The sequence below is a fragment of the Hippocampus bargibanti genome, linkage group LG06 (genome assembly GCF_051943395.1).
Source record: "Hippocampus bargibanti isolate YZ-2025 linkage group LG06, ASM5194339v1, whole genome shotgun sequence".
Taxonomy (NCBI): Eukaryota; Metazoa; Chordata; class Actinopteri; order Syngnathiformes; family Syngnathidae; genus Hippocampus; species Hippocampus bargibanti.
Window position 1 is genome coordinate 10,677,135 of NC_142739.1, and position 131,934 is coordinate 10,809,068.

Here is a 131,934-nt window from a genome sequence, read left to right on the forward strand (position 1 = left end):
GTGGTGATTGTTTTCCCGCGGTTGCGGCCTAGCTTGTGCATGTGTGCACGCACGGTATGCGCAGTACAAGCAATCACACGAGCAACAGGCTGTTTTGCTGTATGTACCCCCTTTCATTCATCCCCTTGAGCAAAGTTACTGCATTCTTTGCTTGGATCCTTGTGCAAACAACACTTGCATTGAATCTGAATAGGGTGTAAATTGAATATTGATTTAGTGGTGAATTCCGGGATTATTCATCCATGCCAGGCTTCCTTTTGAAGTCAAATATGTGTTTGCTAGTCCCCGCATGCAGGCAGATGAGGTTGGTCCCATTTTCTCAAAATGCTCGTCACACATTGAAACTCTTTGAATCATTTTTCTCATTGGCACAGTATATTTTCCTAAAGCTTTATCGGCACCCAAACAAGAAAAAAAACAAACCCCAAACAAATTCAGGAATGGCGCTCTTCGTCATATTTTCAATTCCCGAAGAAATTAGTGAATGGCAGTGAATGAGTTAAATTTGTATGAAATGATATAAACCAGGATGTATGCAATGTATTTTGGATAGTCACCCTCATTTCAAGCTCATATAACTAGAGACCCATATAATTTAGAAATTAACTCTTTTTTTCTGATGAAAGAAGAGAACCCAAAGTTTCTTGACAATGACAAAAACCCTGGCACTGGAGTGGATACATTTTTGCACGTCTGGCAGTGAATGACGTCTATGTAAGCTCTCAGTCGTACAGGAGTGGTCCATCGATGAAAAGGTTTCTTCAGCCGTCATCTGTACTTCTTTGAAGGTGTCGGAGGTTTCGCTTCTTATCTAAGAAACTTCGTCAGCAAACTAAAGTCTTACTGGTAGTTTAGGCCCTATATATATATATCCCTACTGTCCAGACATGGCGGTGCCGGACTCTGCTATGATAGGTCGTTGCTCTCAGGTTGGGGACAGCAGAGGACTACTCCCTGCAGCTGCTCCACTGATACTTCCTATCGTTCTGACTAACGACTGGCCTGATTGCCCCACTTCGACCGGTATCACCTCATCAGAATTACTAATCCTATGTTGCCTAAGCTATTGTATGAACGATCCAAATTGAACCTCACCCCACCAAACCGGTTGAATGAAGGATTTAGTTGTTTTATGAAAATCACTTCTTTTACTCCCTTTCAAACCATCTATGTGTGACGGGTGTCACAACAGTGACTGTCTTCATCTCCACGATGCTGCCGTATTAATGAAGACGAGACGCGTGGATGTGTCTTTTTATTTCTTTTATTTCTGCAACACAGTATGGCAGAAGGGATGGGTGAAGTCGCATGGGTTTCGTCTTGTGATTAACCTGAATCTCCTCGAGATTGTTCTCAAATGCAAAACATTCTAGATAACAAAACAGAATTAACAACGTGTGATCGTATAGTGGTTATTTACAGAAAAAGAGAATACAACACAAGTTCAGTGTTATTTACAAGATGTCCCTGAACGCATCATGGGCGGAGACTCGGCAGAACACGCGGTGCGCTTGTAATGGCTGGCGCACAGTTCAACCAGCCACGGACACTCACGGGCAAATGAAACACGACACAAGAAACTAAATATTGTTCAATAAAAACGAAATGAAACAATTATTACCTGCAACACAGTATGGCAGAAGGGATGGGTGAAGTCGCATGGGTTTCGTCTTGTGATTAACTGCGCAATAGAAAAGCACTATGAAGCTAAGTTCCACTCGACAAAACGTGAAGTAAATAATGACACAAAAAGTAATCTGGACTCGAATGAATAAGGGAACTAATTAGATAACACTAGACAGTAAAAAAGGGGAAACAAAATAAGATATTTTCATGAAAATGCGCGTTAATCAAGACCAACAGAAAATTGCGACTCACCCTGAATCTCCTCGAGATTGTTCTGGAAACTATGGGCGGGACATAGTGCCACACTGTGCGCCGTTGCGTCACTTCCTTCATAATTTAATAACCTAAGTGTACAACTCCGTTACATATGTTCTTTCGCTAAGATTTTAACCTCCTTGTCGTCAAATGAGTGGTTGCTAGCTTTTAGGTGCAGTGCATGAGTTAATATACCTGCTAGGTTGGAAGTAGTGCTGAGAGGATTTCAGGTAAACTCTGAATGACTAAAATGTGCTGTCCTCTACACATTTGAATGTCTTTTATCCATTATGAACTTCAAGTTAGCCGAATAGGCATGATATCCCATTTTAGAATATTGCGGCTGGATGGCTCTCATCACGGGCTTCAAGAGCCCGCGATGAGAAGAAAGGAGCATCAGCGTAGAGTGCCAATGTGTATGCAGAACTGTCACGGCTTGTAATTCATATCATGTTAATGCCCGCAGACAGGCCACTTGTCAAAGTCGTCAAACCAGTCAAGAAGCAGATAAGGGTGTGGCCTGATGGGTCGTCAGAGGCACTCAAACACTGCTTCTCCAACACCGACTGGAACATGTTCAGACAAGGGGTCACCTACAATAACACCACAGACCTCCAAGAGTACACAGACTGTTACCTCCTACATGAGGAAGTGCATGGATGACGTGACTGTCACCAGATCTGTCACCATCCGAGCCAACCAGAAGCCATGGCTGACGGGTGAAGTCCACAGTTTCCTTAGGGCTCGGAACGCTGCCGACAAAGCGATGAGCTGGGCCTGAGGACAGCCAGGGCCAACCTGTCACGCGGCATCAGGATGGCCAAGAGACAGCACTCCAGGAGGATCTCCAACCACTTCAGAGACAGCAGAGAACCTGCACCAGGAACCCGTGGCGTGCGATACAGACCATCACAGACAACAAGCCCTCTCCACAGACCTGAGAGAACTCCACCACTCTGCTGAACCAGCTGAATGACTTCTTTGCCCGCTTTGAGGCAGACGACAGCACTCCAGCACAGAAGACCCTACCACCTCCTGGTGAACAGGTGCAGCGTGAGGCGATCCCTCAGAGGGACCGCACGCAAAGCCCCAGGTCCCGACGGCATTCCTGGCTGTGTTCTGAGCGACTGCGCTGAGGAGCTCACAGATGTCTTCACAGACATCTTCAACACCTCTCTGATCCAGGCTGTTGTGCCCACGTGCCTCAAAGCAACCACCATCATCCCGGTCCCTAAGAAGTCGTCCCCCACCTGCAACAATGACTACCGCCCAGTCGCACTCACTCGCATCCTAATGAAGTGCTTCAAGCGGCTAGTTATGAACCACATCAAGGCTGCCCTCCCTCCCAACCATGACCCTTTCCAGTTTGCATACCGGCCCAACCGCTCGACCGAGGATGCCATCTCCACTGCTCTCCACACAGCGCTCACCCACCTGGAGATCAGAGACTCCTACGTCAGAATGCTGTTCATCGACTTCAGCTCAACATTCAACAAAATCATCCACCAACAGCTCACCGACAAACTGAGCAAACTGGGGATCAGCACCTCCCTGTGCAACTGGCTGCTGGACTTCCTGACGGGGAGACCACAGGCAGTCAGAGTTGGAAACAACACTTGCAGCACCATCCCGCTAAACACAGTGGCCCCCCCAGGGGTGCGTGCTGAGCCCCCTCCTCTTCACTCTGCTCACGCATGAATGCTCACCATCATCACCCGGCTTCACCCTCTTCATAAAGTTTGCGGATGACAACTGTGGTGGGCCTCATCAACAACGATGAGGAGACAGCCTACAGGGACGAGGTCAGCCGCCTGGCCACGTGGTGCAAGGACAACAATCTCCGTCTGAATGTGGAGAATACGAAGGAGATTGTTGTGGACTTCAGGAGAGTGCACCTCCAGCATGCTCTATTAACCATCGACGGTGCTGCAGTGGAGAGAGTAAGCAGCACCAAGTTCCTGGGAGTGCACATAGTCCGAAGACCTGTCCTGGAGCCACAACACGGCATCACTGGCCAAGAGATCCCACCAGCGCCTGTACTTCCTCTGCAAGCTCAAAAGAGTTGGAGCTCCGACCCCCATCACGACCTCCTTCTGTATCACCGTGTGGTACGGCGCCTGCACCGTGTCCTGCCGTAAGACTCTGCAGCGCATTGTGAGGACAGCTGAGAAGATCATCGGTGTCTCTCCCCCCACCCCCCTTCAGGACATTTACAACACCTGCCTCACCCGCAGAGCCATCAGGATTGCTGACGATCCCACCCACCTCTCCCACAGCCTCTTCAGCCTGCTGCCATCGGGTAGGAGATTGCGGAGTCTCCGAGCCATGACCAACAGGCTCAAGGACAGTGTCTGCCACCAGGCAGCCCGGAGACTCAACTCCTTCCCAGCCCTGCCCACCCTGCCCCTTCCCACTGCCGCACTCACCGAACTCTGAGTACACGCTACATGCTGTACTATCATCCTGAACTCTATTTTTTTGTTCTTTCTCATTTTTTTTGCAAGACCTCACTTCAACCCTTTCTTGTTGTTTGTTTTTGCATTACTACATTACGTCACCTTATATACGTTACCACCTCACTTTACATATGTCACTACCTCACTTTCCAGACGACACTACCTCACTTTACATTCATAAATTACATGTACTGTCTGTTGTCAATTGTATGTCTTTTTAGCCACATTATAAGTGCCCTGCATGCCTTGCACGGTGGGTCCGAGAGGACATTAATTTCATCTGTGCTGTATGTCAGGCATATTAGCATATTTGACAATAAAGCTGACTTTGACTTTGAATTGAAGCGGATTTACGTGGGACAGGAGATGTGAGACAGTCTCTTTTTGTCAATGGATGTTACAGCTTTGTGTTTGCTTTCAACAGTTATCTTGTAGCAGACGTACACATTCCACCATGATGTCTTTGATCCACTGGTGAAAAGGACACTTTGGTACTCTCTTCTTTCAACTAAAATTGATCACACAACAGAGGGTGCAGAAAGTTCTTAAGATTGAATGACTGTCTATCTTTTGTGTTGTGTCACATTATTTGTTATTTCGTTTTTGTTGTTCTTTCGACTTCAAGATAGTGGCGCGAGAGTGCCTGCCTTTCCAGCAGCTCCTGTATTTTTTTCTATTTCTTCCTGTCCTTTCCTCTGACGTTGATTCCTTTGGTCCTGTGAAATTTAAATTTCTCCACTACGAGGCTAATAAAGGCTAATCTAATCCAATCCAATCCAATACATTTCAAAGACGTATAGATGACGGCTGAGGAAACCTTTTCATCGATCGACCAATCCAATACAGTAATTACTAAAATGTATTGAACTGTAAAACAAAAAACAAATCCGGACTTCCATGTCCTCCATATGTGCTGCTTGTCTCTCAAATGATTGAGGGAAGACCTTGGCATCTGCAGGCAATGAGCTTTGGACTTGACAGTTCTTATCTTCTGCATCCGTTTTCAGCTATGCGTTTGCAAGTTGTCTGTCACCTTGCACACATTCCATGGATGGATGTCGTAGGGGTGTCCTCGGGGTGTTTTCACTTCTCGCAGTGAATTAGTTAAAAACTGCCACACTGTTTTATCGCTGTCGGATTATTGACCTTTCTTGCTCTTCATGCTCATGAGATATTTTATAGACGTTCGATTCATGATCATAGTTTTGATAGATTTTAGTTTTGTAAGTATTTTGGTTTGTTTGTTCATAGCTGCTTTGTTTGTTAATAGTTGATTTAAATTTTGGGTATTTGGACTTTTGGTATTTAATGTGGAGTATTTTTAGATTGCCATTTTAATTTTTACATGCACTTTTTGTTCTTATTGAATTTTCCTGGTTCTTTGTTGCCTGTGATTTCTGTTTAAACATTGTTGCTTCTTCGTGTTTCTATAAAGGCGATGCTATTGACTGAATAACAAACATACCTATGAAATAAAAGAAAACAGGAAAACAGAACGGCAAACCTGTTGTGAAAATGAGAAATGTGTTTTATGGTCGTCAAGAGACAGGAGTAAAAAAATCCATTTGAGGGTTGCATGATTTTAAATATCTCGGAAGCACTTTTTTAGCCAGTTACATTTGCACAACACGTTCATATGTCTGTATTTGCTCATAGATTACTGAAAATAGACTACAGAGGGAAAATTACATGTCATCAAATCCTTGAATGGCCTAAGGATAAAATTGAAATGCAGAATTTTGAAATGTCAAAAATAGTCTATCTGGAAAGAGATTTACAATGTGATTAGAAACATGTTGATTGAACAGCGCCCTCTGGTGGTCACATTTGTCTTGTCACATCATGGCGGAAGGAGAAAAATACGAAGTGAAAAAAGGTTCACGTTACCTTGTCAAAATGCACTAGCTTCTTTTCGGGAATGGTGTTTGGTGTTCGTGGTTTTTGATTTTCAAGTCACTATGCAACACGAGTACCAAGAGAAAAGGAGGATGGTTAGGCGACGGGGCTGTAAACGTGAATTAGAACACACAAATAAGGCCAAGTTAAGGTTATTTGACAAACGTGCCAACATTTCTAAAACTCCATTTGAAAATTACTTTGTACATATTTTCAATACGAAACGTTGAACAATGTTCCATTCTTCATATTCATGCTCAATATAAACATAAAGCGAACCACAACGCCCCCCTTGTCACCCCTCTCGACCCCCAAAAAACATTTCCACCTATTACATGACCTAAACTGTGCAGCTCAATTTAAAATGTTTTTCTCAAAAATTTCATTCGGGTAAGTGAGAAGAAATTATGAAAATATAGATGCAAAAGTGTACGGAAGAGGATTCCCTCTTATAATTTTCATTTGGCTATTTTTGAATTAATCAATCACATTCGTATTCTGGCTGCTTTTCAAACCGGCATGTGTCGATTTTGAAGCAGATATGCTAACCACTAATCCTATTACAACAATAATAATAATAATAATAATACATTTAATTTATAAGCGCCTTTCAAAACTCTCAATTTCATGTTATATAGTCATCGATGAAGAATCAGATTTTGACTCCTGATATTGTTCGATTTTTTTTTCCTGTTAGACCGTGTTGCGTTTTATTTTTAGAAAAGTTAGTCAGCAACTAGCAAAAAATGTGTTGTCTGAATTTCTTGTACATAAAGTTTCATCAGTAGGGTAAACTATAGTAAAGCAACTAAATTGCTTCCTATAACAAAGATGGTACAGAAAGTGCTGAAGAATGAATGACTGTGTTTGTCTCGGAATTCTGAGATTAAAGTCAGAACTCTGACTTTGTGACGTTCGTGGAGCTATTCAATTTTGCCCCGTCAGCGTGTACAGTATGTTAAGTGTGGCTCGGAAGACAGGACATACAGAAGGCATCCTTTCTCTTTTGGAGGAGCAGAGGGTGAGTAAACAGTGCGTTCTGTTTGTTTCGTTTAATGGCCGTTGTGTCCATAGTTAATGTGCTCCGCGGAGCTAATAGCTCCGTTGCTAGTCTGAATACAGTATAATGAATGGATGCACCCGGTTTACATTCGCGAATAAATAGAAAGTAACCATTTAAGTTGGTACTGTGTCACCGTGACGCCACATAACGTTGTTTTTAACAACACCGCTCCTGATTTCGCACCCCATCGTGTGGAAGACAGTGGCCGGCTGGAGAGTCACTGCAGTTAAAATCATTGTGAACTGAACACACTTGATTAAACCGGCGCATCGAAGAAAGTACAGTATGTGCACACGCCCTCTAGACTGCTTAATGAATATGAAGTTACTTACGTTTGAACTAACACTATCATAAGCGAAAACGCGATTAAAAACAACCATATACAACAAGCATACTGTCATACAGTCATGTTTTCAAAATGCTCACTTGTGTTTTGGTCATATTGTAATTGTCGTCTTTCTTTTCTTGTGCAGATAAAGTGACTGATGGAGGATGCAACCCAAACAGTGGCTGAAAGTCCAGATTTGGACGACTTGATCAAGCTATGCTTTAGACTTGGATTCAGCAAGAAAGACATACTTGCAATTTTATCGCATAATGCTCAAATTATTTTAAGTGTTCGGACTCTGAAAAGGATATGCAAAAGACTAGGTCTTTTTCAAAGAAAGAACCAGTCAGACCTGGGAGATGTGTTGCCTTTTGTCCAGCATGAGATCCTGACTAGTGGACAGATGCAAGGTTATCGCTGGCAACATCTACGTGCCATTTGAAAGGATTTGTTGTGTCACAAGATACAATAAGACAAATTATAAAATTGGCTGACCCTGTAGGCGTGGGATTAAGAAAAGCACGACGCCTAAAACGGTGGCAGTACAATTGTAGAGGGCCAAATGCTCTTTGGCACCTGAATGGCTATGACAAATTAAAACCCGATGGGATTGGCATTGATGGCTGTATTGATGGGTTTAGCCGGTATGTGCTATGGGCGCAAGCCTATACCACTAGTAGTGACCCTTAAGGTGGTTGCAAAAAAAGTTTCACACGTCGGTGGATGTCCAGAGATGATCCGTGCTGACAGGGGCACAGAAGTGGAAGGGACTGATCAGGACACGGTGGAGAATAACCTCCCTCCAGCAGTCAATCACAAACATGGGCTTTTGGATCAGCTCTTTGAGCAGAGATTCTTTTTCTACAGCCGTAGTTGTCAAGGACTTCCACAAGATCATCTAGGTCCACTTCTGAAAAGTCCTTCATTGCTTCAATCGATACTTCACGCTCCTGACTGCTCACAAACTGCAGAAAATGTGCTTTTAGATCACCGTAGACAGAGTTGAAAAGCACCTGCTCAAGGAAAGGAAACGCAAGTTTGTTTGGGAAATAGCAACAATCTTCGTAACCCTTCACAAGGATTCTCCCAACTGCTTTCCACTTTTCTGCTGGAAAATCATGGCGAATAAATAGTACTTTAATTGTTGTACCAAGGGTGCATCGGTCATAGAATTCTTGCCAGAAGCATGTGAGAACATCTCAATACTCCAGATCCAATGCCAGCTTCTTCTGGAATAACTTGGAGTATGCGTTTCACAATGAGTGATTTGTTCAAGATAGCATTTTCAGAGAATGCTATGATCAAGGGACATAATTGGCAAGCGTGGAATGGTCCATCAGTACTATGACATCACTGTCAATCTGTAAAGGAACAAGACGAATAAATTAAAAAAATCAGAATCAGAATCAGAATACCTTTATTCGTCCCGCAATGGGGAAATTTGCAGTCCACAGCAGCAATTGAAGAGGGATGGGGTTGGGGTGGGAGTGAAAGGATAGAAAACAAGATATTCTAAGCATAACAAAATAAAAATGTCAACTGTATACTGTGCAAATGTAGATGTGCAAAAACCGTTCTATAAACAAGACTGTACATAGTGCAGAATCAAGAAATGCATTTAGATATATTGCAACAACCCATATTTACAAGTGTCCAGTTTTTTTGTTTTTTGTTTTTTTTTCCACATGTGATCATTGGGAATTGTGAAGCCTGACAGCAGTCGGTAGGAACGAGCGGCGGTACCTCTCCTTCTTGCAGCGCGGGTGTAATAGTCTCTGGCTAAAGGAGCTACCCAGAGCTGTCAGGATGGGCAGGAGGGGGTGGGAGGGGCTGTCCGTCATAGCTTTTAGTTTAGCTAGCGTCCGTCTGTTGCCCACCTCCTCTAGAGAGTCCAGCGAGCACCCCACGACAGAACTGGCCCGCTTGACAAAGCGCTCCAGTCTTTTTCTGTCCCGGGTGGTGATGCTGCCTGACCAGCAGACAATGCCATAGTGTATTCAATCATCATAACATATAATCACTTCATTTTAAAAAAAGAAGCACAAATGTAATACTGATCTCAACAATTGTAAATCAAACACACATGCAAACATGTTGCAACTCTAAAACGTTGAAAACTGTTAAGGATTTGACAAAAGTACATTGATGCTTGAAAATGACTGGGAAATATTTGCCTTACAACATGCAACTATCAAAATAAAGTCCCTATTCAGAGAGCAGTTCATCAACATTTGACTTCGTTGAAGCGTGCGTGTTCCTCAACAGTACTTAAAACGATGTACACACAGAACTACGACAGAACGTGTGATTACAGTGTGTTCAATTTACGATGATTTTAACCGCAGTGATTCTCTAACTCCAATTTATTCGCGAATGTAAACCGGGTACATCCATTCATTATACAGTATTCAGACTAGCGACGGACCTATCAGCACCGCGGAGCACGTTAACTATGGACACAACGGCCGTTAAACGAAACAAACAGAAAGCACTGTTTACTCACTCTCTGCTCCTCCAAAAGAGAAAGGATGTCTTCCGACACTCCTCGGCCACGCAAAAGTCGTTAGGTGACAACATTACTGTATGTCCTGTCTTCCGAGCCACACTTAACGTACTGTACACGCTACGGGGCCAAAATTGAATAGCTCCACGAACGTCACAAAGTCAGAATTCTGACTTTAAAGTCGCAACGAAAATAATTCTGACTTTAAAGTCAGAATTTTGCCAACCATATTTTTTTTCTTCCTAATCCTCTTCCGTAAAAAGTGAGCATTCCCTCTTATAATTTTCATTTGGCTATTTTCGAATTAATCAATCACATTCGTATTCTGGCTGCTTTTCAAACCGGCATGTGTCGATTTTGAAGCAGATATGCTAACCACTAATCCTATTACAACAACAACAATAATAATAATAATATTAATAATACATTTAATTTATAAACGCCTTTCAAAACTCTCAGTCAATCTCATGTTATATAGTCATCAATGAAGAATCAGATTTTGACTCCGATATTGTTCAGGATTTTTTTTCCTGATAAACCGTGTTGCGTTTTATTTTTAGAAAAGTTAGTCAGCAACTAGCAAAAAATGTGTTGTCTGAATTTCTTGTACATAAAGTTTCATCAGTAGGGTAAACTATAGTAAAGCAACTAAACTGCTTCATATAACAAAGATGGTACAGAAAGTGCTGAAGAATGAATGACTGTCTTTGTGTTGTCATATTATTTGTTATTTAGCTTTTTTTGTTATTTTGACTTCAAGACGGCGCCACAAGAGTGGCTGCCTTTCCAGCAGCTCCTGTATTTTGTTTTTCTACTTTCATTCCTTTCATAACTTTGCTGCTGTGAAATATAAATTTCTCCACTGTGAGACTAAAAGGCAAATCCAAATCCAAAATCCAATATACTGCCAATGAATAGCTGCAAAACACAAGTACGTAAGGTCAAAAAAGGGAAAATGTGTTTCATTTTGGTACAAATCATTTTTATGTCATGAAATGTATATGTTGAACATCACCAATAAAGCAGACCCATCATGCTTAATGGCATATTTTTATTATACAAAATAGGGGAAATTTTGGTATCTTCATGTGTATCCCAGAAGGTAAAAATAAATAAAAACATCACTTTTACGCAACAACTTTCCCATATAAAGAAAATAATTGCTTCAAAATTGATGACTTCTTTTGAAAGAGTCAAGATGTGCCATATGTATAGACTGTTCAAAATAACTATTCTTTACTAAATACTCTTGCATTTTCCTGGGTGGTGTTGACTTTTTAGAGACACGGTCCTTCTTTTAGGTCCTTGGGTATACACTTCCACTCTCAACTCTAACTGTATAAAAAGGCAAAACAAAAAGGGTCTTTGGTGCAGTATTTTTATTTTTTTTTCCAATGACTGCAATTTTTTTGGTGTTTTAAATTTGCAGGGCACTTGATCTACCAGAACCAGTCAAGGTACATCCCTCATCTTTGTCCCCAATTCAAATTGCATGAACATCAGAAAAAAGTACGAAAAAAGAAACAGTATTTCCCCATTTCACAAACAGTAAAAAAAAGAAAGCAACAACGATCATTGTCATCAAATAGCAATAAATAAGGAGTGCTCTTTCCAATAAAGAGATTTCTCATCCAACGCCTCTTACAATAAAAAATAGAACTTCAGTGCATTTCCTCTTGACGAGTTTCTGGTGCTCCTTCAACATATCAATCAATGTGACTCTTGGTGACCCTGGAATTAAAGCAAGAGTATTAAGAACAAAACAGAACACCAAATATAAATCTTCCTTAAATGACACAAAAGTCATACATAAAAATTCACAGCCTTCTCATTAGCTATCTGTACAATATGCCTGAAAACACAAACCTGGACAGAAAAGGCACAAATAACTATAATTGTAGTAATACTGGGGATGGGTTGGGTTGGGGGGTGAAACAGGTAATTAAGTTTGATTTAAAATTTTGGTCATTTACTGTACACATGTTCATATTACTCTTATCACATCTTCAACCAGACAGTCGCATTATCAGTATCAATAGATACAAGAAGGGTATATAATCATTTATAATTCTTAGATATACATTTACAGAAACATTATTTTCACAAAGAAAAAAGTGCTTTTTTTATGACAAACCTGAATATTGCCAAAGAACAAACATTTAAATTAACAATAGTATTGAAAACGGTATAAAAAGAAGAAAGTCATTGGAAAACAAAACTAATGTAGCGACTTAAAAAGCAAGTTGGAAATGCATTAAATTAGGGGCTGCGGTCTTCTCGAGCTGTATCTTCTGTCACTGTGCCTTCAGCATCTACCTGCTGTCCAATCGGGCACAAAGATACAGGGGCTGCTTGACCGAAAGATCCCTCCGAGCATCTGTCTTCATTGTGGCGTTCACTCGACTCTAGAGCAAGCCTGCACGTATGGGCGGAGCTTTGTGAGCTGCCATATTGCTTTGAGTCCGTGGTTTCCAACTCCAGTTTGAAACACATGACTTGTGTCCCCACACCGCACTGCCTTGACTGGCTGACTCCTGCTGCCTGATGGTCTGCTGACCAGTCACTCCCAGCAGTCCTAATCCCATGAGGTCCTGGGGACCTGCCCCACAATGAGTCAAGCCTGGCCGGCGATGGCCCCTCCGTGGAAAGGGACATCATGGACATAGGCGTGGAAGGATTCGACCTTGGCCTGGCTTGTACCATTTGAATCCCTCCGATGGGAATCATCAGATAAGGGACCGTGGCTTGTTGGGAGTGCATGGGAAGGTGGCTGAAGATGTTGTCCGTCGCTTGATGGCCGGGATAACTCTCGCAAATAGAAAGACGGAAAGCAGGCGGGAACAAGAAGGTGTCTGTGATTGAGTGACAATCCGCTGCGGTGCCATCTTGGTCCTGAAGGGGAAAAACGCAGAAACAAGCATTGTGTGAATGTCGTTAAAACCAGCGGTCCCCAACTGCTCTGGCCATTTGGTCAGGGACTGCTTAGACAGGGTGGTACTACACCCATATTAAAAGAGATGCTATTACATCACATCAGAAAACGGTGCAGACCCAATTAAGCCACTCCAGCATTTTATTTTATATTTTAAAATAGATGTTTAAATTATTTTCTCAGCACCCTCTAGATTTTGGTCAAGCCCTGGTTTGGTCTCCTGGAACTGTCCCCAAAAATAGATTACAGTCAAACCTCGGTTTCGAATGTCTCAGTTCTGGACCAATTCGGTTTTCAACCAAAAATTTGTTTTTTTTTTGCCTCGGTTTATAACCAAAAATTGGTTCATGACCAAACTGAGTGCACCTGAATGCACCATTCGACTCCCCTCCGCTTCCTTATATGTCACTTACTTGTGTCGGTCTCATTGTGACCGACACATTATCTCGTGTAGCGTTCCATTGTGAGCAGGCGTGTTTGTAGTATTCAGTCACGATTTTATATATACAGTACATATAAAAATAAAAAATCAGACATTGATTAATTTGGGGGGAGCCCGGTATTTGGGTAACTTCACAATGCAGAGGTCGTGAGTTCAAGTCCTGGTCCGGCCTCCCTGTGTGGAGTTTGCATGTTCTCCACGGGCCCGCATGGGTTTTCTCCGGGTCGTCCGGTTTCCTCCCAGGTTCCAAAAATATGCATGGAAGGCTGATTGGATACTCTAAATTGTCCCCAGGTGTGAGTGTGAGTGTAAGTGGGGATATTTGTTTGTCTCTTTGTGCCCTGTGATTGGCTGGCGACCAATTCGGGGTTTCCCCCGCCTAATGCCCGAACACAGCTGGGATAGGCTACAGCAGCCCCCGCGACCATAAGGAAGATTAAGCGGTCTGGAAAATGGATGGATAGATGGATGTATGCCTACAACCGTTATAATGGGAAATAACTTAAAACAGATTCTTTTCTTACAGAGTGTATTGTAGGTGTTCAAATACTTGACATGTTTCGGCGTATACTTCCGCCTTCGTCTGTTTTAAGTTAGATATCAAGTAGACAGGATGAACTTAATACAACTATAATGGGAAACGTTTCTGTTTTTGTCACGTCCGAACGAGGTGTGGCAACAGATCTCGTCCGACAAAAAGGAGAGATGGATCGAAAATACTCGATGAAGACAGGAATAGGTTCAAAAGAGGCTTTACTGAGACACGCAGGGAACAAAAATAATGTTATGAAACGGAAAAGCGAGGCAACGACTGCCGAGTGGGACAAACCTGGGTACTGTGAGGCGACAAGGGCGTGGAATGAGGAAATACACTGGTGAATACCGAGCCTAACCGAGTGACTTTTATAGCCAGAAGGCACAATCAGTGGATTGCGATCAGGTGCGTGAGCACGGAGGAGCAGGGAGGGGAAGGGCGCGCACCTGACGCCAATCAGGATGTCACAGTCCCCCCCCCCTCAACGAACGCCCCCAGGCGGCCCACCCGGTTTGGAGGGATGAGCTGAGTGGAATGCTCGGGTGAGTGATGGGTCGAGGATCCAGGAGCGGGGAACCCACTGACGTTCTTCCGGCCCGTAGCCTTCCCAGTTGACCGTATATTGCAAGCCCCTGCCCATGCGCCGTGAGTCCAATATCCCCCGCAGTGTATACTGGGTCGCCGTCCACCATCCGGGGAGGGGGGGAGTGCTGGAGCTAGGGAGCTGGTTTCCACCGGCTTGAGGAGGGACACGTGGAAGACCGGGTGGACCTTCATCGTGGGTGGCAGCCGGAGCCTGACTGAGACCGGGCTGAGGACGGCCTTGATAGGCAAGGGGCCCGCGAACCGTGGCCCAAATTTGGCCGATGTCCCGGCCAACCGGAGATCCCTCGTGGACAGCCACCCCTCCTGCCCGAACTGGTAGGCCGGTGCCTGGCAGCGACGATCCGCGATGTGCTGATTCCGGGACGCCGTGCGCGACAGGGCGGTTCTGGTCTCCTTCCACACCCGATGGGCCCATCTGAGGTGGTGTTGAATAGACGGGACCGCTACCTGGCCCTCCTGGGTGGGTAACAGCGGTGGCTGATAAGGTGGATCGTCCTGTTGACTCCAGGGTGACAGGCGACCCTGGAGACGGTGTCCCCAGGGCAGCACCTCAGCACACAGTGCGGGGGGGATGAATAGACGAACCACCGGGCAACCCTTGGGAACCGGGTTACCACCTTGGGCCTCCGGAACCTTCTCCTCCACCTCTCACCTAAGGGCACCCAGGATGTTTTGCGCCGGCAGGATGTTGGTGATAACCTCCTCCTTCTCTGCCGGCTCGTGAATGCGTGACAGGGCGTCCAGTTTGGTTTTCTGCAATCCTGGGCAGTCGGTGAGGGTGAAATTGAAGCGGGTCAGGAACAGTGCCCACCGGGCCTGGTGCGAATTCAGTCTCTTGACGGACCGAATTGCCGCCAGGTTCTTGTGGTCGGTGAACACTGTGAAGGCATGTTTAGCCTCTTCAAGTCAGTGTCTCAACTCCTGCAGAGCCAAGATGAGCGCAAGCAGTTCCCGGTTTCTCACGTCGTAGTTAGCTTCCGCAGGGCTGAGACGGCAGGAGAAGAGGTCGCACGGGTGGAGCTTCTGGTCAACCGGAGAGCGTTGGGATAATACCACCCCCACCCCGGACTCCGACGCGTCCACCTCTACCGCGAACGCGTGGTCCGGTGGCGTAATCAAGGGGGGTTAGTGAAGGTGTGTCGGAGGCGGTTAAACGCCCCTCAGCGGATAAACGCCCCTCAGCGTCGGGTGTCCAGGGGTGCGAAGGCCGAATTCATGAGGGGGAGCGGGTGCTTGTTACGGATGGTGATGTCGTTCAGACCCCAGTAGTCGACACACAGACGCAGGGTCTTGTCCTTCTTTTCGATAAAAAAGAACCCAGCGCCGAGCGGAGAATGCGATGGTCGGATGAGTCCTGCCGCGAGGGAGGTGTCAATGTATGTGCAGAGGGCCTCTTGTTCCAGGTGAGAGATGTGATAAAGTCGGGAGTCCGGTAGTGGAGCCCCGGGCTGTAGGTCTATGGCGCAGTCATACGGTCGGTGAGGTGGCAGGGATTGTGCGCCGTCTTTGCTGAACGCCTCCTGCAGATCATGGTAGCATGGCGGCACGCCCTCGAGCCAAATCTCCTTGGGCGAGCCGCCACGGGAGATGTCGTGCCCTGCCGTAGCCGACCCCAGACAGTTGGCGTAACAGTGGGGCTCTATGGTGGGGCCCTCCCAAGAGATGGAAGGGTCATGGGTGCTGAGCCAGGGGAGGCCCAGCACGATCGGCACGCTGTGGGAGGGCATGAGAAGGAAACGGCGATGCTCGACGTGGTTGCCCGACAGCCGGAGTTTTAGAGGTGCGGGTAACCCTGGCTAATAGTCGGCCGTCCAGGTCGTTAGCTTCTCAATGCCGCAGCCCAATGACGATGCCAGTTGGGGGTCGATAAAGCACCCGTCAGCCCCCGAATCCACTAATACCCGTACCGCCAGGGAATTGGACGGGCCAATCAACTCGTCGTCCAACTCCAACCGCGTAACGTGTGCCGTCATCGATGACCCAGACGGTGACCGCTGTCGCTGTTTGGGACGGGACATGCCGGCGCCAGGGGTCTTCGGCAGGGGGCCTTGAGTACGATTTCCTGCGGGGTTAGCGCGATCGCTCCCTCCCCCCACCTGCATCGGCTCGTGGCTTCCCTCCTGACTGCGGGCCCGCTCGCAGCTGCTGGGTAAGGACATGCCTGCTGGCCACCTTGCTCACGCTTCCTCTCCCGGAGACCAGTGTCGAGACAGAGGCCGACGCTGATCAGTTCGTTGAGAGTTGTGCCCGTGTCGCGGGTCGCCAACGGCGGTGACTCCGCGGCAGAACACTCCTCTCAGCGCCCGATGGTTGTGGCCACTCTGGACGGCCATTATGCGGAAGGCGATGGGATATTCGGCGTCTGAACGCGTACCTTGCGTGCAGTGCAGGAGTAGCCCGTCCGCTTCGCACTCCATAACCGGGTGGTGGAACACCTGGCAGAGCTCGGCCACGAAGTCCGGGTATGACGCGCAGAGTTCGGGTTGGGACTCCCGGACCGCCAGCACCCAGGACGCCGCCTGGTCCATGAGCAGGCTGGTGATGAACGTAACCTTGGCCTTGTTGCTGGCGTAGACGCAGGGTTGTTGGTCGAACACCGCCCTGGCTCACCTCCATAACGTGCTGGGTGTGGTAGGGGAAGACCGCGACTGCTTACTGAGGGGGCGTGGAGCCCCGTCAAAGTCGCGGCACGTGTCTCAACCTCTTCAAGGCATTGAACCAGCATGGACATCGTACCGCGGAGCTCCGCGATCTCTTGTTCCAGCTGGTTCAAGCTATCCGCTATACAATGCGGACATAAACTTGTCTCCATCGGTGGGATTCATGGTGGCCGGTGTATTGTGTCACGTCCGAACAAGGTGTGGCAACAGTTCTCGTCGGACAAAAAGGAGAGCTGGATCCAAAATACTCGATGGAGAGCTTTCCTGAGACACGCAGGAACAAACATAAAGTGACAAAACAGAAAAGCGAGGCAACGACTGCAGAGTGGGACCAACCTGCGTACTGTGAGGCGACAAGGGCGTGGAATGAGGAAATACACCGGCGAATACCGAGCCTAACCGGGTGACTTTTATAGCCAGAAGGCACAATCAGTGGATTGGGATCAGGTGCGTGAGTCCGGAGTAGAAGGGAGGGGAGGGGCGCGCACCTGACGCCAATCAGGATGTGACAGTTTTTGACCAAATCGGTTTTTGTACAGACTTCTGCAACAGTTTATGGTTAAAAACCGAGGTTTGACTGTATAATAAAAAATGCAATTAGAACAGGAAAAACATACTGTTTTGTCTGCATAGTACGAATAATGAGCAGTAAATGCACATGACCGAGGACAGTAAATTCAAAGAACTTACTACATTCATATGAGTACCCTTTGTGCAGTGGTGTTCCCAAGGAAGGCTTCCAAGGGTCCTCTGCTGCACTCTAATAGGCAAGGGCGGAGTCCCAGCTTGTGATAACCTGCAAGAGCCGGGCAAGCTGGGATGTAGCAAAGAGACGGGCCTGATGGGAGACGGTCCTCTTTCAGGGGAAGGTGACACTTGCTGGCTGGGGGACGGTACCTCAGTTCTCGGACACAGACTGTGCATGGGTGAGGACAGCTCCAGGCGGGGGGAGAGGGTGTGACTGGGGGAACAGCTCTCGCTGCTGGGGGAGAAGGCTCTCCAGGTCCGTCTGGAGAACAAAGCTCTCCTGCTGCCCGGCGAGGCAGCTCGTATACTGTGCCAAGCCCCTCTGTGGGAAGCCTCCGGGCCTGGACTGGTACTGAGACTGACAGGCTCAGGCTCTGGAGTACACTGTCGAGAACGACCGCTGCATTTGGACCGACCCCCTGTTGACGCCAGGGTGTCTGATGAACAGGAGGAATGAGGGTCATCATGAGACTCTTCCGCATCATCGTCGTCCTCGTCACCCTCATCCTCATCATCGTCATCGTCATCCTCTGACTCCTCCGTGTTGGAAAACTGTTTCTCTTCCCTTTCACCTGTCCCTGCTAAAAAAGATAAACCCACTATTAGTTACATCACTTCTATTCACATTCATTTTATTACAGAGTATGCCAAGGATAAACTGTGAGGTGCTGTATTTTCCGGACTATAGGGCATTATAAGACACACTTTCAACGAATGACATATTTTAAACCTTTTTCCAGATATAAGGCACACTGGATTATAAGGCGTATGGTCAGTACAGGGAGCACATACACAGCAGTGTTCTGGGTCTTGAAAATGAGAATTCATAGCCATTTGTTGATCTATGGTAATTTTTTTTTTTTTTTGAATTTTGTTACATTTCCATCTTGGCAAACTAATAAAAAACGTGTAATTTTATTTATTTTTAGCTTTTATGAAACAGTGGAGGCAAGAAAAAAATCCCATTGATACAAATCCTTTGGAGGAAGAAAAGACTGAATGACTGAATTATCTTTGGGGAGTATCGAAAGCCAGTTTATTTAAATTTTCCATTAGTTGAACCTGATTCATTTTTAATGGTTAAAACACGGCGGAATGCTAAGAAAATCATATTTTGTTTTTCATTGCATTTCAATGAATGAACCCTTGGCTCGACGTGAGCAAGAAAATGTGCTTTGACAGTGTAACCTTGGGAAATCCCTGAAACGGCTTCGAACTTTGGCAGAGGCCTGCACTAACTTGGAAAATGCACACGAAGCAACATCCACTACATATTACGTGCAAGAACTCGCTGTAGGAACACGAAGGTAACAAGACTTTAACTGGCTTCGAATCCATAACCCACTGCCGCTGCGTTATAAATAGACTCTGGTTGAAAAAACATCACACTCCTATTCACAAACCATGTCAGGATGGAATGAATGAAATCGCAGTCTCAATGGCGCATCCTTGTACGTGATAAGCGTTGACTGACAGCAAAGTAGAGGTGATGGTGGAAGGGCAATCGGAGAGGAATAATGAGGCTTTGCTGGTAAAGGAGATGCTATTGTGCAAAAACAAGAAGTCTCTTCATTCTTCATTTATTTATCTGGGCCTCTTTTCTCATGCAAGGGCAAAAGGTTGGGGAATAGTACAGAACGATTGCGTAAGCTGTCAGAGCAGAAGAGCGACACTTCTTCACCCCACCTGCCAACACCTACCCCCATCATACCTGTTTCCTGGGTCTCTGGCTCATCCGCAGACGGTTCAGACACTCTCATTGCCTGGCACTTTTTCCCATGAGCTTTTGATTTCATGTGTTTGGTAAGGTTCCCTGCGAATGGAACATGAAAAGCACATTAAAACTTGTGCCAATTTCCACCGGGCAAGGAAAACTAGGACATTTTTTCGACGACAGAGATAAAATGCAAGCAGTTAATGGATTTCGTTTAACGGACAGAATAGTGGACAAACAAGACAAAACTGAAATATCTCTTTCACCGTCCCCTAACCTTTGGTTTTGAAGGCAAAGTTGCAGTGTTTACAAATGTACGGACGGACATCAGTGTGTGTTCGGATGTGCTTCTTCAGCATGCTGGGCTTCTTACAGCGGATGCCGCACTCCCCACATATGTACTTTCCTCTGCCACGCCCTCGAACGTAAATATATTCTTCGTTAGACTTAAACCTGACAGACAGACGGGATGGGCATGCGTTAATTGATACAGGAAAAAGAAACAACATAAAGTCACACATTCACCAAGTAATGTTGCTTGAATATTTGGACAAATCGCTCATCTCGCTGCCTGGATCCTCAATGGGTGAAAAATATATTCTGACTTACAAAACAGTCGCAGTGGTAATCGAAAGGGCTCGAAAAATAACTTTCACAATCATTATGAATTGTCAAATTTGACGCCATTTGAAAAGTGCTCGAAAAATAACTTTCACAATCATTATGAATTGTCAAATTTGACGCCATTTGAAAAGTTGACCGATTTGAAACCAAGCAGACAGAGAGCATGGGGCCTTCATCAGTGCAGGAAATCAATTATCACAAATCAAGACAAAATAAAAAAATAGAAATAGCAACAATAAAGTGTAGACATCGCCAGACCACATTAGCTCCACCTGCACAATTGATTGAGATGACAATAATTACCAGACAAATAAAAAGAATCATCAAATCAGTTGTGTGCAGTTAGATTAGGGGTGGGCAAACTTTTTGACTCGCGGGCCACAATGCGTTCTAAAATTTGACAGAGGGGCATTTGGAGGGAGTGTTTGGGCCGGATATACTAAAGCATTAAAGGACAACCGACGTCTCCGGACAAGTTGTGTCCATAATTTGTCAAATTGGTTCAAATGACTTCTACTGAGTGTATTTTACAAAGATTCCACCACAAACATGTATGCTTTCCTCTTCAGAACTATTTGAATCATATTCGTAACTCGATGAGTAACAAGAAAGCATCTTCTTTGAATCTGAAGCCATTGTTTTGATTCTCGAGCAAGGCAAGACGTCTTGGCGTGAAACTGGCCACTTCCGATTTCGATTTTTTGCAGTTTCAGCACAATTTAAGTGATTTTTATTGGTGTTTTTCATTTGACTAAAAATATCATACTGCATATTTTGGGTATTTTAGATGCTATAAAACATTTTTCTGATGTCAGTTAGGAAACAAAAAAGTGATGTCGGTTGTCCTTTAAATGTAGTGTGTGCAAACCTCATAGCACAGTAAGAACACTACAACCCAATTTGGATTGGATTGGATTTGCGTTTATTAGTCTTGCAGTGGAGAAATTTACATTTCACAGCAGCAAAGGGATGAAAGGGATGTTTTTTGATTGATTTATTAACAGTCTTTCAAATGTGAAAAATAGCCCTTATCAGTTCATAAATTTGTCTCAAGGAAAATGCAAGATATGGCATTTACATACTATTTTGCAGATACTGGGAGGAGGAAATGTAAATAGATTAAAATAACATACGCACTGTGATTTATCAATATTGCGTCTGTTTTTAATAAGTTTCAATCGAAAGTGGAAAGTTAATGAAATCAACATTTATTGAAAAATGGAATCATTTTCAATATTCAATACATATTATTACACAACGAAATACTCAAGCGCAATAATATCTACTTGTGTTAAACTCAGCAAAATCATGGATGGATTGTCCTGACCGCGCACTCTACAAACTCGTCAGGGACGCCCTCGCTCGCCTTCATGCGCAAACAGTACACGTGTACCGTTGCCAAGCACACAGACATAGGCTACCTACAGTTGAAATTATCATACTCGGCACAGCAGCCAATCAGAAGCCTGCTTCGTACTTCGGACTTTCCCAAGAACGCTTGGGAAAGTCCGAAGCAAGGTCGTGCATTTGCATATCATTTTCCAAAGTAGATGCACAGAACCTTAGCCCCAGAAGAAAGATTCGAAAGAAGCTAACAGAATTTGTGTCGCTACAAAAGGTGAACTTACATTATACCGTGACTGTAAAGTGTACTTGAGAGTTATGAAAGGCGCTCAGTGGCTTGTAGCAGACAACGCAACGCAAACAATGCATTGTGCACCATGACGGTAAATGACAACTGGAGCAAAATCTTCAGCCACGGATTACTGTAAATTAAGCAAGGTAGCATTTGTGGTAGGTAAAGCCTTAATTTAAAAAAAACTATATACTTTGCGACAATGTTTTTTTTTTTTTTTTTTGCGATTTCTCGTCTTTCTTTATGGCCGGGCAGGCAACTTTTTAGAGTTGTCTGCCTTGTTGTCCGCTAACTTTTTCAGACTTTCAGACACTGTTTTTACTATAATTTGGACACATTCAGTGGGCCGGATTGAAAAGCCTGCGGGCCGTAGTTTGCCCATGTCTGAGTTAGATCCTACTCAGCTCATCTAAACACCATCAAAAGCACTAACCCACATTTACAACTTATTTATTTCCATCGGTCTTTTGTCTTCATTTCATAGTGAGTGTCATGGATGCCCAGCTTGTAGAAATTGTGTTTTTTTTTTATCCAATCAGATTTCAGCATCATAAAATCTGCCCTGGGCTGCAAGAATCAAAAGTGGTCATGAAAGACACAAACATCTTGCAGAAATTGTTATTTATTTATGTCTAACGACGGCACCAATAAGATTGGAATGGCATTGAGTGGTGCAGGTGTACTTAATGCTTTGGCCTGGCGGGGTCTACTCCATTAAATACTGTAAAGGGAGAAAAAAAAACAAATACAAAAAAGTAAAAACAAACATTTCAAAGCCAATCACTGTAATAGGACCTCGGGTTAAGGGTTAAAAATGTAAATAAGATGGGTTTATGGGACATCTGCATGTTGCCCCCATAAAAACTATATGCTAATGAGGGACAACAAAAACATGCTCGTGGGTACGATGGGAGGATGAAAGCAGATGTGGAACATTCTACATTCAGCCAAATGCCACACACAGACGCACACGCACACACACACACACACACACACACACACACACACACACACACACACACACACACACACACACACACACACACACACACACACACACACACACACACACACACACACACACACACACACACACACACACACACAGATTCATTATTAGCTATTTATCTGCTCGGGTGGCCCCACTGACCGCTAAAGGGAGGGACGGGAAGCCTACTTACAGCCCTCAACCCAAAATAGACACTAAGTACCAATCAAGCAACACATTTGGGTTTCTTTATATAAAGGTATGTATACACAATCCAGATGTTTCTCAAAAGGTATTTTGTGAATCATCTGAATGAATTTTCGTCTTGTAAAAAATGCTCAAACACATACACTCAGAATCCATTCTGATATTGTAAATAGCCAATGTGTGCTGACTGTGTTTAGTGAAAGGACACGAACCAGATTTGGAAGATGTCGGGCTGTCAATGCTTTCTATTATATACCAGCAGCAGCAACGGCAAGTTCGAAAAAATAAGCCAAAAAAAACACAACAACAACAATAAAAGGCACCAGGATTGTCTCAAGAGTGCCATCGTGTTTTAATGATTCAGGGGCAAGTTACTGTATACTGACATGTATTTTCCTAACTACAGATAAAAATGTCCTACAATCTTTCCAGAAAAACAAGGCAGAACCTGGCATGACCCCCCAGGCTAGTTTTGTGTGGAGAGCATCACATTCAAACGGCAAATATGTTGAAATTAGTCTACTTTTTCACCGTTTTCCCCAAAGAGCAGTAGAAATAATAAATCCCATCACCACAACTCATCAACATAAAAAGATGTGGAAACAATTTGCCAGTGTTTACAACTTTGACATTGGGAATCAATGTGCACGTTACCAAACAATCAAAATGTAAATCGTTCATTTCTATCCTGAAAGACAGATCTCTGAATCAACCTTGAGTTTAGTGAGGTAGTCATTCACAATTGAAATACAGTGATACCGCCGCATATGAACGCTTCAGCTCATGAAGTTTTTGCCTCACAAACATTAAATTCACGAGCATATAGTCTCGGGTGACGAACTAGTTTTCGGCGGATGAACCAAACCACACGGCGCCACGTTGGCTGGCGGACTACTTTTCGGGGGATGAACACCAAACCACATGGACAAACAGTGCCACGGTGGCTGGCGGACTAGTTTTCCACACCCACTTTCTATGAGTGCAGACATGGTTTGTTATCAAGTGTAGTACTGTTGCTATTATGGAAGCGAAAAAGACCCCACCAAAGGCTAGTGTTAAGCCGAAGAAGACACAAAAGAAAATTACGGTCGAGCAGAAGAAGGAGATAATTGAGGTGTGCGTTTGTTTGACTTCGCGTCCCAGTACCAGTACGCTAAGTTGACTATTGCTACCATACTTAAGAACAAGGAAGCTATTAAGGGTGAGGGTGTTTCTGTGTTGTCTAAGCAACGGTCTCAGGCAATAGAAGAGGTTGAAAAACTTCTGTTTATTTGGATTAACGGAAAGCAGCTAGCAGGGGACAGTGTGAGTGAGGGTATTTTCGCCGAGAAAGCACAGCAACTTAACTCGGATATCATCAAGAGGCAATGACATCAACGACCATCACAAAGGTAAATAAAACAACTTTATTATAGAGTACAGTTTATGTCTTTAATTAAAATACAATAGCACCTATATTAAACCTAAAATAAGGTACATTTTGTTTAGTTGTAAGACTTATTTAGTAGAAAATTATGTTCTATGGGGACCTGGGAACGGATTATTCTAATTTTAATGGTTTCATATGGGAAACAAATATTCGGCAGATGAACTTTTCACCTTAGACACTATTTCTGGGAATCAATTGAGAGCTGAGGTATCACTGTATTATCAAAAGGAAAGAGCAGAAGAAATATGGACTGTCACGTTTTGCAAGGTGGTGATGGCGGGTGTGGATCGCAAAAAGCAGACAGGAGGGAGCAAGAGGCTGTGTTTGACAAATTGTAATAAAATAAAGTCAGCAGGAACAAAATGTAAAACATCAAAATCATCTGAACAGAAAAATACAAAGTATCAAAAGAAAACCAAGAGTCCGCCAAGTTTAAACAAACAAATGCACAGCATACAATGCACACAATTGCATACAAAGCATCCAACAATGACCCGACACCGGATGGTCGTGCCGGGAGTCCTTTTAAGTGTCACTGATAACGACCAGCACCTGCGAGGCAGCAGGCAGGCTGACAGCGCTACCCGGTGGTCGCCAATCCGAACGTGACAGTCCGCCAAGGCTCGGGACGACCATCACCTGTGCAGGTGCAGGCGGGGCCGACAGTGCCACCCGTTGGTCGCCAACCAGATCATGACATGGACAGTGAAATGTCCCTTTTGCATTTTTATTCATTTTTTGCTGGTTGAAGTCAAATGGTGCATTCCATTTTGGTTAAAATTTCTTTATGACAAGATCAATCACCAATCAACTTGTACTGTTCTAGCTATCTCATGACTTGATCCTTTCCATCTGTTCCTTCTCTTCCTTTTGAATCGTGTCTATTTCTGAAGTTACTTTGTTGTCAAGAGATCTACCGTACACATCCTGGGTAAACCTTTGAGCTTGAACTTGAGCAAACCCTGCAAAAGACAGGCTCAACTGGAAAAAGATCACTGTTGAATTCATGGAAACGACACACAGTTTGTGAACACAGTACAGTGAGCTGAGTAAGCATTGGCACGCTTGAAGAAACACACACACACACACACACACACACACACACACACACACACACACACACACACACACACACACACACACACACACACACACACACACACACACACACACACACACACACACACACACACACACACACACGCACGCACGCACACACACACACACACACACACACACACACACACACACACACACATTCAACATGACAATTGCATGTATTATATAACTGGTGAATTCAGGCATTCGTGAGATTGTCGAAGTGAAGGCAGCATGCGCATGCACAAACATGCTGTTATCTTTCAAAATGAACCCCTCTGAAGCTCAGACTTGTGCCAGCAGAGAGCGGGGAAAACTTGGCAGCAGCTACAATTACATCTATTCCCAGTCCCTATCCTTTCCTGTGCACTGCTTTTGTTAACAGACTTTGAGATTCGCTTGTGACAAGTGAATGCATCATCGCAGTGGTTGAATGAGAAGCAATTGCTCTTACCCGCCTTCAAAGATGCGAACACGAGATGCTTCGCAGTGTTTTGAGGTGGAAGGTGCCTCCTCTTCCCTCGTCTCTTTATTCTCCTCATTTTCATGCTGGTGGTCTGTTACATCCGTGGAGGAACAGGCTGGGATGGGATGTACCTACATTCAAAACATGGTGGAAAAAAAGACAAAGTACATTGATTAATATTTTTGTGTCATTATTTCCTCAGTATCTTAAGGTCACCTCCCAGGTCCATTTGATTATCTGTGTTTTTTTTAACACGAAACTGCAGCTGAATAGGCAATGCCATATTTTCATACATTTTTGGACATATAGTCTGGGCTGCACAAAAGTGGTACGCCAGTGCGCATGAGCGTTGGACAGAGAATATTGCGCTTTGGTTCAAGACTGTCATCGGGTTTTTGCACACAAATACTGTATGTCGGGCCAGTCTCAAGGGAGCCACCATAGTGACAGCTTCAGAGAGCCAACTTCAGAATAAAAGCTTTGTGAGGCATTGCTATCATTGCGCATGATTACTTGTTTCATTTTTGTCAAGAGGTTGTTCTTCGCAACACATTGCTTAACTCATTCACTGATGATGAATGTGAAAAAATGTGTCCACTCCGGTGCTAGGGTTTTTCTCATTGGCACTTGAATTCCAGGACCCACAGAATATTGAGTTTTAGGACTGGTGTTCGTCCTCTTTGGAAATGGAGATGGAGATGACCATCTTCACTGGAGTGGAGGGTGGTGAAGATGACTTGCGCGTGAGTTTGATTAAAGTGAAGGAGAGTTGCGCAATGTCGTCTGCCTCACTCTCTCGTCCCAGCCCATCAGAATTCAGTGGCAAGACAGAGTCAAGACGACTGGGGATGGGTCGGGATGCAGTGGATGACCACAGTGTTCTACGTGTCTCACTGTGGCCTACTTGCACTCCACAACGCTTTGCTGGGCCCACCTTCATGCCTTTTGAACCAGTCTGGTGGTTTCCTCCACGCAATCTGCTGGGTCCAGGCTTTACATGCGTAGGTAGACAAGCCCTACAATAACCTACTGTCTATGTGGCATGGTCACTTAGACAAGGAGACTCGTGGTGGCTGGGACACCTAACCCCATCACAGATCAAACAGACCTGCCCACTGCCATGAGTTTTAGGACTACATACACAGTCAATGCAGCAGAAGAAACCTTGGACTCACTTCTTTCATCAGAAAAAAAAGTTAATTTCTAAATTATATGGGCGGGCTGTCCAAAATACAATGCAATACATACATATTGATTTATATAGCGCTTTAACAGCAGCTGAAGCTAGAACAAAGCGCTAACATGGAAAAAGGGGAAATGCTGCCCTTGTGGAAGGGAAAAACATTGCCGGAGGTCTGGCCAGCGTTTTATCGGCACCCAACCATTAAAAAGCAAAACCCAAACAAATTCGGGAATGGCGGTCTACATCATATTTTCAATTCCCGAATAAAGTTGTGGATGGCAGTCAATGAGTTAATAACCTTTTAACAGGAATTGTGACATTTTTGTGCACAACTCTGCCAGGAGTTGAAATGGTTGAACTCATTCAAACCCCACTATTATTTGTTGTCATCAGAAAGGAATTAGATTTAGATTGTCATCGTCCATAGCATGTTTTATTTTTATACATCCGTCCGTCCGTCTGTCCATCCATCCATCCATCCATCCATCCATCCATCCATCCATCCATCCATCCATCCATTTATTTACCTCTGACATTCGTGGAGTGCTCCTACTTGCGGGGGCATTTTTAATTTTGGCTGGGTTTGGGGTCGTGGCAATGGTGTACGTCTCTGAGCTATACTTCTGTTTGGAGCATAGCAGAGACAAGGCCATCTTAGTGCTGACACCTGGCAAGTTTGGGTTATGTCCACTAACACTCCAGGTTGAGTAAACTGAGGTGCGAGGGTCTCTTTGTGTAGTTGGGTTGGGTTTGACATAGTTCAGGTAGCACCAGTTGACAGAGGTTGGTGTGTGGAAGCTTGGGAACGAACGGGTGTTTGCACAGTCAATAACCATCTCCTTAACTTGAGGTTCTTCCTTTTGACTTCTCACAATCGACTCTTCCGACTTCTTTTCCTCCTTGTTAATTTCCCTTTGCCTTGGATTGTCCTCTCCCTCTTCTTTTACGGGGGTTACCACAAGCATCTCTGATTTCTTCTCAACCATTTCCAGTTGTTCCCCGGCAGTTTTACTGTCTTGCTCCTTATGTAAATTGTTGTCTGCATCTTCCACCTCTACTTCAGGCTTGTGTCTCTCCCCTTCTGCTTCCTCTTTAACTCTTTTCTGGTGACGTTGAGCCTCAGTACTGAGATCAAGACTGGCTGCAGGTGAGAGCATCCGTTTACTCCCTCCGACTCCAAATGGACCATATTCCTCGACAGAAGGTGACTGCAGTTCCCCAGGAAGGTTAATCTTGATATCCGGATTTGGGACCTTCAAATAAGACCTCTGTAACTTGTGTCTTTCCACTTTGCCCAGGATTGTCATGGCCGTACAAAAGATGGGGTCTTGTGGACAAGCAGAGGTCAGAATCTGGGACAGGGTGGTATACATGGCACGTGTATAGGTAGGTATGTGGGTTTGGAGGCGGACTGGCACCACGAGAGACACTGTTGGTGTAAGCTGTGTCACACAGGTTGCAATGTGGGGCCGTGGGTAGGGGTAAGAGGTGCTTCCTTCTGTGGAAGGAGGAGAAATGACCTGCGTGGAATGTAACGGTGTAGGAGCCAAGTACATAGACTGACTCACACTGAAAGGAAGCTGGACAGGGACTAAAGCAGGAAGCTGGTGGAATGGTATACCCATTTGTTCAGCCATTTTGAGCTGTATTGGGTGTACCTGTAGCGGTTGTGAATGTAATAAGGTTCTGTTCAAGAACTGGGACGCCGTCGTGACTGGGAGTATCTGTCCTACATGTAACGTGTGTGGGATGCATTCATGTGGAGGAAGAATATCTCGAGGGAGGATCTGTGGCTGTAACAACTGCAAGACATTCCCTGTGTCTTCCTGGCCGAGGTGGGAGCTTGAATAGAAAAGAGAATGACTTGAGTGAGAAGGCCCAGGCTTTGGACTCTCTGCTCTGGATAACTGACCCATGCCGGCCCCCTCCTCTTGCTCAGGTTCCCCTAAGGTTGCGTGCTTCACAAGAAGACACTTTCGTCGTTCTTTCCAGGAGGATGCAGAAGGCTGTGAGGACAAAGATCCCAAGTCAAAAGATTTGCTTCTGGTGTCTGTAACCTGCTCTGATTTTTGAGGGGTCTGCTCGGAGGCTGAACGCCTCATCTCCTTGTGGCTTTGGTTGTGTTGTTGAGAAGTAGATGGCACAGTCAACATTTGAGTGCTTTGGCTACTGGTGCCCCAGACTGTGGGCTCGGACCGGGTTGCATCTTCGAAAGAAGCAGAAAGACTTGAAGTGTGGGACATGCTGCTCTCCTGACTGGGGCTGCGAGGCAGTGACACAGACTCAAAGCTAGATTCCCCGGAGGATTGCGCTGCTTCTGCTAAGCGGAGTCTTTTTTTCTTTGGGGGCAATTTCTCTGCAGGGAGCTGGGCTAGAGTCTGGCTACGCTGTGGCCACTGAAACTCCTCCACTCTTTCTGCAACCTGGGAAAGATGAACAGTTGAGACAAAAGTGTCAAATTGCACATGATGGACAACATTTAAGTTTTGATAAATCATTCTACCTTTGATGACGCCGCAGTCACTGGTAGTGACATGGATGGCATGTCAGCATCAGGCTCCACCGTAACAAGAATCTCTGGCACTTGGATGTTGGACTGGCGGATGAGGCGAGATGCAGAAGGGGATGGTTTTGGACGGGGTTGTTGTGTTTGGTGACTCTCTTGAACGTCTGAGCCCTCACTTTTCATAGAGGATGTATCCTGCTTTTCAAAGGAGCTTGTGTGCTGGATTACAGACACACCCTTCCGATCTCGATGTTGCTGTTGTCCCGATTCCGTCCGTGTAGTACCACCTACATCTACCATGAACAGACATGCCAAATTTATCTTAAATATATGAATTAACAATTCACTGCTTTTGATAGATGAGGCCATGGCATTTTTTTCTCTGACAAACACTGTAGCATACATGAACATGAACGATTAGACAATTATATTATAAAATAAATGTAAATATAGATCATGCATTCTACTAAACATAAAGAAAATTTAGCTGCAATTAGTCGAGAAAAAGACAACTATTTTGCCACCTGTGTTATTTTATATTGCACACTGAACTAGTGCAGTCCAAAACAGTGTTTCACTGTTCATATATTTGACTACTTCTTGAGAGAACTTGATTTCCTGGTTTATGTGGTTTGAAGAGAGAATCATTAAGAGGATGCAAAGTGTTATTACTTTCACAGAATAACATTATACTTTTTTTAATGCAGTACGATAACAATATGCGAGCGAACCTGAGAGTGCTTGGTTGGGTCCTGATGAAACTGCAACTGGAATGATGCCTGCAGAACTTCCTGATGCGGTCCCGGATCCAGGACTTGGAAAATCCTCTTCTATACTCTCCTCTTTCCTCCTTTTCCTTACAGCCATCGCCAGGGCCCTGAATTTATAGTGCATCATCATCTGAGGGCTACCCTCTCTGCAGGTTTTACTTGCATCCCCACTTTCCTGTTCCTGTGTCGGCCCCCCTGCGCATACACTTTTGTGGGCCCTGTAGCTGTCACCATGCTGGAAGCATGTACCACATACTTTGCATTCTAATGAGTTCAAAGTACTTTGTGGTGCTTGTTGTTCTAAAGGGCTACCTGTGTCGGTGCCAGTGGCCGAAGAAGATGAGTTGGGGGGAATCTCCTCCAGCATAAGTTCAGCTCCCAAAGGAACCTCAATTGCAGGTTGTCGCCTTAACATGCGGTGGGCATGACCAAGATTAATCTCTGTTGTCATGGCCTTCTGCTCATCAAATGAATGGCAGAGGCGATAGCCTCTTTTGGATCTTATTCCATAAGCAGAAGACTCTAATTGGCTGCTTGATGATGGCATTGAGCGGCTTCTGAGAAGGGGACAAGGGGTAGACAAGGCCGGGGTGACTGGTGGCTCTCTCTCAGGATTTTGAAGCTGCCTTAAACCGCTGGGACCAGGGGCTTCTCCCTTGGAATCAAACGCGTAAGGGTCTTTGGGGGCATTTAATTTGGGTGATTCCAGGCTACCTTTCCTTGACAGAGAAGAGCGCCTGGGCTTTACGCTATCAATCTCGCTAGTGTCCACCACTGCTTCATTGATGGTAATGAGCTTTGTAATGTGTTCTATTACTTGGGTTTTTGGTACAGCAAAAGGAACACTCTTTTCCTCTGTTCCGGACAGTGAGGCAAGGGGAGACTGAGAATGCTGTGGATGTGGACTTCGCTGCTGCCCTCCCAACCTTCCATATTTCCCGAGAATGATTTCTGCGTATGTTTTGGCACTGGCCCTGGGAGGGCTAACATGGGAAAGGTCAGTGCTGCCTGATCCAGAAAAGTAACCTGACTCTGTGCTGCCTTTACTGCCTGGGCCAAGAGAAGATGACGAGGTTGACATGGATGAAGGGCGATCATCAGGTGAAACCTTTGGCCCACGTTTTCTTTCACTAAGCCTCAGTGCAAGTCTTTGTTTGACCGCTTGATTATCTTCAGGCCTATGGCTCTCCTCTGATCCTCCTGGGAGCTCTTTATCACGTTTTTTCTGTCGGGGCAAAATCTTCTTAGAAGATTTTTTGTGGTGGCCTGTCTCATCTTCAGACTCTGTGCTTTCTCCCTCTGTATGCTCTTCGACATCTTCTCCAATACCCCTGCAGTCAAGCCCACTCAAACTGGGCTCATCACGACTGGATGCAAGGCCTGCCTTAATCCGGTGGGCATGAGACTTTCGGTGCTTGTATAGGTTACTCTTGGTCTTGAAAGAAAATCCACAGGGGGCACAGGGATATGGTCTTTCTCCTGTGTGGGAGCGAATGTGTTTCTGGAGAACACTTGGCTTGGCACATGGACGACCGCAGTAAGTGCACACATATTTCCCTGGTTTTTGGGGTTTCTTCTCTCCTTTCCTGGGAGCGCTAACACCTTCTTTTGCCTCTTGGCTTGACTGTAAAGAGAGCGTTTGGCCATGTTCAACCTCGGTGGAGGATGCTGTGAGAGAAGATGAAGTCGATGCGGAACCTGGAGAGAAAAAGCTGCCTCCTGAAGGACCTGGGTTTTCCGTGTGCTGCCATGCTACTGCTTGCTGTTGTAACCGAAGAAGATCAGCACGCTTGGGTTGGCGGTTTTGCAGTCGACCCAAAGTTCTGTGTACTGGGCGAGGATTGGATGGCTGTTGGGGCTGTGGAACAGACTTAAAAGAGGATTCAGCTGTCACATGGTGCTGCTCTTGTCTTCCAGAGCAATCCCCATCACCCGGATGTCTGGGCTCAGCCTCCATAGAGGGAGGAGGAGGCCTCACAGACGCACACGCAAGGGCTCTTGGAGCCTCATGGGGCTAACCACATGGCAGCAGTGAGGTCAGAGACAAGGCGTTGTGGCCGGTGATGGCAAATCACACCAAAGCGCCCTGATCAGCATGGGCCTGAAGGTATTCAAGAGGGCCGAGAAAGGCATTGTTAAAATGTGTCCTGGAGCAACATTGATGTAAGTAAACATAGACCATCTCTTGGTATACAGCAACTCCTCTTCTCTCTGGTTTCAGCCATCCTAACCGCCCATTCAATATCTTAACTCCATCTTCTTTGTTGGTCCCTGATAGTGTAGGTAGATGAACCAATGAACAGTCCTACAGAAAAACAAAACAAGTACAAGTTTGTAAAATACACTTTTAGTGTAGGGATATCGCAATTATCGATGACTCAAACGTTTTATTGACAACGAGGTGGAACAGTGTTGATTTATCCATGTCTACATTGGTCTCAGTATGTATGTATGTATGTATGTATGTATGTATGTATGTATGTATGTATGTATGTATGTATGTATGTATTATTGTACTATTATGTATTGTACCTCGATTTAATTTAAAAGAAAATAATTCCATTTTAGAACTTGAGTAACTAACCAATGAGTACTTTAGCCAGTTCAACCCAGATCTACACACGATACATCGACAGCAAAGGTACCAAATAGTGTAGATGAGACCACCATTTTAGGGCATAGAATCAAAACAAATGTTGGAACTGTGGATTTCATTTGTCTAATTTGGCTGCAGGATTAAAATATATAAATCGAGGGAGGTGTTTTCATTTGGATCAGCAAACTGCAGGACAGGGCTGAACAGCTTGGGTTTTCGTATAATAAAATAAGGCTGTGTACATGAAGTACAGATCAGCGTCGAAGGATTGCTTTAAATTAACAAATCATGTGTTATCATGTCAGCCAATTACCATGTTCCGTTTAAGGTTTGGCGAAATTATTTATTACTTACGCCAAGGCAAATGAATCCTCAACTCTTTTATACTACACATTGTAGGTAGTCAATAGGAATATGTTATCAACACATGCCCGTGGGTGGCAGTGCACATGCTCCCTTGTCTTCATAAGCACATGGGTAGGCGATGAGATTACATGTGAGTAGAATATTTTAACACATTCAGAAATTCAGACGCAACATTCATTATCTGACAGAATCACCCCAAGAGGTTAATGCAATACCAAGCATTTGTTGAGTAGAGCATGTCGAAAATATCTCAGCGAGTATAAGAGCCATGGACAGTCGGTACACAAAGTAAAAAAAAAAACCTTTACCACCCACACCTGAGGATAAAAAGATGAGGGAACTTCGAGCCATGCAGATCTGTTGCAAACACAAGGAAAAATAAACACACTTTTCCTAGAATAACAGGAGTTCTTTGGGGACAAAGTGATTATAGTCTAAATATGATGATCATTCATAAACGTATCTGTTGATGCGGAAATTTAAACAGGATGATAAGTTACATTTTTTTTAAGTTTGGGAGAGCTTCTATTATTCATGGGATCTGGTCTCCCTGCTCTGGTGAGGAGGGCAGGGAGGGGACACACACAGAGGGTTTTGCCAGAGAGATGAGGGGAAGGAAGGCCTGGGTGGAGCCTCTGCATGATGCCAAAATATAGACTTGTGAATGCACGCGCTGATCGTAATATGATAGTAATATGATCCAAATACTACAATATTACAAAACCAAATAAATGTAACTTCATAACCATGCATTATGTTTGACTTGTTGCAATAGCAAATAGGTTAAATGTCACAATAAGAACTAGTTCTTGTCATTCATCTAAGTCTTTTTGATCTCATAAAGTTTTCACGACATGCACGGTTTAGAATTGAAGGAGAATGCAGACTTCAGGTCCAAATCCCCAGAACTATTTTTCTGATAAACTATTTGCTGACTGTGCTATAAATAGCTATATAGTTAGATAGCTAGACATGCGGCCACACAAAATAATTGTGATACTGTATGTTGATGATGACGATGTGTGACGCCTCCCACTGACGCATTCACTGCCAGCTGATGTGCAAAAACGTGTCCACTCCAATAACAGAGTTTTCGTAATTTTCACTGAAATTGCTGGACCCACACAATATTGAATTTTAGGACTACATAAACATTCAATGCAGCGTAAGAAACCTGACACTCTTCTTTCATCAGAAAAAAAATGTTAATTCCTAAATTATATGGGTCTGGAGTTATATGAGCTTGTAAGGAGAGCAGCTGTCTAAAATCCAATGCAATACATACATACAGTATATTGATTTATACAGCGCTTGAACAACAGCTGAAGGTGTAACAAAGGCAAATCCTGCGCCCCTGTGGAAGGAAAAAACATTACCAGAGGTCTAACCAGCGCTTTATCGGCATCCCCCGCAAGAAAAACCAAAACCCGAACACATTCGGGAATGGCGCTCACATCACATTTTTCAATTCCCAAATAAATTCGGGAATGGCAGCGAATTAGTCAAGAATTCATAAAAAATTTACCCCCCCAATGTTTAAAAAAAAAAAAAAAGTTCATAACTAGGGATTCACATGCAGTGAATCCCTATGGGAAATCCCATTACAAATTGTTCTGCCCTCCCAATTCTACTGAGCAATTGTTGCATTTCCCCTCAACCGCTGAGGAAATGTCCTAATTTTCAATTTTCTATGAAATTTTTTCTAATGCAAGTCTGTTTGACATAATGATATAAAATCACCGAGGTGGTTTTGATTTCTGCATGACTTTGTCAATCTTATTGATTGTTTATGCATCACGTCTTTGAGGCAAGATGGACTACTTTGCTGCACCCACAAGAGGTGATCTGGATCGTTTGGAAACTAAAGAACAACATGATCTATGCAATGGAAGTTACGCCCCAGCCATGTAAAGTCACTGCTACGGTAAAACCTTTTGAAACATGTCTTCTCTCTCAAGACAACAGAAAGTGGCATGCCAACAAGAATTCATGACATCCAGTGTTTCTCTCCCATCACAGTCAAATTCTGGCCTCTTATGATTGACACTTGGTCCCTCTGGGAGAAGGAGAGTGAATAAGGGAGCAATTTACAGGATGTGAGATTCACGTATTCAGGGGAGCCCTGACACACTGAAGTGCTCATTTGTGATGCCTGCACTCGCAAGACACACACACACACACACACACACACACACACACACACACACACACACACACACACACACACACACACACACACACACACACACACACACACACACACACACACACACACACACACACACACACACGCACACACACACGCGCACACACACACACACACACACACATACACACACACACACACACACACACACACACACACACACACATCCACGTGCTTACATCTCTGACAGCCAATATACTTCCAGAGCTGTGTATTCAATAAAAGATGACACTTAGCTCAGTACATGTTCATTTCCTCATCAATACCCACATGTATTCACACAGCTGGTAATGATGGATACCAATACGGGATAAACAATGAATTGGGTTGCACCCTGAGGATACATAAACTGTCTTAAGTGCTTTTTAAAAAGCTGTTGTTACCCCCTTCACCTTTTGAAACACACACGCATATCCACCCAAATATTCACACACACATGCACATACGGGCGCACACACATAACACTCGTGCGCCTCTTTCTCCCCGTTCTATCTTACTGGTGGTAGTCTGGTGCTGGTTCCCATGGAAACAAACCTACTCGGAGCAACGGCAGATGGAGAGAGAGCCGGAGGTCTAAATTTATCTCCCAGCATCCTCTATGACTACAAACACACAGTGGCAGCAGGAAGTGAGAGATGCTTGCCCTCCGTGCGGATTGACAAGAAGGGATGACCTTTGACATCCACCACTTCTTGGGGAAGTAGAGAGCTCGTTAATATCTATGATAAAGAGGATGGACTGTTTTTATGTGGTACGCGCCGGACAAATGGAAAATGAGATGAAAGAATCCCATCCCATGAAGCTATCAGTTAAAGTCACACATGCTTACCAGTAACTCACTGTCATGTTGAAGAGCACGTCAGAAAGACTCAAGCAAATGTCAGATGTAAGCACAGAAACTCTTACTCGCTGGGGGATGCCACTTAAGTCAGCGGGTCTTGGCGGACACCAGCTGAGGAAACAAAACATACCGGAGCCCTCAGTCACTCTCTACCCACTCGGCGCAAGACAATTTGGGATCACAGAAGCTTGCTCGCAGGATTTCCCAAGGCTTTGATAATACAAGTGGAAATTAAAATTGATAAAATTGGTTTAGTATTTCTGACAAAACATAAAATGTTTCTTTGGAATATTAAATATACAGTACATAAAAAAATATGTAGCTCTATCCATCCGTCTGTCTATCCGGCCACTTGTGAAGAATTGTTGTAAATATGAGTCAAAATGACTCAATGTTTACCTGCAGCGAATAGAATATTAACCTCAACCTACACAATGAATCTGACTCATTCATCTGTGCATCATAAAAAATCATAACAAAAAAAGGAAAAAGTGAAATATGTTTTCACCCAGGCCAATAATACCACATTGAGATAGTTCTCTTTAATTGCTTAGCGCAGTGTTACCAAACCTTTACGGGACAAGTCACCTATTCAAGGTACCTAATCAAGGTATATTCACAAAACAAAAAGAAAATGTTTCTTAATAATATGACATTCAAGCACATTTGCAGCCAAGAGATAATTAAAAGCAAAAGAACAAAATAAAAAGTAGTTTTCTGAAATTACTTAAAGACCGCAGAGTGAACTTGATGTTATAAAAACACCTAAATAGAAACAATGGGCTAGAGGGTGGGGGCAGTATATTTCTTCACTCATTCACTGCCAGACATGCAAAAATGTGTCCACTCAAGTGCAAGGGTTTTTGTCATTTATACTCAAATTCCAGGATCCGTAGAATATTGAGTTTTAGTACGTACTACGTAAACATTCAATGCAGTGTAAGAAACCTGAGACAGATAATTCCTAAATTATATGGGTCTGGAGTTATACGGGCTTGAAATGAGGGTGGCTGTCCAAAATACAATGCAATACATACATATTGGTTTATATAGCGCTTTAACAACAGCTAACGCTGGAACAAAGTGCGAACATGGGAAAAAGGGCAATGCTGCCTCCTCGTGGAAGGGAAAAAACATTGCTAGAGGTCTGACCAGCGCTTTATCAGCAGACCTCGCAAGAAAAAACAAAACCCGAACAAATTCGGGAATGGTGCTCCGCGTCATATTTTCAATCCCCGACTATATTCGGGAATGGCAGTGAATTAACATGGATGTAAAAGCATTTTTACTTGTTGTAAAGTGTCCTTGAGAGTTATTAAAGGTGCTTATAAATGAAATGGATTATTATTATTTCACTTCTGTTGGCAACATATTTCATTTATGTGCAGTGTAACAGCAAACTGGCACTTCAGCATGTTTGCTTTGATACCCGGGTTCCACTTATAGACCTGAGTCTGCACACTTCAGACCTCTACTTATATTCAGTTAATTCCCTCATGCAATTAGAAACTGAATCATTTAGTGAATCATAGACCAGGAGCAAATTTTCAAAAAGCAATGATGCAGTTGACTAGGAGGATGTTAAAAGCCTTTTTGCTATAAGCAACAACCAAATAAAATGTTTTCACAAAAAGTGGATAATAAGCTCAATTATTTGCCCGTGTCTAATAGAAGAGCAATTAATTGTTCACCCGTCAATATATACAGTATCACTGGCATACAGAGATACATTAATTGGGAAATAAATAACTGTCAGGCCAATTACACATTTTCTGGAATATAAGGCTCACCCAAAAGCCTTCTTTTTCTTCAAAAGATGACCCTGCGCCTTATACGCCGATGTGCAATACAGTAAAGTCTCGTTATATCGATATCAGTTATATCGATAGTACTGCTTTTTACAATACTATTTCTATGAACGCAAGGAGAAAATTTACATGCCGCAGGATCGGATATATCGATATTCCGGTTATATCAATATTTTTTCTGACTCCCGAGAATATCGATATAACGAGACTTTACTGTATATGTGAAATCATATTGAGCCACAGCAGATCTGGCAACTACTGTCAGCAGCCACCAACTCCATTTCCCCATGTAGAAGAAGTAGTGCCTTACCCCAGACTCTACCTTAAACATATACCTTATAATGTGGTGGGTATTATATTTGGAAAACTTTTGCATATTTATATACTGTATTATATTTTGAAAACTTTCTTTCATTCATTGAATTGAATGAATTATAAGGTGCACCTATAATTCGGTGCGCCTTCTATATGGAAAAAGTTTCACCATTCATTGTGAGTGCACCTTATACTCCGGTGCACCTCATACACCGGAAAATACACCATTTCAGGCCACACACCCGATGATTGTTTCCTAAGTTTCACAAAGTGAGCAGGAGAGAGAATACTTTCTGCAACTGCTCACAAAACAGCAACATGTTCAAATTTGGTGGCGGTTGTTCCCCTCCATTACTGTTGGTCAAAAAAATGCACATTTCATATGAGTTTGCTCATTGCCATATAAATCAAGTGAGTAAAGGATGGGAACGACGGCTATGATAAATTAAAAAAAGGAACAATTTAACACATGCATTAAAATTTTTCGGCTCTCCCTTGGTTAATGTCTCACCCCTGTGCTAAATTTGATCAAATTTGGTAGTTTTTGTGTAATCTTACACGCACACACACTCACACACACGCACACACATTGCCTCCAAGATAGGATAAACAAAAATTCTCATGAAACGTTTACAGTCACCAACAGTTGCAATGGATTTACCAAATTAATCATCTAACTTATCTCGCAGGTCTGGGCGAAACGAAAGAAAAAATCTATAAAACAAAAAACAGTGAAGCGAATCTCAGCACTCTGAGGTTTTGGATTTAAATGAGACCGAGCAAAAAAAGGGAGGGTGTCTCTAAAACAGACAGAGTTGAGATTACCTGACAGAGCAGTCTGGTCTTCCCCCTCAGAGACGCTTCACAGGCTCTGTGAGACAAGCATGGAGAGTCAGAAAGTGAGAACGGATATGACTGCTTGAGTGGGTGTGTTGCCGAGAGAGGCAGAGAGGGTGGGGGTGAGGTAAAAACAGAGTGATGTGGGGGGGAGAGGTGAAACACACAGACGCACACACACACACACACACACACACACACACACACACACACACACACACACACACACACACACGCACACACACACATGCACACCCACACACACACACACACACACGCACACACACACACACACACACACACACACACGCACACACACACACACACACACACACACACACACACACACACACACACACACACACACACACACACACACACACACACACACCAAATGAATGTTTCCACTGTACTGTATAAACGTTAGGAGAGGAGGTGGAAAGGAGTGGTAGGAAATCGAAAGCAATTGATATTCTTCCAGTCGAGTCCAGTCAACGAGTAAAACTACTCCTAATCGTCACTATCACTTCAAACCACATTTTTGGGTGTCATACCAGAAAAGTGAGACACACCGTAACTTGATAAGATGGATGTTTGTAGTTTTTTCTTGAACTGGCACAAACATTCATTTGGCCGAAGTAGGGATTACAAAATGTGGTATTTCTACCAAGCTATATGGTTCTGTTGAGTTCAGTATGGAACGCATCCGTGAATATTTCCAGTGTAAATGGTTCAGAAATAGATGCCATCTGGTTTGTTGACGTACAATTGGCTATGTAGGTGGAGAATAGTTCTTGACTCAATCAGTATTTTGAACATACAGTACTTAACCCATTCACTGCCAGACATGTGAAAACGTGTCCACTCCAGTGGCAGGGTTTTTGTCATTGTCACTCAAATTCCAGGAACCACAGAATATTGAGTTTTAGGACTACATAAACATTCAATGCTGCGTAAGAAACCTTAGTCTCTCTTTTTTCATCAGAAAAAAAGTTAATTCCTAAATTATATGGGTCTGGAGTTATATAAGCTTGAAATGAGGGTGGCTGTCCAAAATACAATGTAATACACACATATTGGTTTATATAGCGCTTTAACAACAGCTGAAGCTGTAAAGAAGCATTAACATGGACAAAAAGGAAATGCTGCCCCCTTGTGGAAGGGAAAACATTGCCAGAGGCCATGGCCAGCGCTTTATTGGTACCCCAAAAAGAAAAAAACAAAACATGAACAAATTTGGGAATGGCACTTGACGTCATATTTTCCATTCCCGAATAAATTTGTCAATGGCAGTGAATGAGTTAAGACATTTTTATTCAATTGAATCCAAGCTGATAAAAACGCAAGTAAAGATCTTTATCGGATATTGTTTGACTTCTTATTAACACGCTTTGACGATTTTTGAAAACAGAATTCCAATTCTATGTGTACACGTGCAATGAAATGATACTGGCACAGATTGTTGGTGGTTGAACAGAAGAGAAACAAGAAATGAAAAACATTATAACCAAGATGAAATATTTGAAGATGTTTATGGACCATATTTTCCGGTGTATAAGGCGCACCAGAGTATAAGGCGTACCCCCAATGAATAGTGCATTTTCAAACGTTTTCCATGTATAAGGCGCAACTTCGATTAAGGATTTTTTTTTTAAATATAATGTATAACTATACAGTATAAGGTTTTCTAAATATATGGCACACCACATTGTAAGGCGCTACAGGAGAGGCTGGGGTCACGCACCACTACTTCTATGCGGGGAAATTGAGTCGATGGCTGCTGACAGTAGTTATGAGACCTGTTGCGGCTCAATATGACTTCACATATAAGGTGCAACACCTTATAAGGCGCAGGGTTATCTTTTGAAGAAAATGAAGGCTTTTGGGTGTGCCTTATACACCGGAAAATACGGTAAGTTTTATAGCAATGGTGTCAAACTCATTTTTTTGCCGCTGGTCACATTGTAGTCATGGTTTTCTATCAGTGGCCATTATGAATTTGTGGAATGCATTAGAATGTTCAATCCCCTTCACATATTATATAAAGAGCATGCAACAAATTAATAATAATTTGTTATAATAAATAATAATAATAATAATAATAATAATAATAATAATAATAATAATAATAATAATAATAATAATAATAATAATAATAAATTAATAACTTTTTTTCTAATGTGACGTCAAGAATAATGACTTATTGTGGTTTACATATGACAATTTGACATTTTTGTTCGGACTTTAGCAAGCATCATGGAACTTAACATGCTTGATTTGCTTTCACAGGCCAAATAAAATGATATGGCGGGCCAGATTTGGCCCCCGGGCCTTGAATTAGACACCTGTGGTTTAGAGTATTGGTGTGTTTTCGAGCGTTGCCTTTAAGAGGCGGGCCTTGTGGTGTTGGTATATGACAGCAGTTGTATGGAGGTTGGCCAGATGTTTCGATCTATGTAGAGTCTGCCTGCGGTTTTATTCGTTTTACTTTCGGCGATTGTGGTTTTCTCCCACATTGAAGGGGCATGGCAAATTTTGGTGCTATGACAGGAATTTTGGCCATAATCGATACGTTCCTCAAAAAATCCGCAATGTCGCTGAAAATGGATTCAAGTGGGAAAAGTTTTATTTATTACCAGCGAGTGTACATGCTGATGTCACGCATCCGACATAGCAGACATGGCCATCATTGTTCTACCGACACAAAAGTCAGACCAGTGTTTCCTCTTCTGAGCTGTGTGTTGGAAACGTGGCAACATTGTGAGGCATCTCCTCGCTGTATGTCTTCGAATCAGAAAGGTCGGTGGGGAAAAGTTCTGCACAAGTGATGAACTTTGTGTGTCATTTATGGATATCTGCCAGTTCCTACCGCAGCAGTGCATCTGTCAATGAATTCCAGAGTGACATCCATTCAAGCGAGCCCCCGCATTACGCAGCAGAGAGGCCGGGCCTATCAAATGTGCAACAACACGAGAAAAAGTGAGAGGGATAGAGGCGCGGACAGAGAAGGCGTGAATTGAGAATGAACGAGGCCCCCGCTGTTCCGTAGAGCGTTGCCTCACTGGCGGAGTACAGGAAGTGTGACTCACAGGCTCTAAAATAAACACGCTCACAGAGCGAAGAGCCACCACATAGAAAGGGGGCTTATCAGAAAAGGAGGCGGGAGGGAACACAGACGCGCACAACACAGGCAGGCAACACACGGTCGGTCGCCTACTGGGATGACGGGATGTGTCACAAGGAGGGGCTGCTTCATGACGGTTCTTTTGCCTGCTTGCTTCATCAAAATATGTAAGGCTAGATGGAGGGTCAAACAATTAATCATATTTAAATTGACATGTGGTTGAATGACATTTTCAAATCGCAAAGGCTGCAATTTGGGAGAAAAAAAGGCTTTATTTTATACACTTAACATACTGTATTTTCCGGTGTATAAGGCGCACACAAAACGCCTTGGTTTTCTTCAAAAGATGACCCAACGGCTTATATGCATGTGTGCCTTGTATGTGAAGTCATATTGAGCCACAACAGGTCTCGCAAATACTGTCAGCCGCCACCGACTGCCTTATATATGGAAAAGGTTTGAAAATACACCGTTCATTGGGGTTGCGCCTTATACTCCGGTGCACCTTATACACCGGAAAATACGGTATTCGGGCTGCACAAAATTGTAAAAAAACACAATTTGGTTCAATATTGCAATATCTATTGTAATGGCATGCCGCTAAAGAAATTACATGTTTTTCATCTAATAAAAATGCATTAAAATTTGAAACTTTTCAATGTCAATATTGATGGCAAAATGTTTTTGCTATCTTGGGCAGTAATCATATTTATGCATTTTTTATTTTATTTGCAGTGTTTTAGTGTCTATATCTCAGGTGTCAAAGTCAAGGCCGGGGGGGCAATTCTGGCCCATCACATCATTTTATTTGGCCCAGGAAAGCAAATCAAGCATGCCAAATTCTAGGATGCTTGGTCAAGTCCGAACCAAAAATAATTGTAATTGTCCCATGTAAACCACAATAACAGTCATTATTTGGACTTCAGATTTGAAAACTATTATTATTATTACAGTAAAGTCTCGTTATATCGATATTCAAGGGAGTCCGAAAAAATATCGATATAACCGGGACTATCGATATATCCGACCCTGTTTGCATGTAATTTTCTCCGTGCGTGCATAGAAATAGTATCGATATAACCGGGACTATCGATATATCCGATATCGATATAACGAGACTTTACTGTATTATTCATTTATTTGTTGTGCGCTCTCTATATAATATGTATATGTAGGTATGTATTTATATGTATAAGGGGATTAAAAATCCTAATGGTTTCCCCAAATTCAATCACGACAAAAAATACATTTCACACTCCTGGTCTAGATAAACTCAATGCTCAAGACATGCAGTCTACTGTATGTCCACTTTCAAGATCAAAAATAGCAAAGCGCTTATATATAATGCACTTAGATAATAACTTATATATAATACATAAATAAAAAACAAAGTAATGTAGTTTATTCAATACATTGTAAAAATGAAAATTGTAAAGAGCAATACATTGGGGAGACTAAACAAATTCTCAAAAAAGACTTTAACAACATCGCAGGGAGAATACGAGTGGGCCTCAATCTGCACTATACATGCACCTAAAAGCTAACAACCACTCATTTGACGACAATAAGGTTAAAATCATAGCGAAAGAAAATAGATGGTTTGAAAGGGGGGTAAAAGAAGCTATTTTCATAAAACAGCAAAACCCTTCACTAAATCGCCATGGTGGTGTGTGGTTTAATTTGTATCGTTCGTACAATAGACTTCTTAGGCTATATAGGCTTAGTTATGCTGATGAGGTGACACCAGTGCAAATGGAGCAATCAGGCTAGTCGTAGACCCCATAATCAGGCAGGACAATAGAAGTAATCAGTCAGGACAATAGAAGTAATCAGTGTAGTCGCAGGGAATAGTCCACTGCTCCCCCCAACCTATCTGGCACCGCCATGCCATGTCTGGACAGTAGGGATATATATATATACAGGGCTAAACTACTAGAACATTTTAGTTAGCTGACGGAGCCTCTTGGATAAGAAGCGAAACGCCTTCAAAGAAGTACAGATGACAGCTGAAGAAACCTTCTCATCGATAGACCACTCTTTAGGTGATACTATTTTCTCTTTTTGATCTTTGCCCTTTTTGATTTGACGCATGGGTTCCTCTCGTTTGTTCCGAGTCGATTCAATAGGAGCGTTGTTTAGGCCCTCGTGCCGCCCCAATGCGATACGTTGCTGAACGAGGCTTCGTATTGTATCCGAGTCAATGTGCTCATTGTCATCCTTAGTATCAAAGCACCTTCAATACAGGAGCCCCCAGTGAGGGTCACATTGCCCTTTTGTACTAGATCATGGGTATCAAACTTGTTTACACAACGGATCATATCAAAGTCCCGATTAACAATTGTAAGCTGCAGAATGGGAACTACATGAATGTATAATATGTGTAGTAGTGCAAAATCAATAAATAAATAAACAAATACATAAATAGCAGTTCGGTACTACATTTGTGTCGGTTCATATTGTCGATGTAAGGGGAAAAAAGCAACATTGATTGTTTTGTGTGTACATTGAAATTCTTTTGATCCAGACCACCGTGGGAAAAATAGTTTTGTGTTAACTCATTCACTTCCAGACGTGCAAAAATTTGTCCACGCTTGTGCCAGGGTTTTTGTCATTTTCACTCGAATTCCAGGACCCACAGAATATTGAGTTATAGGTCTACATAAACATTCAACATAGCATTCGAAACCTTTGATTCTGTTCTTTCATCTGCAAAAAAAGTTAATTCCTAAATTATATGGGTCTGGAGTTATATGAGCTTGAAATGAGGGTGGCTGTCCAAAATACAATGCAATACATACTTATTGGTTTATATATCGCTTTAACATGAGCTGAAGCTAGAACAGGGGTGGGCAAACTTTTTGACTCGCGGACCGCATTGGGTTCTAAAATTTGACAGAGGGGCCGGGCCAGGAGCATTTGGAGGCAGTGTTTGGGCCGGAAATATTAAACCTAAAGCATTAAAGGACAACCGACGCCTCCGGACAAGTTATGTCCATAATTTATAAAATCACTTCAAATGACTTCGACTGAGCGTATTTTACAAAGATTCCACAGCATATAGCTATAGTTTACGTTTTAAGACTTGCGCTGAATATTCATGAAGTCTTGTTTTCGAGTTGATGACAATCCCCATGTGACGTCACGTTTGGACCGCCCCTGACCGAGAAAGCGACACACAATGCATTTTGGGTACTTTGTTTGGTCTGAAAACTTCGTGTTGATCCGTGTTGATGGCGAAATTAGAAGGAAAAAAAATAACGCCATGGTGAATCGTTGTGTGTTGCACCAAGACAACTATTTGATATTCGCTGACACAAATTCCCAGCAGACAAATCAGCCCATTTCCAACGGAGCTTAGGCGCAATCTTCTGCATTTTCTGGGTGCTACATTGCTGTCATTGACGGCTCGAATTGATATGGCAGGACTCCTTGAACCAATTGCAAACATTTATGCTTTCCTCTTCAGAACTATTTGAATCATATTCATAACTGGATGAGTAACAAGAAAACATCTTCTCCGAATCTGAAGCTATTGTTTTGATTCTCGAGCAAGGCAAGAAGTCTTTGCGTGACGTCACGAACAAGGGGGTGGGACCTTCTGAAACTGGCCATTTCCGGATTCATTTTGAAGTCATTTTTATTGGTGTTTTTCATTTAATTAAAAATATCAGCCTGCCTGATTTGGGTATTTTAGATGCTATAAAACGTTTTTCTGATGTCAGTCGGAAACAAAAAAAATGGTGCCGGTTGTCCTTCAAATGTAGTGTGTACAACCTCATAGCACAGTAAGAACACTACAACCCAATTTATTAACTGTCTTTCAAATGTGAAAAATATCCCTGATCAGTTAATAAATTTGTCTCAAGGAATATGGCGTTTACATACTATTTCGCAGAAACTTGGAGGAGGAAATTGAAATAGATTAAAATAACATATGCACTGTGATGTATCAAGATTGCGTCTGTTTTTAAGTTTTCATTGAAGGGGCAAAGTTAAAGAAATCAACATTTATTGAAAAATGGAATCACTTTCAAAATTGAAAACATATTATTACACAACGAAATATTCAAGCTCAATAATACCTACTTGTGTTAAATTCCGCTGAATCATAGATGGTTTGTCCTGACCGCGCGCTCAACAAACTCCACTGACGCCCTCTTCTTCACGCGCAAACAATACACGTGTACCGTCGCCGAGCACAGAGACATAGGGTACCTGCAGTTGAAATTTGCATACTCGGCACGGCAGCCAATCAGAAGCCTGCTTCTTTCTTCCAGACTTTTGCAAGCGTTACAAAGTCGTGCAATTGCATGTCATTTTCCAAAATAGATGCACAGAACCTCAGCCCAGAAGAAAGATTCAAAAGAAGCTAACAAGCTTAGTGGCTCGTAGGAAGCAATGCAAACGTTGCATTGTGTACCACAATGACAATCGATTACTGCAGCAAAATCTACAGCCATGCACATTTACCGTAAATTAAGCAAGGTAGCATTTGTAGTAGGTACATTCTTGATTTAAAAAAAACTTTATACTTTGTGACAATGTTTTTCAATGTGATTAGTTGTCTCATTGTGCTTCAAGTTGTGAAAAATGGGGCAGGCAACTTTTCAGTTATCTGCCCTGTTGTCCGCTAACTTTTTGTCATGAGTTTCAGACCCTGTTTTTACTATAATTTGGGCAAGTTCGGCGGGCCGGGTTAAAAAGCCTAACGGGCCGTATGTGGCCCGCGGGCCGTAGTTTGCCCATATCTGAGCTAGAACAAAGCGCCCACTTGGAAAAAAGGGCTGCCCCTTGTAGAAAAGAAAACATTGCCAGAGGCCTTGGCCAGCGCTTTATTGGCACCAAGCATGAAAAAAACAATACCTGAACAAATTTGAAATGGCGCTCTATGTAATATTTTAAATTCCCGAATAAATTTGTGAATGGCAATGAATGAGTTAAAAAGGAAAACAACAGACATTGTTGAAAAGTATAAAACTAAACAGAATGTAAATTCACTAGCATTATTTAGGCATAATTACTGTGTCTAATGTTGTATGTGTGTAAAGGATGTGTGAAAGAGCATCGCAGCTACAGAAAGATTTGGATGGATGGATGGATGGATGGATGGATGGATGGATGGATGGATGGATGGATGGATGGATGGATGGATGGATGGATTTGCCTTTATTAGTCTTGCAGATAATCAAAAAGAAGTAAATAATTCTCTTTTTAGGTAAGTGCAATTTGAATAATTTAGCAATTTCCCCTCCGTTTGATGATTGTTTTTGTTAATGACTATTTTTTGCTCTTTAAAAAATGTCCTCTTGGCCGCATAGAATAAAATGACAGAGAGGGCCAGATCTGAGGTTGACATGTCAATGTTTTTCGGCGTGCAACATTCAGCAGGGTGAAAGAGGGCCATAAGCCATTAAAACATCAAAACAAACAAAAGGACAATTTCAACATCGCGTAGACGAGGAATCATTTCATGCCGCTTGGTGCAAACTTGGTGCAAGGCGCCGTTTCACGCGTTTATAGGCAGGCACACAGAACGGCGTATTTTGAGACGTTTGTGCCATAAATTGCAGAAACTGACAACAAAATGTTCAAATATGGAAGGAGTCAGAGGGTTGCCTCTGTTTGGTTCTGAGGTCAGATTATTTCAGATGTGCGGTATTCCAGTAAATTGATGTCCTATGTCCATATGCGTGTGGTGTTGTGACAGAAACACCGTCTATTTCAAGAGGGAGCCCACTGAATGTACAAAAGCCACCGTGGCCAGTTTTTACTCAAAATCCATGAATTTAGAAAATAACAGGAAGAAGAAGCCATTTTTATCTCGAGCAGCCCGTGTGGGCAACTGAAACCAAAAATTCTGAAGATACAAAAAGGAGAGGAGTACCTTACATTGCAGGAGTTTCTGAAAAACTACAAAGAGTCCTTTGACAACACAAAATTCCTACTTATTTCAAACCTATAAACACTAAGGCAAACATTAGTGCATCCAAAAGATAGGCTGTCAAATGAAAAACAAAGTAATGTAGTTTATTCAATACATTGTAAGAATGAAAATTGTAAAGAGCAGTACATTGGGGAGACTCAACAAATTCTCAAAAACAAGACTTTATCAACATCGCAGGGGCCTCAATCGGCAGTACATATGCACCTAAAAGCTAGCAACCACTCACTTGACGACAATGAGGTTAAAATCTTAGCGAAAGAACATAGATGGTTTGAAAAGGGAGTAAAAGAAGCGATTTTCATAAAACAACTAAATCCTTCATTAAACTGGTTTGGTGGGGTGAGGTTCAATTTGGATCGTTCATACAATAGCCTGCTTAGGCAATATAGGATTAGTAATACTGATGAGGTGATACCGGTCGAAATGGGGCAATCAGGCCAGTCGTTAGTCAGAACGACAGGAACTATCCGTGGAGCAGCTGCAGGGAGTAGTCCTCTGCTCCCCCCAACCTGAGAGCAGGGACCTATCACAGCAGAGTCCGGCACCGCCATGTCTGGACACTAGGGATATTTATGTAGGGCCTAAACTACCAGTAAGACTTTAGTTTGCTGACGAAGTTTCTTGGATAAGAAGCGAAACGTCCGACACCTTCAAAGAAGTACAGATGACGGCTGAAGAAACCTCTTCATCGAAAGTCCAACACAACTTATTGAACAAATATCATGGAAGATAGCTTTTCTTTTTTGAAGTACGCTACATTGTCTCAGCAATTTATTCGCATTTGGTTCTTTACTTCCTTTCATCCAAATCCGAAAAAAAAGTTCACTGGTATCCCAAAACAATTTGTGTTATAAAAATGAAGTAAGCTGTCAAGCTTGGTGGATTTGAGAGAAGAGACCTTACACATGCAACAAAGCTGCTAGCTAATGGAGCGGAATCAATTTGTGCCCTCAGCAGCTGTGATATCTGATAACCACCCTCTAGTTCACTTGCCATCTTTTTTCATTTATTTTTAACTAATGCGGTGAAGGAAGAAGTGCAGCATTTCTTAACTTAAAATACAAGGAAACTATGTGATCCTCTATGATCCTCCATGGTTGGTCAAAACAATTTATGCGATGGGAATCTTGCAAATGAAGATGAAAGCCTGAATTAGACCATTTGAATTGAAAGATTGCCTGTGCAAACAAGTCTCATAGATGGACGTGAATGGTTCGCTGTGAGCGACAGTGGGCCGTTTTCAATTCATTCGCTGGATCACGGTGGGTGGGCCTTGATGGTGGTGATCATGATGGTTTGCCTTTATACAACACAAGAAAGGAAATACAATTGCCTCCCTGAAGCCCATTCAAACTAGACAACGTCTCAAACGGCAAACTTGAAAAAGTTTGGGGTGATGCATGTTACCTGTGACGAAAGTTATTGAGATGTTTGTGAAAACAATTCAATTTGACTTATGGGAACTGTTTCATTGTTTCACTTATTACCATGGAAATGCATTTTCCACAGAAGACACTTGACAAATGTTCAACTTGTTTGTTAGTCAACTGGAAATCTCCCCATTGTGGCACTATTAAAGGCTTTCTGATTGTGATTTTGAACTCACAAACAATTGCAATGTGCATTACTGCCAACATTTTCCATCTTTCTAAATTTTACTAACTGTAGACTAGTTTTACTTCAGTGCTGTGCTGATTCAGCCACGACAACTTTGCTGTAGAATGAGGAGAACGACAATGACTCAGCTAATGAAGGCTGAGTTACAGCAATGAAGGTTTACCCACCGACAACTCCTGTGGGCACCATTGCTTTGCTCAAAGAAACGCTGCAATTAAAGGACGCGTACAGAACATTCAGCAAGAGATTCTTCCGTCCCATAAAAAATAAAATACTAAATAAACATTTTTAAACTTTTAGCCAGGTTAAAATATGAATTCTGTATCAAGAAGACCACCAAAGTGATTTTTTTAAAATCCATTCAACCATCTCACAGCATTCTTGCTAATTCAAAACAGGGTGCTCAAATTTCAACATCAAACTAAATAGACAGCTCCGACAATTGCCCCTCAACTTTTTAGCAAACTAAAGTTTCTAGGGCAAAGGGAGACTTAAGTAAAGTGTCATTTTGGAATAAACAATAAAAAGACAACATTCTGAAGGGCTAGCTAACTAAATTAATACCTGTATACTATTTTGTTTAACGTGACTTGCTCTGAAGTCACTTGCTGTCTCCGGACATTACTGTGAATCATCAATCCACCCAAATATTTTTAATTTGCTACGCTAGCCAGTTATTTCGTGAGTTTTAAGAAGCTGCGGTGATCAGGTCTGAATTGATTACTCCCTCCCTCCAGCAAGCTGGTTGGTGGTGGCAAATCAGGCTGATCAGCTGCACCTGTGCAAACCTATACTGAAAATTCCTGCGCTGCCCCTCTGACATTGATAAATGGTTACAGAAACCCCTTTAGGCTGAAACTATGAAATACACTCAATTGTGTTGAAGTCTGCTCTGTTTTTCCCAGACTGGGAAACACAGACAGGTGCAGATCACTACCTCACCTCACACCGAAGACTTTGCTGCTCATTTCTAACTAACCTCTGCCAGCCTACTTGATGCTACTTCACCTTGCTGATTGCATGAGGCTTTCTGCCTTTTGGGTCCAAAAACGTGTCCGATCTTAACAGAAGTCTTAACCATACGATTGCCCCACTACATATTTGAAATGTAAATATCAGCAACTGTCAGGTTCATTGAATTACAAAAGCTAAAATCATATCTACCATCAATATCGTGAATTTACCGCCCATCCATGTATTTTCAACGCTAATACCTGTATATACCAGCTAACTTTGGGCCAAAGACGAAGGTGTCATGTTCTGGTTGGCGACCAACGGGTGGCGCTGTCGGCCCCACCTGCACCTGCTCGGGTGTTGGTCGGTCCAATCAGTGGCAGTTAAAAGGACTCCCGGCACGACCATTCGGCGTCGGGTCATTGTATGTGTTTGCTTCACACTGTCAGATTTTGTTCCTGCTTACTTTATTTAATACAATTTGTCAATTATACCCTGCTGCTCCCCCCTGCCTGCTTTTTGGGATCCACCACCATTACCACCTTGCAAACCGTGACAGAAGGCAAGGAAAGTTCATTCACAAGAATGCAAAGTGGGGCCTGAACCCACGTCGCATGACAGATCATCAAATGAACTATGACCCCAATCCATAAGCAGAAATGAATGACATTTTGTCCAATGCTCATCCCAAAATATTGCACTCGCCGCTACGAGGAATGTACCACCATCAGGCATTGTCATTTGGTCTTGGCAGAGGCAATCACAGTGGTTCAACAATGAAAACAACTGATTTGAAACAAAAGACATTTTCCATTGTGCTACTTCCTCTTTTCCACAGCTGTCCGAAGGTACAGGAGGAAACACTGCCACAGCACTTTGCTTGACCTGCCACCTTGCCTAATCGAGACATCTTAGTAAATCGCAACCATGTGAACTGGACCTGTCCAGTCAGTGTTTGTTAAGGCTTTTAGGTTTGCCCACACAGACGCAGGATAGCATCCACAGGTGGAAGCTTGACCGAGTTAGGTTCAAACAGTGGACCAGGCCACCGAATGTATCAACATTACCCACTGTACACCACCCTCACCCTGGCCCGGACAAGGAGGGGCTCCCTTCTGATTTCCTCAAGGCCAAGCCTGCCCGAGTAATGACTTACCCTCTGTGACAAGCCACTCCATTCAGCCTACATGTCAGTTTACAGTTTACTCTCACATCGCCTACGTGTGCCCCCGCTGGCCTTCCTGCTCAATGGTCAGCCCCTCTTCAACTTCCATACAGCTCATACACCGTGGGCAAATCTCCTCAGAGCATGCGTGCCTATAAAATGCGTAGGTGGGTGCGAATATTTGAGAGTTGGAAAGCATTCTTGAAAATAACACGATAGATGAAAACACTGCATGGGAAGAGCAAAACTGGAAAAGATGCATGAGGGAGTAATGAAGATGGCCTACCAGTTATTAGACTACAGAAATGTCGTTAACACATCGAATGAGGTGAGTCTCAAACCAGCTTCTGGTAAACATGCGTTAGGTTGTGCTCTTGTTCGTAAATGTTCAATGAGTCAGCATTTGTGACAAACGATGACTCAAAATGACTAAAATGTAATTTCTCATGCACACGATTGAGCAATAAAATAAAATAAAATAAAATAAAATAAAATAAAATAAAATAAAATAAAATAAAATAAAATAAAATAAAATAAGGGGCGGCCCGGTAGTCGAGTGGTTAGCACACCGGCTTCACAGTGCAGAGGTCGCCCGTTCGCGTCCCGGTCCGGCCTCCCGGTCCAGCCTCCCGGTGTGGAGTTTGCATGTTCTCCCCGGACCCGCGTGGGTTTTCTCCGGGTCTTCCGGTTTCCTCCCACACTCCAAAAACATGAATGGCAGGCAGATTGAACACTCCAAATTGTCCCTAGGTGTGAGTGTGACTGTTGTATGTCTTTGTGTGCCCTGCGATTGGCTGGCAACCAAATCAGGGTGTCCCCCGCCTCGTGCCCTGAAGACAGCTGAGATAGGCTCCAGCCGCCCCCCCCCCCCCCCCCCCCCCCCCCCCCCCCCCCCCGTGACCCTAATGAGGAATAAGCGGTACGGAAAATGAGATGAGATGAGATGAGATGAGATGAGAAAATAAAATAAAATAAAATAAAATAAAATAAAATACGCACAGACATTGTTGGAGATCTATATCAGATTGGTTTGGATTCAAATTTCTTTTGAGAAATTGAAAGAATCGGTTCCATGGGCTAAATGAAGGTGACATCTTTCATTTTCTTTCGGCTTTTCCCTTCAGGGGTCGCCACAGCGAATCAGTGTCCTCCATCTAACCCGGTTTTGTGCATCCTCTTCTTTCACACCAGCTACTGTACCTTCATTTCCTCTTTGACAACATCCATAAACCTTTTCTTTGGTCTTCCTCTCGGTCTCCTGCCTAGCAATTCAAGGCTCAGCATCCTTCTTCGGATATAGTCACTCTCTCTTCTCTGGACATGTCCAAACCATCTCAGTCTGGCCTCTCTGATTTTATCTCCAAATATGAGTTGTCCCTCTGGTATACTCATTCTTGATCCAATCCAACCTGGTCACTCCCGAAGAAAACTTCAACAACTTCATCTCTGCTATCTCCAGCTATGCCTCCTGTCTTTTCTTCAAAATGATGGTGACATAAAAGCTTTTTTTTTTTTTAAATCAGAGCCATAACATTTCAATGTTTAATAAAATAGACAGTAACTATTTTTAAAAGTGTAAAGCAAATATGATTCACATTACAGATGAGCCATGCACACAGTTCTTAAACAACTGAAAAGGGTTTAACAGGGGAGGGGGACACAAGCTAACCACTTTGTCAGTAAAAGTAAACAACAGTCAAAGTTTTTATGTATAAAGGGAGAAATGTGAGCATTATTTCATAAACGTTTCTCCAATTAACGACTCATTAATAATGCATTCAAACATACCATTTTATTGCATTCAATTAATGAAAACAAATATATTATTCAAATATAAATTACTTTTCTTGACTTTTGGTTTCAAAATAGTTACTTATTACTTGTAATAGTATGAGATGACATTATGGACAACAACCCTGTGAAGGAAACCATAACCGCAACATGGCCAGTGTCAAAAATGAAATAGAGTCCTACAATTGCATTCCTTAATACCTCACCCACTCAGATTACCGCCAAATGCACTGAAGGCTGGATGAGAGCCAACTTGTAAAAGCATCCCAGCATTGACAACAAAAAAACAAACAAATAATACTGCGGAGCTGGATTGAGATCAGGATTGGTATCTGCTGCTTTGCAAAAAGGGAAAACAAAACAAACAAGTTCCGTTGCCGGGACAAGGACTTTTTAAAAAATTAACTACGTAAAAGAACCCATTTTGGGTTACTGGACAAATACATGGAAAAACATTATGGGCTTTGCCCATTGGTGTGCGCTGAAGACGGACGGCAGTGCCCTTGAAACACACACTGTCAGGATTTTGTGCAGATTCAGTGACTTCTAAATTTTTAGAACCTCCTGGGGCGGTTATCAAGGGCCCCAGAGCCGCACAACCCCAGTTAGGGGAATTAGCGGTGTATTTCGGCAGTTGTCATTCCAACATAAAACCACAAAGAGGAGAAATCAGTTTCTTTTCCTGACCGTCTACTGCTCCACTCTGCGGGCACCCTTTCTATGAACAGCAGCATCATCCTCCCAGTGTCGTGTGATCATTTCTAAGCTAAAATAGGAATGGCCTTCACAGAAGTAACACGGAGGAATGCAACGAGAATAAAAGTAAGTGAGTGAGTGTTGGGACATGAGAGAATGTGTGAAACTGCACTGATGTAGTGTAGGTGGCGAGGGCCATTGATTTCCTGTTCCATCTTACGTGGCTCTGTATGCCTTGTATCTGTGAAATGCTCCATCTCTAGATTTACTGTTAAGGTAAAACACACAAATGTGCACACCCACACATACACACACAGTCAGTGCATCTGAGCAATTGGTTATTTGGTTATTCCAGCAGTCGTATTGTTCACTTTGAGAAAGCAATTCGCTTCCACATATGTCCAAAAATGAGGTCAATTGACCTCCTTGCAGCAGAGTGCCAAAATAATCACCAGCGGACAAAAGCAATCCCTTGTTTAACACTACCCGGTCATTTCCAATGAGTTAATCTGACGACATCTCCGTCAGGTTAAGAGACAATTTATCATTAAGGCCACAATATTCACTACATATTGCAAATTTCCCCTATTGTGGGACTATTACAGGCTTTCCAATTCTGATTTTGATATGTTGCCATTTACCTGTGCTCACGTGAACTTATTACTTATACTAACTAACTAACTAACTAACTAACTAACTAACTAACTAACTAAATAAATAAATAAATAAATAAATAAATAAATAAATAAATAATGATATATTATCATTATTATGTAAGATATAATATTATTATATTATGTATAGGGCGGCCCGATAGTCGAGTGGTTAGCACGCCGGCTTCACAGTGCAGAGATCGCCGATTCGCGTCCCGCTCCGGCCTCCCTGTGTAGAGTTTGCATGTTCTCCGCGGGCCCGCGTGGGTTTTCTCCGGGTCCTCCGGTTTCCTCCCACACTCCAAAAACATGCATGGCAGGCAGATTGACCACTCCAAATTGTCCCTAGGTGAGTGTGAGAGTGACTGGTTGTTTGTCTCTGTATGCCCTGCGATTGGCTGGCAACCAATTCAGGGTATCCCCCGCCTCGTGCCCGAAGACAGCTGGGATAGGCTCCAGCACCCTCCGCGACCCTAGTAAGCGCCTTTCAAAACTGTCAAGGACACCTTTACAGTCACGGGATAAGAACTTTTTTTGTTGTTGCTTTTTCTTGTGTGGGTGAGCAGCAGAAGCCATTCGCGCTAGTGTTGACTCTACCCGGAAATAACACATGAGCAAAGTTATGAAAGGAAGAGCAAAGGAAAGAAAGAAGTAGAAAAACAAAATACAGGAGCTGCTGGAAAGGCAGCCACTGTCGCGGCGCCATCTTGAAGTAAAAACAAAAACAAAACTAAATAACAAATAATATGACAACAGAAAGACAATCATGATAATAATAATAATAATAATAATAATAACAATAATAATAATAATAATAATAATAATAATAATAATAATAATAATAAATTATTATGTATAGTAATAATCATAATAATTTCATTATACTTATAAATGATAAATCCACACTTACTTTATTATATTATAGCAGTTATTTAGTGTTCAGAAATTATACTGTTGAGTTTTGTACAAGGAGGACATAAAAAAACTGAAAATACAACAGTGTGATTTTGTTTGATTGATGAGTAATCTAATCTACAAAAGCCTACTATAGCATGACTGAAAATAATGTCAGGTGTGCAGGTAACGGGTCAGTTTTAATCCCATGAGTTCTGGTTTGGAGTGTAAAACGCTCTACATGTCTCCAAGCGAGATCCCTTCTCTTTGCCAAACAGAGTATGGCTGCGACATTAATTTACTGTACTTGCATGTTTGATTCAAGGTGGGATCCATTTCTATGTGCTGTAAATGTTCACGACAGTCATAATTACGAGCGGGTGTATCACAGAGGATCGCTTGAGACTATTGACTTGCAGCAGCACCGCTGCGCATATAGAGTGCATATCATCAAAAATACAGAGCAAAGTACTGTCTGATGACCATTCACAACATTAATTTGGTTCCTACTAGTTTACAGTATGATACCGAGCGCACTTGGATACAAAAAAGTGATGTCACTGGAAGTCAATCTGTTAGTAATTTGCTAAATCTTTTTGACATTGTCATTTTTTGACTGTCCGGGGTCACAAATAACAGTAAAGGGAGCAATGATGTCCTGTATTGTTTGGGTGAAATTTAATTGTGTGTGTTTTTTTCGTCAATATGTGCACTGTGGTTAGCTGGTGACCAGTCCAGGGTGTACCCCACTTGCAGCTCGTATACAGCTGTATAAAGCGGACAAAACACACCTAGGAACAATTTTAGTGCCATGCATGTTTTTGAAATTTGGGAGGAAAAACAGATACCCGGGGAAAACCCACAGAAGCAGGCATGGATAAAACATACACATTCTACACAGAAAGGCTGCATCCTTGCCCCTACATACACACGCACACGCACACGCACACATGCACAGACACGCACACACACACACACACACACACACACACACACACACACACACACACACACACACACACACACACACACACACACACACACACACACACACACACATCCACATATACATACATACATGGGAAATAAGCCCAACAAAATAATCAAGGGAAGTCTTGCAAATAGGTGGACATCAGAATCCTGCCAACACTAACAGAGCACACGATCTGGATGGTACATTCACCTACCTAAGAGTTTGATGCATATACTGAATTAATATGTGGAGTATTACATTGATGCCCAGATGAAACACAAACAGTTCAATATAAGCGAAAAGCAAATAAACTAACTTCTTCCTGCCAGCAGTTTTAACTTTGCTCATTGTGGTCTGGCAAATGTCAGCGGGGTGCCATTAAAGCCTGTTGCTGTTTATGGAAAGAGATGTCCTCATACGTGTCAATAAAGCCTACATCTAAAACAAACAGTGCAAGCAAAAAGATTTCCTGTAAGTCCATTACCTTAACGTAAATTGAAATATGGCCACGCAAAATGGAAGAGCAGTGAGAGTATGTTCAAACGAGCACCCCAAAACACAAATCATTTCATGTATAGAGACAAAAAGATCCCCGTCCTTCTAGACCTACAATATGGATGCCAGGCCAGGAGTTGGCTGCCACAGACCGCTTGTCCCGAGGTATTGAACACAATTCGTTAGTATGTCTTTTTGTCCCTCCAGAAACAATACCAAGTGTTATACAGTAACATATTTCATAAAAATAAATTGGACAAAAGCATAATTACATGTTGTAAGGTTATGCTTTCATGTCTCTTGTATGGAATGTCTTTGTCCAAGCAAATGAACATAAAGTGTGGTCTATGTTCATCTCAGCTTGCAATAAAGCGCAGCAAGATGAAGTAACGCGCTTCCACAAAGCATCCATCAATCCATTTTCCAGACCGCTTTATCTTCATTCGGGTCGCGGGGCCGCTGGAGCCTATCCCAGCCGTCTTCGGGCACTAGGCGGGGGACACAATTGGTTGCCAGCCAATCGCAGGGCAGACAGAGAAAAACAAACAGTCACTGTCACACTCACACCTAGGGACAATTTGGAGGGTTCAATCAGCCTGCCATGCATGTTTTTGGAATGTGAGAGGAAACCGGAGGACCCGGAGAAAACCCACGCGGGCCAGAGGAGAACATGCAAACTCTGGAGTCAAAACCCACGACCTCTGGACTGTGAACTCATTGTGCTAATCACTTGAATACCGGGCCGCCTTCTACAAAGCATATGATGCAATTAAAGTTATGCTTTGCTATTTTGACTACACGTCTGTGTAAGCTCTCAGTCGTACAGGAGTGGTCCATCGATGAGAAGGTTTCTTCAGCCCTCATCTGTACAAAAGTGAAGGTTTCGGACGTTTCGCCGCCTATCCAAGAGGCTTCGTCAGCGAACTAAAGTCTGACTGGTCGTATCGGCCCCATTTATATATCCCTAATGTCCAGAAATGGTGGCGCCGGACACAGCTATGATAGGTCCCTACTCTCAGGTTGGGGGGGGGGGCAGGGGACCCCTCCCTGTGGCCCCACTGATTGTTCCTACATTCCTGACTAACGACTGGCCTATTACCCCCACTCCCCCCGGTATCACCTCATCAGCATAACGACCCTCATCAGCATTGCGAAAGTTGCCTAACCTGTTTTGCCTGAGCAGGCTATTGTATGAACGATCCAAATTGAACCTCATCCCACCAGACCGGTTTAATGAAGGATTTTGTTGTTTTATAAGAATCGCTTCTTTTACCCCCCTTTCAAACCATCTATGTTCTTTCGCTAAGATTTTAACCTCATTGTCGTCAAATGAGTGGTTGCTAGCTTTTAGGTGCAAATGTACTGCCGATTGAGGCCCACTAGTATTATCCCTGCGATGTTGATAAAGTCTTTTTTTGAGAATTTGTTGAGTCTCCCCAATGTACTGCTCTTTACAATTTTCATTCTTACAATGTATGGAATAAACTACATTACTTTGTTTTTCATTTGGTAGCCTATCTTTTGGATGCACTAATTTTTGCCTTAACGTGTTTATCGGTTTGAAATAAGTAGGAATTTTATGTTGCCAAAGGACTCTTTGTAATTTTTCAGAAACTCCTGCAATGTACGGTACTGCTACTCCTCTCCTTTTTGAATCTTGAGAATTATTGGTTTCGTTCGCTATTCTTTCTTTCTGACATTTGTTGAATGACCACTGAGGGTACCCACAGTTAGTGAGTGCTCTCCTGATATGTTTTGACTCCTTTTCTCTACCTTCAGTGCTCGTTGGTATTAGTTTAGCCCTATGCTGGAGGGTTCTGATAACTCCTAGTTTATGTTGTAAAGGGTGGTTAGAGTCAAAAAGTAAGTATTGGTCAGTGTGCGTAGCCTTCCTTCTGTTTTTAGCGCTCTGTCCTCTTTTATAATTACTTTACAATCCAAGAAGGCTAGTTGGTTCTCTTGAATGTCCTCACGAGTAAATTTAATGTTGAAGTCTACAGAGTTGAGGTGATCTGTGAAGGATTGAATTTCTTGTTTCTTAATTATGACAAAAGTATCGTCCACATATCTAAACCAGTGTCGAGGTTTTGTCCCCGGGAAGGGTGTGAGGGCCTATTTCTCCATCTCTTCCATGTAAAGATTAGCCACTATGGGTGAAACTGGTGAGCCCATAGCACAACCATGAATTTGTTTATAAAATTTTTCCCGAAATTGAAAATACGTAGTATTAAGGCAGATTTCTAATAATTGGCAGATGTGATCCGGTTTAAGTTTGGTTCTTTCATGCAGAGAAACATCCGCCAGCAGCCTCGTCCTCACCACTGAGACTGCTGCTGGGGTTGGGACAGATGTAAAGAGAGAAGTCACATCGTATGATGCCAAAGTTTCCTCAGGTTCCAATATGAGGTCTTTGATCCTCTCTACAAACCCTGTGGTGTTCTCTACGTGACATTCTGTGTTACCAACCAACGGAGCTAAAATAGTTTTTAAATATTTGGCTACATTGTATGTAGAGGAGTCAATGCTACAAACAATGGGTCTGAGGGGGAACCCTTCTTTATGTATTTTTGGCAGGCCATAGATACATGGCGTGGCCTCTCCCGGGTATAATCTAAAATACATCTGTTTGTCTATATGTTTTCCATTCTCTAACTTTTGGAGACAGTCAATCATTTCTTTCTTGTATCTATTGGAAGGGTCCCTTTTTAGTTGCTCATACGTGTTAGAATCACTGATTAACCTATTTATTTTGTCTTCATAATCCAATGTGTTGAGAAGCACTGTGCATCTGCCCTTGTCTGCTGGCAAAATAGTAATATTTTTGTCTTTTTGTAGAGTAGTTAACGCCTTTCTCTCTTCTAATGTTATGTTGGACGGAGGAAGTTTGGCACTACTGAGAAGAGCTGATATTTTAATGCGTAGATCATCTGCCTCTGCATACGAAAGTTTGTTATTTTTAAAAGCCGATTCAGTAGCTGTGATATAATCTATTGTAGGTATAGTTTTAGGAGTCACTGAGAAATTTAAACCTTTGGTAAGTACCGCCTTTTCTGTCTCTGAGAGATCTCTGTCTGACAAATTTTTGATCCAATTCTCCCTTGCAAACTGTTCATACCTAATTTTTCGCGTGTTTACCAGTAGCTGAGATTGTTTCAGTAAAAGTAATTTTTGAAATTTACCCTTTTGTCTCTCTTTGGTTTTGCTGTGGTGCCTCATATAACCGGATTTAGTAAATTCACACACTTCCTGATAGATTTTGTGGGTAAGTTTAGTTTGTAATCGCTGATAATAAGTTTCTATTTCTGACTGTTTGTTTTTTATCTCTATGTTAAGTCTCCTAATTCGCAAATGTAGAATTTTCCTAGTATAATTGTGTTGTATTTTATCGGCTAAGTATCCGGGTTCCAGGGGTGCTTGCTTCAAGCATTTAGGAATTAACCGGCTCTGTCTACATCTAAGATTGAATCTGAGGTGGTTCTTTAAATCAGCTAATTTAAAGGTGGCCTTTTCTAAGTTACGTACCAGCAGAAGGATGTCTCTCCCAAAGTTGGCAGCAATACGTCTGTGTAAGCTCTCAGTCGTACAGGAGTGGTCCATTGATGAGAAGGTTTCTTCAGCCGTCATCTGTACAAAAGTGAAGGTTTCGGACGTTTCGCCTCCTATCCAAGAGGCTTCGTCAGCGAACTAAAGTCTGACTGGTCGTATCGGCCCCATTTATATATCCCTAATGTCCAGACATGGTGGCGCCGGACACAGCTATGATGGGTCCCTACTCTCAGGTTGGGGGGGCAGGGGACCCCTCCCTGTGGCCCCACTGATTGTTCCTACATTCCTGACTAACGACTGGCCTATTACCCCCACTCCCCCCGGTATCACCTCATCAGCATAACGACCCTCATCAGCATTGCGAAAGTTGCCTAACCTGTTTTGCCTAAGCAGGCTATTGTATGAACGATCCAAATTGAACCTCACCCCACCAGACCGGTTTAATGAAGGATTTTGTTGTTTTAAGAATCGCTTCTTTTACCCCCCTTTCAAACCATCTATGTTCTTACGCTAAGATTTTAACCTCATTGTCGTCAAATGAGTGGTTGCTAGCTGGACATTAGGGATATATAAATGGGGCCGATACGACCAGTCAGACTTTAGTTCGCTGACGAAGCCTCTTGGATAGGAGGCGAAACGTCCGAAACCTTCACTTTTGTACAGATGACGGCTGAAGAAACCTTCTCATCGATATTTTGACTACAGTGGGGCCTCGGTTTACGAACACCTTGCCTTGCGAATTTTTCGGTTTACGAACATTAAATTTATGAAAATTAAACCTTGGCATAGGCACTACTTTTCGGGATACACATGGAGCGCCACACCACCATGGCTGGCGGAATAATCTTCGGCTGAAGAACACCAAAGCACACGACCGATCAGCGCCCCAGCGGGCCTACCTTTCCACATCCCCTTTCTCTTGAGTGCACACGTCGATCGTCTTCAATGATTTTTTACTGATACTTTTGCTTTTATGGAAACGAAAAAGACCCCGCCATAAGCTCGTGTTCAGCCGAAGAAGACACAAAACAAAATTACAGTCGAGGAGAAGAAGGAGATCATTGAGAAACACGAACGAGGTGTGCGTTCGTCTGACTTCACGGCCCAATAGCAATATGCTAAGTCAACCATTGCTACCATCCTTCGCAACAAATAAGCCATTAAAGGCAGCGTGTTCTACCGGAAACAAATTTCTTGTGTGTTCTACATACTTGGCAATAAAGATGATTCTGATTCTGATTCTGAAAGGTAACTAAAACGACTTTATTATACGGTGCAGTGTATTTCTTTCATTACTATACAATAGCATATTTATTATACATAGAATAAGGTATATTGTTTGTAGTTTTAAGGCTTATTTAGTTGAAAATTATATTTTATGGAGACCTGGGAACGGATTATTCGCATTTTAATGGTTTCCCATGGGAAATTAATTTTTGGGATACACACTCTTCACCTTACACACTCTGTCTGGGAACCAATTAAGTGCAGAAGCCAAGGTCCCACTGTATATATATTAAAAAACACAATTTAACTGCTCATTTACTGTACTTTTAAATCCCCTGCTCAAAATATTACGTTTAACTCATTCACTGCCAGACATGCAAAAAAGTAGTGTTTGTGTGGGTATGTGTGTGTGTGTATGTATGTGTGTATGTGCGTGTACGTGTACGTGTATGTGTGTATGTATGTATGTATGTGTGTATGTATGTGTGTATGTGCGTGTACGTGTACGTGTACGTGTGCGTGTATGTGTGTATGTATGTATGTATGTATGTATGTATGTATGTATGTATGTATGTATGTATGTATGTATGTATGTATGTATGTATGTATGTATGTATGTGTATGCTTATGTTTAAGTTTATGTTTATGTCGCACTTTAGCAACAGCTGAAACTGCAACAAAGCGCTAGCATGAAAAAAAGGGAAATGCTGCCTCCTTGTGGAAAAGAAAAAAAACATTGCCATGGCCAGCATTTTATCGCTACCCAAGCATGAAAAAAAAAAACCCAAACAAATTCGGGAATGGTGCTCTCTGTCATATTTTCAATTCCCGAATAAATTTGGGAATGGCAGTGAATGAGTTAATATGAAGTTTTAACAGTACAAGAGAATCCAATGCGCATCAAAATGTGTCAAGTTGTTATTTTTTTCAAACACACAAAGCCTTACGGTTCACCATTGTTGTTGTGAGTTCTTCACTCAAATGCTCTAACACAAAACACAATAAAATAATTGCTGAATATTTCCTACAGGACATCACCGAAAACCTAAACTAAAACACTCAAGTCAATTGTAGGCAGCCGTTGCCAAAACTGACTGACAATGAAACTGGGAATACTTAGGTCGGATACGTAAATAGTCACCTTACTACTTGAATTCCGATATTGCTTCTGAGGAGAGGCACATATGTGAATAGTCATAAAGGCATGTGTGACAGCACCATCACGGGTGTGGAGATGACGTCGCAGAAAGCAATGTTACACAAGGCACGCTGTGAAAAAAAACACAGACTCTGAGGATAATCTGATTACAATGCAGTGGCACAAAAAAAGCAATAAAGTATGAATTACAAAGGTTGGCGGGAGGGAACATTAGCACAAGATATTTTCAGCATAACAAAGTGCAGTTCCTAAAAAAATGTGGCTGCACTTGTCAAACAAACAGAACAAAATGTTCAGAAAGAACCTGTCCTCCTGTCTCGTAAATTCCCACATAGAATTGCACCAACAGATGTCATAATTCAGTTCTGTTTAATGTCCAATAGGTGGCAGAGATGTTTCGGTGCCCATCTGTTACTCATTTGAACACAGGCTATTTAACTTATTCACTGCCTTCTCCGAATTTATTCGTGAATTGAAAATATGGCGTACAGAGCCATGCCCGAATTTGTTCGAGTTTTGGTTTTTCTTGCTGGGGTGCAAATAAAATGGCGGCCAGACCTCGGGCAATGTTTTTTCCCTTCCACAAGGGGGCGGTATTTCGCTTGTTTCCATGTTAGCGCTTTTTTTCCAGCTTCAGCTGTTGTTAAAGTGCTATATAAACCAATATGTATGTATAGCATTGCATCATATATAAATATTACACATCGTAAGAATGATGTAAGAATGTGAGAGAAGAGGATGCACAAAACCGGGATAGATGGAGAACATTGATTCGCTGTGGCGACCCCTGAGGGGAAAAGCCGAAAGGAAAAGAAGAAGACACATTGTAAGAACACAAATTCAACGTTTTTATTTTGCTGTGGACAAATTCAACTTGTCCAAAGCCAAAAATGCCACAATGCTCTACAATAAAGAACATACTTGTTTATTACTTGAAATATGTTGGAACTTATTCAAAGTATTCATGTAAAATTTGGTTCATAAAATTGCGCAATGAGATATTGTGCCACTGACCATTTTGTGTTTGGGAGCCTTTTACTGAGCGAGTTGCTTGTTCTGTAGCCACAAGGGGACATAAGTCTTCTTGTGCCTGTCCCAAGCCCGGATAAATACAGAGGGCGTAAAAGCTTGGCCAAAACAAACATGTGAATCAAACCTCCGAAGATGGAGGACACTGATTCGCTGTGGCCACCCCTTGAAGGGAAAAGCCGAAAGGAAAAGAAGAAGAAGATGTGTATTGCATTGTATTTTGGACAGCCGCCCTCACATAACTCCAGACCCATATAATTTAGGAATTAACTATTTTTTTCTGATCAAAGAAGATAGTCTAAGGTTTCTCACGCTGCATTGAATGTTTATGTAGTCCTAAAACTCAATATTCTGTGGGTCCTGGAATTTGAGTGACAATGAAAAAAACCGTGGCACGGGAGTGGACCCATTTTTGCATGTCTGGCAGTGAATGAGTTTAGGACATTCGTGTCGACAACTGACTGTCGCATAATTTTCCTTGCTCATTACATTCGTTGAGGTGCAATTTGCTCAATGCTCTCATTGATATTGGCTGTAGTCTTGTTCTATATTCTTTAGTCGACGCTTTGTTTTTGCAGTTGGGCCATGTTGTCCTTTGTTGACAAGCTAGCTAGTGTTATTTCATCGCATTGAAGGCATAGAACGAGGTAACCTTTGCGAACAAGTTTCATTAAGTACAGACTTGTTTTTTAAGTTCAAAAAGTGCAATGTGAACATTTCATATATGACATTTGTTTGCTCCCGCGGGGAGAACATGCAAACTCCACACAGGGAGGCCGGACCGGGATGCGAACCGGCGAACTCTGCACTGTGAAGTCGGTGTGCTAACCACTCGACTACTGGGCCGCCCCGGCTAAATCTATGTCTGTTAAATCTAATTGAATTATGATGCCTTTTTTTGGGAGGGGGGAAAGTCCATCCATTTTCCGTACCGCTTATTCCTCATTAGGGTGGCGGGGCGCGCTGGAGGCTATCCCAGCTGTCTTCGGGCACTAGGTGGGGGACACCCTGAATTGGTTGCCAGCTAATCGCAAGGCACACCAAGACAAACAACCAGTCACTCTCACACTCACCTAAGGACAATTTTGGAGTGTTCAATCAGCATGCCATGCATGTTTTGGAATGTGGGAGGAAACGGGAGGACTCGGAGAAAACCCACACGAGCCCGGGGCGAACAGGCGAACCAGTGACCTCTGCACTGTGAAGCCGGCGTGCTAACCACTCGACTACCGGGCCGTTTTAGGAAAAGTCAATTATTCTCATTTCTCAGCAGCTGACTGGGTTTGACCTGAGCTATTGGACCTGGGGGGTCAATACCAAACAGGCGATGAAAGCGTATGCTGATCCTAAAAAATAAATAAATAGATAAAAAAAAAAAACCTCAGTCTCCAATTTGCTGCCGTGAGCCTTTTACTAGGCTCTCACCAGTACTCACGTGAAAAGTAAATACAGGAGAATCTTGTGTTGTTGTTTGTTTGAGTCCAAGATGACGCCCGAGTAGGCAGCCGTCAGTAAGTGCTCTCATGAGCCTTGCTTTTTTTGTTGTTTTTGTCTTGTTTTTGTGTTTTCTTTTGTCATTTTAGTTGTTGTGCATCGTGTGGAACGGATACGGATTGTTTTTCAGCATTTTTGGCCACGGTATTCATCAAGGAGGAGACTGTGCTGAGCGGTTGCGCCTTTTCGGCAGCATGAATATGCCAGTACTATTTTTGAATGGGAGGAATGTCGGTGCCATTCGACTGTCATCGCTGGACACCACAGGGGCCATTGTGCTTTTTTGTGCCTGCAATGGGCAGCATCTTCACGGCCCTGCTTTGTTCAGCGGAAGGTCGGTGCTGTTGGACAGTCTGCGGCTGGATGGATACATGGCTTGAGGAGCCCGCGAAAAGAAGGAAGGAGTGACAGCGCAGAGCGCCGATGCATATATGGAACTGTCACAGTTTGGAATTGAAGCGCATTTATGAGGGACAGGAGATGTGAGGCAATGTCTTTTCGTCAATGGATGCTACAGCTGCGTGTTTGCTTTCAACATTTAGCTTGTCGTCAACGTGCACATTCCACCATGATGTCCTTGATCCACTGGTGAAGAGACACTTTGATCCTCTCCTCTTTCATCTGTTACTGTTTTATGTAACAAATATGGTACAGAAAGTGCTTAAGAATGGATGTCTCTCTGTGTCTTTGTGTTGTCATGTTATTTGTTATTTAGGTTTTTTTTGTTCTTTTGACTTCAAGACGGCGCCACAAGAGTGGCTGCCTTTCCAGCAGCTACTGTATTTTGCTTTTCCACTTTCATTTCTTTCAGAATTTTGCTGCTGTGAAATGTAAATTTCTCCACTGCGAGACTAATAAAGGCAAATCCAATCCAATCCAATGTTAATGGGTGTATTGTTCCTGATATAGTCAATTTCACAATCTACCCCACGGCTACAAAGGAAATGAACACCCAACAGCCCCAAACCAAAATGAGTAGAGCTGAAACAGACAACAATTTCATCCACTGAATTGACCATACCTGTTTTTACGTCTGTCAAAGAAGTACACATGACGGCTGAAGAAACCTTTTCATCGACATACCTGTTTTTGCACACAGGACAGAAGCAAAAAAAAAAAAAAAAAAAAAAAACAAGACACAACGGCAAATAGAAAAGCATGACTTGACAAAGGCTCAAAGGCCCTCTTGGGCATGAGGAAATAATAATAATTAATGTTCTGCGATTTCCAAGTATTGCAGAGTAGTATATACAGTAAAGTCTCGTTATATCGATATTCAAGGGAGTCCGAAAAAATACCGATATAACCGGGACTATCGATATATTCGACCCTGTTTGCATGTAATTTTCTCCGTGCGTGCATAGAAATAGTATCGATATAACCAGGACTATCGATATATCCGATATCGATATAACGAGACTTTACTGTATTTAAAAAAGAAAGAGAGGGCATAATGGAAGTCATTTGTAGAAAGAAAAGTCTAAAAGTGTGGTTGTTCAATGTTTGTATCATGTTGGATATGTATTTTTCTTTTTAACCCCCTCCCCTCCTGCCCTATCAATTTTGCTGCTGCATATTGCAAATTTCCCCACTGTGGGACTATTTGATTCTGATATTGAGAAACACAACATCACTATTAAATATAAACCATTTAAAATATATATAAATATACATGTATATATTAATTATAGGCTGAAATTTAAGAAACATATAATGTGTGTGATTTAAAAATAATAATATTAAAAAAGCCCCCCCCCCCATGGATTTCATTTGGCATTCAATTCCATACAAATTTGCTCTGTTCAGTAATTTGACCTTGTTCCTACTCCCTGTGAAGAGCTGTGGTCAAGTATAAATATTTTGTTCCATAATCTTTTTTCTTTTTTTGGGCTAAACCAGGGGTGCTCAATACCAGTTGATCTCCAAGGTACTCTAGGTAGATACCATAACAAGGTGATGTGACATTGTTATGAACTGACGCTATCCAAATAAAGTTGAGTTTAAATATAATGGGTAGATCATTTTGACTTGATCATTTAAAAAATAGCTTTCATGCTGAAAAAGTGTGGTTTAAACTTTAAATGTTGGTGTGGGGGTAGAAGTGGTGGCTGCACAGACAACTCTGAAAAGTTGCCTTGTTAGGCCATGAAGTTGCCTGTCCCATTTTTCACAACTTGAAACACAATAAGACGACTAATTGCAAAAAAAAAACATTGTTGCAAAGTATTAAGGATTTGTTTTTATATTAAGGATGTACCCACCCACCCACAAATGCTCCCTTGGTTAAAAAGGTTTCTTCAGCCGTCATCTGTACTTCTTTGAAGCACAGATGACGGCAGAAGAAACATTTTCATCAATGGACCACTCCTGTACGACTGAGAGCTTACACAGACGAAATGCTCCCTTGCTTAATTTATCGTAAATATCCTTTGCTGATAATTTTGCTCCAATTGTCGTTTGTCCATACACTGTTCGTCATGTTGCACAATGCAATGTTTGCATTGCGTCATCTGCTTCAAGCCACGTGAACTCCTCTTTCCATGATGCTTTTAATAATGATACATTGATTCTAAGCGCCTTTCAAAACTCTCTAGGACACTTTACAGTTACGGGATAATGTACGTTTACGTTTTGTAGCGTCATAAATTTTGTTAGCTTCTTTTGAATCTTTCTTCTGGGGCTTAGGTTCTGTGCATCTACTTTGGAAAATGATATGCAAATGCACTACCTTATAACGCTCGGGAAAGTCCGGAAGCACGAAGCAGGCTTCTGATTGGCTTCCGTGCCGAGTATGCAAATTGACAAACGAACCGAAATTCCAAAATGTCCAAACCGAACGAAGATTTTGAAATTGGAATAACTTATTCTGATTTCGAAATCTTAGTTTGCTTTATTGAATAAAGCAAACATTTAATTTGAAAAAAAAATCTTTCATTTTTTTTTTTTTTTTCTTGAAGTTGTCGGCCACCCGGACGGAGATGTTTTGTAAGTTGTATGCCCGACGCAAAAGTTACAAGCCCCAGGTATCCGGGCTGACGTTATTTCAGACACTTTGGGTGCAGTCCTTATTTAGAGCTGCATCGAGAACACATAATGGAGATTGGGAACACCATATCTGCTATTAAGGAGGAGCAGATTGCATTGGATTGGATTGGATATGCCTTTATTAGTCTCACAGTGGAGAAATTTACATTTCACAGCAGCAAAGTGATGAAAGGAATGAAAGTAGAAAAACAAAATACATGAGCTGCTGGAAAGGCAGCCACTCTCGCGGCGCCGCAGATAAAGGATGAAGAGGGTGGAGCCAAGCACCGAACCCTGAGGGACACCACAGATGACATTGTTGATCTGTGATTTTGCATTGGGCAACATTTTCCGTTCTGACAGTCAGCAAAAGATCTAAATGGTGACCAACAGCTCACTTTAAACTTCTCCTCACTCTGTACTGACTCCTTCACACCATTTTAAAATTTTATCAGCAAACGGAGCAAGTTTCTACATGCTTACAAAGAAGATTAATGTGGAAAGCCATTAAACCACTAGCCCACCTCTTCTAACTCAGTAGGTTTTACTTGTAGGCCTGTTCCTCTTCATCGCCCTCTTTTTTGTAATTTAGGCACACCGGCAGTAATCAAAAAGTCAAAAGTCAAAGTCAGCTTTATTGTCAAATATGCTAATATGCATGACATACAGCACAGATGAAATTACTGTCCTCTGTGGAAAACCCATCTCAGATGCTTCAGATGGTGTATTCTCAAAGAATGGCTATTAGATTACACAGATAGCAGCTAGTTAGGAGACGGTGAGGCTGTGACAAAATCCAAGAGACAAAAGGGAGGTGAACCCTACCTGTTTTTCCAGTGTACTCCTGTTTGCATTTTTGTTAAATATATTTTGGTTAATACACCAGGCTCCTCCTTGCCTCTTGGCTGCTTTTTTGGGTCCTCCAACAACTATCACCACACAAGCTATGAATGACATGCACGGCACAAGCATAACTGATGAATATTCAAATTCTGTGGTGACCTCGCTAGAGTTGCCCCTTCTTGTTGCTGACAGTGCAAAACTCTTGGTCTACCTGGGTGCAAACAACAGGATTGCTGACTGTTGCTTGTTGAGGACGGCAAGCTTTTATAAGTGAAAACACCTTAAATTGAAGGACAGCTTCCTTTCTTTATTCGTCTTCTTCCCAGAAGTGTAAAAACCCACATACAAAATGAATGCAATGTTTTTACATGACATCTTATGAATGAATCAAAGGTTGATTATTTTACCCGAATCTATAAATCTTTGTTACACAAGGATCCTACTTACGGGCCTATGAAAGGACATTCTAACAAAAATCATACATCCATCAATTTTCAAATGCGTTTGTAGTCCAGAAACAAAGCGGAGATGGATTAGATACCATCTCACTTTGGGCGAAAAGGAGGGTACATGCTGGACCGGGCGCAAGCCATTCATAGGGCATATGTTAACAAACAACCATTTCTTACATTCAGAAATAAGGGCAATTTGAAGTCTTTTGTTGCCTTTGAAGGAAGACGTGGTATCCAAATGCCCCCATGTACCATGCTTCAATACACGTTATAAAGTTGAGATTGCTTAAACGTCAGAAACTACGAATTGGATCAGATAAAGACAACAATCAATACTACCACAGCCCAGTAATTAGTGTTAGTCCAGTCGCGGTGACATTTCATAAATTCTAAGAACAGACTGTAGAGCAAAGTAATAATTTGAACTCTTCACTTAGGGTCCTCCAAACAGTAAAATCAACTCCATCCTCATTGCTTCAAGAAAAAGCAAAGAAACAACATAACTTCATGAATACAAATGTCTGATCGATAAAACTCCAGATTAAAAAAAAATTCGAACCAAATATAATTTAAAACATATCACCCATGTTTGAAGAAAGTCAGTGTAGAAAATATACACAGACAGAAAGATATGTTGGAGTTTGTCTCAAATATTTGCCCACTCTATCCCGCCACCCACTCACCTACAATCTCTCCCGCCTCATCCATGCTCGCTCTCCAAATGGTGATGAAAACTGACTTGGATGTCCCACAGCCAAGGATAAACACATAGTCCTGTGACGGGCACCACATGCTTTTTTGCCCCCCCCCCCCCCCCCCCCCCCCCCCATCATCTGTTTATTTTCTCAATTATACAATGGGTGAGTCTGTGTCAGCAACTCCGAGGTTTTGCTCCGGCAAGAGAGGAGGAGGAGGATAGCTGGGGGGGGTGTCAATATTGTGTCTTTATGCCACCGATAAACACCTCTGTACTCAGAACGTTAGATGGGACAATGGATGGTCAACTAGCTGACTACTCATAAAGAAACTCATGCTCAAGACCGGCAACTGATTCATCTTCAGGGGTTATTGCGCCACAAGAGTGACCAATGTGACAAAAGATTGCTCACTGATGTTGCAATGATTCACTGCGGCTTACTGTTGTTGAATTTTACAATCGAGTGACACAAAGGTAGAGCACTGCTTGACTGCTGACCAAGCAATTAGTAGCCATTACAAGACAACAGATCTGGAATTCAAACAGATCCATTGTGAAATTGGAACAAGTGCAAACAAATTACCCCAGGAAATCCTTTCTAGTAATTAAGGACAGTGGTGGGCTGTGGATTTCATCCCTAGGCCTTCAGTAGATCTTTGTCTGAATCAATCCAGACTGAAAAAAGTGTTTTGCGGTTAACTACAAGTCCAGTCAGACAATATTTTCATGGACCGGCGGACAAATACAACAAAATAAAACGATATGACAGGTGTGGAAACTGTTTTTTTCTTTCTTTTAAATAAAATAATAAACGTGAATCCACTGTGTATTTTTAGTCATAGACGGATGTAATCTGGTAATTTTTCATTTTTCAAAATAAAACATAGTTCAGACTCAGATAATAAATAAAACGGAAATTATGTAAATTATTGATTCTTTCTGCGCGGCCCGGTCCCAAATGACCCACAGACCGGTACCGGTCCGTGGCCCGGGGGTTGGGGACCACTGCACTAGAGGGTACCATTAGCCAGGAAATAACTGACTGATAACTTAACGATGTCCATTTTTGTCTTGAAAAGTCCATCTTGAAAATGGCTTTAACAGTACATGTACTGTACGACCAAATCAATTTCTTCTCCTGATTCAGCCATTTTGGTTTGATAAAACTGCTATTAAATCAACACAATATGTTTGCTTATGCAGCTCATTACAGATACAGTGTGTTAGCTCTGGCCAGTGACTAGTGACTAGTCACTAGCAAATCATGTATCTCGGCAATCGTAGTTTGCGAAAACTCTGACGTTGACCAGCGCCTTCAAGAAGGCATTGGTACGCCTTTTGGGTTGCCAACTTGAAATCCGATTGGTTAGAGCAACTGTTTGATCAACACATTTGCTGCGACAGGGCCTGCAGATCTGATTGTAAAGATTTCTGACCCTGGTAACAAATGATGGCTGAAATGTGATTGGTTAAATGCTTAAATATGAAAACACACATCTGGAAGCAGTGCAACAGGGGAAAACTAATTAAAGGAAACTGAACGACAATTTTGAATTATTTAATAAGAATTCATGGACAATATATAATTAACATCACTCTGTGACTCGGATATTTTTAGGCCAGCAGAGAAGGCCTAGCAGGCCTTGATGGTCCAACCATTGATGATATAATGCAAAATTGAAAGTAAAATTGAAAACTGAAACATACAGTCACAACATGTATGCAAAAAGAAGGAAAGGTATGCACAGTTTATATTTCAGGATTTTATTAATTTCTTGACTGCATTCTTTTGGGTATGCCTTTGCTAGCAGAGGAAACTACTGAATCCATACCAATATAAAGAGAAAGACGGTCAGAAAGGTGGTAGTCAACATTACTGCACCATTTGTGTTTCAATATACAGTGGTACCTCGGTTCTCGAACGCCTCACTGTTCGAACAAATCGGTTTTCGAACAAAATATTCGAGATATTCTTGCTTCGGTGTTCGAACGCCAATACGACGCGTGAGTGCGTACGCGAGGGTGGGGAGCTGAGCGGCGCACGGGTGTATCGCTCTTTTCGTGACCGACTGTTGTCGCTAGCGGACGTGCAGCGTTTTGCTCTAGCATTTAATATAGGTGTACGAAGGGTTTTAGCCCCTAATCATGCCTCCAAAGAAAGTGCTGCTAAAAGTGACAAAAGAAAAGTAGTGCGTACAACTATTGCATTTAAGAAAGAAATAATAGCAAAATATGAAGGAGGTGTGCGAGTGTCTGATCTGGCGAGGGAATACAGCATGGCGAAATCTACGATCAGTACGATATTAAAGAATAAGGAGGCTGTGAAATCTAGTGATGTTGCTGTGGGAGTGAGAGCAAGTGTCATTGGATAGATATTTTAAGAGAAAAGAACATCCTGTAGCCGAGTCATCCGAAGCTGTCACGTTCCGAGCGAGACTGACGGCAGCTGACTCGTCGGAACGTAGTGGAATGTTTGGGATCCCAAAACAGACACCTACTAACCAAGCAGGATGTTTATTCACAAATCAAAGAAAACACAGCAAGTAAGAAGGCAGGGGGTGATCCGACCCGCTTACTACGCCAAAAAGCAAATGGCAGACGAGGGTGCAAAATTACGCAATCCCGGAAGATGACATAAATTTACGGGACGCAGGGAACATACCTCGGACCGGATACACTCGCGCATCGAAGGAAGAGTCCAGGTACGGTGGCGAGTTGAGTCAATCATCCGGCATTGACGAGGTGATCGCGAACCGTATAAATGCCCCGTGTCCGTGATTAGAGAATGACAGCGGGTGGAGAAGGGTCGGAAGAGGCAGCCCCCCCCCCCCACCCCCCGCTGTCAACTCGCAAGTGACAGAAGCAAATAGGTGGTTTCGGTGTTCGAAAAAAATCGCTTTTCGAAACAGGGTCCTGGAACGAATTATGGTCGAGAACCGAGGCACCACTGTACATTGTTTCAATGGCAGTTATGTTAGCCAATGTGGGGTTTGGCATTGGATGGTATGGTAGCCTTAAACTAACAGCTCTTCTTCAGACAAATTTTTGGTGTCACGTTCATAACACAATTTCTAATTCACTTTTTATTATGTTTAATTTTTCAGGTAACCTTAAAGGATAACCGACGTCAAGTTGTGTCCATAATTTGTAAAATGGCTTCAAATGACTTCTACTGAGCGTATTTTACAAACATTCCACCGCATATAGCTATATTTTACGTTTCAAGACTCGTGATGAATATTCCGGAAGTCTTGTTTTTGAGTTGGTGACGATTCCTGACGTCACTGAATGAACGCCCCTGACCGAAAAAAAGGACACATTGTAGCAGTTCTTCCATCACGTCAATGCTTGTTTGATCTGAAAACCTCGAGAGGGCGCCCATGCTCCATATAAGGAATTCATCAGCCTGTGGAAACGCAGTACACTGTCATGTCTACAAGAGGTCGCCATTTTCTTCTGCCTCTTTTTGGGTGAGACATTTACCCCCAATGTTGCCTCAAAATGGCACGGAATAAATTCTTTAATCGATTGCAAACATGTATGCTTTCCTCTTCAGAACTATTTGAATCATATTCATAACTGGATGTGTAACAAGAAAGCATATTCTCCGAATCTGAAGCCATTGTTTTGATTCTCCAGCAATGCAAGACGTCTTGGCGTGACGTCACGAATTGGGGGCGAGACTTTCTGAAAATGCCAATTCGCAGCTCAATTTTTTGCAGATTTTGGACACTTTAAGTCATTTTTATTGGTGTTTTGCATTTGAATAAAAAAATCATACTGCCTGTTTTGGGTATTTTAGCTATGAAAGTTTTTATGATGTCAGTTAGGAAACAAAAAAGTGACGTCGGTTGTCCTTTAAGTGGGTGTGGGAAGTGTTCGCCATTAAACATTGCTGCTGTAGATAGCAAAATTGTCAATTCTGAGACAAATAAAGTTTATTTTATCCTGTCATCTAATAAACCTGTGGTGGTTGTGAAGTCCAAAGCTGTCATTGAGCAGTCGTAACTGAAATGTTTTATTCCAATTCAAGACACAAAACTCATCTTGGCAATGGGTCATATCGCAACAAACCCATCAGTCAAGTAGCTTCTGTGAGTGATCCGAAACTTTCATTCTTTTGGTGGATCTGTTTTTTTTTCTTCAAAAGGGAGCTTCCAAATCTGGGAATAACCATTGCTTTCTGATGGCGTAAACTCTTGGAATTCCGATCAGTCTGGCAAAGCAACACCAAAAATATGACAGGCCGCCTGATTTTACTGAAGCACAGAGGAAGCCTGTTCTGTCTCGACCAAGCCAGGGAAGTTGTCTGAGGGCACACACGGGCAAATATTGACCTTCAATTACCTGAAAAAGCCGCCCTCACTTTGGGGTCGCAATGCATGCATCAGCAAAAACATCATATGCATTTAATGTCTATAAACATGTTGGGCCATATCTGTGAAGTGTACATAAACAGACGTAGGACAGTAAACACGTCTCCTGATGTGGAGTGACATCAAATGGAAAAGAACACTAAGTCTCTTGAAAGGACTTACTGTATATTTGGGAAAATCAGCCCAGTTTCCCATGAATCACTAGACCACAAGAAAAAGGGAAACATGTGAAATAAATCTATTTGGTTTTGACCTTTCGTAGGGTGAAAAGTAAGCAACCTTACCAAGTGACTGTCAAGGACGCTTGTGCATAATTAACAGCTTCGAAAATGAGGCGTTCTCTAAATGACCTCAACTGACAAAGTATGGCTAAGGTTGCCAAATATGGAACAAATATATGCAGGGCATCCACAATGCCACCTCACATACCACACCCCTCTTGGGGTCTGGTATGTGCACATTTTATATCTGGATTATTTAATGTTGAGTGCAATGGATGACCCAAACACTGTGAGTGATGACCTTTCATTTCACAGCGACCCCAGGTAGAAAGAGAGGCTGTACACAAAGGATGGGATTAGTTAAGAATTATTGTTGTGAAATTTATAGTTTATTGTCTTGTAAGAATGAAAGTAGCAATCAGCACAGGAGATGTTTATTCAGCGTCAGCCATTGTGATGTCTAAAGAAGCATGATGGCAGCTATGGGAAGTTGAGTCTCATTAAAGCAGACATGAAAGCTGCAGCTATATTGCATATTTTGTATTTAGATAACCTGTGAAAAATATATATTCAATAATCAAGTGGTTGGATAAAATAAAAATCTATCCATTTGTTTTTGGTTACAGAAAATATGAATCAACGGCCCAAAAAAATGATTTCACTTAATGAATGGACAATTGTTTTGTTTTGTTTTTGTATTACTTTTTACTTGTTTTAAATTTAAACCGTGCAAAGCAACAAACTTTATTTTCTTTAGTCAAAGCAGTAAATAAGATGTTGGGCACACACTGCTATTTGAAAAATAGTCACAACAGCTCATACCCATCTATACTGTATTGGGTACTTGCTAAGAGGCTAGCAGTTAGCTACTATCCATACAACAGAAGTTCAGTGCCACATGCCACAAGTAATACACATTTAAAAAGTACCATACTTTAACAAGAAAATTCTCATCTCCAATTAAACCAGGAAAGACAGACTAACTATGACAGAATCCTGCTCTGACATCCTTAAGATAAGAATCACTGCACCTCAATCACAAGCCAACGAGAATTTTGGATGATATGAGCAAGATGTGCTCATCAGAATCACTGAAGGCCTGGAAGGACTTTCCTAAAAGCCCCCTCTTAGATTCCCGCATAAAATAAATCCCCCTGCAATCCTCAGGCCTTGTTCCTGCGGGGATTTCTTAAAGTTTATGCTGAGACAAAGAAAGAGGTGAGTGCGGGTGCCGCGTCTCCCACACTCCCAGATTCACTCATCCATATGCATTATCAGGTGCAATTAGGATAAGAGTGGTTGCAAAGCTGATGTAACAAAGCAGAGAAAACACTGAGTAATTCGAAAAGAGATCCATCAACGCAATCCCTCGGCGACATCGCTTATCAATATCCACAGACATACCAACGCGCATCTTCATTTCTCATCACAGACTCTCCATGGGAGAATGTTTTAATATTCTATTCACTTTAGAATTTCGTTACTGTTAAGGTACAAAACACGGACATAAACACTGAAGCACAATTAATTAAGGGTTGTGTGAGAACTATGGTTTTCAAAATGTGACCCGCTATGTTGAGCGCAAGACATAATACATTTATTAATGATCATTCATTTTCGAATCTGCTGATCCGCATTTGGGTCACAGGTGTGCTGGATGCTATACCAGCTGTCATTGGGCAGTCGGCTGAGTACAGTCTGAAATTGTTGCCAGCCAATCACAGGGCACACAAACATTTTTTGCACTCATAATCACAGGGACTATTGAGTGCATTCCATTAACCTGACATTCATGTTTTTGGAATGTGGGAAGAAACCGAAGTACCAGGAGAAGACTCGCAGAGGCACGGGGAAAACATGCAAACTCCACACAGAGAAGGCATTGAACCCTGCACCTTTGCACAATCAGGCAAACCTACTCATCAATCGACCAACGCGCTGCCTATAATAATCATTTTTTATTCATTTTTATAGTGAAGATGGCACTGTGAACTAGTGTTTTGCGCATCAACCTCACAGTGCAGAGGTTGTGGGTACAATCACGGCTCCGACCTCACTGTGAAGAGTTTGCATATTCTCCCAGGCCCTGCGTGGGTTTCCCCTGGGTACTCCGGTTTCCTCACACATTCCAAAAACATGTATGGTAGGCTGATTAAACAACCGAGGAATGAGTGTGAGCATAGATAGTTGTTCTCTCTGTGTGCCGTGTGACTGGCTGGCAACTGGTTCAAGGTGTTCCACGCCTATTGCCCGAAGACGGCTGGGATAGGGTTCACGACCCCCGTGACCTCGGTGAGGATAAGCGGGTCAGAAAATTAATAATATTATTATGAGAAATGACATGAAGGTCAATAAAATTATTCATGTTAGCATGTTCTGATTGTAATATTGTAATATGATTGGACATTTTTAAAATATTTATTATATACTGTATATAGGCTATATATACAGTATACTCAGAATCAGAAAACCTTTAATCATCCCACAATGGGGACATTTGCAGTCCACAGCAGCAATTTGAAAGGTGGTGGGGTGGGGAGGGATAAAAAACAAGATATACTAAGCATAGTAAAAATGTCAGCAGACTGAGATGTATACTGTAAATGTGCAAAAATGTTTAATAAAAAAATCTACATAGTGCAAGTATCAAAGAAAAGGTACATTGATATATGTAGCATACAGATATGTATGATATATGTATATACACTATATATAGCATATATACTGTATATATACCATATATACAGTATATATACACAGTATATAAAATATACACAGTATATACAGTATATATACACAGTATATAAAATATACACAGTATATACAGTATATATACACAGTATACAAAATATGTCTGTGCGTGTGTGTGTGTCTTTACTGGGCACGTGTCCAAATAGTTTTGTCCACACCGGGTATAGTATCTTACATGATCATGGCGTCCCCACTTACAAAAATGACATTCTGAAGGGCTTGGCCCTTCTCTTACATACCTGCGGTGTAGACACACAAAAGCATACAATCACGCTGTTACACAACACTCTCCACTGTGGAAAGTCAACACGCGCAAAATAAGACCCCTGTTGATCCACACGGGATATTATAACATCAACTGTATGGAGAAGAAGCCAGACACATTGCGTGTTGGTGAAAATGAACTCGAAGCCATAACATTATACTGTCCGATCAATTTATTTGGAGCAATGGACAAAAGTAAACCCTCAAGTTTGCAACAGTACAGATGCAGGTAATGATTAACCCTCATTGAAGGGATGTTTTCAATGAGTCACTGATGCCATTCCTCTCAGCGCAGCCTGCATTGCCTATCTACTTGTCCACACAAGATTACATAAATCAGGCTGGTACATATGAGGAAGCCACAGCAGCAAACATATGTATATTCATGCCCCAATTTCAATTGTAAGAGGTTGACACGAGGTCAGGATGAGGACATACTGACCCCAATCATACAAATGTAGGACTTAATGCATACTCTATGTGGGTCAAACTGATAGAATTTGTTCGAAATGTGACATATGTGACAATAGCTCAAAGAAATAGCTATACAAGAGTGTTGGGGGTGGAGGATAGTGGGATCTAATCACTCAGAGGAAGTCACAATTACGCATTACATTGTGTAACATAAAACTGTATTGATCACATTTGAAAGTGTAACTGGTTAAATGGTTCATGTCAACATTAAACAGCACATATATCAAATGTTATTTTATTTCAGGTTTGGGCGATTTCAATGTATCACTTATTCCACAATCAAACCTCAATTTTCATCGAGGGTGTCAATGAACACTTTTGAGCATGCTCATTGATCGGCCATATGTTTGTTGCAAGCATATGGTGCATTCAGCGTGCATTCACAACATAGGAACTTACAGAAACACAATGCACGGTTGTGTACATGAATCATTTTATTTGTTTTTATGTTGGACCAAAATCAAAAGCCCAATTATATGTTTATCAATTAATTGCTCTACATATCATATTTCCTGGTATATAAGGTACACCCAAAAGCCTTGATTTTCTTCAAAAGTACTATTTAAAGTACTATTTGTCATGATCTGGTTGGTGACCAACGGGGGGCGCTGTCGGCCCCGCCTACACCTGCACAGGTGCTGGTCGTCCCGATCAGATTGGCGACGTCAGCCCTGCCTGCAGCCTAGCAGGTGCTGGTCGTTTAATCATTGACACTTGAAAGGACACCCGGCGCGACCGGTGCCTGTTCATTGTTTGTTTGCTGCTTGGTTGCAGCATGCATCGTGTACGTGTTTGTTTAACCTTGGCGGGCTTTTACTTTTGGTCTTCTTTTGCTACTTTGTATTTTTTCCATTCAGATGATTTTGATGTTTTACATTTTGTTCCTGCTGACTTTAATTTAATACAATTTGTCAAACAACCTCCTACTCACTCCTGCCTGCTTTTTGGGATCCGCACCCGCCATCACCACCTCGCAAACCGTGACACTATTGACCCACAACAGGCCTCGCAACTACTGTCAGCAGCTAAGGACTTTATTTCCCCCTGTAGAAGAAGTAGTGCGTAACCCCAGCCTCTAATGTTGTTCCTTATAATGTGGTGCTATATTTGGAAAACTATTATATATTTCTATATTATATTTGGAAAACTTTTATATACAGTGATACTATGGTTCACGAACCCCTTGGCTGACGAACTTTTCGGTTTACAAACATTAAATTTATGAAAATTTCACCTTGGCATACGAAATATTTTTCGGGATAAACACGGAGCGCCACAAGGAGGGATGTGCCGTTTGCGAACGAGCCCGTTCTCCCAACAAGAAAATGGCAGCCGACTCAATTTTGTACTCTACTCCCCGCCCCCAGTCTTCGGTTAAAGCCATGTGATTGGTCAAGACTGCAGCAGAGAAGGGAGGTGGTTTAAACATTAAAGCGACAGGCAGACGACAGAGAAAATGAAGAGAAAACAGTAAAATTTTGACTCATTTCAACTTTGATAGTTCAAAGGCTGAGTGTAGACTGCAAGGTTAAAATTCCCATCTATCAGGCTCCACAAATAACCGACACAAGCCATTTGTACACTTGATGCAAAAAGCTATCAACCTAGCTAAACAAAATACAATCGATGAGGAACAAGGTAAAATTATCGCAGAGAAAACACCTACAAGGGATCATTCCTCAAGATGGTGAAAGAAGAGGTTCCTCATCAAGTGTTTAATGCTGATGAAACCGGCCACTCCATTCCATCAAGCCATCAATGACCATTACAAAGGTAAATACAACGACTTTATTATACAGTACAGTTTATTTCTTTAATTATAATACCATAGCAAATTTATTAAACGTAAAATAAGGTATATTGTGTGTAGTTTTAAAGGACAACCAACGCCTCCGGACAAGTTATGTGCATAATTTGTAAAATGGGTTCAAATGACTTTTACTGAGCGTATTTTACAAAGATTCCACCGCATATAGCTATATTTTACGTTTTAAGACTCGCGCTGAATATTGAGGAAGTCTTCTTTTTGAGTTGGTGACGATTCCTGACGTCTCGTCATGGAAGGAACGCCCCTGACCGAGAAAAGGACACACAATCCATTTTGCGGTACTTTGTTTGGTCTGAAAACTTCGTGTTGATCCGTGTTGGTGGTGAAATTAGAAGGAAAACACAAATAACGCAATGGTGAATCGTTGTGTGTTGCACCAAGACAACTATTTGATATTCACTGACACAAACAAATCAGCCCATTTCCAACAAAGGTTTGGCGCCATCTTCTGCATTTTTGGGGTGCTCCATTTCTGTCCAGATGCCTCAAAATACAGGGAATAACTTCTTTAATGGATTGCAAATACAGTAAAGTCTCGTTATATCGATATTCAAGGGAGTCCGAAAAAATATCGATATAACCGGGACTATCGATATATCCGACCCTGTTTGCATGTAATTTTCTCCGTGCGTGCATAGAAATAGTATCAATATAACCGGGACTATCGATATATCCGATATCGATATAACGAGACTTTACTGTATTTATGCTTTCCTCTTCAGAACTATTTCAATCATATTCATAACTGGATGTGTAACAAGAAAGTATCTTCTCCGAATCTGAAGCCATTGTTTTGATTCTCAAGCTGTCATGATCTGGTTGGCGACCGACGGGTGGCGCTGTCGGCCCCGCCTGCACCTGCATCTAGACAGGTGCTGGTCGTCCCGATCAGTGGCGGACTGCCACGTTCGGATTGGTGACCAACGGGTAGCGACGTCAGCCCTGCCTGCAGCCTCACAGGTGCTGGTCGTTTTAATCAATGACACTAAAAAGGACTCCCGGCACAACCATCCGGTGTCGGTTCATTGTTTGTTGCATGCTTTGTCTGCAATCGCATGCATTGTATGCTGTGCATGTGTTTGTTTAACCTCGGCGGACTTTTACACTTGGTTTTCTTTTGATACGTTTTTCTGTTCAGATCATTTTGATGTTTTACTTTTTGCTCCTGCTGACCTTTATTTTAATACAATTTGTCAAACAACCTCCTGCTCCCTCCTGCCTGCTTTTTGGGATCCGCACCCGCCATCACCACCTTGCAAAACGTGAGACAAGCAAGGCAAGACGTCTTGGCGTGACATCACGAACAAGGGGGCGGGACCTTCTGAAACTGGCTACTTCCGGGCTCAATTTGAAGTAGTTTTTGGACACTAAGTCATTTTTATTGTTTTGCATTTGACTACAAATATCATCCTGCGTGTTTTGGGTATTTTAGATGCGATAAAACGTTTTTCTGATGTCAGTTAGGAAACAAAAAAGTGTTGTCGGTTGTCCTTTAAGGCTTAGAAAATTAGAAAGTAGAAATGTATCTTTTATGGGGACCTAGGAACGGATTATTCTCATTTTAATGGTTTCCTATGGGAAATTAATTTTTGGGATACACACTTTTCACCTTACACACTCTGTCTGGGAACCAACTAAGTTCGTAAGCCAAGGTATCACTGTATTTCTATATTATATTTAATATATTATATGTATTTAATTGATATTTAATTGATTTAATCCATAGTTGAATTAGAAGTCAAACATCCGTTCCTCTGACTTACTTACTGTCCATCAAAAGAAAATGCCGATTGGATGTTATGACGATGTTATGATGGACTATTTTTCTTGAAGCAAACCGCTGTCACAGTTTTTGCCTGTTGTCCCAAAGAAAACAAAACAATCGAGCATGCTCACACACACAAGCACATTCAGTGTGTGCTCTGAGAAATCTGTCAAGCAGGCCAGACCATCGCTGAACACTCAAGCTCACTTTTTCTTCAGTACCACAGACACAACGCCATCTGTTTAACCCCCTGTTTGACATTAACCCATCTCCATGTCAAGAAAAAAAATGTGCATTAGCTCCTGATCTTTCCATCAGCGGTCATCACAGCATGATAGGTCTGAAGGGCCAGCAACTCCACACGGCCTTTCTAGCGTTGGCATCGGGTGGGTGCACTTATATCAACACGTTGTATTACCCTGGACATTCTTCGGTGCTCGTGTTTTACCCGGTCTGAGGTTCCGCCCAAATCCCGTGAATCGTATTATCTTTCGGGATTGTTCCTTTTCTGCTCCACCGTGTGCGAGTTGCTATTCGCCATTGGCGTAGTATGCGAGTTGGGTTTCACTTTGCCTCCCTACTTGTCATTTTTGGTATTCGTTATTTTTGATTATTCACCTGGTCCTCTTTATGGGACCAGCGCTTTGTGTTGTCTCTTAATAAATCATCTTGCACAGACGGACCTCTGTCTCTGCAGCTTGCTTGGGAATCCAGACATTCAATTTCGTTCCGACGAGTCAGCTGCTCTCTGCCTCGTTTGGAACGTGACAGATCTAAACAAGAATGACCATCTCGAGTCTTTATTCTACCAAATGCATCGCAAACATGCTGCGGAGTTCAACAGCGTTGCCGGGCTGTAGCGGTGCCAGTCTTAGAATGAAAAAAAAGGTCTAGCGGTCGTGGTCATCAGTACGGGTGGTCGTAACTCGCGCCGCTCGTGAATCGGATGTTACCTGTATACATACACACACACACACACACACACACACACACACAAGAGAGAGAGAGAGAGAGAGAGAGAGAGAGAGAGAGAGAGAGAGAGAGAGAGAGAGAGAGAGAGAGAGAGAGAGAGAGTAGATGCACATACAGCATATTCATACATATACTCAAAACTCTCGAATTGGTGAAAAAAAATTATTACCAGTGCCACAAATCACCCATATTTTATTTTATTTTTAGCTGAAAGAAGGTGAACTATAAAGGGACGGTTAACATGACACACTAATGCAGTGTGGTGTACAAACTCCATAGACTACAGTACATTCTAACTAGCAATGGTGTAGCTAATGATTCTCGTGTGGCCATGTTCTCTCACGCTACTCCTAAGCTACCACGGCTCAGCTTTCCAGTAATTACACATTCATTTATTTTACAAACCATGCCATCACTTTTCTCGCTAGCTGGCAGCCATGTCACAACACACCAGCAAAAATTGTCTGGCCAGCGAAGATGACCAGTACCAAATATGGGTCAGGATGGCAAAAGTATGTTTTGAAAATTATTACATGCTAGCTAGACTTACTACTTGCAACAGTACATGGAAATAGTATATTTTTCTTCAGGAATACAAAAGCATTTACATCCCCATTATTTCCTATCCATCCATCCATTTTGTAGACCTATCCCAACTGTCTTCGGGCAACCGTGAATTGGTTGCCAGCCAATCGCAGGGCACACAGAGACAAAGAACCATCTACACTCACACCTAGGGACAATTTGGAGTGTTCAATCAACCTGCCATACATGTTTTTGGAACGTGGGAGGAAACCAGAGGACCCAGAGAAAATCCACGCAGGCCTGGGGAAATCATGCAAACTCCACACGGGGAGGCCGGACCTGGTCTTGAACTCACTACCTCTGCACTGTGAAGCCGCTGTGCTAACCACTTGACTACTGGGTCGCCCGCTTGTTATTTCCTAAAATCATAAAATTATTTGTTCTCCCAAATACTTTACAACAAACATACTGGAAGGAACTGGGAGTTGATTTGCAGTCCTTAGGTCCTTACTTAACTCCTGCAGCCACCAATTTGTGTGTGGGCATAAGCCGAAGCGAGTAGAAAAATCAGTCTTTAAAAATATCTATTTTCCTGTGGACAATTTTGAAACTATAAATGGTGATAATGGTTCCAGCAACTCCTGGATGTTTTGAGGATCTACTGCATTATGATGTCAACCTCCAACACACACACACACATGTACGCACAAAAGAACACAGAGCAGCACACTCCTTGGGCGCCTGCTGAGTTAGCGCCTTTTTTCAGCCGGCACCACAAGTGGTCTCCATCCAGACAAGAGCGACACACCGTGAGCCTGCTGCTTTGTGCTGATTCAATAAGAAATAATTGCATATTGGCCTTTCTCCACTCATCCCCCTTCACCGCTGTGGCCTGATACTGTACTGTATTTCCGTGCAGTCGTTGACAGAACAGAGCTGAGGAGGTACGCCGCAGCAGAGCCTCAAGGGCTGGCTTTTACACAAACAATGCTGGGAACTGCATGTGTAGCTACTTATAGATATGTTGGGGAAAAGTGTTGGTTGTGCTTCCATTAAAGCAAGAAAAACATGTAACCAAATGAAACAAGTGTGTCTCTTGATTCACATTGGTTCCTGGTATCGACAAGCTTTTGAGTCAATGATACCTTGAAATAAGTTTAGTATCATCCTGATACGTGGCAGTACTGACCGATCTCAAAAAATAACTAATTAAAATATTAGTCCGCAAATTCAGATAAAATCCAACAATATTATGGAATATGGAATAATCATAATGTAATATAATTATGAACTAGCAAACCATATATATATATATATTTGAAATAAAACAATTAAAGCAAATTCTGCCCAAAGAACAAAGGGTTTCATTTTCATATTTTGTTTCTATTGTATGACAGCTGTATTGAGTGGATAAAAAGTCTACGCATCCCTGTTAACTCATTCACTGCTGGACGTGCAAAAATGTGTACACTCCGGTGCCATGGTTTTTGTCATTGTCACTCGAATTTCAGGACCCACAGAATATTGAGTTTTAGGACTACATTCAATGCAGTGTAAGAAACCTTAGACTCTCTTCTTTCATCTGAAAAAAATGAGTGAATTCCTAAATTATATGGGTCAGGAGTTATATGAGCTTGAAATGAGGGAGGTTGTCCAAAATACAATGCATTACATACATATTGGTTTATATAGGGCTTTAACAAGAGCAGAAGATGGAACAAAGGGAAAATGCAGACCCTTGAGGAAAGGTAAAAACATTGCCAGAGGCCATGGCGCTCACCTTCCGAGTTTTCGCAAACTATGATTAGCTAGTCACTAGCTAATCACAGTCTGCGAAAACTGCTCTGATCACAAGCCGCTAGTGACAAGAGCATACTGACCAGAGCACGCACACTGTAACGGTAGCGAGCTGCATAAACAAATATATTGTGTTGATTTAATAGCACCTTTGCCAACCCACAATGGAAGAAGAAGAAATGGATTTGGTTCGAGATTTACTGTTAAAGCCATTATCAAGATGGACTTCAAGAAAAAAATAGACATCATTAAGTTATCAGTCAGTTATTATTATTATTTCGGGGTTAATGGTACCCTCTAGTGGACTTGTAGTAAACCACACCACACTTTTTTAGTCTGAATTGTTTCAGAAAGCACTACTGAAGGCCTAGCAATGAAATCATCCGGCCTGCCACTGCTTATTCGGAATAGGGAGTTACTGTAGCTCTGAATGGACTTTGTATTTTTTTTGGGGGGAGGAATGGACATTAATTGAACTTCAAAAAGATGTGATAAACATACCTGTCATAAAAAATGTTGCTAATTGTGCCTTGTTTCTAAAATCTCTCAGCTACCCGAGAATCCTTCACTCTGCTTCTGCTTTCTACGCTGATTCCCAGTTACAGTGGTACCTCGGTTTTCGAACGACTCACAGTTCGAACAAATCAGAGTCGGAATATTCGAGATATTCTTGCTTCGTAGTTCGAACAACAATCGGAGTTCAAACGCCGGTACGACGCGTGAGTGCGTACGCGAGGGTGGGATGCTGAGGGGCGTACGGGCGTATCGCTCTGTTCGTGACCAACTGTTGTCGCTAGCAGACATGCTGCGTTTTGCTCTCGCGTTTAATACAGGTGTACGAAGAGTTTTAGCCCCTAATCATGCCTCCAAAGAAAGTAAGTGCTGCTACAAGTTAAAAAAGAAAAGTAGTGCGTACAACTATTGCATTTAAGAAAGAAATAATAGCAAAATATGAAGGAGGTGTGCGAGTGTCTGATCTGGCTAGGGCAGGGGTGCTCACACTTTTTTCAGCAAGGGAGCTAATTTTAAATGACCAAGTCAAAATGATCTACTCATTATATTTATTGAGAAATATAGTGAAGATTATTGCAATTTATGTTGATGTATATCCACGTATGTTGCACAACACAACATAATTATGTCAATTGTTTGCCATTACCTGAGTTCACTCTGATAACTGGCAGACGAGACAACCGAACTTGAAAATGTCATCGTAAAAAAAAAAGTCATCCTCTCATTCCGTATGAAAGTGATACGTTTTTTCTTCTTACATGGTCCAGCTCTTCCACTTTTTTATACTCTTACGTTTAAGGGGAAAAACCGAGCGAAAAATTAGGATGCAACTAACATCCTTGTTCACTTTGCAACGAAGGGACGTTGTTTGAGCTCGCAGTGAGTCTCTCAATGAGATGTCATTTGATTGGTTCTCCGGTGTATCAATCAAATAAAGGGATGGCTGATTGGCTGACGTCGAGTTTTTTTTCAAAAGAATTCTTGATTTGTTAAGCGTCAGTTCCTGAAAATGTCACATCACCGTGTCTTGCGATCTACCAATAGTACTTTGAAGATCGATTGGTCGATCACGATCGACGTATTGAGCACCCCTGGTAGGGAACACAGCAAGGCGAAATCTACGATCAGTATGATATTAAAGAATAAGGAGGCTGTGAAATTTAGTGATGTGGCTATGGGAGTGAGATCAAGTGTCATTGGATAGATATTTTAAGAGAAAAGAACATCCTGTAGCCGAGTCATCCGTAGCAAAGCGATTTGAACGTGTTAGAACCCCTCAGACAGAAGAACTCCCCTATTTTTTCATGGAAAGGAACTCTCCTTCCAAAATATAAATTTCCTTCCTCCGTCCACCTGCGCCTTCTGCTGACCACCACAAAGGCAAAAAATCCTATTCATAATTATTTTCTTTACGAACGTACGATTAGCCTGGGTTACATTTATGTTTATGTTATTTGTGTCTTTGCCATTTTGCTTAACATTTTCTGAGATATACATTGCTTTTTATGTGTTGGTCAGCATTTTAATGTGCAATTTCATGCATCAAATAATGTATAAAATACTGTACTAAAAAGGTAAACATTCAGGGTGTTGGAACAGATTAAAACGATTTACATTATTTGTAATGGGAAAAATGGTTTCGGTGTTCGAACAAATCGCTTTTCGAACAGGGTTCTGGAACGGATTATGGTCGAGAACCGAAGTATCACTGTATTCCGAAATAGTTTTAACAATGCTCCTTCAGAGCCCAATATACCAGTGAGTTTCAACCACTGTGCCGCGGCACATTAGTGTGCCGTGAGAGATCGTCAGGTGTGCCGTGAGAAACGATCCAATGCCCCTTTTTAAAATTTAAAATGTTACAAATATTTATTAATCATTTTCTGCCAATATTATGTCATTGTCCTGTGTGCTGAAAAGACTGGGAGGGTAATTTAATATTTGTCCGTGTGACAACATGTTACTGATTGCCTCTTTCCTGCGAGATGGTTCGTGGTGTGCCGCGAAAAAATTCCAATGTAAAAAAAACGTGCCCTGGTTCAAAAAAGGTTGAAAAACACTGCAATATACTGTATCTGTCCATGATGGTATGCCAGTGACCTGCCTTCAGCGTGCTTGTGACTTTCCACCAAATGATTGACATCTCATTTGTTCTGGTCTGTGATAAGATGTTCTTTGTCAGGCGCAGCAGTTTCTGCCAACTGCCCCCTTAAATTGGGAAAATTAGTTGGGCAGTGATTCACAACCACTCTCATACCTGTCAATTTATACGTTTTCCCCGTATTTTAAGGTTTTTTTTCCATCATTTTGAATTGTGTACGCCGTATAACAACTTTTATACACTAAAAGATTTTAATAAGACCGATCTTGTTTTACCCATTTTGGCCATTTTACCCCAAGCCGGATGATATCGGTCATTGGTAGCAAAAGACAACGCGTTCGTCAATAATTAATATTGTCACATGTCTGCGGTATACCAACAAAAGTTATCACGTGCGCTACGCAGCCAATCGGAGCAGAACTGTGAGAATGTGCCCTGCCCATACGCGCCGGGATACTGGCGTGAAACTTGTGTGGCCACAGCGTACACATTAGTGATGGGAATTCCAGCTCTTTTCAGAGAGACGGTTATTTAGGCTCGGCTCACTAAAAAGATCCGTCTCTTTTGGCTCCCAAATGGCTCCTCAGTTTTTTTTTTTTTGCTTAAATTAATTAACTACCAAAAATCATGTAAAATTATGTGAAAAACAAATTACTCATGTAAAAAAATACACTATATCAAATATTTTTATTTATATGGCTTGATTCATATGTACACAGAGAGCATCCACAAACTTTCACTTTTCCTGTGGTTACACTGGTCTGATGATCAGCTGTCAATAATTTGCTTTTCATATTAATAATGCTATCATACCAACTAGTAAAAATATAATATCCATCCATCCATTTTCCGTACCGCTTATTCCTCATTAGAGTCGCGGTGCTGGAGCCTATTTCAGCTGTCTTTGGGCACAAGGCGGAGGACACCCTGAATTGGTTGCCAGCCAATCGCAAGTCACACCAACACGTACAACAGTCACTCTCACACTCACACCTAGGGACAATTTGGAGTGGTCAATCTGCCTGCCATGCATGTTTTTTGAGTGTGGGAGGAAACCGGAGGACCCGGAGAAAACCCACGCAGGCCCGGGGAGAACATGCAAACTCCACACAGTAAAAACATAACAGTAAAATATAATAATTGAATAATAATAATATGTGATAACATTTGACCACCTGTCTATCCTAACCCCCCTCCCCCTCCTCCTCCTCCTCACTGCTGCGTGTGTCTGTAATTCTCCCCTCTCTCTTCTACCACGGATATCGACCAATCACGTGAGGCTTTAACCGAAGACTGGGGGCGGGGAACAGAGGACAAAAAAAGTCAGCTCTAATTTCCAGCTCTTCGTTCACTTCAGAGATCCGAGACTAAGAACCGGCTCGTTCGCGAACGACACATCACTCATACACATCTGATGTTCCTCACAGTGGTCCTCAGTGTGCTCAGGAAGCTTGTGTGTCTGCTCAGACACATGAAAAATTACAGGGAACATTGGTCTCCAAGGTGAATACGCTGGATGGATGAAAAGGTCCTCAGTTTTCGTTCTGCGTTCCGTGTAAAAAGGACGTAAAAGTTGCTGCAAGTAGATTTTACGATCTTTAAAGGACAACCGACGTCACTTTTTTGTTTCCTAACTGACATCACAAAAACGTTTTATAGCATCTAAAATACCCAAAACACACAGTATGATATTTTAGTAAAATGCAAAACACCAATAAAAATGACTTAAAATGTCTAAAAAGTACTTCAATTTGAAACCGGAAGTGGACAGTTTCAGAAGGTCCCGCCCCCATGTTCGTGGTGTCACGGCAAGATGTCTTGCCTTGCTCGAGAATCAAAAAAATGGCTTCAGATTCGGAGAATATGCTTTCTTGTTACTCATCCAGTTCTGAATATGATTAAAATAGTTCTGAAGAGAAAAGCATACATGTTTGCAATCGATTAAAGAATTTATTACGTGTCATTTTGAGGGGGGAAATGTAGCACAGAACGTGTGTCATCTGGGGGGGGGGGAATGTAGCACCGAAAAGAGGCAGAAGAGGGTGACAAAGCTCCGTGGAAAGTTCCGTGGAAACGGGCTGATTAATTCCTTACAATTTTTGTCAGTTAATATAAAATAGATGCCACACACAAGGGTTCACCATCGTGTTACTTATGTGTTTTCCTTCTAATTTCACCATCAACACGGATCAACACGAAGTTTTCAGACTTAACAAAGTATTGCAAAATGCATTGAGGTGATGCAAGGTATGTCCTTTCTCGCTGAGGGGCGTTCCTTCGGTGACGTAGGGTGAGGACTCGTCACCAACTCAAAAACAAGACTTCACGCGAGTCTTAAAACGTAAAATATAGCTGTATGCAATGGAATCTTTGTAATACACTTAGTAGAAGTCATTTGAAGCCATTTTAAAAATTATGGACACAACTTGTCCGCAGACGTCGGTTGTCCTTTGAGGTTTATTATCGCTTAATATGGGGAATTGCAATCATTAATAAGGGGAGAAAAAGTAATACTCGATCATATGTATATATTTTTTATTGCTGCGTACGGTCGGTTATGAAAGCATAATTTGTGCATGCGCTGTAAACTGCATTTCCACTTGATTTGCCGTTTTTTATAATTTCAAATGTACGGCATATTACAACTTTTATATGGGAATTGTAATCATTTATGAGGGCAGCTATTTGCCAAAGTTGACAGGTATGCACTCTGTGATGAAAGATCTTCAAGTATGTTAGAGGAAAATTATCATCAAGTAACATCCAAAAAATGTTAATTCACCACAACAAATATATGTTTTCATGTAACGAACCAGTGATGTCCTATGCCACGCAGAATGTATAAATATGGTCCTTTTATTAGTTGTACTGCAGCAAACAATAAAGGACCTGCCCTGAGGATACCCCACCAATACTCCACTTGTTATTTATATAGATGTTCCTATCAATAAAATCTCGTGTTTAAAGCGAGCCCCTCATATGGCTCACATCCCCGCCAAATCGAAGAACATAATCCAGCGAGAATAAACCTGTAGCGCTGAGTAAAGCCTAGCTCACAATGATTTGGCAAACTCAAGTATGATGTCATCCAGTAAAAAATGTGCCGTGTGTAAGTGTAGTCCACAACAAATATATTCATTGGATTATATTTTAGATATATCTTGCCTGGTCAATTTGGGGTCATTCAATTGCGCGGGGGGAATTGTTGGGGGGGGGGGGGTGATGATCCCCTAATGTGGTGCGAACATAAGGGTGGAAGCAGTTTGGATCGCCGCACCAACATTGTAAATCGACTGCTGTGGGGTAACCACCTTGCCCGTTCTCGTAAAAAGCAACATCCTCGTTTCATGTTTGACATCGCGTTTGACGTACAAGGCAAGCAGCGAGCCAACTTCACGTCACTGCCAGCATGTGGAAGCGTTAACGTCATTCTGCCTCGAACTTCACCCACTGTGACAACCCGCTGACATAATCACAACAAAAGCCACACACGAGCCGTGTTAGCAGGGTTTATATTTACCAGTTTGCTACTGTGCGAGCGCTGCAGCCATTTATCTGGTGGCGAATAGGCCAGCATTCCGCATTTCCTGGATTTGTGATGCGCCGGATGGAGCCGCTCTTCGTGCCCGTGGGTCCTGGGGAGGGAGGGGGGGTCGAGTGGGTTCAGGGGGCTTCCCGCCGCGGTGTCAGAGCGCACAGTCTGTCCACATTCAGCTGACCGCCACAACAAAACAACATCACGCAGAACACACTCCACGGCTCCGCACCACCCCGCACGGCAGGTCCGGTGGGCACCGCCCCCTCGCAGTCTCCTTCATTGGACCGACTTCCTCCCGCCCACCTCATAAATATTCAGAAGCTTAACAGCGCAGCCACGAGCAAATGTATTAAGAGGCACTACGATAACAAAAAAACAAACAAAAAAACATAGTGTTAGTTTTAATACGCTTCCACTGAATCTATCAGATAGATAGATAGATAGATAGATAGATAGATAGATAGATAGATAGATAGATAGATAGATAGATAGATAGATAGATAGATAGATAGATAGATAGATAGATAGATAGATAGATAGATAGATAGATAGATAGATAGAGAGAGAGAGAGAGAGAGAGAGAGAGAGAGAGAGAGAGAGAGAGAGAGAGAGAGAGAGAGAGATAGATAGATAGATAGATAGATAGATAGATAGATAGATAGATAGATAGATAGATAGATAGATAGATAGATAGATAGATAGATAGAGAGAGAAATACCATCGCTCTCTGTCTGTCTGTCTGTCTGTCTGTCCATCCGTCCGTCCATCCTACCATTCTACCTACCTACCTATCGTACCGACCTATCTGTAATCGCCCACCCAACTCCATCCATCCATTTGTCTATCTTTCTCTCTCTCTCTCTCTCTCTCTCTCTCTCTCTCTCTCTGTCTTTTTCTCACTCTCTCCTTGTGTCTGTCTTTCCCTCTCTATCACAAGTACACCTGTTTATCATCGTCCATCCATCCATTTTCCGTACCACTTATTCCTCATTAGGGTCGCAGGTGGTGCTGGAGACTATCCCAGCTGTCTTCGGGCACGAGGCGGGAGACACCCTGAATTGGTTGCCAGCCAATCGCAGGGCACACAAAGACGTACAACACTCACTCTCACACTCACACCTAGGGACAATTTGGAGCCTTCAATCTGCCTGCCATGCATTTTGGAATATGGGAGGAAACCGGAGGACCCGGAGAGAACATGCAGGCTCCACACTGGGAGGCAGGTGGGACGTGACACAGGTAGGCCGGTGGGACACGATCCCCGCCCCCCAAAAAAACACCATAGGCTGGTGTATAACACATAACAATTCAAATGGATATTTCAATTTTACCCTTAAAGATACGTAATTTAAGTTCACACGTATCGTGTCTCGCCAGTTTGTTGAGGGCCAAACTAAATTTAGCTCCTCCCAAATCTGCAAATACTTTTGATCAATCAGATGTATCACTACTGCTAAATTTGTGAAATACCAACACAACCAAACGAGGGTTCGGTACCATTCAAACTGTTCAATCAAGTTTAAAAAATGACGGGTATGGCGGGCATCATCGGCATTGAAAATAAAAACAAATAACTAAAGGCTAACAAAAAAATGACTGCATTGTGCGTACATTGTTTCTAGATGATAAATAGTTAAGTGCGTTGTGTGCAACTTTTGAAACAGTTCTTGTATTTTAGTAGAGCCCCCTTGTCGGATTTTAGGGAACTGCATCTCGTAGTCGTTTACCTCAGACGACCCTGCATGGGAATGCTTGAAAATTCAAACCTACTTTACACGAGTATGCCACACAATCTCGGTGTTTGCTCTCAAAATTGAATGACATTCCATTAAAAAAACATAATTGTATCCTAATAGTTCATAAGAATAACTTTCACTGTTTTCTGTTGATTGATTTATTACAAGCCCCACAGTTCTACTGCCTCAAAGTGAAGGTCTGTTTGGTTTTCATTACCAATGACAACATTTAGCACCAAGTTCAATAATGGGTGAACCACAACGGCCCAAGTTTACAGTTTATTGAATGTTAATATTAAAACAGGCACTTTTTATATCATCAGCAACACCGTTTTATCCACTCTCTTTATTTGCAATGCTAAGCAAAGCATGGTAAGCAAGGATTGAAAAGTGTGAGGGTTGGGTATTTGTTATGTTTTAATAGGAGAGCAAAAACATGTGTGGGAGGGAAGTGAGAGACGAGAGGGGGCGATGGGAGGCATGCAGGAAGACGCAGCGGCATGAGCGTTCCCAACTGCATGCTACAATATGACTCTGACAGACTTATGTAACCAGACTGGCCTAGCATTTGGCTCACAGCAGACGCTGACTGCACTGACTTACATAACTGCATCAGCTGAGCCTCTGAGCTGTGTAGGGGAGGGGGGGTGAATTGGTAGGTGATGGTAGCATGCATGCATATTGGAGAATCCCCCAAGCACTTACAGCAGTGGTCACCAAACTACGGCCCGCGGGCCGTATCCGGTCGATCAGCACATTTGGCCCAGCCCCCTGAACAATACCAGAGATGCTATCAGTTTTTTTCCTATTTGGCCTCCAGAAAAATAAAAAATCCTTTTACAAGTCAAAGGTCGGTTTTCGATTATTATCTGTTCGTATTTTAATCAACGTAATCAATATATGTTGTTTATAATCGTGATTGAACAATACAAACACACCTGCTCACAATTGAACGCTAAAGGAGTCGGTCACAATGCGACGCGACACAAGAAAGTGACGTATGAGGAAGTGGAGGGGAGTCCGGTGGTCAGTGGTGGGCCGTCAGGGCCAGCAAGGCCTTCTCTGCTGGCCTAACATAATCAGACATCATTATCATAATTATAATAAACGTCAATTTCATTAAAAAAGTATTTTTTCTAAATATATATATATATATATAATTATTCTACATACTGTTTTCTTGATGTTATATTATATCCATTTGGTTATGCTCCTTTCAGTGTTGTAGTTTTAGGTCAGAGTTTTTAATCCAATCAGAATTCAGCTAGTTTGTGTCGCCAGGCTGTATGAAATCTGACCGACGCCTTCAGAATCAACAGTGAGGGCGTCTGTGCGCTGTACAAGAACGGGCACATGTAGTTGATATACAGTTGCGATAGCCAATCAGATCACAAGTTGGCACAGTAAGGCCAGTTGAACATGACGTACGCGTTCTGTGATTGGATACTCACTTTACCTCAGCCCTCAGCCCGGAAACCCGGAAACTTTAGCAGAAAAACCAAGTATATCTACTCGCTTTTTTAACCCACAATGGCTGAAGGAGTGGAGAACTCGCTGTCGCATGTAGGTAAGCCTATTCTCAAGAACAAATGAAAAATATTTGTTTACTTTTATTTTCAACAAATAGTTCGTTTTGTGAACGTATTGTTGTTTTTCTTATATTAAACTGACATTTTGTAATTTCGCGTAAAATCTTGTTAAAGATTGCATATTCTTGGTGGACTTCATAAAACTTTGTGGACAAATGATTTTAAATTTGCTTTTATTTTTAAGTGTTTGCAGTATCACATATAGTGACAAGTTCATTCTGGTGCGCTCAGTTTGCCGCTCTATTTGGCCCCAGACCCGTTTTCTCTTGTAAACCTTCATGTCAAAGAGAGAACGGAATAATGGTGAAAAGGTTAGTTAAGGGAAAAATTGATTCAGAATGCAGGGTATTTAACCTGCAGTGGACAAACGATTATTTTTATGTTCAATGCAAAGAAAAGGCTGTTTGTCTCATCTGTCAGGAGGCGGTGGCGGTATTTAAAGAATACAATCTTCGTCTGCACTGTGAATCCCGTCACAAAGACAAGTACGATAGCTTAAGGCCAAATACGAGCAAACTCTCAAAGCGAAAAGTGGACTACTATCTCAGCAGAATACATTTGTACGCCAAGTTCAGCTGAAGAAGGCATCCGTTCGGGCCAGCTTTCGGATTGCTAAACTGATAGCAAGCAGCGGTAAGCCTTTCACGGATGGAGAGTTTGTTAAGAAATGTATGGATGCTGTCGCGGAGGAGGTGTGTCCCAAGAAGAAAGATGCATGATATTTTTGACCAACCGTACCAAACAATGGAGAAGTTGGACCTGAGTTACAGAACTGTGACGGTCTGAAAGACGCACTCAACCCCAACAGTCTCATTGACTTTTATGCCGCCTTCCCAAATAACACATATCTAAACATCAAAAAACACACAATGAAAATGTCCAGTTTTTGGCTGCACGTATATCTGCGAGAAAAGCATTTCTCGCATGAAACTGCTGAAATCTCCGATGAGATCAAGATTGACAGAAGAACATTTGCATCAGTGCTTGAGACTGGCTGTAACTAGAATGGAACCTGATATTCAACTTCTCACCAGCCAGATGGAGACCCACAGTTCACACTGATGAACATACATAGGTAAGCTGACTTTTCTGAGTTGAATGAGTCATTCTGAGCATAAACAAATAAAATCATAATAAAATCCACTGGGATAAAATCCATCTTTACAGCCATGCTGTTAGTGAAATGTATTGAGCTGTGTAGGTGCTGTATCACTTAGTTCAATTTCTCAACCTGCTTCCTTTGTGGTTTTCACAGGGAAGTTGATGAGAGAGAGCTGCAAACAGTGGTGTCTACAAGCCTACTGGAACCTACAAAAGGATTATAAGGAAGGAACACTACAAAGGGATTATAAGGAAGGAACACAAGAACTTTAAGAGCCTGGTCATATGTGTCAGAGAGATTCTGCTCTGACAACTGAGCTGAACTTTTATCTGTTAAGATTGTGCATGGCACAACAGAAAGTTAATGCTCCATGGCTTTTTTTCTATGAAGAACACAGAGAGAGTTATTTAGTTATTATTTATTTCATAAATAGTGTTATTTCCTGTTTTTTCTACGAAGAACCCAGAGAGAGTTATGTAGTTAATTATTTCATAGTGTTATTTATTTCCTGATTTTTTTTTCTGTGAAGAACTCAGAGTGTTATTTAGTTATTATTTATTTCATTAATAGTGTTATTTGTTTCCTGACTTTTTTCTGTAAAGAACCTGGAAAGGGTTATTTGGTTATGTGTGGCTTTCTGGAAAACTCATTTTTTTAAGCTCCCCTACGATCGTCACACTTTTTCTGTTACAAACTGACACCGGCCCCCCATCACAGAAGGTAAAAGTTATGTGGCCCTCACAGGAAAAAGTTTGGAGACCCTGCCTTACAGTATGCAGTCTAGGATTGCCAAGTAAAAGTCAAATGACAAGTAAACTCAACATTGAAAGGAAGCTCTTTAGGTTATTCACTTGTCACTCAATGAAGGGAAAGCTGTCATAGAGGATTCACCTTCCATTAACCTTCTGCTTAAATGTTTGACAAAAGCTACCCGGGTACATATAGGAAGTTATTTATACACCCCTCCATGATTGCCAAGTCCATCCATCCTTTTCTTGAACCGCTTTATCTTCACAAGGGTCGCAGGGGGTGCTGGAGCCTATCCCAGCTTCTTCGGGCCTGCTGGGGACATCCTGAACCGTTTGCCAGCCATCGCAGGGCACACATAGACGAACAACCGTCCGCGCTTCCACTCACACCTCACAACAATTTGGGACAGCATGCCATGCATGTTTTTGGAATGTGGGAGGAAATCGGAGTATCACGAGAAAACCCACGCAAGCTTGGGTGAGAAGTTGCAAGCCCCACACATGGAGATGGGATTCAATGGGTACATTTGAAATCATAAGTTGGACTCAAACCATAAAACAAATAGATGTGTCAATTTTTGTTGGAATATATGACATTTCTGCGTTTTGTGAGGTTTTAAGTTTTCTAGCTTGCCTTAAAAGTAATAGTCTAGACACACCTACCAAGCTGTTGCTACCAAGTTTAAACCAACTTCTCACCTGTGCATCAGGTTAGGTATGCCCAACACTTTTAATAAAGTAGGACTATTTTAAAATCACAGCCAGAAGCAGAGGTACCTGACATGTTCATTGTAATGAGCAAAGATTGAGGTCAGGATAAACCTCATCATAAAGTGGATGTACAAGTAATAATCACAGGATACGTAACCAAGCGGGGTTGCAGAGCTACACTAAGTGGAACATTGCGGCTTCTGATGAGATCATGTTACAGAGACAAATTGCATCAGATGATAACTGGGGGAATTTACATTAAACCGTGACTGTAAAGTGTACGTAAGACTTATGAAAGGGGCTTAGTGGCTCGTAGGAATCAATGCAAACGTTGCATTGTGCACCACAATGACAATCGACTACTGTAGCAAAATTTACAGCCATGCGCATTTGATGTAAATTAAGCAAGGTAGCATTTGAAGTTGGTGCATTCTTGATTTAAAAAAAACTATACTTTGTGACAATGTTTCTTCTTGGGATTGGTCTCATTTTGCTTCAAGTTGGGAAAAATGGGGCAGGCAACTTTTCAGTTATCTGCCCTGTTGTTCGCTAGCTTTTTGTCATGAGTTTTAGACACTGTTTGTACTATAATTTGGGCAAGTTCGGCGGGCCGGATTGAAAAGCCTAACGGGCCGTATGTGGCCCGCGGGCCGTAGTTTGCCCATGCCTGGTCTAGACACACCTACCAAGCTGTTGCTACCAAGTTTAAACCAACTTCTCACCTGTGCATCAGGTTAGGTATGCCCAACACTTTTAATAAAGTAGGACTATTTTAAAATCACAGCCAGAAGCAGAGGTACCTGACATGTTCATTGTAATGAGCAAAGATTGAGGTCAGGGTAAACCTCATCATAAAGTGGATGTACAAGTAATAATCACAGGATACGTAACCAAGCGGGGTTGCAGAGCTACACTAAGTGGAACATTGCGGCTTCTGATGAGATCATGTTACAGAGACAAATTGCATCAGATGATAACTGGGGGGAAGAAAAGGTGCGATTTACGACAGGAGAGTTAACAGCCAAAGCAAATGACTTCAATCTTTCCTGGTGAGAATGACTTGGCTCACATTTGTCGATGTGGCGATAACAGTGGAAAGAAGTCTAATTTACAACGTTGCTAATTCATCCTGCATGCTGCTGGCTCTCCTCAGACTCTTACATATAAAAGAGCGCAAATAATTCTGAAAGCTCTAAAACACTGTCCTGATTTGATGTGAAAATGAGAGAGAAATAAGCAGTTTTGCAGAGCTCAGACAGCAACAAGAATGTGACATTAATGCTTTGTTTTCATCTGCTGGGTTGATTCTACTTGTTTGTTGACACCAGTCAATTTGTTCCCGTGATGACTGCAGAAAACTCGACAGACGGTCTGACCCTGGGTTCCCGGAGCAGCATACCATGCCAACGTGAATGAAGTGCACTGTTGAAAGGGGACGTCTGTAAAACATGGATTGTTCCTGCTTTGCAGTCAGTCACTGCAAGGTCATGGCGTGGATGAGGAATTCCAGTGGAATGTGTAGACACGCAACTATTTCACCTGAAAGTTGTTTCTGATGCAGTTTGACAATTTTGGTTCCCACCCAGGAGTGCTTTGAGATGTCTAGATTAAACATTGAATGGTTCTGCTGGATATTTTGAAGTCAGAATGGTATGGATTCAATTTAAAACACTGCATTTTCCAGAGTATAAAGCGCACCACTAATGAATGGTGTATCCTCAAACCTTTTTCATACACAGTATAAAGCACATCGGACAATAATGTGCACCTTCAATGAATGAAATGAGTTTTATTAATATATTAACATACAGTGAGACCTCAACTTACAAAGTTTTTGTCTTACAAACGTCAAATTTATGAAAATTAAACGTTATAATAAGCACTATTTTCATAAAACACATCCACCACGGCTGGCGGAGTGATCTTCGGCGGAAGCACACGACCGAACAGCACCAGAGGTTAAGTTACCAACAGTCCTTATGGAAGGTGACTCTCCTTCCATAAGCCATCAACGACCATCAAAAAGGTAAATAAAACTTTATTTTACAGTACAGTTTATTTCTTTAATTACAGTCGTCATGTAATGCACCTCTCTTTCCAAACAGCAATTCCCTTTGAACTTCGACCTCCAACGCCATTCCATCAATCAGAATCAGAATCATCTTTATTGCCAAGTATGTAGAACACACAAGGAATTTGTTTCCGGTAGAACACGCTGCACTAGTATCGTTGTAAAAAAAAACAAAACTGCTAAGTGGCACTATACAGTTCCATTTTGGCTACTGTTGAAAGAGTTCAAAGAGTTAATGGCTTGGGGGAAGAAGCTGTTTAAATGTCTGCTGGATTTGGTGCGCATGGATCGGTAGCGCCTGCCTGAGGGGAGTAGCTGGAAAAGGTGGTGGGCAGGGTGCGGAGGGTCCAGTAGGATTTTCCGCACCCTAGTTTGGATTCTTGCAGTGTGCAAGTCCTCGAGAGTGGGTAGGGCGGTGCCAATGATTTTTTCCGCCGTCCTAACTGTCCGTTGAAGTCGGATTTTGTCCATTTTTGTGGCGGCCCCGAACCAAACGGTGATGGAAGAACACAGGATGGATTCGATGACAGCCGTGTAGAAATGTTGCAGCACCTCCTGTGGCAGGCCATGCTTCTTTAGCAGCCTCAGGAAGTACATTCTCTGTTGGGCCTTTTTCAGGATAGAGTTGGTGTTGACCTCCCACTTCATGTCCTGGGAGACTGTGATTCCCAGGAACTTGAAGGTCTCAACGGTTGACACCAGGCAGTTGGATAGTGTGAGGGGTAGCTGTGGTGATGGATGTTTCCTGAAGTCCACCATCATCTCAACTGTCTTGAGCGTGTTCAGCTCCAGGTTGTGACGGCTGCACCAGAGCTCCAGCTGCTCCACTTGTTGTCGGTACGCAGACTCGTCGCCGTCTTTGATGAGACCGATGACCGTGGTGTCGTCTGCGAACTTTATGAATTTGACAGCTGGGTGCGTTGAGGTGCAGTCGTTCGTGTAGAAAGAGAAGAGCAATGGAGAGAGGACGCATCCCTGCGGGGCTCCAGTGCTCGTGGTTCGTGTTGTGGATGATATATTTCCCAGTCTGACCTGTTGTGTCCGTCCTGTCAGGAAGCTGAGGTCCACTGGCAGATCGTGGGGGACACACCAAGCTGGAGAAGTTTGGGGATGAGGAGTTCTGGGATGATGGTATTGAACGCAGAGCTGTAGTCCACAAACAGGATCCTTGCGTAGGTTCCTGTGTTGTCAAGGTGGTCGAGGATGTGATGCAGTCCAATGTTGACTGCATCCTCCACAGACCTGTTTGCCCGGTAGGCAAACTGAAGAGGATCTAGCAGAGGTCCGGTGATGTTCTTTAGGTGATTCAGCACGAGGCGTTCAAAGGACTTCATGACCACAGACGTCAGAGCAACAGGTCTATAGTCGTTCAATCCCGAGGGTGCTGGTTTCTTTGGAACTGGGACGATAGTAGACTGTTTGAAGCAGGATGGGACCTCACACTGCTCCAGGGATCTGTTGAAGATTTGTGTGAAGACCGGAGCCAGCTGGTCAGCGCAGACTCTCAGGCAGGAGGGGGACACTCTGTCAGGTCCTGCAGCTTTCTTGATCTTTTGCTGCTTGAAGAGCCGTCTAACGTCCAGTTCGTGGATCTGTAGGGCAGAGGGCGGAGATACGGTAGTTTCTGGTAATGGTGGGCAGACAGGGGAAATGGTGGTGTCCTTTTCAAATCGGCAAAAGTATGTATTTAACTCATCAGTCATAACATTGTTGTACACTGCTTGGGGGGAAGGTAAACGATAATTTCTTATTGCTTTCAGGCCATTCCACACCGATGCAGAGTCGTTAGCGGAGAACTGTTATGGATCCAAGATGGCGCCGCGGATGGCAGCCTCGGTGACACGCTCCCTAGTATTGTTCCTGGTTTTGTCATTTTCATTTGTTTTTTGCGATCCTACGCGACTCAGTTACACGAGGGAAGAGTTACTGAGCATTGGGGAATCCACTCTTGGACTATTTTCACCGACACACCAAAATCTACAAGGTTTTTCTTGGCTGCTCGCGAGCGGCGTAGCAGCTCTGTACGGAGCTTTGAGACGCCGACGTAGGAGGGGGAAGCGAGCCGGCGTTCTCGTCAAGCTTCGGCAGCGTGGATTTCGAACGCCGCTCCCATCGATCCACCTCGCTAATCTACGATCACTACCAAACAAGATGGACGAACTTCTGCTTCCCACAAAGACCAATAAAACGTTCGCCCGCTCTGCTGCGCTGTGCTTCAGAGACTTGGCTCAGTGACCGCCACCCGGATTCCGCACTACACCTACCCGGATTCCGTCTCCTTCGGGCCGACCGTGATACGGAGCAATCGGGGAAATCCAAAGGCGGTGGATTATGCTTCTACATCAACGAAGAATGGTGCACCGATGTCACGATGCTCGACGCACACTGCAGCCCTGGTTTGGAATCGCTGTCTCTCAACTGCAAGCCATTCTACTCGCCACGTGAGTTCGCTTCCTTTATTCTCGTTGCCGTGTGCATCGCGCCACAAGCTAATGCTAACGCGTGTATACAAACGCTAGCGGACCATGTAAACCATCTCGAAATAAAATATCCAGAATCACCCCTGATCATTTTGGGCGATTTTAATCAAACACGTTTAAACCGTGAACTTCCCAAATATAAGCAGCATATTGACTGTTTCACCAGAGGAGAAAACATTCTAGATCATTGTTACACAGCAAAGCCATAAATGACCATCACAAATGTAAATAAAGTGACTTTATGATACAATGCAGTGTATTTCTTTCATTACAATAAAATAGCACATTTATTATACATAGAATAAGGTATGTTGTGTGTAGTTTTAAGGCTTTAGTTGAAAAGTATATTTTATGGAAATCCGGCAACGGATTATTCCCATTTTAATGGTTTCCTATGGGAAATTTTTTTTTTTTTGAGATACACACTTTTCGCTTTACACACACTGTCTGGGAACCAATTAAGTTCGTAAGTTGAGGTCTCACTGTATTAATTCATTCACTGTCAGACGTGCAAAAATGTGTCCACTCGAATGCAAGGTTTTTGTCATTGTAACTTAAATTCCAGGTCCCACGGAATATTGAGTTTTCGGATTACATAAACATCCAACGCAGCGTAAGAAACTTTACACAATCTTCATTCATCAGAAAAAAAGTTAATTCCTAAATTATATGGGTCTGGAGTTATATGAGCTTGAAATGAGGACAGCTGTTCAAAATACAATGCAATACATACAAATTGGTTTATATATAATACAGTAAAGTCTCGTTATATCGATATTCAAGGGAGTCCGAAAAAATATTGATATAACCGGGACTATCAATATATCCGACCCTGTTTGCATGTAATTTGCTCCGTGCGTGCATAGAAATAGTATCGATATAACCGGGACTATCGATATATCCGATATCGATATAACGAGACTTTACTGTTATAATACATTTCATTTAACAATAGCTGAAGCTGGAACAAAGTGCTAACATGGAAAAAAGAAAATGCTGCGCCCTTGTGGAAGAAAAAAAACATAGCCAGAGGCCAAGGACAGCGCTTTATCGGCACCTAAGCAAGAAAAAGCAAAACCCGAATAAATTCGGGAATTCGGCTCTATGTCATATTTCCAATTCACGAATACATTTGTGAATGGCGGTGAATGAGTCAAATGTTTCCAAATATAAGGCACACCCACATTATAAGGTGCTACAGTACTTCCTCTACAAAGGAAAATGGAGTAGGTAGATGCTGACAGTAGTTGCAAGACCTGTCGTGGCTCAATATTACTTGACATACAATATAAAACGCACCTGTGTGTAAGGCGCAGGGTCATCTTTTGAAGAAAATCAAGGCTTTTGGTGCGTCTTATACACCAGAAAATACGGCAAAATTGTACTGAAGATGCATTTCATTTGGTCGATATTCTAATGAGATCCAGATGTGTGAAAACATCAATATTTTTAATAATGATCTATTGGATCTAATCGTTTCATTCATGGAGCTGAATATGAGAAAATGGTTCACTGTGTGGTTGCTAAATTCCACACCACTGCAATATACTCCAACAATAATAAAGTGTTGTGATCCAGATATTAGTTGGTACCGTTCCGGTAGATTATTTAACGCAACTGCATGCTTCTATCTCGGTTACATTTGTTACACCGTGCGCCATAATTCCATACATATGTGGATATGGTTGGTTGAAGGGGAGTGGGAGGGTTGCACTGCTGAGATATTGCTGGGAAGTCAGACTGTAGAACAGTGTGTCATGTGCAACTCCAGACATTGCCAAGTGCACTGGGCCATAATTATGGCAGCCAGAACCATCAGGAACCTTCTACACAGCCAGACAAGAAGGAAATAAAACAGTGGAGTCTGAAAGCACTGCCTTACAGCACTTGACAGTACGGAAGCCAAAATTCGAAATTATAGCTGATGATGGGGAAATGTGGTCAGAAAGATCATTAAAAAATCTGGACAACGAATACACATTTAGATCTAAACATGAGAACCATAGTGAACATCGCCCAGAACATGCAAGTCACACATGAGGAGCTATGCAGCCCAAACATCGTCTCAATGCAAATCTAAAAGTGACAGCATAGATAAGATTCCCGGTACATGAACTCATTCACTGCGAGATGTGCAAAAATGCATTCACTGCAGTGTCAGGGTTTTTGTCCTTGTCACTTGAATTCCAGGACCCACAGAATATTGGGTTTTAGGACTACATAAACATTCAATACAGTGTAAGAAAAAAAAAAAGTTAATTCCTAAATTATATGGGTCTGGAGATATGAGCTTGAAATGAGGGCAGCTGTCCAAAATACAATACATACATACATATTTGTTTATATAGCGCTTTAGCTGCTGAAGCTGGAAGAAAGCGCTAACATAAAAACGGAAATGCTGCTCCCTTGTGGAAAGGAAAAAAAACATTGCCAGAGGCCATGCCCAGTGCTTTATCGGCACCCAAGCATTAACAAAACCCAAACAAATTCAGGGATGGCGCTCTACGTCATATTTTCCATTCCTGAATATATTCATGAATGGCAGTGAATGAGTTAATTCCACCCAAGGGTGAATCACTCGAAGAGCAGAACCGGATCTAAACAAAAGCTACACCACGGCAGCACAGTGATCTTATGAAATGAACGCAAAGTCAACGAGTCAAAGTGTTTAATTTGTAATAAAAAAACAACTTCCATACAATACATAAGCTATTGTGTTAGCATATGTAATCGCTGACCTCCCTCCACGTGTCGCAAAATAAGCATGCATCAGCATTCACAATTATGAACTGACAAGGCACTGAATGAACATTTTGAAATTTGCAGTTTCACCAAATAAAGAGGGGGATAAAAACACTGGCAATTGGGCTTTGGTGATGCACTTAAGTCAAGTGATTATTGTAAAGCGGTACATTTGATGCAACGGTACATTTGATGCAACACCGATAAAATAACTTTTGACATATACCAGAGCATATTTTGCAGTGGGGTAGGGGGTTGTATTCCATTCAGAGTGAAATGTAGCTATCAACAAAATAACACTAAGGGCAATTATTTCAAAACCAGCAGGAACACACATCCCAGCAAATACAGGTTTTCAAACTGGTTAGACTGTTTTGCATTGTATTTTGAATTCTTATCAAATGACATGCGCGTGAACAGAGAGAGCCCCGTGCACATCACGTGAGGATGGCATACTGCCAAAGATCAATACGTTTCTCTGCTTGCTATGCAGGTACAGATGGTTGAGCACAGCTGAACAAGGCCAGAAACAGTCAGACATTGAGAAGGTGTTGCATCAGGGATTTTTGACCTTGAATAGACCAGAAAGATCTGAGATGCAAATGATGGCGTGTTTGTTTTCAGGCGGCGCAATCATGTGACTGTGTACAGTTGAGTTGCAAAAGGGAACCCTCGTCAGATCTGTGGGGTGTGCCATTTTATTCTTATCTCACTTTTGCACTCTTCTCACTGAGGCTCAAAGGGGGGTTTCCCCACATTGCCCCTAGCACTGAAAATAATCCTTGAAATAATCAAAAGGGGGGCTAGAGGATGGGGGGGCCCTGACATGTGAACATCAAGTCGAGTGTTTCTGGTCTTCAGCAAGACATCAAAAAAATGAAACTGGTATTGCAAAAAGTGCCTCCTCTCTGAGCATGTGATAGTCTGGTAGCTAAATTCTGCATAAAGAGAACAGCTCGCGTGCCATATCAGGTGGAAACAACAAGCCTATCAAGGTGAGTCATGGGAAACTAGAATTAATTCTTTGGGCTGAAGCTCCCATCTACCTGGCCCGTTAATATCTGCAGTTGATTATCACATGAAGTCATCAAACAAGTAGGATAGAAAAAGGCAAAAACATTTCATTGCATTTCCTGTATTATTTCCACTCCATTTGTGGTGTTCCGCCTCATTCAAATGACTGAATCCAGCCTTGAATATGAAACCAACGGAAAAGAAAAGACCGTCCGCTCAGCTGAAATCTCTGTCAGGGAAGATGAGAGGGGCGACGAGGGTCCACAGATACAGGCTGAGACCCAGCCAGCTGGAGCACACCTTCAACCACAAGGCCGGCATGCTTGTTTGCATGGCTTGGGTGGTGGTGTCAGGTCTGTGAGAGGCAAACGCATTGTCAACTGGGAAACACATTCCAATATCCTTGCATAAACATACTTGAAGTAGAATGTCATCGGTGGTTTTAACGTACTGTATTTGAAAATTGAAATGCAGTTGCAAACTAAGCTCCTTGTGCACCCTCTTGTGGACAGCATTTTAGATACATTTAAATAAAATCTATTTTGGGGTTTTTGAACATTAACAGACAATTCTCAATCTCAAAAACCAACATAGAAGAATAAAGGAGACTAATATTGTAACAACTGGTTTCTCTTGGCTCTAAAATGTAATGTCACGCACTTGCAATTTACAAACAGTTTGAGCGTTTTTCCCTTGCTTTTTAAACAGGGTGATCATGTTGCGGGATCAACGTTTGTTGTATATTTAAAGTGCAAACTCTGAGTACAGGCAATTCTAAACATTCTTGTGGTGGGGAGGGCAACACCTAAATTGAACAACAGCAAATTTAAAATCTGAGATGGCTTTGCTTATCCCTCAACATATAGTCAGTGTTGATTTCAAAAACAACATTTTTTCTAGCTCATCGGGTTTTTCATATACCGTATTTTCCTGTGTATAAGGCGCACCTCCAATGAAAGGTGTATTTTTAGACTTTTTCCATATGAAAGACGTGCACCGGAGGACAAGGCACACCTTCAATAACGGAAGTTTTCCAAATATAGATAAAAATTGTCCACACCACATTATAAGGCACTACATTAGAGGCTGGGGTTACGCACTACTTCTTCTACAGGGGGAAATGGAGTCGTGGCTGCTGACAGTAGTTACGAGACCTGTGGTGGCTCTATATTATTTCACACATAAGGCGCACCTGTGTATATGTACGCACGGTCATCTTTAGAAGAAAATTAAGGCTTCAAAGGGTGAGTAGTTTTACTTTATTTGAATGTTATTGTGTATTTCAATGTTATTGTTTGAGTTGGTGGTGTTTGTGTGTGTGTTACTTCTGTTGGTAGTGTGTAGGTGTGTTACTACTTGTCATCAATCGGTGAGTAGTTTTACTTTATTTGAATGTTATTGTGGATTTGAATGTCATTGTTTGAGTTGCTGGTGTTTGTGTGTTACTTCAGGGTTGAGTGAACGCTAGCGCATCTGGCTGCCGCTGCTCACTCGCGGAAAAACTTATCCTGTGACTGTAAAGTGTCCCTGAGTTTTGAAAGGCACTTATAAATTAAATATTATTATTTTGAATGTGCCTTGTACACTGGAAAATAAAATAATTTATTTTTTTGTGTTTACAATGGACCTACAAACTCTGGCACAAGATAGGCTCCACTATGACTATGACCTTTGTCAGGATAAGCGGATTAGAAAATGGATGGATGGATAACAGTTTACATTTTATACTCGCGTCATTATACCATTATGAAATTTTGATGCTCTGAGAAACAATGGAGCCAGTACTACAGAAAAATATCGGATAAAAACTCTGATTACAATATCTCTGATTAAAATATGCAGTACAAATTGTTGAACAGTGTACTCTATCTCTACCCCCCACCCCCCCGAGTCTCAAAGGGCTCCTTATAACCCCCAAACTTGCCATCTGCTAGCGAGTCAGACTTACAGGTACCAGTTGGTGAGAGTCATCATGATGTACAGCGACGCCAGAGCCAGTTGAAAGTGGAATGCCGAGTAGCTATAAGTCACCCCGTCCTCCTCATTGTCCACAGCCCTGCGTACGCCGTCCTCTGCGACACTCTCTCCAGTCTCGCCGCCACCCTCCTCTGTTTGCAGCAGTTTGTTGACCTGAGTGTTGCTGGATGATCGGATACTGGAAAACAAAAAAGTGGGATCACAAATGATAAAACGTAACAAAACGCCAACACGTGGAGACGCCATACTCACCTGGCATAAAGGGTGCAGAAGAGAAAGATGAGCAAGCCAACGATACTTTGAGCATCCCACCACTGCACGTGGCCTGGTGCGGGCTCAGATGGCGCGGAGGTGCTGACATTTGACACTATACTCAATAGACTGGGGTTACACTTGCGATCTATAACATCAGCCCGCAAACAAACACAAATACACACAATGGATTAGAGTAATGTTACAAACACACAGGATGATACATCAGAAATTTGCAGATCTCGATTTACACACACACATTACAGATTTTTAACACAGGCATTAGTTTATATGGGGATATTAAAGCAGAAGCCAAGCCAAAATACGCTCTTGGAAAAATATGCACCCACTAGTGTAAACACAGCGTTCTTATTATTGTTGTTATCATGGAATAAAATAGAGCCAAACAATACACTATTCTTTTCAGACAACCAAGTAGGCTGACTTTTTATGCAACGCTGCCTCCTACTGCCTACAAACTGAATTTATAGACTCTGCCCACAAGCTCCCCTTTTAAAAATCCCGTGACCAAAACCATGAAAACAGATAAAGTTGTGACATTATCAAGACATTCGGAGGCCTTTTGAGGACAATTTCATTTGGCGAGAAAGTGGTCGTCTAACATCAAATGTCCATCTCCTTGGTTGGCAGTAAACTGGTGGCTTAGTTTTCATAATTCTTACTCCACAAAAAGCAATGTGTCACACCCGTGTTGAAACAAGTGGGGGCACAGAACATATTTATACAATGTAAAAAAGACTTTTTTTTTTCATTTTTTGCTTCAACTATTTGCTGTGGAATGATATTAAATGTTCTGAACATATTTCAATGGCACAAAAGGTAAACTGTGTCGTTAAAAATTCCATACTTGGTGTGAAAAGCAGTCATTTTGAAGCAATGATTCTCACCGCCTTCCAAAAACATGCACAATAAATTGTTTGAATAATCCTAAATTGTCTGTAGGAGTGATTATGGGCACGAATGCTTTGTCTTTGTGTGCGTGGCCATTGGCTGGCGCCCATTTCAAGGTATAACTTGCCTACTGCCCAAAGACAACTGGGGTAGGCTCCAGCACGCCCGTGATCATTGTGAGGGCAAGTGCTTCAGATAATAGACGGATGGCATTTCACTATTCCTTAATATTGAGGTTTGAAATGCACTTTGAACGTGAATTGGAAGTATTTGGTTGCTGTTCTTTTCTTTTTGAAAAATGGGAATGACTCAATTGTTTATTGCACACGGTTAATTATCAGAACCAACCAAGAATCCACTGAACTGAATTTATAACTAAATACACTTTGAATCAGACACTATGGGACTCACTTGGATTGTTGGTCAGTGCGGACCAAGTGACGTACATGGTGTAGACAGAAATTAGAGAAGCCTGGAGCAGGCCAGAGTAAGGTTGGGCTTCCTGCAAGCATCACAGCATACATACATTAACACCGCAGTACTTCTGACATGTAACACCAGGACATTTTAAAAGCCACATTGAATGCATTCTACAAAACACTCATTTTCCTACTAGCTTCAAATTATCTCACTGAGGCTCCGGACACAATCAACATACAACAACAAAAACATGTTTAAACAAATTACCTGAACCTTGGGCAGGATTGAAACAACAGAGACAATGATACAGAAGATAAAGTTGAGGCTGATGACAATCTTGTGCTCTTTGCAGTCATCCGGTTGCGTGTAGTAAACATAAAACAACACCACAGCAGTAAAAGCCAGGGCGTAGTTCAGGAAAGTAAAAGATAGCAGGCCTGTGAATCACACAAAGATGCAGGCCAATGAATGTTTATGGAACATTTACTGTGCTTGAGTCATGTTACGGAAGACGACAGTAATTAAAATGCTGTACCTCCATACCAGCACTTGTTGTCATTATTTTCGGCATTTTCTACCCACGCTTTGTTCCAGGAGTGGGCAAAGTCAATGAGAAGAATGAGTTGAATGATGATGAATAAGAGTGAACCCAGTAGTCCAAAATAGTACCACACTGTGAAGCAAAAAAATGAAAGACATAGCTGTGACAAATATAATTGAAATAAATACAAACTAAAAAACACCAGCCGCTCAAATGTATATCGTTAGGAAATACATTAATTTTGTTCGCACCAGTATTGAAGACCGGATCAGCGATGAAAAAGGCTCCCACTGTAATCCCAACTAAGATCAGAAATTTAAAGAACCAGAAACTGAAAAGAAAGTAAAAAACACATTCAGTACAGCAGATTAAAATCAATGATATAAATGGACATTGTTACTTCCTGCTCATCTATTTTAAACATTACATTTTTTCTCTTCTAAAACAACACTTGAGTCAATAAATAGGAAGAGCAAGATAAAGCGTCCACCTGTTTCAAAACATTGCATGCCGGGATTAATTTTATCATTTGTTTCTTTTTTTTCCATTGGAAGTGGAAGAGACGTATATGCTAGTCTTTGCCTGAATCCAAAGAGTTGAAGAGTTGTAATGAATCACTAACAGACAGTTCTGCAACATCTTAGATTTCAAATTGACTTCCTTCCTTTTAACCATCTGTTTATATTGTGAAAGAAAGTAGACTTAAAAGTGGACATAAAAGTGGACAGTCGGACAATCCGAAGCAAACAGTTGAAACCAGAATATACTTATATCCTGCACAGAGTACGTCATGATAGCTAGCATTAGCATGTAGGTGCATGTCATAACGGGATCAAAGTATAATGGCAATCTTGAGAATATGACAAGGATGATGAGGTGGTTGTCGTTAACAGTCAGTAATGGCTGATGTGCCTTTCTGGTAAGTAGAGTAGAATGCTTGTGCATTGCTAAATACATTATAATAGCGCAATCAAGAGCCATTCCTATAAGGTGGTTTTACGGCATTCCAGAATGAAGGCACTGTTTACATGTCAGTTGTGTCACAAAAGCAAAAATATTAGAATAAAAAAAAAATCACTGCTTTGCATAGGGCAATAATCAATCTGTATCGCAATCGTCAGATGACTGTAATGCTTTTGATAAATTGCTCAGTAAAAAAAAAAGGAAATCAATAATCAAACCATGAGCCCAAATTTTGCATGGATGGTTTTGGTAGAGACCACAGCGAGGCATTAATTTGTGCCACAATTACAACATTTTGAACACAACCAAGTGTTTGTCCGTCAGCTGTTCTGAGATGAGTACAGTCATGCATGCACCCTGAAAGAATTCATTCTTCATTAGAATCAGTGGTTAGGGGTTGCATCTTCCGCAAATGAGCATTTACAGTACATTCCAATTTACACAAATGGAGGGTCCATTTTTTTCGTGGTGAATGATCGTCTTTGATTCTCAATTCTGTTGATTCAATGTTTAAATAATCACAGAACACAATATTTTGTTGGGCTTTTAAAAAATGAATAACTAAAAATGTTGTTAAATTGCAGGCACTGTGAAGGTTTTTATGCCTGGAAATATCTGTTAAAGCCATGTGATATGAGTGTAATACTGCTGGAACCTTTACCCGTTTTGAATTGGTGCACGGGGATCTTTGCTGCTCCTGACGCGAATCATGATGATGAAGAAGAGGAAGTAGAAGCAGGTCATGGCAAAGCAAATGCGATACACAGATTTGTAGCCCACGATGACATCACAGTCAAACTTGTTTTCAAGGCCAAGTACAGTGCTTCCACCCTGGCAAAATCCTGGGATCTGAAAGGACCAAAAGTCAAATCAACACCTTCAATATCAATGCACAAAATATCAATGGTCAGGAGTATATATTAAAAACCAAAAATGATGGCAATGCATCGTTTCTCACTTTGCGCAGCTGAGTTTCCATTCCTGGAAGAATCATTATAGCTGACAACAAAGTCCCTAGCAGCAAAAAGAAGCTGAAAACCAGCCGTGTGACAGTTGAGTTATTGGAGGAGGGACAGCAGCCACACAGGAGACATGGTGCTGAGCCACACAAACAAGATGCCTGCAAGATTGGAAAAACACCAAGTGGAAGCGCTTTTAGCTTTAACTTAACAATTCAGTTCAACCGTTAACCAGCATTAACATTGACACACAAGGTGCTGATAATTTAAAATCAATCAATTTGACTGAGATTCCTGTACAGTAATAGGGAGAAATTTGACAATGACGATGTTATTTTATAATTACTAAGATCGCCACCTGTTGGTCATTGATCGGAAGCGCGCTTTACAAATATTTTTCAATCATGCTCGGCATTCATGGAAATGTTGGCATTTTTAAACCGTAAACCTGAGAGGTGTGGGGCTCAGATATCATAAGCGGTTACAGGTGAACCCAAGTAAATCTTGCATACACTATGAATCTTGCATACTGTCGACGACAGCTAGCTTCTTAAGCTAATTTAGAAAACATGAATTCAGATTATTTTACAAATATAAAAGTAATCACGGAACCCAGATTAACGAACCCGAGATACGCGTCCACGTTAGACGATATCTCGGTGCTCACAGAAACTACTTAAATGTTAGTCGTTATTCGGTCGTCGTCGACTGTTCATGTGACGAAGCCACGACTGAGTTCAGACTAAAACATTCAAGTAAGACGACAACATTGAGACGAAATACTTACACAGCTGGCTAAAGAACACAGTGCCAAACAAGCTCCCATGATGACAGAAAAATGATTATATTAGTCGTATCCTCTCGCCACTTTCGGTGTACAGCTTGTTGTCTGCAGACAAAAGTGGGTGAATGTGTTTTTTTCTTCCTGGAAAATCGCAAACGATCGGCAAAAGGTTGCCGTCTACTGGCGTGAACATTGAATGACTGGCATCAAGTCAAGCTCTTTCACAAATTACTATTCAGTCGACCAAAGAGCGATTGCATATTTAGCAAGCTAAATAAGTGCAGAAAAAAGTGCGAGGATGAGCCTCAATTAAGTCGCTCAACTTCTTTTAAACTGCGTGCTTGTGTTTTATGTTTTTTTTTTGTGTGGGCGTGTCGGGACTGATGGCAACTGGTGACTTCGTCATATCCCCCAGTGCTTAAAAGGACCTACACATAGTTAACATTTTCCTCAAAAGAAAGGCACTACACAAAAACTTATCACCTAATCCTATGTAATTAACATAACGTACTGGGCGAATGGCAGTTCTAGCAGGACTATAGTTGGATAATTAATTTAAAAATAAATTTTACCTGCCGCCTTTCGCTCCAACGCTCACCTCGGCTCTCTTCCGCCATCCATACTCTACTGCTTGTTCACCAACTCTCCGGGAAAGTAACACACCTAATTCAGATGATCAACTCATCATCAAGCTCTGAAGCCACATTAGAAAAGCGACCCACATTATTTGAATCGGGTGTGTTGCTCCTCGAGAGCTGGAAGACAGGGTGGACACGGGGCCCTTGAGAACAGAGGTTGGAGACACCTGTTCGAGAATAACTTTGTTTGGCTTGATCTGATGGAAATTTATCTGAGAAATAGTGTGGTGGCCTTCCAATGAAGAATTTCAAATCAGACTGGTTCAAGAAACACTACCATGGTTCATAAAGATAGTTACAGTTTAGCACTATCCTCTTCTTCCTTTCCTTTCGGCTTTTCCCTTCAGGGGTCGCCACGGCGAATCCTCCCTCTAAAACACAGGTGTCAAAGTCAAGGCCCGCGGGGCAAATCTGGCCCGCCACATCATTTTTTTCCGCCCGTGAAAGCAAATCAAACTTGTAAAATTCCATGATGCTTGCTAAAATCCTAACCAAAATTTCATAGTTTTGGATGTAAACCACAATAAGTCATTCTTCTTGACTTCAGATTTGAAAACTAGTTATTCATTAATTTGTCGTGCGCTCTATATGTAATATGTGGAGGGGATTCAACATTCATAACGGCCCTCGAGAGGAAACCGTAACTACAATGTGGCCCGCGGCACTTTGACACCCCTGCTCTAATAGTTTAGCAGTACTGATCCGACATAAAAGCTTGGCTAAAAACATGCGAATCAAACCTCTGAAGATGGAGGACATTGATTCGCTATGGCGACCCCTTGAAGGGAAAAGCCAAAAGGAAAAGTTTAGCACAACTGATTCTGATGTATATTTAATTTCCCATGCTAGCACATAGTTGGCATGGGAAATTAAATTCTAATTGACCAAAATAGATGAGCGGGAGCAGTGTAGCCAATAGAAGTTCTTCGAAGACGATTGGTTGCTGGGAACACATTAATACAATTTCACGAAAGGAATATAAACATTTAGATTGTAAAGGAAAGTTTAATGTAAAGGATTTTCCACTGTTAGCTTTTATCACCTTTAGTCAGTTGTCAAATGCGTTTGTGGACTATGTATAGTCTGGACACGGACGACTCATAATTAGTTGCTGTTAGCATGCAAACGGGAGGGTTTAATCAATTACGTACTGTATACGCGATTAGGATATTCACCATCACACCTTTAACATAGTTTTGTTACAAAAGGTGATGTAAAATAGAGAAGGGGTTTAATTTTGTGTATAAAAGTTTAGAAGTGAGTAATTTTGCTGTGACGTCGCTTGAGCCGACATTGTTGTTTAGTGTAGCGTCACGACTCCATCTGATTGGTTGATTTGGACCAATCACCGTCAAGATCTGCGGAAGCGTTATATACAATTTAGTGCGGGAGGCTGCTCACTTGGCGGTTGGAACACTAGACAAAACTGGAACGCGTTCTCATTCCAGCATCTCAAACGGACAGGTGAGAACAATACACTACGTAACCGTTAAATAGGCCTTCAGATCACTCGGGTATAGTGTAGGGAGCGCCAAGAGTACACGAATGCGACTTGTAAAATTTAATGGACCCTTGGCATGGCCGCTCGGCACGCGAATATGGCGACAATGGGGAGTTGCACCTGGAGCAAAACGCCACTTCTCAATGCATCGCCTTACTGAATGTCGGTCTTACTTTTAGTAGTTTTAACACTCAAATATTTACGAATTTAACTTAAATATGAGGTTGGTCTTGTATGTTTTCCATTTGCAACAAGCACTCGTAGTGTCAAACCAACCAGAACGTTTTTGCATTGGTGAACGATAAGAAAACGTTAATTAGTGTCACAATGGAGGAATTCCCAATTCACTGCAGCAATGTTATTAAAGAAGTAGAAGAAACAAAGGAGCTGTGACAAGGCAGCCACTCTCGCGGCGTCATCTTCAAGTCAAATAAAATAATAACAGACAACACATCAGACAGTCGTGCAATCTTAACCACCTTTCCTCCATACACGTTGTTTAAAGCAATTATAGGTCAAGGAGTGAATCAAAGTGAAAAGACGAGCGAACTATGTACCAACTTGGTCCAACATGTTATCTTACGGGTCTGTTTGTCGTCATATTAACAACTTTAACTGGGTTGTATGTATGAAGAGATTTGGGTCTGCAGGTCACAATTTGACTTGTTTCAACATCGGGCCTCTGTTGTTTGGGGAGAATAAAAATAATTGCTGCTGTTTGAACACCTTTTTTGTACTTGTTTTAATTTCTGTGCTTATTCTTTCCACTCGTGGTTCCATGCAGTCAAGCCCTCAGCTGAAATGGCACACATTGCAGGTGAGTGCAATATAATGGATTACAATGAGATTTTTTTGGTGGGGTGGATTGGGGTTGCATTTACACTTCACAAATGTTTACTTTTGAAAATCTACAGCAACTTTGAATTATTACTTTGAATTTGCCAAATCTAAGTTGTACAAAAGTGATTTGTGTATTTTCAACTTGATAAATGGCATTTCCCAATGAGTCACCTGTGAATTGTCACCGTAGCTCAAGCAGTCAGCTTCAACATCTGGTTTTGCAGACATCCAAGTTAAGGAGCTGAACAAGCGTGCGTCAGGTCACGCGTTTGAGCTCATCTTGAGACCCATCTCTCCTGATGCAAAAGTACAATTTCCACTGTCCCCTGCGAAAAAGGAAACATCGATGGATGAGATTCTGAAAAAGTTGGAGGCCGCTGATGAGAGACGCAAGGTATCTACCGCGTAATAGGTTAGACATTTTCCTCCTTTTATTTGATCAACAGTGGGGAAAATGTCCAATTAATTTGTCAATTCTTTTTAAAAAATGTTCATTTAAAGTATTGACAATGTATTGCCCTTATTGATGGCAGATTTTATTTTGGCTTTCCAATTTTATGACTCCTGAAAAATTATGATTTTGGGGGAGGAGCGTTCTCCCCAATGCCAACAATGTGCAAGTTGGATACCACAAACAAATAATACCTCTGGCTCACTGATTTTTCTTGAATAATTTGAGTGCCCCAACACATGATTACAGTACTGTATATGCAAATTATATCATGTGGGTGGACACTCAGATGATGTACATGAATGCGCAGATGCTTACCGTACAAACGGCATGCTTACTTTACCAGCATGGCTAAACTATACTATCTGTGTGAAGTATTTCAATACAATTTGACAACCTCGTTTTGCTGCTTCAATTAGTGTCATATTGAAAACATTCTTCCCGATGCTACAAACTATTCGGTACAAGTGGTGCACTCCATTGTGCTTCAATTTAAAAAAAGGTGTTAATCTGAGAACATGCTATTTTCTGAACTAGACAGTTATTAGAATGCTTCCTGGGGCTTATTAGCAAAAAGTTAATATTTTAAAGTACTCTGTGTAATTGGCAGGAATATTATTATTACAAATTTAGCATTACAATCACTTGTATACTTGCATCTTGGTTCTGGTATCACTCTTGTGGTAATACACTTGACAAGGTGAGATTAAAAGACATGTTTTTAGTTGGGTATAAAAGAATCATAAGGGTTGTCAAATGCAGGGCAGAACATAACCACCTGCCTTGTCCCTGACAGACTGAATAGTGTCTTCAATCTTGCCCCTTTTTCTAAGAACCACGAGGCTGAATTACTAAAAAACTTGGCGGAGAAAAGAGAGCATGAAAAGGAAGTGATCCAACGGGCCATCGATGAATGCTGCAACTTCAGCAAGAATACACTGGAAAAGCTCACTCAAAAAATGGTGGCCGCACAAGAAAGACACCGGGTATCTTCACATTACACATTGGTAAATCAACCAAATCCTGGACAAGTTAGTTAAAATTGCATTTTTCTTTTTTGGTCCAGATCCACGAGTCTGAAGTGCTGAAAAACCTTGCGGAGAAAAGGGAGCGCGAGAAGGAGGTGCTCCAAAGAGCCATGAATGAAGGCTGCATCTTCAGCAAGACCACTCAGGAGAAGCTCACACAGAAGATGCTCGCTGCCGAAGAGAGACACAAAGTACACCCAGAAATAACACAAATTGGCTGAAATAACTAATCTCCAAGGCTGAAATAACTAATCTCCAACCATCACGGTGAAACACAGAGTTTTGTCTTTTTTTTTAGACCCACGAGGCTGAAGTGCTTAAGCAATTGGCTGAGAAACGAGACCATGAAAGAGAAGTCCTCCAGAGGGCCTTGGATGATTGTTGCAAATTTAGCAGGACAACACAGGAGAAACTTAACCAGAAGATGGAGGCAAACAAAGACAATCGCAATGCAAGACTGGCTGCTATCGATAAGAAACTCAAGGATAAGGTATGTCTTGGTGATCTTTTAATTTCAAATAAAATAGACACAAAGAAATAACTATTTTTTGAAAAGGACAAGAAGATTGAAGAACTGAGGAAGACAAGAGAATAAATGAAGATGGAAAGACAATATCCTGTTCAAGGAAAAGCTGTTACATTGACTGCAATAGTTGCAGTTTAAGATTGAGTTACTCTTTCTTTCTGTTGGCAGCTAATTACACTGTGTTTTTTGGTTTTTCCACTGCTGGCTATTCCAATTGGTCGACTGGTCCATATTCAGCACTTCTCGTAAATGTTTGATTTAAAATTGTAGATATTGCTCATTTCTGTCTTGACTCCTTGTTTTGCAATCCTGCACTGTTACCAATAAAGTTCAGATGACTTAATAATGGTGCACACATTTTTTATCTCTGAGCTATTTCTCAGAATACGTTAATGATTTCGGACCGCTGACACCTAGTGGCTGAATCCAAAAGGGAATGGGCGGGGATTTACCTACAATCAATTTTTTATTAACCTAGGGACTAAAGTTAGCCCCTGGCTGCAATCTCCACTTTCAAAGGGTTAAAACGTCCTGTGTGCCAACTCCAGTATGTGAAAATTGGTAGAAGACAGCAATGAAAAAGATACCCAGATTCTGACTACCAATGCCCATGTTAAATCAGTTACATTTTCCTTGAAACAACCTCTATTTGATCATACTCATAGCACTCTTCGATTGAAATGATTCATTGTATTTGTGAAGAACCGGATTTATTTAGCTATAACCGGATGTATTGAGCAAATTTCCCCATTGTTGGACGAATAAGGTTTTCTGCTTGTGACTATGATTCCAGGGCCTCCGGATTCTATTTGGCAGATGGGATGAGTGGAGATAACAGTTAATTTATTGAAAATTCACGATGGAAATATTTGATAAAATAGTGTGAAGTGAGATTAAAGATATTTATTTACTAAAAGGGCAAAGTTCAAACAGAGTATATAATTATATATAACTAACAATGATGTGGCAATAAACCACATTAATGCATTTGTAAACAAATCTATCTGTGTTCATATGAACACGCTCAGCGTAAATGGGTTAATACAGATAAAAAGTAACGCGTGTGTATGAAATACTAAATTAATTCTACCTACATACATCTTGGTTAGAAATCACTGTAAATCATAATACAAAGGAGTTACAAATCCTTAATTTATTTAAAAAAGGAATATAATAATATCGAAGGCGCTTCAGAAGAAAATTACCATTTGGAGTGGGATAGACAAGTGCAGTCCATTCTACTTAAAACAAATTCAGATTTACAAATTTTGGCATAAGGATAAAATAGCAACGGAATGGCTCCCTTTTATGAAATCAGTATTTTCCCTTCCCTGTGGCAAATGCTCAAGTACAATGGATAAACTATCAACTGCTCAAAGAGCGAAAAATGATATTCTGGAATTCAATTAACTTAGCCTCATATCTTTGATTTCTCCATTAGATGTGGTAGACCAATGACATAAGTGCTCATTTCTACCCCACAGTTCTTTCCACTTGCATCATGTCACTGCTCAACATGTCATCACTGTTAAAAGAAAAATAATACTGTTAGAATTGGCTATATACACATGCTAAAAACATCCTATGTTATTTTGTTATTTCATTTTTACTTATCAATTAGTAAGTCTCTATATATATCTGTGTGTGTATGTGTGTATGTATGTATATGTACGTATATATGCATGTACGTATATATGCACGTACGTATATATGTACGTACGCATATATGTATGTATATACAGTAAAGTCTCGTTATATCGATATTCAAGGGAGTCCGAAAAAATATCGATATAACCGGGACTATCGATATATCCGATCCTGCGCCGAACTGCATTAAACAAAAGCCGCCAAAAGAGGGCAGCCAAGCGCCATATAAGAAACGGAGCTGGCCATTAGCTCCCTTTTTTTTGGGGTGAGAGATGTTCCCCCAATGTTGCCTCAAAATGGCACATATAATTCTTTAATGATTGTAAACATGTATGCTTTAATCTTCAGAACTTCAGTGTATTTGAAACATATTCATAACTGGATGTGTAACAAGAAAGCATATTATCCGAATCTGAAGCCATTGTTTGGATTCACAAGTAATGCAAGACATCTTGGCGTGAAGTCATTTTTATTTGCATTTGAATAAAAAGTGACATCGGCTGTCCCTTAATCAGAATCAGAATCAGAATCATCTTTATTGCCAAGTATGTAGAACATACAAGGAATTTGTTTCCGGTAGAACATGCTGCACTAGTATCGTCGTCAAAAAAACTGCTAAGTGGCACTATACAGTTCCATTTTGGCTACTGTTGAAGAGTTCAAAGAGATAATGGCTTGGGGGAAGAAGCTGTTTAAATGTCTGCTGGATTTGGTGCGCATGGATCGGTAGCGCCTGCCTGAGGGGAGTAGTTGGAAAAGGTGGTGGGCAGGGTGCGGAGGGTCCAGTAGGATTTTCCGCGCCCTTGTTCGGATTCTTGCAGTGTGCAAGTCCTCGAGAGTGGGTAGGGCGGTGCCAATGATTTTTTTCCGCCGTCCTAACTGTCCGTTGAAGTCGGATTTTGTCCATTTTTGTGGCGGCCCCGAACCAAACGGGGATGGAAGAACACAGGATGGATTCAATGACAATACACAGTATGGAATGTTAATAATTTTCAAAATCATCGCGCTTCAGCAGACAAAACAAGAAACATTGTTGCAAAAAATGATTGCATTCATATACAGTACAGTGGGCATGTACATAACACAACGGGGAAACTGCAACGCTTACATCTTACTGTATTATGTATACAATTTAAAAAAGTCATCAATCTTCTTCTGCTTCCCATTTTTACCTTTTAACACAAACACTTCAATCTCGTCTGCTACACACGAGCTAGCGTCCGAAAATGAAAATGGCTCTGCTACACGAGTGCTGGGCACGTAACCAAGTCACCTGACCAAGTCGACCAATGGCGCGACTGATGGCGTGACACGTAACCAAGACACGTGACCAAGTTGACCAATGGCGCGACCGATGGCGTGTCACGTGACAAAGTCACACGGCTAAGTCGACCAATAGCGCGACCGATGGCGGCTCATGTGACCAAGTCGACCAATGGCGCGACGGATATATCGATATAAACAACAAAAATGGCCGGCGGGGGATGAAAAGGAGCACCGTAATAACCGGATTATCGTAATAACCGGATATCGTACTAAACAGTACTAATTATACATAAAAAGACTAGAAATGTGCAAGGGAAATGAAAATAGTATCGTAATAAGCGGTACTATCGATATAACCGATATCGATATAACGAGACTTTACTGTATATATGTATATACGTGTGTATATGTATCTATCTCTCTCTCTTTCTCTATCTCTCTCTCTCTCTCTCTCTCTCTCTCTCTCTCTCTCTCTCTCTCTCTCTCTCTCTCTCTCTCTGTCTATCTCTCTATCACTCTCTCTATCTCTCTCTCTCTATCTCTCTATCTATCACTCTATCTCTCCATCTATATCTCTATCTATCTCTATCTATCTATTTCTCTCTCTCTCTCTTTATATATATATATATATATATATATATATATATATATATATATATATATATATATATATATATATATATATATATATATACATATGTGTGTGTAACGGAGTTGTACACTTAGATTATTAAATTATGAAGGAAGTGACGCAACGGCGCACAGTGTGGCACTATGTCCCGCCCATAGTTTCCAGAACAATCTCGAGGAGATTCAGGGTGAGTCGCAATTTTCTGTTGGTCTTGATTAACGCGCATTTTCATGACAATATCTTATTTTGTTTCCCCTTTTGTACTGTCTAGTGTTATCTAATTTGTTCCCTTATTCATTTCGAGTCCAGATTACTTTTTGTGTCATTATTTACTTCACGTTTTGTCGAGTGGAACTTTGGAGCACATGTGCTTTTCTATTGCGCAGTTAATCACAAGACGAAACCCATGCGACTTCACCCATCCCTTCTGCCATACTGTGTTGCAGGTAATAATTGTTTCATTTCGTTTTTATTGAACAATATTTAGTTTCTTGTGTCGTGTTTCATTTGACCGTGAGTGTCCGTGGCGGGTTGAACTGTGCGCCAGCCAATACGAGCGCACCGCGTGTTCTGCCGAGTCTCCGCCCATGATGCGTTCAGGGACATCTTGTAAATAACAGTGAACTTGTGTTGTATTATCTTTTTCTGTAAATAACCACTATACGATCACACGTTGTTAATTCTGTTTTGTTATCTACAATGTTTTGCATTTGAGAACAATCTCGAGGAGATTCAGGTTAATCACAAGACGAAACCCATGCGACTTCACCCATCCCTTCTGCCATACTGTGTTGCAGAAATAAAAGAAATAAAAAGACACATCCACGCGTTCGTCTTCATTAATACGGCAGCATCGTGGAGATGAAGACAGTCACTGTTGTGACGCCCGTCACATATATATCTCTGGGCGGCCCGGTAGTCGAGTGGTTAGCACACCGGCTTCACAGTGCAGTGCAGGTCGCCGGTTCGCGTCCCGGTCTGGCCTCCCTGTGTGGAGTTTGCATGTTCTCCTCGGACCCGCGTGGGTTTTCTCCGGGTCCTCCGGTTTCCTCCCACACTCCAAAAACATGCATGGCAGGCAGATTGACCACTCCAAATTGTCCCTAGGTGTGAGTGTGAGAGTGACTGTTGTATGTCTTTGTGTGCCCTGTGATTGGCTGGCAACCAAATCAGGGTGTCCCCCGCCTCGTGCCCTGAAGACAGCTGAGATAGGCTCCAGCCGCCCCCGCGACCCTAATGAGGAATAAGCGGTATGGAAAATGAGATGAGATCTCTCTCTCTCTCTCTCTCTCTCTCTCTCTCTCTCTCTCTCTCTCTCTCTCTCTCTCTCTCTCTCTCTCTCTCTCTCTCTCTCTCTCTCTCTCTCTCTCTCTATATATATATATATATATATAGTCTATCTATCTATCTATCTATCTATCTATCTATCTATCTATCTATCTATCTATCTATCTATATATATATATATGCATACAGTGGTACCTCGGTTCTCGACCATAATTCGTTCCAGGACCCTGTTCGAAAAGCGATTTTTTTTTTTTTTTTTTTTTTTTTTTTTTTTCGAACACCGAAACCACCTCTCTCCTGTCACTTGCAAGTTGACAGCGGGGGGGCCGGGGCTTCCTCTCCCGTCCGTTCTCCACCTGCTGTCAATTCTCTAATCACGGACACGGGGCATTTATACGGTTCGCGATCACCACTCTTCCTTCAATGCGCGAGTGTATCCGGTCCGAGGTATTTTCCCTGCGTCCCGTAAATTTATGTCATCTTCCGGCATTGCATCATTTTGCACCCTCGTGTGCCATTTGCTTTTTGGCGTAGTAAGCGGGTAACAAATCTCTACGAGCCACGTTGACTCCACTTTCTCAGCGGGTTTCAAAACTCTGAAGTACACTTTTGAGTCAGGGTGTAGTCCAAAGCATGCTTCTGATTGGCTGCCGGTGCCGAGTATGCAAATTGCCAAACGAATGTTCGTTTGGCAATTTGAGAGAGGATTTAACAAACATTATGCTCCTCTCTGAGCCCTTGGTATTTCTCGATTTTCTCATGTTCCTTCTTTCTGATGTTTCCATCACTCGGGACCGCTACATCCCGAACACGGCTTTCCTTTCCCCTTTATCTATGACCACGATATCTGGTCGGTTGGCAATTACCATCTTGTCGGTCTGTATCTGGAAGTCCCACAGGATCTTTGCCCGGTCATTCTCCACCACCTTGGGAGGTGTTTCCCATTTGACCTTGGGGTTTCCAGTCCATACTCCGCACAGATGTTTCGGTAGACTATGCCAGCCACCTGGTTATGGCGCTCCATGTAGTCTTTCCCTGCCAGCATCTTACACCCTGCAGTTATGTGTTGGATTGTATCAGGTGCCTCTTTGCACAACCTACACCTTGGGTCTTGTCTGGTGTGGTATATCCCTGCCTCTATGGCTCTGGTGTTCAGGGCCTGCTCTTGGGCAGCCAGGATGAGTGCCTCTGTGCTGTCCTTTGGCCAGCCCTCTCTAGCCACTGATAGGACTTCTTGAGATCAGCCACTTCTGCTATGGCTTGGTGGTACATCCCGTGTAGGGGCTTTTCCTCCCATGAGTGTCCCTCTTCCAGCACCTCATCCTCTGTTCCCCATTGTCTGAGACATTCTCTCAGTACATCATCCGTTGGAGCCTGGACAGTGGCTCTCACACTCACTAGTCCCCGGCCTCCTTCCTTATGGCTTGTGTACAGTCTCAGGGTGTATCTGATCACTGGCAGGGCATAGCTGTTTATTGCCCGGGTCTTGTTCTTGCCATTGAGCTGGCTTCTGAGGACTTGCCTCACCCGCTGGAGGTATTTGGTCGTAGCCGCTTTCCTTGTTGCTAATTCGAGGTTGCCATTGGCCTGTGGTATACCGAGGTACTTGTAGCTGTTTTCAATGTCTGCTGTTGTTCCTTCAGTGAGTGAGACCCCTTCAGTGTGGACTACCTTGCCCCCTTAGTCACCATCCGACTACATTTCTCCAGCCCGAATGACATTCCGATATCACTGCTGTAGATCCTGGTTGTGTGGATCAGGGAGTCTATGTCCCTTTCGCTCTTAGCATACAGCTTGATGTCATCCATGTAGAGGAGGTGACTGATCGTAGCTCCATTTCTGAGGTGGTATCCATAGCCTGTCTTGGCGATTATCTGGTTGAGGGGGTTCAGTCCTATGCAGAACAGCAGTGGGGAGAGTGCATCACCTTGGTATATGCCACATTTGATGGACACTTGCGTTAGTGGCTTGCCATTGGCTTCAAGTGTGGTTTTCCACATCCTCATCGAGTTTGCAACGAAGGCTCTCAGGGTCCTGTTGACCTTATACAACTCCAAGCATTCAGTGATCCATGTGTGTGGCATCGAGTCATATGCTTTCTTGTAATCAATCCAGGCTGTGCACAGGTTGGTATGTCGGGACCTGCAGTCTTGAGCGACTGTTCTGTCAACCAGCAGCTGATGTTTGGCACCTCTAGTATCTCTACTAATGCCTTTCTGTGCTTTGCTCATGTATTGATCCATGTGTCCACTTATCTTAGCCGCAATGATGCCTGACATGAGCTTCCATGTTGTGGAGAGACAGGTTATTGGCCGATAGTTGGAAGGAACTGCACCCTTTGAGGAATCCTTCATGATCAGGATTGTTCGCCCTTCGGTTAGCCATCCTGGGTGAGTCCCATCCATCAGCAGGTGGTTCATTTGTGCTGCTAGGCGCTCGTGGAGAGCTGTGAGTTTCGTTAGCCAGTAGGTGTGGACCGTATCCGGGCCTGGTGCCGTCCAGTTTTTCATACCTGAGACTCTTCCTTGTATATCTGCCGCTGTGATGGTAACTGGGTTCTGTTCAGGGAGGTTGCTGTGCTCCTCTTTCAGAGTCACCAGCCATTGTGCACTGCTGTTATGTGCGACCTCCTTCTCCCATATGCCTTTCCAGTATCTTTCAGTTTCCAGCCTTGGAGGGTCTGCTCTGCTGTTAGAACCCTGCCACTGAGCGTACACTTTCGCAGGTTGTGTTGCGAACAGCCTGTTTATTCTTCTGGCCTCATTCTCTTTCGTGTACCTCTTTAGGCGACTGGACAAGGCCTGGAGCCTTTGTTTGGCAGTTTCGAGTGCTTCAGGTATGGTTATCTGCATGTACCTCTTGGGTATTGGCCTTTTATTCACACCTCTCTGGGTCTCCGTCAATTGACTCACATCTTTCCGAGCCGCCTTGATCTTAGCCTCCAACCGTCTTTTCCATGGTGGGTAATGAATCTCGTGGCTCTCATGGTTGCTCTTGTAGCCGAGCATGTCTAGGATCACTGATGCTGAGGTGTATATCAGCTCATTGGTTTCCGTGATCGTTCCGGTCGGGATCGTTCTCAGTGCTGCATTCACAGTTTCCATGAGACTTTCAGGTGGTACTTCACATAGCCGTTGTAATCGGTGCCTTCGTTGCCCAGTTTTCATTCTTGCCATGATCTTATCTCTCAGGTCATTTGCTGCCTCGCTCAGCATTTCATTTATTGGGGCTGGCTTCCCAATCTCATTATTCATTGGGGCTTGCCTCCCAATCTCTGGTTGAACCTCTTCCTGTGATGTGGCAGCCTGGGGCCCTTCACCTCGGAATTTGTGTTGTACCTCATCAATCTCAAGTTGTGATAGCAATTGCCGTTTGTGGATATTGGAACACTGAGCTACTAGTTGTTTTGTGGTCAACCGTGACTGTGGGTTTCGAAGTAACCATTCAGCCCCCATTCTCCGCATGTAACCCCTCTGACTAGGGTTGTTTGAGTAGTAGCATTCCAACAGAGCCATGTTATCGCATCTCGTCCATCTCCGCTTTGTTCCAGTAGCCCATTTTTCATCAGGGTGCTCTGGTTCGCCAGCACCTGACGCAGACCTTGTTTGGCCGGGCGACGTCTGAGCCGGCATGTCATTCCATTTATTGTCTCTCATCATTGTATGAGGTAGGCATTAGCGTGAAGGGTCTTGCCCAAGGACCCACACTGGATGATGTCATTGTGCTCATTTTCTCTGCCACAAGTGGGATACGAACCCTCGTCTCCCATATGCCAAACCGATGCCTTATCAACTGAGCTATCCAGCCGCTTTTTTTTTTTTAGAGCACTTCATTACAGTTCAATTTTGTCTCGACTAGCCAGGAATCACACAAAGTTCCTTGTCAAGCCTTTGCTAAAGCTGTTATGGAAATGGGTACCAAAGTCAGTACCGATTTGGCTTGGTAATATGAAGTATTGATTCATATTAAATAAAGCAGTTCCAGGTTTTGGTGCCTTAAACTGATCCCAAATTGTCTGGAAATGGAAATTGGTGATTTTCTATGGCACACTTAAATGCGACACAGAATGCAAACCACCGTACCACCATCAGCCACACATACGTGCGCTCACACACTAATTTATATATATATATATATATATGGGCGGACCGGGACGCGAACCGGCGACCTCTGCACTGTGAAGCCGTTGTGCTAACCACTGAACCACCGCCCTATATATATATATATATATATATATATATATATATATATATATATATATATATATATATATATATATATATATATATATATATATATATATATACAGTAAAGTCTCGTTATATTGATATCGGATATATCGATAGTCCCGGTTATATCGATACTATTTCTATGCACGCACGGAGAAAATTACATGCAAACAGGGTCGGATATATCGATAGTCCCGGTTATATCGATATTTTTTCGGATTCCCTTGAATATCGATATATAAAATCAAATGCTATCACTTTTTAAAAAAATGATTAAGAGGTGGGAAGGATGGAGAATAAGAAGTTATCATGTTTGAAAGTGCTGAGCTGGCCAACCAAACAAGAGGCCCACAGTCAAGGTGCAGATGGCCACAGTAAATCTGAGTGAAACAGACACAGCAAGGTAAACTGTCAGCTTCATCTAGGAGATCCAGCCTTGACTTGGGATACTCCTTTATCAACAAAGTTATTTACGGATTGAACATCCTGCACAAGCATCGCCATGGTTACAAACTTATCAGTTCATGGAAAAGACAACCAATTAATATATCTATGTTATATTGCTTACAGCTGTTGGTGCTCAGAACGTCCAGAGGTGTGGCATTATAATCAAGAAAACTATGTTTTACTAATGTATCACTTTAATTTGCATATACTCTCAATAAATAGCTTGGCACAGGGGCGCAGAATTCAGATGTATGTCATTGATGACTGCGTTTCCTGCTGGCGGTAGGGACAGTCTTTCTGGTTTCGAGTCTCTGTCCACAGTGTCTGACTGTCATATCTCTAACAGGCACTCATCCTGGCTGCTCAAGAGCAGTCCCTGAACACCAGAGCCATAGAGGCACGGATATACCACACCAGGCAAGACCCATGGTGTAGGTTGTGCAAAGAGGCACCTGAGGCAATCCTTAATCATAACTGGGTAAGAAGCTGGCAGGGAAAGCCTCCATTTAGCACCATAACCATGTGGCTGGCATAGTCTATCGAAACATCTGTGTGGAGTATGGACTGGAAACCCCAAGGTCAAAATGGGAAACACCTCCCAAAGTAGTATGACTGAGCAAAGATCCTGTGGGACTTCCGGATACAGACTGACAAGATGGCAATGGCCAACCAACCAGATACCGTGGTCATAGATAAAGGGCAAAGGAAAGCCGTTGTCGTGGATGTAGCAGTCCCGAGTGATGGGAACATCAGAAAGAAGGAACATGAGAAACTCGAGAAATATCAAGGGCTCAGAGAGGAGCTGGAGAGAGCCTGGAAGGTAAAGGTGACAATCGTGCCTGTGGTGGTCGGAGCACTCGGGGCAGTGACCCCCAAACTAGACGAGTGGTTGCAACAGATCCCGGGTACAACATCAGATATCTCGGTCCAGAAAAGCGCAGTGCTAGGAACAGCACGGATACTGCGCAGAACCCTCAAGCTTCCTGGCCTGGAAGAGGACCCGAGCTAAAATGGGGGACAGACACCACCCATGGTGGGTGAGATATATATATATATATATATATATATATATATATATATATATATATATATATATATATATATATATATATATATATATATATATACAGTAAAGTTTCGTTATATCGATATTCAAGGGAGTCCGAAAAAATATCGATATAACCGGGACTATCGATATATCCGATCCTGCGCCGAACTGCATTAAACAAAAGCCGCCAAAAGAGGGCAGCCAAGCGCCATATAAGAAACGGAGCTGGCCATTAGCTCCCTTCTTTTTTGGGTGAGAGATGTTCCCCCAATGTTGCCTCAAAATGGCACATATAATTCTTTAATGATTGTAAACATGTATGCTTTAATCTTCAGAACTACAGTGTATTTGAAACATATTCATAACTGGATGTGCAACAAGAAAGCATATTATCCGAATCTGAAGCCATTGTTTGGATTCACAAGCAATGCAAGACGTCTTGGCGTGAAGTCATTTTTATTTGCATTTGAATAAAAAGTGACATCGGCTGTCCTTTAATACACAGTATGGAATGTTAATAATTTTCAAAATCATCGCGCTTCAGCAGACAAAACAAGAAACATTGTTGCAAAAAACGATTGCATTCATATACAGTACAGTGGGCATGTACATAACACAACAGGGAAACTGCAACGCTTACATCTTACTGTATTATGTATACAATTTAAAAAAGTCATCAATCTTCTTCTGCTTCCCATTTTTACCTTTTAACACAAACACTTCAATCTCGTCTGCTACACACGAGCTAGCGTCTGAAAATGAAAATGGCTCTGCTACACGGGTGCTGGGCACGTAACCAAGTCACCTGACCAAGTCGACCAATGGCGCGACTGATGGCGTGACACGTGACCAAGTTGACCAATGGCGCGACCGATGGCGTGTCACGTGACAAAGTCACACGGCCAAGTCGACCAATAGCGCGACCGATGGCGGCTCATGTGACCAAGTCGACCAATGGCGCGACCGATGGCGGCTCACGTAACAAGACACGTGACCAAGTTGACCAATGGCGCGACGGATATATCGATATAAACAACAAAAATGGCCGGCGGGGGATGAAAAGGAGCACCGTAATAACCGGATTATCGTAATAATCGGGTATCGTACTAAACGGTACTAATTATACATAAAAAGACTAGAAATGTGCAAGGGAAATGAAAATAGTATCGTAATAAGCGGTAGTATCGATATAACCGATATCGATATAACGAGACTTTACTGTATATATATATATATATATATATATATATATATATATATATATATATATATATAACCAGTGGTGGGCCGTCAGGGCCAGCAAGGCCTTCTCTGCTGGCCTAACATAATCAGACATCATTATCATAATTATAATAAAAGTCAATTTCATTAAAAAAGTATTTTTTCTAAATATATATTGGATTGGATTGGATATGCCTTTATTAGTCTCACAGTGGAGAAATTTACATTTCACAGCAGCAAAGTGAAATATGTAATTATTCTACATACTGTTTTCTTGATGTTATATCCATTTGGTTATGCTCCTTTCAGTGTTGTAGTTTTAGGTCAGAGTTTTTAATCCAATCAGAATTCAGCTAGTTTGTGTCGCCAGGCTGTATGAAATCTGACCGACGCCTTCAGAATTAACAGTGAGGGCGTCTGTGTGCTGTACATGCCCGTTCATGTAGTTGATATACAGTTGCGATAGCCAATCAGATCACGAGTTGGCACAGTAAGGCCAGCTAAAGGGCCTCGCGTTGAACATGACGTACGCATCCTGTGATTGGATACTCACTTGCAAATCAATCAAGCTGACAACAGATCAGACCCGGAAACTTTAGCAGAAAAACCAAGTATATCTACTCGCTTTTTTAACCCACCATGGCTGAAGGAGAGGACAACTCGCTGTCGCATGTAGGTAAGCCTATTCTCAAGAACAAATGAAAAAGATTTGTTTACTTTTATTTTCAACAAATAGTTCGTTTTGTGAACGTCTTGTTGTTTTTCTTATTAAACCGACATTTTGTAATTTAGCGTAAAATCTTGTTAAAGATTGCATATTCTTGGTGGACTTCATAAAACTTTGTGGACAAATGATTTTAAATTTCCTTTTATTTTATTAAGTGTTTGCATTATCACGTTCTAATTGCTGATGCAGATTTATTGATGTGTAATTGCTCCGGAAAATAGTGTTGTACACGATTAAGGTGATGCCACGCCCAGTACTGCGTGCGTGTGCTTTTGTAAATGATATCTCCAGCCGTTTTGTCATAAATTATGGTATTACGAGGGATATTTGTTCAAGTCGGACTAAGTAGGACTTCACTGAAGGCCTAGGTGTGAAATGCACCGCCACTGAGATATATATATATGTGTGTGTGTGTGTGTGTGTGTGTGTGTGTGTGTGTGTGTGTGTGTGTGTGTGTATGTGTGTGTGTAACGGAGTTGTGCACTTAGATTATTAAATTATGAAGGAAGTGACGCAACGGCGCACAGTGTGGCACCATGTCCCGCCCATAGTTTGCAGAACAATCTCGAGGAGATTCAGGTTAATCACAAGACGAAACCCATGCGACTTCACCCATCCCTTCTGCCATACTGTGTTGCAGAAATAAAAAGACACATCCACGCGTCTGGTCTCATTAATACGGCAGCATCGTGGAGATGAAGACAGTCACTGTTGTGACACCTGTCATATATATATATATATATATATATATATATATATATATATATATATATATATATATATACACACACACACACACACACACACACACACACACACACACACACACACACACACACACACACACACACACACACACACACACACACGCACACACACACACACACACACACACACACACACA

At 42.2% G+C, this 131,934-nt stretch overlaps 3 protein-coding genes across 7 annotated transcripts; 1 reads left to right on the forward strand and 2 right to left on the reverse strand.

Annotated features, from left to right (window-relative positions):
• Nucleotides 1-9,754: 9,754 nt before the first annotated feature.
• Nucleotides 9,755-92,773, reverse strand: hivep3b (HIVEP zinc finger 3b). 4 transcript variants are annotated; one of them, XM_088998120.1, is made up of 11 exons: nucleotides 92,524-92,772; nucleotides 39,628-39,673; nucleotides 36,668-36,790; nucleotides 30,632-32,975; nucleotides 29,898-30,193; nucleotides 27,922-29,817; nucleotides 26,200-26,342; nucleotides 20,041-20,216; nucleotides 19,761-19,862; nucleotides 17,993-18,630; nucleotides 9,755-13,019 (listed from the first exon to the last, which is right to left on the reverse strand). In XM_088998120.1, the coding sequence occupies exons 4-11, from the start codon at nucleotides 32,625-32,627 to the stop codon at nucleotides 12,387-12,389; spliced, it is 5,880 nt and encodes a 1,959-aa protein (XP_088854246.1). In that variant the 5' UTR covers nucleotides 32,628-32,975; nucleotides 36,668-36,790; nucleotides 39,628-39,673; nucleotides 92,524-92,772; the 3' UTR covers nucleotides 9,755-12,386. The 4 variants fall into 4 exon arrangements, with proteins under 4 accessions (XP_088854246.1, XP_088854245.1, XP_088854247.1 ...); XM_088998119.1 differs by lacking the exon at nucleotides 36,668-36,790; XM_088998123.1 differs by lacking the exon at nucleotides 36,668-36,790 and having other exon boundaries at nucleotides 12,600-13,019; nucleotides 18,010-18,630; nucleotides 92,524-92,773.
• Nucleotides 92,774-105,630: 12,857 nt separating this feature from the next.
• serinc2l (serine incorporator 2, like) lies at nucleotides 105,631-113,867 on the reverse strand. Of its 2 annotated transcripts, XM_088998692.1 has the most exons (10): nucleotides 113,547-113,866; nucleotides 112,759-112,920; nucleotides 112,462-112,649; nucleotides 111,089-111,168; nucleotides 110,832-110,969; nucleotides 110,564-110,733; nucleotides 110,288-110,378; nucleotides 108,965-109,112; nucleotides 108,684-108,890; nucleotides 105,631-107,090 (listed from the first exon to the last, which is right to left on the reverse strand). In XM_088998692.1, exons 1-10 carry the CDS (start codon nucleotides 113,583-113,585, stop codon nucleotides 106,952-106,954), a joined length of 1,362 nt encoding a protein of 453 aa, XP_088854818.1. In that variant the 5' UTR covers nucleotides 113,586-113,866; the 3' UTR covers nucleotides 105,631-106,951. The 2 variants fall into 2 exon arrangements, with proteins under 2 accessions (XP_088854818.1, XP_088854819.1); XM_088998693.1 differs by lacking the exon at nucleotides 112,759-112,920 and having other exon boundaries at nucleotides 113,547-113,867.
• A 1,656-nt stretch (nucleotides 113,868-115,523) lies between these two features.
• LOC148896461 (stathmin-like) lies at nucleotides 115,524-118,876 on the forward strand. The gene is made up of 7 exons (XM_088998355.1): nucleotides 115,524-115,645; nucleotides 116,467-116,499; nucleotides 116,747-116,916; nucleotides 117,807-117,959; nucleotides 118,040-118,192; nucleotides 118,300-118,491; nucleotides 118,558-118,876. Exons 2-7 carry the CDS (start codon nucleotides 116,484-116,486, stop codon nucleotides 118,594-118,596), a joined length of 723 nt encoding a protein of 240 aa, XP_088854481.1. The 5' UTR covers nucleotides 115,524-115,645; nucleotides 116,467-116,483; the 3' UTR covers nucleotides 118,597-118,876.
• Nucleotides 118,877-131,934: the final 13,058 nt, after the last annotated feature.

What these genes read in the sequence shown, in the direction of transcription:
- LOC148896461 (XM_088998355.1), top strand. An exon ending in CCGCTGATGAGAGACGCAAG is followed by an intron (nt 116,917 to 117,806) that starts GTATCTACCGCG and finishes CCTTTTTCTAAG; the next exon opens with AACCACGAGGCTGAATTACT. An exon ending in CTGCCGAAGAGAGACACAAA is followed by an intron (nt 118,193 to 118,299) that starts GTACACCCAGAA and finishes CTTTTTTTTTAG; the next exon opens with ACCCACGAGGCTGAAGTGCT.
- serinc2l (XM_088998692.1), bottom strand. Translation starts at nt 113,585, where the DNA reads ATGGGAGCTTGTTTGGCACTGTGTTCTTTAGCCAGCTGT. An exon ending in CAACAAGTGCTGGTATGGAG is followed by an intron (nt 110,734 to 110,831) that starts GTACAGCATTTT and finishes TGTGATTCACAG; the next exon opens with GCCTGCTATCTTTTACTTTC. An exon ending in CGCACTGACCAACAATCCAA is followed by an intron (nt 109,113 to 110,287) that starts GTGAGTCCCATA and finishes CTGATGTTATAG; the next exon opens with ATCGCAAGTGTAACCCCAGT.
- hivep3b (XM_088998121.1), bottom strand. Translation starts at nt 32,627, where the DNA reads ATGGAGGCTGAGCCCAGACATCCGGGTGATGGGGATTGCTCTGGAAGA. An exon ending in GCACTCCACGAATGTCAGAG is followed by an intron (nt 26,343 to 27,921) that starts GTAAATAAATGG and finishes TTTTGAATGTAG; the next exon opens with GTACATCCCATCCCAGCCTG. An exon ending in GTTCGCATCTTTGAAGGCGG is followed by an intron (nt 20,217 to 26,199) that starts GTAAGAGCAATT and finishes TCTGTCTGTCAG; the next exon opens with GTTTAAGTCTAACGAAGAAT.